Raw genomic sequence first — 144179 nt, 5'->3', positions numbered from 1 at the left:
GTGGAAGAATGCAGGGTTCAGGCAGCATGAGATCCTTATTTTACACATGAATTGTCGTCATTAAAGCTAAATGTGGTCCAGACTAATATTAGAGTGTGTATCTTTTTTAGCCAGGCAGTGTTTGTACATATACAGTATATGAAACTGTTCCAATTTCGAATATGCTTTTTTTTTTATATATATGTTTTTACTTTATGTTGCCAAATATTTCAAGAATGTCAGTTTCATATATGCACATATATTACATTTTTGTAAGGGAGAGGTGGGGCGGTGTTCCGTTCACCACTTGAGTCACTGCAAATAAAGTGTTCTGGTCTGCCACCTCTGCTTTTAACACCATAAATCAGAGCATTTCTGTGAGCTATTCCCTGAAGATCAACCGAACACTTCTCACCCTTTTCGTCCTCACCATCTGGCTGCTGCTGTTTCCTCTCCCTAAACTGTAATAAAGGACCAGGACTCTCTCATTAAAAACAAAATGATAAAAAATGTGAACAAAAATAGACATTGACTTAACAAAATAATGAATAAAGCCGTTTGGAACAATTGCACAATATTGACTCATCACACTGTAAAATACTGTAAATATTCACAATAATGTCCTTAACTTTCAGAAATTACTGTATTTTACTGTATTTTGCAGTTTCACAGCATTTTGTAATCATTTGTCCTGTAAAATGAGAAACCTCACTCATAAGTAATGTAAATGCTTGTTTTTTTTGTATAACATTGATCTTCTCACTATATTTACTTTCTTGCTCCAGCGCCAGAGAGCTCTGACCAATCAAAGGAGACAATGCGCTTGCATGTTTTTTTTTGGTGCGCATTTTGGTGCGTTTAGGTTTATATCTGTGTGAAATCAAACCAAACAGAGGCAGAAAATCCTCCAAACAAACATAAATTCATCAACTGATCCGGACCATAGAAATGAACTACAGGTGTGAAAACACTTTTTACTCAGAAATTACTTTTTAATTCAGAAACCCTTACAACCAAGCTGAGATGTTTACAATAATGTAAGAAAAAGTTTCCTCTATCCAATTTATCATCCTTTATTCCAGCTCCACATGTAGGTTTTATCTCCCATCAAACATACAAGTATATACTGGTATTTTAATTTACACCACTAATATAATTTTAATTGCATTTTACATTTCTTCCATTCATTCTTTTATTTACATTTAAATATCAACTATAAAAAAAACAATAGTGATTATTCACACTTAATCACATAATATTGTTGTGATTAATTTGATTATTTGTTTGTAAAAACAGATGTAAAACGTAGTCGGTACAGAAAAATAGGTAATCACCAATAACAGGAGCAACGTAGACAAAACCATACCATAAACGAGAAACAGTCCAGAGTTCATACACGAGATATCCAGTATCAGAGTTAATCCAAGAGGCAGTAGTGAAAACACAGTCCAGGTAATACACAGGCAATCCAATATCAGAGGCAAAGGCAATAATCGGCGTCGAGAAAAACAAAGGCAAGGTCATACACGAGATACACTGAGACAAGAGATAAAGTAAGGCTTTGTAATGAGGAGAACCTACAATACGCGGCGTGGGTGTTTGTGTGGAGTGCTCTTTTATAGTGCCAGTAATCAGTATTTGGGACTTCCTGGAGGAAGCAGGTGAGGTGTCACGTGATCAGGTGTGTGCGTGATGTCAGCGGGTGGTGCATTCTGGGTAGTGTAGTTGTTGACCTGAGAACCTCCGTTAGAGCTGGGTGTGGAAGGGACAGAGGAGCTAACAGCACCAGACGTGACAGTTTTAATCCATTGACACCACTATTTAATTTACAATACTTCTATAGAAACTAAAATAATTTACTTTGCAGTATTTTTTGCAGTGCACAATTTATAGAGATATGGAAAATACATCAAAACACATTTATAGGACTCTAGATATGATACATTTAAAATTACTGCTCATCACATTCCTCACTTTTTAGCGCTGCAGAGGAAACAGTGGTATAGTTTATGATATTGAGAATATTGGAGTTCATACAGGTTTGACTTATTAAGATTCTGGTCGCGACTCTTGGGCTGAGGAATGCATTCTCTCTACATGTGGTTTATTTGCATAAACCCATTGATATTCTGACTGTGCTTAAGGTGATGAGATATTCTCTGCAGGCTCTGAACTCCTGTTTACATTAACCCACCTGACACACATCAGCTCCCACATTATTACAGCCTATTCTTATGATTATTTATTGTTTAGTATTTAGCATTGACAGTTGTTTTGTGATGAATAGACACATTTAAATGCTACTAAAATTAATATAAACTATAAAAAAAATATTTTACACTGCCTGAAGGATGGTTAGTCCAGGCAAACTCACACATTCATTCTTCTGAAATGTGTGAAGTGTGTATGATCCTGTCAGAAAGGATTTCACAGAACCTAAGAAAAGCATTTGAAGCTTATAAGAGTGAAAAGATTGGATATAAACTGTGGAATTATCTCTAGACTTTGACCATATAAGGCCAAAGTCTTTATAGACTGTTTATCAATAGATGAAATTCCCCATTCCAGCCCTTCCTAGTAGCATCTTACAAACATGCTACATCCTTCAAACAGACAAAAAGCACTTAACAGTATACAGTACTGTGCAAAGGTTTTACGCACCAAAGTAAATTACACTAATTCATTTATCTCAGCAGTATGAGTGTTTTACCTGAAAAAGCCCCTTTGGAGGTGGTCTGTGGATTGTCCTTGACTGTTCTCACCATTCTTCTTCTCTGCCTTTCTGATATTTTTCTTGGCCTGCCACTTCTGGACTTAACAAGAACTGTCCCTGTGCTCTTCCACTTCCTTACTATGTTCCTCACAGTGGAAACTAACAGGTTAAATCTCTGAGACAACTTTTTGTATCCTTCCCCTGAACAACTATGTTGAACAATCTTTGTTTTTAGATCATTTGAGAGTTGTTTTGATGAGCCCATGATGCCACTCTTCAGAGGAGATTCAAATAGGAGAACAACTTCCAATTGGCCACCTTAAATACCTTTTCTCATGATTAGATACACCTGGCTATGAAGTTCAAAGCTCAATGAGGTCACCAAAACAATTTTGTGCTTCAGTAAGTCAGTAAAAAATAGTTAGGAGTATTCAAATCAATAAAATGATAAGGGTGCCCATACTTTTGCACCGGTCAAATTTTGGTCAACCTCATTTCAATCCTGAAATATTACTGTGTCCATCAGTTATTAGATATATCAAACTGAAATGGCTGTTGCAAACACCCAAATATTTAGAACTAAAATGATTAAGATTAATAGGGGTGCCCAAACTTTTTCATATGACTGTCCATGGAATTCTTATTTTTTAAAGGTGTAGTTCCAGGTTGCTCCTGGATGCCCTGAGCCAGCATGTGTATATGTTCAGTTCCATCAGCAGCTCACCTGATTTACCACATTTACCAATTTACCAAACTAGAAATAGCTCTATTAAACTCAGATGAGGAGAGATTAGAAGATGTTTTAAGGAAAACAGTGCTAAACAGTGCTCTGCTTTCTGTAAAATTGCTGTTTGTATTTAATATAATGCTTTAGTGTTTTACTGAGCTAATAAACACTTTACTGCACAGATTAGACACTTATTCTTTACTGAAATTCCCACAGGTGCCTTAAACACTTGCACAATACTGTATATCTGTAGACATGACATTAAACATAATGCCTGTCTTACAGTATAATTAGCATCAACTAAAATGAGATTAAATATAGGCCTCTCACATCCTGCTACTTTAAGTCAACGTTGTCACAACATTTCTTTAAGACCACCACCATCATCATTCCAGCGCTGAAGCGGCCCCCAATGACTGCTGTCCTGTTGAATTTACACCCATATAAAACCTCCTCACTAGACCCACTGGACTTTTTATACCATCCATATTATTCAGTCTAAACAGTAAAGTCTCTTATGTTCGAATGCTGTTCAGTGACTTTAGTTCAACATTCAACACCATCAACCCTCACACTGTAAACTGATGCCTCACAATGTGCTTCCTCTCTCTCTCTCTGTGGACTTTCATTTACAGTTCACATTTGTTTTTTGGAATTGTAAGACTTTAGATCAAACAGAGAGCTCAGAAAACTTCACTGGGGTCTATCTCCCCCCCATCATGAACATCTCCACTGCTTTATTGACCAACAGACTTCTCAACGAACAGAGTACTGCAAATAAAACTCTGTATTTATCCTATTTCATGGTACACACACACTCATAACAAATGACCTTTAGACTCCATATTACACAGAAGCTCACTCACAAGCATTTCTCAATTTGATGCACCAACCCTGTACCTTTTTGCGATTATGAATAATTGCTTCTAAATACTGTATTAACAGAAAGACTGTTTCCTTCTACCTCAGTAACTGCTGTGTATATGTTATAAGCTGATTGCATAACACCTCATAACCTTATGTCACATTATGTCACCTACAGTTGCAAGAAAAAGTATGTGAACCCTTTGGGATTACCTGGATTTCTGCATAAATTGGTCATTAAATGTGTTCTGATACCACACAAAACAATATGGTTTTATTGAACACAACATGTTAACATTCACAATGCAGGGTGGAAAAAGTATGTGAACCCCTAGACTAATGACTTTTTTTAAGAGCTAATTGGAGCCAGAATTCAGTCAACCTGGAGTCCAATTAATGTGATGAGATTGGATGTGTTGGTTAAAGCTGCCCTGCCCCTATAAAAAAACACACACCAGTTTTGAATTTGCTGTTCTTAAGAAGCATTGCTTGATGTGAATCATGCCTCGCACAAAAGAGCTCTCAGAAGACCTACGTTCAAGAATTGTTGACTTGCATGAAGCTGGAAAGGGTTACAAAAGTATCTCTAAAAGTCTTGATGTTCATGTGTCCACGGTAAGACAGACAGACGGTCTACTCTTCCTAGGCGTGATCGTCCTGTAAAGATGACTGCAAGAGCACAGCAAAGAACGATCAATGAGGTGAGTTAGAATACTAGAGTGTCAGCTGAAGATGTACAGGAAACTCTGGCACATGCTAACATTTTTGTTGACAAATTTACAATAAGAAAAACATTAAACAAGAATAGAGTTAATGAGATGACGCCACAGAGGAAGCCACTGCTGTCAAAAAAAAAATACATTGCTGCACGTTTAAAGTTTGAAAAAAAAGGGCACCTGGATGTTCCACAGCAGTACTGGCTAAATATACTGTGGACAGATGAAACCAAAATTGAGTTGTTTGGAAGAAACACACAACGTCATGTGTAGAGAAAAAAGGCAAAAGCAATTTATGCAGAAATCCAAGTAATCACATAATTTTTTTGCAACTGTATCTCTGCACACATTTTTGTAATGAGTTCTGTGTCAGTGCTGCACTGTTCTTTCTGTTTTAATGTATGATATTGATATTTTTATTTATTGTATTGTACTGGTTCTAATTTTTTTTTTAAACATTAAACATTTAGAAGTCTTGTGTCGCTCCATATTACTGCATCGTTCTGGAGGAACACAATAATGCCCCACTGTGTATTTGTACACAGTTGAAACGGCTGCAAATACTTCTGTTTATAATCTGTTTATAAGTAGATGAAATTCACCATTCCATCCATCCCTAGTACATTATAACATTATATATCTGTAGACACGATTTACTTTAATATCTTTCTTTATTGTAAATTAAACATGACGCCTTTCTTACAGTGTAATTAGTTTAAACTAAAATGTGATCAAAATTAGGCTAATTACACACACACACACACACACACACACACAACAAGACTTTAAGTTAAACATAGAGCACAGCAACTTTCAGAAGAACTGTCCACAATAGAATTTTCAACAACACCCCCCCCCCTCCCCCCAAATACTTTACTACATAGGGTTGGTTTGAATAGATATTTTTCCTGCAAATACTTTTTCACAGCTAGTAAAGTCAAGAACACTTCTGAGGAGGCAGCGCATCACTCTGAATATCTACACCAGAACCAACCAGTTCTGAGACAGCTTCTTCCCCCAGGCGACCAGGCTGTGGAACAGCCAGTAGAATAGTGTTCTGCCCAACCCACCACACTGACTGACACCCATACAAACTCTGCACCCTGCACTTTACTTTACACTGCATCCATCAGCCTTTCCCTTATTATCCTACATACAGCATTCTGCACCCTGCACTTCCCACTAAACACTTACTCATAGTTATTCTGCCTACTACTGGACTATTTCCTCACTTCCACACAAACACTCTAGATATCTGCATATCTACATAGCATCATATATTACTTATTCAGTCTTACTTAACATTTTTCCGTGCAATATTTGTCTATAGTGTAAGTTATTACATATATTGTTCTTGAGTATACTGTGTATATTGTTTATACTGTATATATCTGTATGTCTTATTTTATATTATATTTTATTTTATTATTATTCTTGTAAATATTACTCTTTGCACATTGGTGGGAATCTGCACCCAAGTCTTTCACTCACATGTACACCTACACCTTTTTATTGATGTGACAATAAAAATCTCAGGAGGGACCTTCATGCAGGTAAATACATCACCACAAATGCTTTTCACAGAATCTTTCTGCTAATGCCGTTTGTTATTGACATAACAGACCATATAAGCTTCTTGATTTGATTTGATTTGACTTCTCTTTATTCACTTAGCAATAATGAATGATTTTTCACCCTGGTACAAAGATACACACAGCTTTGCACTATTTGTAATTGTGCAGGGCATAATTATTCCTACTACAGATCTTGACATCATGCAGAAATGCCCTACATATATTACTGAAGCACCCTGAAACACAATGGTCACACACTGTAGTTTGATTCCAGGCCCACCAAAAAGCAGTATTTTGCTTTCATAAAGATCCTCTGATCTATTTATTGTTCTTATTTAACCCATAAATTCTCAGAGACCCATTTCTGAATATTGATCCCAAGCTCAAAATTGAATCAGATAAATTAATTGAGCAGCTCCTTAATGTTTTTTATTATTTATTATAATATTATTATTGTGGGTATAAGACTATAAATATTTTTAGGTAATATTCTGATGTAACCCAAATAACACAACAACACAATTACGTCTTTTTGTTTTTTTTTCCTCTTCCTTTCTGACTTGTTGCTGCCGTCAACGTTTTCCCACCGTGGGACTAAAAACTAGATTATCTTAAAAAGGGAGTTATGTATCAGTAACATTACATTAACTTTACACAATAATAGTGGTGTGTATGGAGAGGAATTAGTGCCAAATTGAAAAGCAAACACTACCATGGAAAAATAAAAAAATGCATCTGCCATTTTGTACGTAGTTCCTTTATTTTTTACAGGCTCAAAAAGAGTTGTAAAAATAAAAATACTTATCAATAAACACAGAACATGACATGCTAAATTCCCTCCCTTTAGATGCCTTACCAGCTGGTAACATAAGTCATGTGTGTTGGTTGGTTGGAATAAGGTATCAAATTCCCTTTTTTATAAGTGGCTTTTGGGTTGCTGTTGCAGTATTTGGTTTATTGGTTATTATCTGTCCTGTGAAGCACCATCCTATCAGTTGGATGCCTACAGCTTTTGACTAAATATTAACAAAAAGAAAAGCTCTAAACTCATCAGAATTCATCCTGATACTTGTATCAACACTCACAGTATCAACAGTAAACACCAGTGACCCAGTTTCACTTGTAGCAATGCACGCCTGTGTTGATCCAGAACTATGCAGGACTTTAAGCACTTCAGTCTTTCCTGTCTGGGGTTTGTATCTTAAAGTAAACTCACTGTATTTACCTGCATAAAGGTCCCTGTTGAGTGTAGATATTCACAGTGATGCACTGCCTGTTTTAAAAAGTCTACAGTGTTGTGAAAAAGTATTTGCAGTTTTCCCTTATTAAGGAAAAGTATCTATTTAAACCAAAAAGTCTTGGTAACGCTTTCTTTTACAGTACCCTAAGTTCTAGGTATTAACCAGGTAATAGTGAGGTACAAACTCGGAAGTACTAAGTAATTATTTTTGGTAACAAGATGGTAAGTACCAGGAACGTTTTGCCTAATTACACTGAAATGTCTAGGTATTAACCAGGTAATAGTGAGGTACAAACTCGGAAGTACTAAGTAATTATTTTGGGTAACAAGATGGTAAGTACCAGAAAAGTCTTGCCTAATTACACTGAAATGGAACTAGGTAATAAACAGGTACATGGGTGGTACAAAGTCCATAGTACTAGGTAATTATGTTGGTTAACAAGATGGTAAGAACCAGACAGTTCAATTTAATTACACTGAAATGTCTCACAGGTTCTAGCTAATAACCAGGTAAGTGTGAGGTACTAACCCCAGTAACATGATGATAAGTACCAATACAGTCTCCTTACCCTGAAATATCTCGCAGGTTCTAGGTAATAACCAGGTAAGTGTGAGGTACTAACCCCAGTAACATGATGATAAGTACCAATACTGTTCATTTTAATCAGTCTCTATTTATTTGACTGAGAAATCCCTAAAAATGAATTTAAGGTTTATAGAGTGGAATTCTTCACTAGGAAGACAGCACAGGAATGGAATACTTGGCCATATGTTTAAAGACATTAGAGCATGTTACAAGGTTTAAGGGTGAAAAAGTATACCATAAGAATAAAGTGTTGAATATGTGTATTTACCCCCTTTTTAAACATAATTTGTAGAATAAGGTCTTACATGTTAAATATATATATATATATATATATATATATATATATATATATATATATATATATATATATATATATATATTTAACTTATATATATATAAATTAAAACTGCTTAAAAATCAGGGTTATTAAAACTACCAAATATTGATTTCTGAAATCGTAAAACATTATTATAGTTGTTTCTAAATTAATATTAACTGCTTTTGTTTGCATTATTTGAGATCTGAAAGCACTAAAGCATCTTTTTCATTATTTTGACCATTTCTCATTTTCTGCTCTAAATTACAATATTTTTATTGAGTATTTGGGAGAAATGTTGTCAGTAGTTTATAGAATAAAATAACAGTGTTCATTTTACTCAAACATGTACCTATACATAGTAAGATCAGAGAAATAGAAAATTTGAAGTGGCTTGGAAGGGTCAAGGGGGCGAAGGCAAGCTCCTGCCCGCAAGCTGCTTACCCCAATAAAAGCTGTCCTCAGCTTTCATTGTATATATATATAAGTTCAGTAATGCATGCTTGGTTGTGTCAAAAAAGAGATAAATAATAAACAGTAAACAGTTCTGTTTTGTTTTGAAGTTGTATGTTGTTCTTTTTGAAGTGCTTATTTGTTGAACTACATGGTAAGAACTGAGTAAAACCAGAGAAATAAGCTCTGCTCTCTTTTACAGTCCTTTTACTCCTTTATTAAGCAGAAAGTTCTGTTAGTTACACAGTGTTTTATATGGTACTTACAGAAAGTTGTGTCACATTTAAGTAGTTATTATACATATTTTAATATATATATATATATATATATATATATATATATATATATATATATATATATATAATAACTACTTAAATGTGACACAACTTTCTGTAAGTACCATGTAATATATATTCTTTTGGGTTTCTGAATGGGTTTTTGTATGTGAAACGTGAAACATCCAGTCCTGTAGGGGGAGCAGTGCCAGGGGGCGGGCGCTAGGCTGTGGCTTAGGTGAGCAACAGGAGATGGGTCTCAGATTCAGCTGAGAACTCACACTGGGAACACCGTGTCTTCTCTGTATCCAGGTGGGGAAATATGTGGAACTGTGCAAGTATAAATGTTTCCAAAGCACTATAAGAGGGATATTTGAGTGTATATGTTCGTTAAAAGGTTTTGCTGTGTAATATGAGCCGCTATGGCCTTGTGTGTTGGTGGACGCTCAGCATCGGGGAGCATTCACTCCCGCGCGCCTGGCCGGCGCTCTTGCCTCTGCCACTAGCATTAGCCACTGCCCCCGCTAACCGCGCGCCTTACCGGCTCCCCGCTGTTATTCCTCTCGCTCTTTCGGTCGCTAACTTCGCTCTATAACCGTGTTTAAGCCTGTAATTATCTCTCGTGTGTTCGCGCTCTAGTTTTAGCTATTTTTGCTCGGTAATTGTGCCCGTGTGTCGCTGTTTCTCAAAGTAGCTCGGGCTAATTTCGCGCCTTCATTCCTATTGTTTCTCTATACATTTACGCTAGCATTAGCAGTCGCTGTTAGTTAAATACATGTTTATTAAAAGTCAAGTCAATTTTATTCTCTTTTTAAGAGCCAGTTTGGCCTTGTTAAAGTAAATATAGAGCATCTGCCAACCACAATAATGAGTTATTACAGCTAGATAAGCTACAGTTTAAGGTTTCTCTAAGTAATCATGTTTTTATACACTTTGTTCAAGTTTTATACTTTGGTCAATTCTATACACTCTATGCAGATACAAATATTAGAAACTCTGCTTAAAATGAGATTTAAAAGCACTAAGATGTAGTTAGTGTGCTCAGTAAAAGTTAAAGGTGTTTTTGGTAATGTAGTGTGTTAATATGAAAGAAGTTTGAGTATTGGTATATGTATGCATATGTAAATGTATTAATATAGAGTAGTATTTTTATATTCATATATATATATATATATATATATTTTTTTTTTTTTGTGTGTGTGTAGAAACAGTATTAAGAGGGTTTGCTGATTAAAAAGTAAAGGTAATATGTACTGTGATATACAGAGTTTTGTTAACTGAAAAAAAGTAAAAAAAGGATTCTCTGTGAATGTATGTAAAATGCAGATGAGATGCAATGTGTATGTGAAACTGCAAAAGAAAGAAAAAAGAGACCAAAGTAAAAGTGGTTTAGTTTGTGTATGTTGTTAAATAAAGAGATTAAGCTGAGAACTCACTGGAAACACCGTCTCACTGTGTCTTCTCTGTATCCTGTATTCAGCTGATCTAGGCCCTGCTCACCCGGGGTCGCAAACTGTTATAGCCTAACCCACGCCTGGGGAGTGTAACAGTTAGTGTTTTTATATGGTACTTACAGTAGGATGTTCTACAGAGGGTTATTTGTTGAACTACACGGTAAGAACTGAGTAAACCCAGAAAAATAAGCTCTGCTTTCTTTTACAGTCCTTTTACTCCTTTATTAAGCAGAAAGTTCTGTTAGTTACACAGTGTTTTATATGGTACTTACAGTAGGATGTTCTACAGAGGGTTATTTGTTGAACTACATGGTAAGAACTGAGTAAAACCAGAGAAATAAGCTCTGCTTTCTTTTACAGTCCTTTTACTCATTTATTAAGCAGAAAGTTCTGTTAGTTACACAGTGTTTTATATGGTACTTACAGTAGGATGTTCTACAGAGGGTTATTTGTTGAACTACATGGTAAGAACTGAGTAAAACCAGAAAAATAAGCTCTGCTTTCTTTTACAGTCCATTTACTCCTTTATTAAGCAGAAAGTTCTGTTAGTTACACAGTGTTTTATATGGTACTTACAGAAAGATGTTCTACAGAGGGTTATTTGTTGAACTAAATGGTAAGAACTCAGTAAAGAGAAATAAGCTCTGCTTTCTTTTACAGTCCTTTTACTCCTTTATTAAGCAGAAAGTTCTGTTAGTTACACAGTGTTTTATATGGTACTTACAGAAGGATGTTCTACAGAGGGTTATTTGTTGAACTAAATGGTAAGAACTCAGTAAAGAGAAATAAGCTATTTCTTCTCTGTTATCAGGTATTGACCTTTTATTTTTAAATCAAATAAATAGAGACTGATTAAAATGAACAGTATTGGTACTTATCATGTTACTGGGGTTAGTACCTCACACTTACCTGGTTATTACCTAGAACCTGTGAGATATTTCAGTGTAAGGAAACTGTATTGGTACTTATCATCATGTTACTGGGGTTAGTACCTCACACTTACCTGGTTATTACCTAGAACCTGCGAGATATTTCAGTGTAAGGAAACTGTATTGGTACTTATCATCATGTTACTGGGGTTAGTACACACACTTACCTCACACTTACCTGGTTATTACCTAGAACCTGTGAGACATTTCAGTGTAATTAAATTGAACTGTCCTTGTTCTTACCATCTTGTTAACCAACATAATTACCTAGTACTTTAGAGTTTGTACCACCCATGTACCTGTTTATTACCTAGTTCCATTTCAGTGTAATTAGGCAAGACTGTCCTGGTGCTTACCATCTTGTTACCCAAAATAATTACTTAGTACTTCCGAGTTTGTACCTCACTATTACCTGGTTAATACCTAGATATTTCAGTGTAATTAGGCAAGACTTTCCTGGTACTTACCATCTCGTTACCAAAAATAATTACTTAGTACTTCAGAGTTTGTACCTCACTATTACCTGGTTAATACCTAGAACTTAGGGTACTGTAAAAGAAAGCGTTACCAAAGTCTTTGCCTCAAAAACCTAATATCATAATACCTAAACCTACTACCTTGATTGTGTTACTTTTGGCAGCATCAACTGCAAACAAGAATTGGCAATAACTGGCAATGAGTTTTTCATATCTCTGTGGACGAATTTTGTTCCACGCTTCTTTACAGAATTGTTTATTTATATTGTCAGACACGTTGGAGGGCTTTCAAGTATGAACAGCATGTTTAAGATCATCCACAGCATCTCAATCTGACTTTGACTAGGCCACTCCAAAACCTTTATTTAGTTTTTTTTAATGCCATTCAGAGGTGGACTTTTGCTTCAGATCATTGTCCTGCTGCAGAACCCAACTACGTCTGAACTTAAGGTCATGAACTGATGGCAGCAAAGCAGCCCCAGACCATCATGATTTTCAGATTGATGTTCTTTTTCAACTTTTGTCTTGTCATCCCACAGAACATTTTCCCAAAGTCCTGGGGAGCAACACAATGTTTGTTGATGAATGTGAGATGAGCTTTTGTGTTCTTTATTTCAGCAGTTTTTCAGCAATTGTTTTCTTTCTTATTATTAAATCATTAAAACCGACCTTACCTGAGATGAATGAGAGTGCAGTTCTTTAGATATTGTTCTGGGCTCTATTGTAACCTCCTGGATGAGTTATCCATGCACTTTAGGAGTAATTTTGGAGTAATAATTCACTACCGTTCCATGTTATCTCAATTTGTGAATAATAGCTCTCACTGTGGTTCGCTGGAGTCCCAAAGCCTTATAAATGACTTTGTAACCTTTTCCAGACTGATAGACGTCAATGACTTTGTTTTATCATCTATTCTTGAATTTCTTCAGATCAGGACATACTGTATCTTCATGTTTTCAGAAAGGTTCTATTTAAGTGGCTTTTTGATTCTACAGCTCTGGCTGTAATTAGGCCTTGTGAAATGGGGCTAGAAAACTTTAACTCAGCTTAAAAAAAAGGCTGTTAATCAAATTGTTTTGGATAACTTTTTTCCCTTAATAAAATACATCATCATTTAAAAACTATCCTATGTTTACTCAGGTTATCTTTGTCCAATATTACATGTTTGTGATAATCTAATTAATTATGTTTTATATGTGTAATCATACTGTATTTTACTGTCGTCCCTGGTCCCATGTAATCAGCATGAGAGTTAGTTACTTTTTTTCTGTACCCTATTTTTGATTGATTTGTGCTATTTCTTGAACACGTTTCAACAACACCCCCAACAACACGTTTGTGCACCTTTTTGGACACCTTTTCATGAACAGCTACTAAACATAAATATCCAACATGATGACTCAACTTACAATTATTAGTTAATTGTTCAATTACATTTAAGCCTGTAAAAATAGAGATGTTGAAAAATATACAGTCATATGAAAAATTTGGGCACCCCTATTAATCTTAATCATTTTAGTTCTAAATATTTGGGTGTTTGCAACAGCCATTTCAGTTTGATATATCTAATAACTGATGAACACAGTAATATTTCAGGATTGAAATGAGGTTTATTGTACTAACAGAAAATTTGACCGGTGCAAAAGTATGGGCACCCTTATCATTTTATTGATTTGAATACTCCTAACTACTTTTTACTGACTTACTGAAGCACAAAATTGGTTTGGTAACCTCATTGAGCTTTGAACTTCATAGCCAGGTGTATCCAATCATGAGAAAAGGTATTTAAGGTGGCCAATTGCAAGCTGTTCTCCTATTTGAATCTCCTCTGAAGAGTGGCATCATGGGATCATCAAAACAACTCTCAAATGATCTAAAAACAAAGATTGTTCAACATAGTTGTTCAGGGGAAGGATACAAAAAGCTGTCTCAGAGATTTAACCTGTCAGTTTCCACTGAGAGGAACATAGTAAGGAAATGGAAGACCACAGGGACACTTCTTGTTAAGCCCAGTTGTTAAGTGGCAGGCCAAGAAAAATATCAGAGAAAAAAGGCAGAGAAGAAGAATAGTGAGAACAGTCAAGGACAATCCACAGACCACCTCCAAAGAGCTGCAGCATCATCTTGCTGCAGATGGTGTCACTGTGCATCGGTCAACAATACAGCGCACTTTGCACAAGGAGAAGCTGTATGGGAGAGTGATGCGAAAGAAGCCATTTCTGCAAGCACGCCACAAACAGAGTTGTCTGAGGTGTGCTTTTGCATACCTTGCAGAATGCAGAAATGCTTGCAGAAATGGCTTCTTTCGCATCACTCTCCCATTAATAGGGGTGCCCAAACTTATTCATATGACTGTATTTAAATGTTTGTTGTTTGTTAATTCCTAAATCATGAATGCAATGATTTTGTTAAACCTATTGGTTTAATGCTGTACAGAAAACATATACTTGCCAAATATTTCTGGAACTAAATATATTTATATGTGTTCATTTGTATTGTGCTGCTAGGAGTGGATCAGATACAGCAGTGCTGCTGGAGTTTTTAAACAGCTCAGTGTCACTGCTGGACTGAGAATAGTCCACTTACAGCGTACTGTGGGGAGAAGAATTAAAATGAAGTAGGCAGAGAAATAAAAAAAAAAGACTACAGTCTGTAATTATAGAACTACGACATGTTCTTTATTCAGTGGAGCTAAAAAAAATACTTTTGTCTAATTGGATAAATGTTTTGACAGATTGGGTCAACTTCAACACATCCTCTCTCATTTGATAAAGCCATGCTGACACTAAGCTGCGCAGTCCACATCTGTTTTATGGGCACTTAAACATGAGAGGTATGATTAATCCCTCTTCTACAAATTGGCAAGTCAATGTGAATTTATTCTAAATGAATAAAAAAAAATGTTTTTGGTTCGACTTAAACAAAGTTTTCAGGTCTGAGTTTCTTGTTTCTTTAACAATTGACAATTTGAGTATAAAATGTAAGTGGTCTCTGAATATGCACAGTACTATAAATAGTGCCACAAACTTTGATTGCATAGAGAACCCCAAATTACATCATATATGGAAGTAAAATATATGCATGTGTTGCGTGCCAATTGTAGAATGGTGTCTGGGGTATAGAAAGCCCATAGAAAACCTCTGGAATGTAATCAAGAGGAAGATGGATGGTCACAAGCCATCAAACAAAGCTAAAAAGTTTGAATTTTTGCACTAGTAGTGGAATATGGTCACCCAAAAGCAGTGTGAAAGACTGGTGGAGCGCATGTTAAGACGCATAAAAGCTGTGATTACAATCAGGGTTATTCCACTAAATACTGTTTCTAAATGAATATGGACAGTGTCTTTGCATTATTTTCATCTTTGCATCTTTTTTCCAGAACTGTAGTTTCATAACACAACCCACCGCCAGAGCAAATTTAGCAGAGAAGGAAATTTAGACATTTAAACTCACAGTAAATGAGAAATTGATAACGGTAGGGTGATTAATGTGAAGCACTTTCTTCACAAAGCAATATTTTCAGTATACGCTGGAGCTGTGTGTATCTGGGACACTGACGGTAGTGTGACAGATTGAAAATCGCTCTTGCCGGAGTCTCAGCAGTAGAAGAGTTCCCGTTTACAATGACAAACTGCCAGCAGAAGCTGGTGGGAGAATGACGTTAGTGTCAGGCGTGTTGTGAGGGCAGCAGGACAGCCTTTTCTCCTACTGGGGGGGCTTTCTTAACCCATTTTACTCCGAATGCCATTTATTCACTCTCAGCAGTTAGTAGGCAGCCTTTGAAATGGGCTTATCATTAAGAGTTAGCAAACTGAGACACTTATCTTTAATAAGTTTCAATTTTAATACAATTTCTCTGCTCACAGTAGCAGCTCAGGGAGGGTGGCTGTTACATGAAAATACTCTATTCACACGGATATTAAGGAGCCGGATGATTCATTCCTCTCCATAGTCTTAAAAATGCCTTATACAGTTTTGACAGTTCTGTTCCCTGATATGTAACACTGAAAAGGAAGTACCGCATATGCTCTATTTTTTAGAGCTGATATTTAGACAGGGGGAGGGCAGTACCATCTGTAACAGCTAACAGAGAACGCTATAGAAACCTTTAGCAACATTTTGAAAAGGTTCCATTAAGCAGGGGTCTCAAAGTACCGGCCCGCGGGCCACATCCGGCCCGTGACACGGTTTCATACGGCCCCTCACGGGTTAACAAAATAAGCATACATCTGGCCCGCAATTCAATTTAATTATTTATGCTTTATTATGTTCGTTTTCATATTTTATCTTAACTTGTATTTTGGTGTGTGTGTGTGTGTGGTTTTTGTTTTTTTTGCTTACGCTGCGTTGCCTGCGTAAGCTGCGTAAGTTGCACGTCTCTACGCATGTGCTTACCATTCCCGGCAAAAACATTCTGTTTGCAAAAATGTCTCTTTCGAAACTCTCAAAAAATAAAAGAAAAGTTGACTTGGAGCATAGTTTCAAGAGAGGTGGACGATCGATTATTTATTTGTCTGCCACTGATATGCAAGGAGAAAGTTGCCGTGCTGAAGGAGTACAATCTGAGGCGTCACTATAGCACTAAACATGCAGAGCAGTATGCTAGGTATGAGGGAGAGGAGAGGGAGAGACGAGTCGCTCAGCTTCGCAAAGATCTTTTCCTGCAGCAAAACTATTTTCAGCGAGCAAAAAGAGAAAGTGATGCTGCAGTTGAGGCAAGCTATAATGTGAGTGAGCTCATCGTCAAAGCTGGGAAGCCGTTTACAGAGGGACAGTTTCTGAAGGACTGCATGCTTCAGGCTGCTCAGATCCTTTGCCCTGAAAAGGCGAGTTTGTTCAGAAACGTAAGTCTCACTGCGAATACTGTAGCTGAGCGGATCAGTGAGTTGTCGGCTGATATTTATGATCAGCTGTGCACCAAAGTGTGAGGATTCTGTGCATATTCACTAGCGCTTGATGAGAGTACAGACGTGAATGATACTGCTCACCTGGCTATATTTGTCCGAAGAACTGCTATCTTTATGTCCAATGCGCGGGAAGACCACCGCTAATGATATATTCCAGCAGCTGTGTAACGTCATCGATCGCGCTGGATTGCCCTGGGATAAACTGGTAGGAATAACGACGGACGGTGCCCCTTCAATGATAGGGAGAAAAAATGGTCTTGTGTCGCTGATTCAGAGAAAGCTGGAGGAAGAGCACGTAGTAGATCCTGTGATTGCGTTGCATTGTATTATTCATCAGCAGGCACTTTGCAGTAAGTGCTTAAAATTTGACAGTGTTATGTCAGTTGTGGTGAAATGTATTAACTTCATCAGATCGAGAGGATTACAGCACCGTCAGTTTCGTGCTTTTTTGGAGGACACTGACGCAGAATATGGTGATGTCTTGTACTTCACAGAAGTGCGCTGGCTGAGCAGAGGAAGTGTCCTAAAAAGGTTCTTTGAGCTGAGAGAGGAAATCAAGGCGTTTATGAATGAAGGCAGGCTGCATGTTCCTGAGCTTGATGATCCTAAATGGGTGATGGATCTTGCATTTCTTGTTGACATCACCCAGGAACTGAATTCACTCAATCTAAAGCTGCAGGGACCAAACCAGCTTGTTACAGAGGTTTATGACAGTGTGAAAGCTTTCTCCATAAAGCTAAGACTGTGGATTGCACAGGTTACTGAGAAAAACCTCACTCACTTCCCAACATGCAAGTCTGTTATAAAAGAGGGTTCCACATTCAGTACTGATGAATATGTTGCTGCTCTTGAGAACCTACAGCAGGAGTTCAACCAGCGATTTGCTGACTTCAAGACTTACAGTGACATTTTTCAGATATTTGCAGACCCCTTCACCTATAATGTGGACAGTGCCCCAGTAATGCTTCAGATGGAGCTTATAGATCTGCAGTGCAGCACTGATCTCAAAACTAAATTTAGGGAAGCACAAGGAGGCTACCCCCATCCTTCCCAAAGCTGTTGAAGTTGTTCACCCGAGTCTTGTGTCTCTTTGGGAGTACATATGTGTGTGAAAAGCTGTTCTCAACTGTAAAATTGAATAAATCCAAGCACAGATCCAGACTGACCGATGCCCATCTCCAGTCCATCATTAGAGTGTCCACTGCAAACTCACTTAAAGCAAATGTGGCTCATTTGTGTCAGAAGAAGCACTGTCAAGTTTCTGGTAGCAAGCACTGAGCAAGGACAAAGGAAGCACTGAGCAAACACTGAATGTATTTGAATGTACAATGTACAAAATGTATTTGAATTACTATATATGTACATATAAATAGTTGATTTTCCCTTTTCCCACTGCTTTTTGTTGCGATGCTTTAATCTGGCCCCTCATCGAAAACACAGCCTGGTTAGTGGCCCCCAGGTAATTTGAGTTTGAGACCCCTGCATTAAGGTTTGCCTGTAACTTTATGAAAACGACAATATAATAAGGCTGTGCATCACAACATTATTGACCGTTTCTCACATATTGTTCCCAGCTAGATATTTACTAACATTATAAAAACGTTAAAAGTAACATTCACAAAACTAAACATTTAAACACTGACACAAATAATGATACAGTGATGTCACCAGAACCATTAAAAATAGAACATAAAAGTATAAGGCAAAATATTTAGCAGGGCCTGAAAGAGGCCAGAAGGGTGATATTGGGATAGTGGAAAAAAAGAGGAGGGGGAGCCGTGAAATGAGGTTAGAATTAGGGAAGAGAACAGTCTGAATTGCTTTGTGTGAATGTTTGGTAGGCAGCATTCATTTCTAAGAGCACAGCTGCTGGGAGAAATCGTAAGCCTTTTGGAGTATTTCCGAAAATCTTTTCCCTGCGTTTCATATCAATTAAACAGTCCACTATGATTTTATAATAGATTTATATGGCACATGCCAAAATGTTATATCCACATACATATTGTGAAAGATACAGTAGTATGAAATAGTTTGGGCACCCATGATAAGTTTCATTAATTGATAAACCATTGGTTGTTTAGATCAGCACTCACTCACTTATCATCAACAGCTTTATCCGTTAAGGGTGCCAATCCATCGCAGGACAGACAGACAGAAACATTTACTCACACACTCACACCTAGGGGGCAATTTTATCAGACATCCAGGTAGCTGTGGGAGGAAACCGGAGCACCCGGAGGAAACCCACGCAGACATGGGGAGAACGTACAAACTCCACACGGAAAACCCGGGGCGCCCCAGCCGGGAATCGAACCCAGCTACCCACTGCACCACCGTGTCACCCCCTTTTTAAATCAGATATTTCAGTTAAATACATCATATAGCAGATCAACACAGTGGTATGTGAGAAGTGAAATGAAGTTCATAGGATTTACAGAAAGTGTGCAATAATTCTTGTGCAGTAAATCAGCCAGATTTATACATTTTGGCACCTTAACAGAAAAAGTACCTCAGTATTTAGTAAATCCTCCTTTTGCAGAAAAAACAGCCTCTAAACTCTTCCTGTAGCTTCCAATGAGAGTCTGACTTCAGGTTGAAGGTATTTTGGATCATTCTTCTTTTCAAAAACATCCAGTTAAGTCAGGTTTGATGGTTTCTGATCAAATCTGCTATAAATCACACCACAGATTTTCAATAATATTCAGGTCTGGGGACTGAGATGATCATTCCAGAACATTGTACTTGTTCCTCTGCATGAATGATTTAGTAGATTTTGAGTGTTTAGTGTTTAGGGTCGTTGTGTTGTTGAAGTATCTAGCACTGATTCTTGAACATCGTTCTTAAGAATTTGCTGATATTGACTGGAATCCATGCAATCCTTAACTTTAACAAGTTTCCTAGTACCTGCACTGATCACACAGCCCCACAGCATGATGGAATCGCCACCAGATTTTACTGAAGGCAGCAAGTGTTTGTCTTGGAATGCTGTGTTCTTTTTAACTCAATAGCTAAATTTTAGTTTCATCGACTGTTCTCACCATCCTTCTCCTCTGATTATCTGAGATTTTTCTTGGTCTGTCACTTCACGCCTTAACTAGAACTGTGCCTGTGATCTTTTATTTTCTCATTATGTTCCTCACAGTGGAAACTGACAGCTGAAATCTCTGAGATAGCTTTTTGTATCCTTCCCCTAAACCATGATGTTGAACAATCTTTGATTTCAGGTCATTTGAGAGTTGTATTTTGAGGCTTCCATGTTGCCGCTCTTCAGAGAAAATGGGAAAAAGAGTAGAAAAACGTACAATTGGCGCCTTACCCCTTTCTCATGATTTGATTCATCTGTGAATGTAATTTAAGGGTCAATTTTAATAAATAGAATTTGTGTTCCTATAATTAGTGCTAAATTTATTCAAATCAATAAAACGACAACGGTGCCCAAATTTATGCACCTGCCTAATTCTGTTTAAAGAATTATTGCACACTTTCTGTAAATCCTATAAACTTCATTTCACTTCTCAAATATTTCTGTATTCATCTGCTATATTATATATTTAACTGAAATTGTTGATCTGAACAACCAATGATTTATAAAGAAAAATCATAAAAATTATTAGGGGTGCCCAAACTGTTTCATACCACTGTATAGTGGTTACTTATAAGCTTGCTATTTTCTAAAAGCACTTTTATAGTTTAATCTTTTAAATGAGTTCATTTGCCCGTATTCTGTATGTAGTTATGATTGTAAGCCTCTCAAAACTCTTAAACCTGTCTTTTAAAGTCGCCACCTACTGAACATCGTGCTCTAGAGTGCTGATGGTGGAGAGCTGGAGTATTGACTGAAATTTAAACCACGTTTAACAGGTTTTTTTTTTGCTTTTGTATAACTTACCAGAAATCAGATAAAACATTTACATTCATAGTAACAAAACCCATTTTGTATTTAAAACACAAAAGAATTTGAGAAAATTAAATATTAAATTATTAAATTTAAACTGTCACAGTATAAAGTTTATTCACAGCTAATTACTGTATTTTAATAAGCTGCAGTGTCATACATTGTGATTATATAGAAGCAAGAACTATAGTGCCTGGCCAAAAAAAAATAGCCACCAAAAAAAAGATTGATAGACCGCCTTTAGTTTTAGTCCAGGTTTTTTTTTTTTTTTTTTTTCAAAAAGTGAGGAAATGTCCTGGTTTTTAAATTACCTTTATTGGACCATTAAATTTTCAGGCACTAGGGCACTGCGCATGGCGCTGCGTGTGACATAATCCCTGATCCGCCTCAGTGAGAGCAGTAGACAGCGTCACAGTCTCACAGTCAGAGCACCTAGACCTGACCAACTGCAGCAACAATAGATCATTTACTTACTTAAATCCAGGCAGTGAATGTTTTTGGTATTTTGTGTAAAAGCTTAAAAGTTTGTTCCTTGAACCCAGTTCCTAGTTCCTAGAAAGTCCTAGAATGAATCTTTAAGAACAGATATTCCACATTAACAATTAAAACGTCACTGTAATTCTATTGATTCCACTACAGTGCAGAGACTTGCGTATAAACACGGAGCTAGATCACCTGTGGTGAACACTGCGGAGACGTTCTTCTCACCAGGAATCATTAGCTGGCGGAGGAGCAGAGAGGTTTTGGTGAGAGGACAAATAAATAATAAAAAAGCAACCAATAAATAAATTAATATTTTCTGTGAAAACACTCCATATCCACATTACAGCCCTTCTAATCCCGAACCCAGAATGATGAACTTCTTGTCAGGAGTTTCCCCCACTGACAGACAGCGCTGCTGAAGATGAGCTGAAGGAGCAGCACTGAATCGTATTGATTTTTTTTTTTATCCAGACCTTTTCCAAACAAGTCTGCCTTTAGCTGAGACTTATGAACCAAACAAACCTCACAGATCTGACTCACACAACCTCTTTACATGTGTGCACATGCTGCTAGCCCTTTTCATATGGATCAATTACAATATATGAGGTAGTGGTTTAGAGTGCCTCGGTAAGGAAATGCCACGTTCTCCACACTGCAGTGCTGGAAAGGTCACTGGTAGAAAAGCTATCTCACTCCTCTCAGGTCTAAACGCATAAACTGACACGCAGGGCAAAGGCATCAGAGTTTATCCTGCCGAGACAGGATGTATGATAAATAATAATACAATGCAAAATGCCTCCCGTGATTCACCGCAGAGTGTGTCATAATCCCGCAATAAATAGCCGACACGGTTTTATTACCCCAGCTCATAAACAGCCGTTACACCGGAGACCAGTTCAAACATATCAGTTTATACCACGCCGTGAGATTGTGCTTTCACTGTCAGATTTTACGATCCGTGCCCGTCCCTCTCGCACAAATGAAATTGTCAGCATTACTGTCCGTCCAGTCTATTAATGTTGGTACCTGAGGGATATCTCGCTGTGGGCTGAGCCCGGTTAGCTGCAGCTCTTTCTTTTCCTCAGAAAACAAATGGCCGCTGCTCTGCCGCCTTCAGCAGATGCTTCCCGAGAGGCCGTCCTTACTGAGCCGTTAGTTTAGATCGCAGGGAATTGTGGGGAAGTGGGCCTGTCACTGTAATAGCGGAGGGAAGCTTGTTTATGTCCTGCTTTACTGAGGTGTTTTAGCCCAGAAGTGCCCTGGGTTTGGTAAAAGCACTGGAATATATTTTACATAGAGCCATCCATTAAAGGCACACTACACAACCCTTGGTTGGTTCTTCTTTTTTTATGAGGCTCCCCCTACAGGCCGTGCTGCTATTCCTCTACTGCGGTTCCTCCTCGAGCCATGCTTGATTGTTTAGAGCACAACAGACCAGAGAACATAACAGAAAAGGGTTTGTGCATTGCATAAAATGTAAATTCAATCGGAAAAAAAAAAATCATACGATAGTCTAGACAGTGACACTGCTGTCGTGAGATTTATGGAAACCTGACTAGATTTTTTACTGGTTTCTGATTCATGCAGCTCATTGTTATACACACTTTTAATCAAAGCTGTGCCCAATAAAGGACTATTTAGTAAAGTATAGACATGTACCTGAACTAAACGTCATTAATGAAGCAAGTTTGCCAAATAAAAAGTGATGAAAATTCAGTTATCTAGGTTAGCTGTTACCCAAACAACAATGTTTAGCCAGTGAGCTAGCTAACGATCTATACAAACATAGCCACTAGCCACTTAGCTATCCAGCATCAGAACACATCCATAAAAACAGTTGAACTAATGCCTTTAAAAAGAAAGACTACCATAGTGATCATATTTTACCTAGAGCCATTCGTTAAAGGCACACTATGCAACATTTGGTTGGTTTTCTCACGCGGTTCCCCCTACAGGCCACACTAATGTTCCTACGGTTCCTCTCTCGAGCCATGCGTAATTGTTTTGAGCAGCAGACCAGCAAATGTAATGGAAAAAGGTTTGCATATTTGAAATTAAAATGTAATAAAAAAAAATCAGTAGATGCTAGTCTAGACAGACATATTAATTTAGTGAGTTTTATGGCTAGCAAACACGACTAGATCCTGTACGAGTTTCTGATTTATGCTGCTCATGTTAAAACACATTTCAAACCAAATTTGAGTCAAATAAAAGGCTATTTAGTAAAGTAAATACACACATCTGCATTGAACTTCCCTTATGGAGCCACTAATAGAAAGGTAGTTAGCTAGCTATTACCCAAACAACAAGGTTTAGCCAGCTAATCCTAAATCTCTGTCAAGAACTCATTCTTACTGCGATGTCATGATAAACCTACATATCTATCGCTATTGGAATCATGATTTTAGAGCTGCTAGCAGCTAGCCTGCCTCTTGCTCTCTGCTGGGGGCATGTCCCTAGTGTTAACCGTAAAGTGAAAATGAATTCAACATGTTTATTCTCCCTGTAAACACTCATTTAATCACCTCAAACAATAAGAAGCACAATGATTAATCGAAAAATGTTGCATAGTGTGCTTTTTAAACATAGCTCAGTGTGAATTGGCTTCTGCTGTGTGTGTGTTCGACTAGTTTAAACCAGTTTAAGCTGCTTTATTGAGTAGAAATTGAGATAGAGTACCTGTTTTTCAGCCGCTCAGCTTTTGGTTTTAACAACCTGCTCATACAATGCCTGGCTAATGAGCTGCCCTGACCCCGGACTGCACTGCGGCTCACTTTTAAAGTTGCTGAAATGAAGCATGATTAATAAATCAGTCACATAATGTTGTTTGGAAATTGTGCACTTGTTCAGTGTTGGTTTTTCTAATATATAAAGTTGTGATTCTCATAATCTGTGTGGCTTGCAAGAGCCACACATTTTGTTACCTTACAACCACAAACTTAAATGTATTTTATTGAGATTTTAAGTGATAGACCAACACAAAGTAAAGTTGTGAAGTTGTGAAGTGGACAAAAATGTTTTTAATAAAAATAAAAATATAAAAGTTATGAAATTGCAAAAGTATTAAGCCCCCCTAATATCAATACTTAATAGTGCCACCTTTGGCTGCAAATACAGCTGCAAGTATTTTGTGGTATATCTCTACCAGTTTTTTGCATCTAGAGACTGAGATTTTGCCCATTCTTCTTTATAAAACAGCTCATAAGCTCAGCCAGGTTGAATGGAGAGACTCTGTGAACAGGAGTTTTCATGTCTTGTCACAGAAGCTCAGTGGTATTTAGGTCAGAACTTTGACTAAGACATTCTAACACATGAATATTCTTTTACTTAAACCATTCCACTGTAGCTCTGACTGTATGTTTAGAGTCATTGTCTTTTGCTAGAAGATCAATCTCCTTCCCAGTCTTAAGTCTTTTGCAACGGTTCTTCCTTCAACAGTTTTCCTTCCAGAATGGCGCTGTATTTGGCTCCATCCATCTACCCATCAACTCTGACTAGCTTCCTTGTCCTTGCTGAAGAAAAGCACCCCCAAAGCATGATGCCACCAAAGCATGATGCCACCACCACCATGTTTCACAGTGGAGATGCTGTGGTCAGAGTGATGAGCAGTGTTACTTTTTTGTGACACATAGTTCTTTACATTTAGGCCAAAAATGTGAAATTTGTTCTCATCTGACCACAGCACCTTCTCCCACGCTTGCTACGTTCCCTATGTATGTCTGTCCTTCAACAATGTATTTCTTCTTGACACTCTTCTATAAAGGCTACATTTGTGGAGTGCACAACTTATTGTTGTCCTGTAGACAGATTCTCCCACCTGTATTGTGGATTTCTGCAGCTCCTCCTGAGTGATCATGTGCCTCTTGGCTGCTTCTCTGACCAGTGCTCTTCTTTGCTCGATCTGCCAGTTTGGGTGGACGGCCATGTCTTGGTGGATTTGCAGTTGTAGAATATTTTTTTAATTTTTGATGATAGAATGAACAGCGCTCCTTGGGATGCATAATGCTGTTCGTTTACTAGTCTTTTCTAACAAACCACTGAGGCCTTCACAGAACAGGGGTATTTATACTGAGACTAAAGTACGCACAGTTGGACTAATTAACTGACTTCTGATGGCAATCGATTGCACTGGATTTTATTTAGGGGTATCAGAGTAAAGGGAGTAAATACTTTTGCACATCACACTTTTTTAGATTTTTATTTTATCAAAATTTAGAAAACCATGTATAATTTTCATTCCAATGTACAATAATGTGCTACTTTATGTATGTGGTGGTCTGGAAGTGAGGTGTGTTCAGGTAAATTTCTGGCGGTGGTAAATATTGGCGGTGGTAGACACAGTTGCACCACTGACTGATAAAACCGTGACAACAGTCAATAGTCAACCCAATTATATCTTAGCTATGTGACATAGAACTGACAAAAAAAGTTTAATCTGCTGAGTCTGTTGCTGATGGATTTCACGTGAAGCCAACACTAGCTTTATTCTTGCAGAAATATAAAATGGTTCATACTTCTCATGTAGAATGTTAACCAAGTTCTGAACCTATGACCTCTAAACCATCATATTATGCACTAATCAAACATCTGTCCTTTAGACCAACAGTTTACTGCATTATTTATTATTATTTGGAAAAGTTATAGTATGGTGAATTTATTAGTGACATGTGAGGAGGTTTCTTACTGATGACTCAAGGAAATGTAGATCAAAGTCTTCTATCAGTAACTTAACTTAACAAATAATAAATATAAAAAAGAGCTACTGAGTCAACATGGCTTACATCATATGACTGGAATCAGAAGGTTCTGTAAGTGTGAAAGTTTAACAATGTTTTTCTTTATATTGTTTTCTCCAGATCAGGCTGTCTCAGACTCGCGGCTGTGGATTGGCTGGTTTGGTTGGTGGGTAAAGAGAAGAGGTGACGCAAGAGGCACCTTTGAACGAGGTGTGAATGAATCACACGCAGGTCGGCACACGTTCCATTTAATTATCAGCAGCAAGACGGCTAATCCCAGCTTCCTCAGGGGCAGTGCAGCCGGGCTGACCCTGTGCCCGGTCCTCTCTCTCTGTCTCCCAGCATTAGAGATAAGGATGTGATCAGAAGAAGCTATTTCTGACTGTTAAAATGATAATTACCACAGCATTTAACCCCATTTAATGGGCATGATCTGCTGAGGTAAAGGTTTCGGAGAGAATTCAGAGAACAGGAGAACATTTCCAAACTTTTCAAATGTCTTGCTATGTTCTCTTTTTATTGCAAACAATATTTATATTTACTTAATATAACACTTATTACATGTTATACAAAGGAAATATATGTTTAATATATATTTTTATATAATATATAAAGTTCTTATACTGAAAAATCCTAAGCAACAGCCTTATATATGCAATACATGTTCATCAGTTCAGTTCAAGGATATATTTTTGAACAACACACCTGAGTTGTAGAGTATTGCAACATCTGGCAACCCTAATAGACTGTAAGAGTTTTTTTATTTAGGAGAGGGGAAGTGTTCAATGTGCTTACTTTGATAAAACCTCAGAAACATAATGTAAAATACAAAAGACTACAAATTAACATACGTTTGCTGGAAAATTAACTACATTTTAACGAAGATACAAGAAATGTATCTGAACAAAAGAACAATAAAATCTTTTTTCTATTACGTTCTGGCTTCCTTCTTATCCATGGAAACAAAACACAGCTTTAAAATATCCTTCAATATCCTTTAATCTTATCACAACTGGCATTGCCAGTGACTTTCAGGAAAGGCTGGATGACAACCACGAATAGTGTGGTGACAACTGGAGAGACAGTGGACAGCTCGGAAAGACGGCAACCAGGGCAGTGAGGGTCGGCAACCCCAGCTGCAGCTCCCGTGAGGGGGCACCTATACAAAACTACTGAAAGTCTCAAAGAAAGATACCCCCAGGGGTGCCCGAGAGGGGGGGAGGATGAGCATCCCACACGGACGTATTTTAGGACACAAGACATGAGCAACGGATTATCAACAATGAGAGTGACCTGTCCTTGTGGCAAGATCTGTAAGAACCTGAGAGGTCTGAGGATCCACCAGACCAGGATGGGCTGCACAAAGAGGAAGCAGCGTGAGCAACGCACAGAGCCAATGCCCAGCATTGAACCTGGTGAGACGGAGGAGGAGCAGGACCCGGAGCAACCCTACAGTGTCCAGAACCTCCATGCTTCACAGGCTGTACCTAGCAGGCCATCAGAACATCGCCAGGTCTTATGGCCTGCAGCAAACAAGGAGACTGAATGGCGGCAGTTGGATGAAGATGTCGATGCCACCCTAGAAGCAGTTTCCAAGGGGGGAGTCAGCCAGCGACTCCAGCTGATGTCTTCTCTGATCATCAGCATTGGCACTGAGAGATTTGGCATCAAACAACCAAAGACCAAGAACCCTTCTAAGCCAAACCGACGCGAAGCTAGGATTAGCCAGCTCAGGAAAGAACTGAAGGCCCTTAAACATCAGTACAGGAAATCAGGAAATCAGGAGGAGGAAAGGCCAGCCCTGGTAGAGCTTCGCAGCATCTTAAGGCAGAAGCTCATTTCTCTCCGACGTGCTGAGTGCCACAGGAAAAAGGGAAGGGAGAGGGCCCGCAAGCGCACTGCCTTTGTAGCAAACCCGTTTGGATTCACTAAACGGCTGCTAGGGCAGAAGCAGAACGGGACCTTGGTCTGCCCAAAAGAGGAGATGGATCAACACCTTTGTGACACATACAGTGACCGTAGGAGAGAGGAAGAGCTTCCCCCCTGCAGAGAACTTATTATACCACCAGACCCCTCCGTCCAATTCAACATCAAAGAGCCCACCCTGGCAGAAGTCAGGGACGCAGTGAGAGCTGCTCGGACCAGTGCAGCCCCAGGGCCGAGTGGAGTGCCATACAAAGTCTATAAACACTGCCCGAGACTCCTTGAGAGGCTATGGAGACTCATCAAGGTGGTATGGCGAAGGGGGAAAATAGTGGATCAGTGGCGATATGCTGATGGTGTCTGGATACCGAAGGAGGAGAACGCAGGCAACATCTCACAGTTCCCTACCATCTCTCTGCTGAGCGTGGAAGGCAAAATCTTTTTCAAGATTCTTGCTAACCGGCTAACTGAGTACCTCCTGAGGAATGCCTACATTGATACATCAGTGCAAAAGGGAGGAGTCCCGGGCATGCCAGGCTGTTTGGAGCACACAGGTGTTGTCACCCAGCTGATACGGGAGGCAAGGGAGAACCGAGGGGACACAGCAGTCATATGGCTTGACCTTGCCAATGCCTATGGATCCATTCCACACAAGCTTGTGTCAACAGCTTTGACGACATACCATGTGCCAGAGAAGATCAATGAACTCATTTGGGACTATTACAGCAATTTTAGTCTGAGATTCACCTCTGGGTCGGTAACATCAGCATGGCATCGATTGGAAAAAGGCATCATCACTGGTTGTACTACACTGCTCAAAAAAATAAAGGGAACACTCAAATAACACAATATAACTCCAAGTAAATCAAACTTCTGTGAAATTAAACTGTCCACTTAGGAAGCAACACTGATTGACAATCAATTTCACCTGCTGTTGTGCAAATGGAATAGACAACAGGTGGAAATTATTGGCAATTAGCAAGACACACTCAATAAAGGAGTGGTTCTGCAGGTGGGGACCACAGACCACTTCTCAGAACCTATGCTGTCTGGCTGATGTTTTGGTCAGTTTTGAATGTTGGTGGTGCTTTCACACTCGTGGTAGCATGAGACGGACTCTACAACCCACACAAGTGGCTCAGGTAGTGCAGCTCATCCAGGATGGCACATCAATGCGAGCTGTGGCAAGAAGGTTTGCTGTGTCTGTCAGCGTAGTGTCCAGAGGCTGGAGGCGCTACCAGGGGACAGGCCAGTACACCAGGAGACGTGGAGGAGGCCGTAGGAGGGCAACAACCCAGCAGCAGGACCGCTACCTCCGCCTTTGTGCAAGAAGGAACAGGAGGAGCACTGCCAGAGCCCTGCAAAATGACCTCCAGCAGGCCACAAATGTGCATGTGTCTGCACAAACGGTTAGAAACCGACTCCATGAGGATGGTATGAGGGCCCGACGTCCACAGATGGGGGTTGTGCTCACAGCCCAACACCGTGCAGGACGCTTGGCATTTGCCAGAGAACACCAGGATTGGCAAATTCGCCACTGGCGCCTTGTGCTCTTCACAGATGAAAGCAGGTTCACACTGAGCACATGACAGACGTGACAGAGTCTGGAGACGCCGTGGAGAGCGGTCTGCTGCCTGCAACATCCTTCAGCATGACCGGTTTGGCAGTGGGTCAGTAATGGTGTGGGGTGGCATTTCTTTGGAGGGCTGCACGGGCTGCATGTGCTCACCAGAGGTAGCCTGACTGCCATTAGGTACCGAGATGAGATCCTCAGACCCCTTGTGAGACCATATGCTGGTGCGGTTGGCCCTGGGTTCCTCCTAATGCAGGACAATGCTAGACCTCATGTGGCTGGAGTGTGTCAGCAGTTCCTGCAAGATGAAGGCATTGAAGCTATGGACTGGCCCGCCCGTTCCCCAGACCTGAATCCGATTGAGCACATCTGGGACATCATGTCTCGCTCCATCCACCAACGTCACATTGCACCACAGACTGTCCAGAAGTTGGCGGATGCTTTAGTCCAGGTCTGGGAGGAGATCCCTCAGGAGACCATCCGCCACCTCATCAGGAGCATGCCCAGGCGTTGTAGGGAGGTCATACAGGCACGTGGAGGCCACACACAATACTGAGCCTCATTTTGACTTGTTTTAAGGACATTACATTAAAGTTGGATCAGCCTGTAGTGTGTTTTTTCACTTTAATTTTGTGTGTGGCTCCAAATCCAGGCCTCCATTGGTTAATAAATTTGATTTCCATTGATGATTTTTGTGTGATTTTGTTGTCAGCACATTCAACTTTGTACAGAACAAAGTATTCAATGAGAATATTTCATTCATTCAGATCTAGGATGTGTTATTTGAGTGTTCCCTTTATTTTTTTGAGCAGTGTATTTCAGTGGTGCTGTTTGCCCTAGCGATGAACATGATGGTCAAAGCAGCAGAAGTGGAATGTAGGGGACCATTGTCCAGATCGGGCATTCGCCAACCTCCGATTCGAGCCTTCATGGATGATCTGACAGTCACAGCAACAACAGTGACAGGATGCCGTTGGCTTCTGAGAGGGTTAGAGAGGATCATCACTTTGGCGAGAATGATGTTCAAGCCTGGGAAATCTAGGTCGCTGGTCCTGAGGAAAGGTAGAGTGGTGGAGAAGTACCGCTTCAACTTGGATGGTGTCCTCATTCCATCAGTTTCAGAGAAGCCTGTGAAGAGCCTGGGGAAGATATTTGACAGCACCCTGAAAGACAAGGCAGCAGTCCAGTCTACACAGGCAGAGCTCAAGAGCTGGCTCTCAGCAGTGGAGAAGTCAGGACTTCCAGGAAAGTTCAAGGCCTGGATATATCAACATGGTATTCTGCCAAGAATCCTGTGGCCACTGCTGATATATGAAGTCCCAATAACCATCGTGGAGGGCTGGGAGCGTAACATCAGTCAGTACCTGCGAAGGTGGCTGGGCTTGCCAAAGAGCCTAAGCAGCATTGCCCTTTATGGGCATACCAACAAGTTGCAGCTTCCTTTCACTGGTCTGACAGAGGAGTTCAGAGTCACCAGAGCCAGGGAGGTGCTGCTTTACAGAGACTCAGCGGACAACAGAGTCTCCTCTGCAGGCATCACTGTCAGAACTGGAAGGAAGTGGAAAGCACAGGAGGCAGTTGAACAGGCTGAAGCGAGGCTGAGGCATGGTATCTTGATTGGCTCAGTGGCGGTCGGACGGACTGGGCTTGGTAGCTATGCAAGACCACGCTACGATAAAGCCCAGGGAAAAGAAAGACGTCAGATGGTCCAGGCAGAGATCCGTGCAGGGGTGGAGGAGGAACGCCGAAGCAGGGCTGTGACCATGCGCCAACAGGGAGCCTGGACTAACTGGGACAATGCATCGGCAAGGAAGATCACTTGGGCAGAACTTTGGAAGTCAGAGCCAGCAAGACTTAAGTTTCTGATCCAGTCGGTGTATGATGTCCTCCCGAGCCCATCCAACCTGTATTGCTGGGGGCTAGCAGAAACACCAGCATGCCCGCTGTGCCTGGGTCGAGGTTCCCTAGAACATATTTTAAGCTGCTGCCCTAAAGCCCTGGGAGAGGGGAGATACACTTGGCGCCACGACCAGGTGCTGAAAGCAATAGCAGATGCCGTCTGCTCCGGAATTAAGGAGAGTAAGCATCAACTCCCACAAAAGCGCAGCATCACCTTCATCAGGGCAGGGGAGAAACCTCACGTGGTTCACAAGGTCTCTTCTGGGCTACTGACAACAGCTTATGACTGGCAGTTGAAAGCAGACCTTGGGAGACAGCTGAAGTTCCCAGAGCACATTGCAAGAACATCACTCAGGCCTGACCTGGTCTTAACATCTGAGTCTACCAAGCAAGTAGTGCTGCTGGAGCTCACAGTTCCCTGGGAAGATCGGCTGGAGGAGGCCCACGAACGGAAGAAGGCCAAGTATCTGGAGCTGGTAGAGACCTGCAGAGACAATGGCTGGAGGACCCGCTGTGAGCCAATTGAGGTGGGCTGTAGGGGATTCCTAGGACAGTCTGTGCACCGTGCATTCAAGCTCCTTGGTATCAGAGGGTTGCTAGAGAAAAGAGCCACCAGAAACATCAGTGAAGTGGCTGAAAAAGCCTCAAGGTGGCTGTGGATCAAGAGGGGAGATGGATGGAGTAGCGCGCTGCTTGAACACAAACCGGGGATTGATCACCCTCGGTTGGGTCGCCCAGGTGATGGTGTCTGATGATTAAAGACCCGAAACACCCTATGACCCAGGTTCATCACTGACGATGTGTCCAAGCTGCACCGGAAAGGTGTATTAATGAACAATAAAAAATACTAAATAAATGAATAAATTAATGTATATTAATGGTATCCTTTGACAGGCTTTAAAGCTGTGTATGAGCATGAGTGAGTTCTCTGCAGCCTAATCCTGTAACTTATTTGTCAAATAAATCACACTCTTCCACAGATGTGCCATGAGCCCCAAATAGTTTTATAGTAAATTGCAACCAATCTAACACATATACAAAAATATTATAGAGAAAAACCAAACCCAATATTTACACATTACACATCCTGAGCCAAAAAAAGAAAACTTGTGTCCTGAAAGGATCCAGGGTAAGATCAAACTTAGCAGCATAAACAAAAAATATTCTAGTAAAATCTTACTTAAAAAAAGCTATTTTATTCCCATGTGTGGAAGGGTCTTGGTTAACTCCAAAAATTCATTATATCCAAAAGACTGCTTTAGTTCGATTCTAGATAAAAAAAACTCAGACAAATACTCACCATCGAAGTTAAAGCACTATTCCCTAAAGCTTTTTCAGATATATTTAAATATATTTGTATATTTATTATAATTTATTAATAATGTTTTTCAGGGAATAAAAAAATAAACATTTAGACATGTAATTACTTTTCATATTGGTATAAAAACACCGTATTTAGCACAGAAATGTAGCACAGTTGCAAGAAAAAGTATGTGAACCTTTTGGATTACTTGGATTTCTGCCAAACGTTTCCTGTAGTTGCAGATCAGACCTGCACAGCAGTCAGGAGGAATTTTGGATCATTCCTCTTCACAAAACTGTTTCAGTTCAGCTATAATATTCTTTGGGATATCTGGTGTGAATCTCTCTCTTGAGGTCATGATGTCTCAGTGTTGGCAGACAGATGGTCTTAAGTTTTCCTGCAAAATGTCTTGATAAACTTGGAAATTGATTTTTCTGTTAATGACTGCAATCCGTCCAGACCCTGATGCAACAAAGCAGCCCCAAAACATGATGCTGAAATTAAACACTGTTCATTTTAAGTCACAGTTGACCATCATATACTGAGAACAAACATAAAAGTTCGAGTTTAAGCTTACACACAGAAAAATCAAGAGATCAAGATCTCTGAATAAGACTATAAATTCATATGCAACTTTCATTTGTTTTTATCTTTAATATTATTTTTTCACAGTGCCATACTGCCAAAACAGCATGAATACTCCAGTACGTCTGAAGTGTTTAGGTGACTTTCACCTGTCAGAAAGTGTTGAAGCAGTTGTCGATGCTGTTGAAGAGGAGCACTACCACAGCCGGGAGAAGGTACTTGTCTAAGGCATCTGTTGAGGCTTTTGATGTTCACCACCCACAGTTCATGATGCAGTTCTCCACACTGCTGATGGCATAATGAGAATCTTGATCTTGAAAAGGCTTTATTTTGAGTTCATAAAGAACTTAAATTCCCTGATGAATAAAAAGTAACAAAACAGTAAAATTAAAGCATCTGAAGCAAATTCCTTGTTCAAGGGCAGTGCAGCTTATGCAGTGAGTCAAATCACAGCCCAGCATGTAGTGCTGTATGTTTATTTATTAGGATTACAGCTTTTATTGTTGATGAAACAAGATGAAAAAAAGCTTTATTTAACATTGTCTAAAGAAATAATAATAATAACACAAAGCGTTAATTAAAGATTTTGAATAAATGGTTGGAGCTCATGGTCTCAATGATTTTTGAGAAAGGTGCTCCTAATTGTTATTAGAATTATTAAAATGGCTCTGGGCGGCACAGTGGTGCAGATGAGATGGGGTGGAGTAATGGGGTAATGAGGTGGGGGTGGAGTAATGGGGTGATGAGATGGGGTGGAGTAATGGGGTGATGAGGTGGGGGTGGAGTAATGGGGTGATGAGATAGGGGTGGAGTAATGGGGTGATGAGATGGGGGTGGAGTAATGGGGTGATGAGGTGGGGGTGGAGTAATGGGGTGATGAGGTGGGGGTGGAGTAATGGGGTGATGAGATAGGGGTGGAGTAATGGGGTGATGAGATAGGGATGGAGTAATGGGGTGATGAGGTGGGGGTGGAGTAATGGGGTGATGAGACGGGGTGGAGTAATGGGGTGATGAGATAGGGGTGGAGTAATGGGGTGATGAGGAGTGGTTAAGGCTGGAGGATATTTTAGAAGCAGATAGTTTCAGGGCTCATAATAAGTTTTTGCTAATGCAAAATCCAACATAATGCTGTTTTATTATGTTTATATTATTCACAGTTTATTTTAATGAGCATTAATGGAGAAATCATCTAATGCACCCTGTGTTTTTACACTGTTCATAATAAAATATCCTCATACATTTTCATTTTCACTCCTGCAGTCTGCAGTCACAGTTAATGTGTACTGATTCTCAATAAAGCCATTCAGGCAAAAGTCAACAGGGGGATTTTACTACAAATTCAAGACTTAATGGTTTAATGGTGATGTCCATGCTGGGCGTAATTACACAGGGGCAAGTAAAAGTCACACACATTAGCATACCAATGTGAATAGTCCTTCATTTATGTAACGCTGCTCCTGCTTCTTCCAGATCTGTGACTTAATGCTTTCTGGTAATCGGTCCGCTACGTTCCGCGTCTGAGAAAGTGTTTTTGTAGGTGGGAGTTTAATGGTGCAATAGTTCAATGGTTCAGCCTCAATTGATTGTTTGATTACATTCCAGAGGTTTTCACACCCACACACACACACACACACACACACACACACATTTTGATGTTGTTGTTGATGGTCTTGGTGATGGTGGTTTTGATTGTGTTGATGTTGTTAATAGTGATGTCATGATGTTGTTGATATTGATGTTGGTGATGTTGATGGTGTTGTAGGTGGTGATGATTGAGATTATGTTAATATTATTGATGTTGCTAATAGTGGTGTTGATGGTCTTGTTGATTGTTTTGGTGTTATTAATAGTGATGTTGATCTTGATGGTGGTGATTATGGTGTTGTAGATGGTTATGCTGAGGTTGAGTTTGATGTTGATGTTCATATTGATGTTGTAGATTGTGATGGTGTTGGTAATGCTAATTGTGATGGTTTTGTTGATGGTGATGATGGTGATATTGATTGTGTTGTAGATGCTGATTATGATTATGTTAATAATAATGATGTTGCTTATGGTGTTGTAGATGGTGGCAGTTATGCTGATGTTGATTGTGATGTTGATGGTGATGTTCATATTGATGATGTTTTAGACGGTGATGGTGTTTGTGGTGTTGACGGTGTTGTAGATGGTGATGTGGATGTTGATGGTGATGTTAATGGTGTTGTAGATGGTGATGGCGTTGATGGTGATGTTAGTGGTTTATATTGGATATAAACCATATATATGGATTATATTAATATTAATGATGTTGCGTATGGTGCTATAGATGGTGGCAGTGCTGTTAATGGTGTTGTTGATATTGATATTGATGTTGCTGGTGTTGTAGATGGTGATGGTGCCGTAGATGGTGGAAGTGCTGTTAATGGTGTTGTAGATGGTGATGGTGTTGTAGATGGTGATGCTGTCGTAGATGGTTATGCTGATGCTGATTGTAATGTTGATGTTCATATTGATGATGTAGATGGTGTTTGTGGTGATTATGGTGTTGTAGATGGTTATTTTGATGTTGATTGTGATGTTTATATTGATGATGTTGTAGATGGTGATGTTGATGTTGAAGGTGATGTTAATTGTGTTGTAGATGGTGATGTAGATGTGGATGTTAATATTGATGATTTTGTTCATGGTGTTGTAGATGGTAATAGTGTTTGTGGTGTTGATGGTGTTGTAGATGGTAATAGTGTTTGTGGTATTGATGGTGATGTTAATGGTGTTGTAGATGATGATGTAGATGTTGATGTTATATTAATGATTTTGTTCATGGTGTTGTAGATGGTGATAGTGTTTGTGCGGTTAATGGTGTTGTAGATGGTGATGGTAATGTGGATGTTGATGTTAATGGTGTTGTAGATGGTGATAGTGCTTGTGGTGTTGATGGTGTTGTAGATGGTGTTGTAGATGGTGATGATTGTGGTTATATTAATATTAACGATGTTGCTCATGGTGCTGTAGATGGTGGCAGTGCTGTTAATGGTATTGATATTGATATTAATTGTTGCTGGTGTTGTAGAGGGTTATGCTGATGTTGATTGTGCTGTTGATGGTGTTGTAGATGATGATGGTGATGTTTATGATGATGTTGATCTTGCTATTGATGATGTTATTGATGGTGTTACTGATTTTGCTGACAATTTCTGATGCTTCACATACTAAAGATACTAGGGATAGTTTCAGAAACCTGGTCTTAGCTAACTCAAAAAAAAAACTGTGAAAGTGCACTGAGTGTCTCTTTACAGCTGCTTAACTTTAGACTTTTCCAACCGAAGCCAATTAAAAAAGGTTTAATCCAGACAGTGTCAAAACAACATTCATTACTATTTTTTTTATTATTAGTAAGATATTTCACATTATACAGTGGTATGAGAAAGTTTGGGCACCCCTGATTATTTTTCTTTTTCTTTATAAATCATTGGTTCACATAGCAGATGAACACAGTGATATCTGAGAAGGGAAATGAAGTTTATAGGATTTACAGAAAGTGTGCAATAATTATTTAAACTAAATTAGGAAGGTGCATAAATTTGGGCACCTCAACAAAAAATTACATAAATATTAAGTAGATCCTCCTTTTGCAGAAATGACAGCATCTAACCACTTCCTATAGCTTCCAATGAGAGTCTGACTTCTGGTTGAAGGTATTTTGGATCAAGTCAAGTCAAGTCAAGAGGCTTTTATTGTCATTACATCTGAGTACAGGTACACAGTGTGATGAAATTACGTTCCTCCGGAACCATGGTGCAACATAGAACCACAAGCAATAGACAACATAAAGTGCAGGAGTGACGACAGTGCAACATAAAATTATAACACTAAATAACAATAAATACAATAAATACAAAGGACGAGACAATTTAAAGACAGGACAGTGCAGTACCGATACGGTATAATAAGTGTATAGTGGGGATAAGGTGCAGAGATGTGTGACATACTGTAACATATAGAACATATATAATCACAGCAGTTACTGAGGTAGAGTTTATAGTTTTTAAGAGTGCAGCAAATAAAGTCATGTCAGCCTCTGTGTGCTGACTGGGTGTGTGTGTGGGTGAAGTTCAGTTCTTGTGAGTGTAAAGGGGGGGGGGGGTGTACAGTTTAGTTTTGTGTGAGTGTGTTGGGTGAGTGGTGGGTGGGGTGGGGGTTCAGTTCTGTCTCTGTGCGTTGAGAAGTCTGACTGCCTGGTGGATGAAGCTGTTGCAGAGTGTAGTAGTGGAGGCTCGGATGCTCCTGTATCTTCTGCCGGACGGCATCAGACCGAAGAGTCCGTGTGAGGGATGGGTGGGGTCGTCCACAATGCTGGTGGCTTTGCGGATGCAGCGTGTGGTGTAGATCTCGGCGATGGAGGGAAGAGAGACTCCAATGATTTTCTCAGCTGTCCGCACTATCCGCTGTAGGGTCTTGCGGTCTGAGGAGCTGGTGTTGAGGGACCAGGTGAGGTTCTCTGCAATATGAACACCGAGGAACTTGGTGTTATCCACAATTTCCACAATTTCCCGTTGATGTTCAGCAGGTGGTGGACACCTGGAGCTCTCCTGAAGTCAACAACCATCTCCTTGGTTTTATCCACGTTAAGAGATAGGTTGTTGGTTCTGCACCAGTCCGCAAACTGCAGAGGGTCCAGTGAGGACGGGAGCTGGTTTTTGATGTGCCTCATGACCAGCTTCTCAAAGCACTTCATGATGATGGGAGTAAGTGCAATGGGACGGTAGTCATTAAGGCAGGACACTTGAGACTTCTTCGGCACAGGGACGATGGTGGTCGTCTTGAAGCACGTCGACACGATTGCAGTACTCAGAGAGATGTTGAAAATGTCCGTGAGAACATCCGTGAGTTGTTCTGCACATCCTCTGAGCACTCTGCCAGGTATGCTGTCTGGTCCTGGGGCTTTCCGTGGGTTGACTCTGAGTAGAGTTTTCCGCACATCAGCTGAGGACAGGCACAGTACCTGATCGTTTGGAGGAGGTGTAGTCTTCCATGCTGTTGCGTAGTTCTGTGCTTCGAACCTTCCGTAGAAGGAGTTCAGTGCATCTGGAAGGGAGGCATCACTGTTACAAGCAGGGGGGGTGACTTGTAGTTGGTGATGGTCTGGATGCCCTGCCACATGCGCCGAGTGTCAGTAGTGTCCTGGAAGTGGGCGTGGATTTTCTTTGCGTAGGTGCGCTTTGCCTCTCTGATCCCCCGGGAGAGCTTGGCTCTAGCTGTTCGGAGGCCAGCCCTGTCCCCTGACTTAAAGGCCTTGTCTCGGGATCTCAGCAGCACACACACCTCTGCAGTCATCCACGACTTCTGGTTCACACCACAGAATTATTATAAAATTCAGGTCTGAGGACTGAGATGATCATTCCAGAATGTTGTACTTGTTCCTCTGTATGAAAGATTTAGTAGATTTTGAGCAGTGTTTCGTGTTTAGGGTCATTTTCTTGTTGAAGTATCCAGCATCCATGTTTTTGCTCATTTTCATGCGATTTGCACTACTATGCTATCACACTGGATATCTTAAGTTTTACATATAGCACAATGACCAGTCAGGGCTTAAACTGAAGTAGACACTTGGGACAAAACAGTAATTCACTTTCAAGAGGTAATTTTCATTATTTAGGATCTATTTGAGAACATTAAATGCAGAGGAAAATGTAAAAAAAACAAAAAGCGCCTATTATATTTTGAGTTTATAGTGTGTGTATGGATGTTGGTGATGATTAGCTAATCATTCTCTACATTTCCTGGTTTATTAGGGTCTTGTCAAACAAAGTACAAAATTTGAAAACATTATTTTAACAGCATGGGATTTTATACTGCATTATATATAAGGTGTCCACCAGGCGTCACCAAAGGCTTAAAAACCTCTCCAGAGCGCCCCAGTCTAATACAGAGATTAATCTGTCTCTATAAAACAACATTTTAATATTTTTTTGTTTCTTTGTGATAAAATAAATTAATGTGAGTCCATCTCAGGGTAATATTAATATTTTTTTGATGAAATGACACATAAAATCACATGTTTGCGCGCTGTGTGCGCTGTGTGTTTTAGCGTTTGGAGAGGGGTGTTTTTTTTGTGACTTGGTGACGGTTTGGCATGCCCCTCCCCCAGCCATTCGGAGACCAATCAGGGCAAATTACGTATCAGTGTTTTCGTCTAAGGGTGGACTATTGGTTGAAATAGGTGTCAATCACTTTTGTGACGCTGGAAAAAGCCTATGATCTGATTTGATTGGACAGCCCTGAACACCAGCGCGATCCAGCGCTCACGCCATTGGTTCAAAAGACGATCACTCAAGAAAAGTAGTGGATTGTAGACCAATAAAAACCACTGAATCTAGAAGAGGACACCCTTAGCTTTGTATTCACGTACAACTTTACGGAAAATATTCCATTGTGTAGTCGCTGGGAGCTTGAGAATACGACGTTACGGCTGCGCTGAAACTAAACGCATGTTTTTGAGGAGCCGTGAGCAGGCAAATAAAGGACTTTATGGATATTTTACCTGCGGTTCAGTGCTGTATTGTGGATGCTGTGATAGTAAGTGAATTTTCAATAATATAATATGATGTTATTTTATACACTAATATTATTTTATAAGGCTATTTTGTTGGGGAGGCGTGTTTCTCGTGTAAACAATGTGAAAAAACAGGCTGTTTTCAGTTGGCGATTTCTGGCGACTGGTTTCATGTAGATGGCTGTAAATTTGCATGCAGGTAGTTAAAATAGTACTAAAGAATATGAGTCGGTTATTTGGTCGGTATGTTTAGAATATTTGACGCTTTTAAGCGTTCTAATTTACATAGTCAGAACGGGCCCGCCGGCGGGCCCGCTAGAGGGCGCTTCTGCAGTAAGAGGTTAACTTTAACTTTCTCACTGATTCTTAAACATTGTTTTCAAGAATCTGCTGATATTGACTGGAATCCATGTGACCCTCAACTTTAACAAGATTCCCAGTGCACTGATCACACAGCCCCACAGCATGATGGAACTGCGTCATTCCAAAATGAAGCTGGATTGTCCAAATGTGCTTTAGCTTTAGCATACCTCAAGCGACTCTGTTTGTGGCGTGTGCGCAGAAAAGGCTTCTTTTCTGTGATCTTTCATTTACTCACTATGTAATTAAAAGAGGAGAAAAACTTGCTATTGGCTTCTTAACCCTTTCTCATAATTGTATTAAACTGTGTATAGGTCAATGGTCAATGAGCTTACCAAACAAATTTTGTGTTCCAATAAGTAGTGCTAAAGGTATTCAAATCAATAAAATAAAAAGAGAGCACAATTTATGTAGCTGCTTAATTTTGTTTAAAGAATTATTGCACACTTTCTGTAAATCCTATAAACTTAATTTCACTTCTCAAATATCACTGTGTTCTTCTGCTATATGAGATATTTAACTGAAATTGCTGATCTGAACAACCAATGATCCAATGAGGAAAATCTTAAAAATGATCACAGTTGCCAAATTTTTTTCAGCTGTGTGTAATTTAGTCTCAGTATAAATACACGTTCTGTGTGGTTTTATATATATATATATATATACTGTATATATATACACAGTATACAGTATAAATATATCTTGATATATTTAAAGAGATTTCGGGTTATCCCTTTTTAAATATTACCATCATGCAGAGAGGAGAATGTTTGAAAGAGCATGTTAGCCCTGTAGGTGGGTGACAGTACCTCTAAATGGAGAATATGTAAACAATAATTGCATTTATTCATGTGTGGAATCTGAAATCTAAAGCTATCTGCATGTATGATGTTAGCTTTATGCTTTATGCAGTTCACTAACTAGAAAGTCAGAAGGTAAGGTTGTGTCGTCAGTGTTTTTATAAAGCTCGGTTTTTCTACGTCCACTCAACAGCACCCTATAGAGCATTTTCAGAAAACCTATTGCAAATGGAAGATGGAAAATCTATTTAAAGGTATATATTTATTTGTGTTTTGCATTCAATATTTCTGCAGATGCTTGTTTGCCTTTAAAAGCCACCTTAAAGCCAAAGCCAGCTGTCGTCAGTCTCGTTCCCTCAAACTCCTGCATGTATTATTACTGTACCTCCCTGTGAACGTCTCCTCTGAAGGTAGGACTGAGCTGCCAGGCAGATTTCAGCCCTGTCGTCTGCAGCGAGGCTCAGAGGGATAGCCTGACTTCTCTCCAATCGCCGACACTCCACACAAGCAGTGCCTGACCTAACACTGTCATGTTCAGAGCTTTCACCCTTAATGATTAGCAGCCCAGCGGGAGGAAAACAGAGGAATAAAGCACTAACCTCAGACACCTCTTACACTGAACTAACACAGTAAAGGCCTTTTCTGAATAGCCATGTCTCGCCATTTAGCTTCACTAAGCAGCAAAACAGAGGAGCCGAATAAGCAAAGAGCATTCCCAAGGATCTGTGTGTTAACGTTATGTGTTACTGTTAAATAGAAGTGGCCAGACTAACCTTGGAAACATTTTAGTGCTCTTTGCTTTGAACGTACTGAATGGGTAACATTAAAGAAAAGCAGTGACTCATCTTTCTGTACCTTGAGAATTAACAATGGAGAGAAATGTCTGAGTATTACTTTCCATTAAACATTGATTAAAATGTGTTGCTTTTATGTAGTCTATTGTGCACAGAATAAAATCCTACTCTGAAAAATATACGTTTTTTGAAAAAGAAAATGGATTTAGATCTCTTTAAAATGGTTCAGATCTCCTTTAATGTAGAAGCATATGCCACTAAGCAACCTATAGGCGAGATGTTATTTGTGCACAGTGCAGCTAGGAAAATATGCCTTGCACAGTTTGAAAGGCATGGACTAATTCTCTTAATTAATCATAGGTATCACCACTAAACCCTAAACTATATTTTTCATTAATAGCTCTCCCAGTGCCCTGGCCATACTGCCCCTCCCAATTTTTTTCAAATATGAGCTGAGGGTAAAGTCAGCAAAAATCAGGGGGGTTTAGTGACCCTTTAATGATCATTTAAGCCATAGACAGTGTATAGCTGGACAGAGCATGGTCTCTCAAAATTGAAGCCACCACAAGTCGGGCGCCCCCTGCTGTTCGGTTTCAGAAAGCTGTGTAACCCCACCCATCCCCATAGGTTTCAAAACAGGCAAAACAGTATTACAGTTTTTCTTGATTGTTTACACACAAATCCTGGTACTTGAAAAAAAAACTTTCACCACAACATGTAACTAAAGCACCAACCCCCTGAACTACAAGCCCAATGGAAAACTGCAATACTGCATATCAATACAGTATCACTGAGTACAGTAGTACAGTATTACCTTTGGGCTGTTCTGTAGGACTGTAAAAATAAAATGTGCTTCAATTACAGTTTTTTCCACATTTTTTACACACAAAATATGGAACTATGCACACAAATCCAAAAACATGAAGCTCATGTTTCAACATTGTGACTCCAAACTGCTAAACTCTGAGCACAATTCCACATGTTCTCACTCAAATATCATTCTAAATCACAGCTTTGCAAATCGCTAAACACAAATTGCACCATCTAGCACACCTTGGACACTTAAGAATCACTGACCTTCAAATACAAAAATAATAAATACATTTTTGTTACCTCTTTGTATGTGAACTGATTTTTCTGGTCATGTTTCTCATTGTACTTACATAAGTGAAAATTACAGTTTTGCAACAAACTACATACAGTAAAAACAGCTTACATTTGTGTCGCATATACATGTAGTACTGTAATGTACAGGGGGCAGGGGGGCAGGGGTCCTACACCACACCAAATAAATATAAAGAACAAAAAGTTTCTAGAAATCCATTTAAACATTTGGGAAAAACTGTATTTGGGAAATGTATTCATTCTTTATTTCTATACTGTACAGTATTTTACTGTTTGTACAGGTCATTCTTTTCGTGGCTGGATTGATCATGCTAGGGGATACTTCCCTGTTGCTTGGCCAGGAAAAACAGTGATGAGGTTCTGTTTTAAATCAATCTCATCAGAGTTTAACTGGTTCTTTTCAATGTCTGTCACCTGAACACAAAATACGATTTTGAGAAGCGATAACATTGCTTTGAATGTAAAGTTTCATTTTGCAGGAGAACTGAAGGGTTTGAGTGTGTGTTTTTTAATTTTTTTGTGTAGAGTTCTAAGAATATGAAACATGCTTTCAGAAAATGTAAAACAGACATGTTAATCAGTTCTACTTTATTCATTTTACCGTTTTCAGCAGTCAGTTCTGATTCAGTCTCAGTGCTCAGTCTGCTGCGTGGTCACATGCGTATATGGGAGATGATCTCTGAGGAATAAATGACCTTGTCAGGAGCGACAGCTGGCACTTGTTTTTCATCCAGACAGTCCATCCAGAGCATGCAGAGTCATATAGTGAACGTGACCTTTGTCATTTTTGAGCTGATCCAGATCCTGAAATGCCAAATCTCTCTAACTCAGTAAAACAGTGAGGAAAATCCTCAGTTGACATTTTCTAAAGTATTTTTGTATTTTATCCCCTGTTGCCAGTCTCTGTAATGCTGCCCTGTATCAAGCTGGAAAGAAACCACTGAACTTTTGATTCCCCATGTGAGCAGATGGATGAGAATTAGTATGTCTACCCCTGCCTACATATACTACAACCACTGGAACAGCATGGACAAAAATGCAGTGCTTATTTTTACACAGCAAAACTCCCTAAATTGTTAAACAAACACTTAAAAGAGCTATAAAAGAATAGTAGCCAACAGGAAAATTACATTTTGTGTTTGGTATTTAGAAATGTTAGGTAGACTAGTGTGTTCAATTTAGGTAATATTTACTAAACATATGGGGTGAACTCTTGTTTATTGTATATTGTTGTTTAAATGTACTGAGCAGATTCTATAGTTTTTTTCTTGTCTATAATTAGGTAACACTATGGTGATAATGTTGTCTAGTTGTGTCTGACGAAAGATTAAGTGGGCAGAGTTTTTTAAATATCTGTGGATATTTAATCTTGAAATAATTAACTCTGTCAAATAACTCCAAAACTGAACACCATTTAAGTCCCAATGAGTTTAAATGAAACTTTAAGACTAAAAATCAACTATTCAGATTTTGTGTATATTTGCTTGACAATTATTTAATTGCAGGCAGCATGAAGATATCAGAAACTAAATACAGTAGGTCCACCATGATATTTGACATCTGATTGTAATCAAGATTTGGAATAGAAGCAGTACTCTAGAAGGGAGTGTTTGAGCAGCAAAGATGGCAAGAGGATCTCCAGTTTGTAACAAATTATTTAAATTATTTTTTTCATATTTCTCCATCTACAGCAGGTGTGGGTGGAGTAGCCAAAACAGAATGCAAGTAAAATGACCGTTACTACAAAATAAAACTCAACCAAGTGGAAGTAAAGTGGCCATTTAAAGTATTACTTTTTTAAAAGTAATAAAGTATTCAGTAAAAACACGACTCAAGTAGTGAGTAACTTCCCCAGTCTCTGCCCAGTAATCTGCTGTTAATGACTTGGTGCCAGATGTTAACAGTATATACTGTAGCTGCATTTGATCATCTTATAATTTGAGCTGCATGTGTCAAACAAAGTTGTGCAAGATGCTTTTAAGTGGGGCCGACAAGGATACAAAAGTGTGCTGGAATTCAACATTGTTAATTGTTGCTGTCTTATTCGCAATCATTAAAAACAACTTGGAAACCAGAGGGAACGACAACTCTTAAAAAAAAAAAAAACGAAAAAAAAAAAAACATTATTATTAAAAAGTGGAAGGACAGAACATCTTCCAGGAAAGAATGTTGTCATGATCAGGCAGTACTCAGACATAAGCTGAAATCTTAAATGATATTTTATTAGGATTTTAATTGATAGAGCAACACAAAGTAGCTCTCACGGATGAGAAGGATGGACGTAAGTGCAGAAATATATATATAATTATATTTATTAAATAAACAAACTAATAAACCAAACAAACAAACAAACAAGATAAACCAAAATTACCCTGAATACAAAACTACAGAAAACTTAAACTAGAAAACAGAAATCTAACAAACAGCATGAGACATGAAACAAACCTGACCACGTACAGCAAACAAACCAACAAAAGACTAGACAAGGAAGACAAGGAAGACGCGGGCACAGGGTCAGGGATGGCCGGAGCCGCGGGCACAGGGTCAGGGATAGTGGGTACCACATGGGCGGCAGGCACTGCAGTTACAGGGGCAGAAGTGGCGGGCACCGCTGGTACTGGAGCTGGAGCAGTGGGTACCACGTGGGTGGCAGGCACTGTAGACACAGAAGCAGGAGCGGCGGGCATCGCTGGCACTGGAGCTGAAGCAGTGGGTACCACATGAGCAGCAAGCACTGCAGACACAGGAGCAGGAGTGCTGGGTGCAGCTTGAGCAGGCGCGGCGGGTGCAGCTTGAGCAGAGGCTGGGGCGTTGGGCATTGCTGGAACTGGGGAGGATGGACCACGTACAAGGGGTGTACGGTGCAGGTACTCTTCAAGTACTCTGAGTGTCACAAACGTCCAGCAATCTTCTCCCAATTCCTCCCTACCTCTGCGTAAACACAAGACAGACATGGGCTAAGCTGTGACAGTAGCACATAATTGGGAAGTGAAACGAAAATGATACATAGATTTCCAAATTTTACCAACTAATCAACTATAACCCTGCACTCACACTGGAAAGCGACAACGCAACAGATGACATTAGAGGCGACAAGTGACAAAGCTTGTTGTTTTAACTTTTTTGCATTAATATATATGCAAATAAATTATGAAGTGGTGAAGCGACATCCAAATCTTGTCTGTAGTTTCTAGAATAAATCAACAATGTTTCTTTTTACTCAAACATATACCTATAAATAGTAAAATCATAGAAACTGATCATTTTGCAAATGGCTTTTACTTTTTTTTTTCCAGAGCTGTATATTATGCTGTGTTCACACAGAAATATTAAATAATACAATTATTTACCAAATATACAAATAATACAATTTGTATATTTGGTATTTTTATAGAGGAGGAGTGCAGAAAAAAATGGAAGAATCTCAGGGACCAGTACAGGCGAGAGAGGAACAGGGAGAGAGAGGAGCAAGTGTGGTTCTGGGGGTGCCATCCAAAAGCCATGGCGAATCTCCCAGATTATGTCCTTTTTAAATCCATTTTTGAAAAACAGACATCTGGCAACTTGTCTTCACCCTTATCATGCCGGTCTTCCGAGCATCAGATGAGCCAGGTGATTGACTGTGAGCTACATTTTGAGGTGGAGGAAGAAAGGGAGATTGTGGTAAGAGCCAGAGCCAGGTACAGTGCAGCCAGGTACAGTGCAGCCAGGTACAGTGCAGCCAGGTACAGTGCAGCCGGGTACAGTGCAGTCGGGTACAGTGCAGCCAGGTACAGTGCAGTCAGGTATAGTGCAGCCAGGTACAGTGCAGCCAGGTACTTATATTCTTATATAAGTCTTTTACAGACTCTGAAACGGCTCCCTTTAGCAAAAAGGGCTGAAGCCAAGCTCAGGATCCACCAGATAATTTTTAAGATTGTGAGTGGTGTTACTAAGCTCTTTTCCCTTGCAGTCTTGTCAGCTGCACCTTAAAGATAGGTAGATATAAATATGCATATGTTTCAAAATGGTTCTAAGAAGTGAATATGTGAATACCCAATTAAGGGAAGTCATAGAGTATAAATAATTAAGAACTAAGTGGTTGAATAATAATGTCCCTATGGTGTGGCTGGGTTAAACTGGGTTAAATAATGAGCCCAACACATTTTGTTAAGGTGGGCATACCAAGGTGTCATATAGTTATTTAGTCTGTTTATATTTGTATAGTTCTGTTAAGTTTTTTGTCAATATAAGGGTATTGGAAGTTTATTTAAATCTGTTTTCCCCTTTATATATTTTGTATGTTAGGTGAATAAAATTTCAGAATTCAATATAGTGTATTTTGTCATTTTTTTTTAATACAATCAGATTGTATTGTATTTTTTAGATTATTAAGATTCTTTAATCACATTGGGAAACATGTTAACTGTTGTGGTTAGGCAGTTGTGTAAGGTGGTATGATGGATAATAAGATGTTATACAATTTTAAGTATGTAAATTACTGAAATATTTGAACAGGGAAGTAGTGGTCTGGTGCTTGTGCATTAAAAGATGGAATTTTGATCTTTTGTAAAAATAATTGTTTGGCTCTTAGAAGAGCCGTTGTGTTGTTGATGGCTTTTATAAAAGCCTTTGATTTTTCTTCTCCCTCAGGCCATCTGGTCACTCAGGCCAGGTAACAGCACCTTCAGCAGAAATATAGTTGGCAAAATTCTCCCTCACTCGAATTGCCTCCCTAACAGCATGGGGCAGATGCTGCCTCTCCCTCAGACACTGTGACAGTAGATGGATACTACCCATTTAGTTCTTTGCTTGAAATTGTGTAAAATACATGTGGTTTTCCCACACACTACAGTATTGTCAGGGTTAGTACCAATGACCTGTCTGTACATACGCCACTGTGCTGCCAGAATACCAAGAGTATTCTCTACTACCATGCATGCCAGTGAAAGCCGGTAGTTGTAGATCTTGTTTCTGTGGGAAATCCTGGATCCAGGGAAAAGTTGCAGAAAATTTCGTCATCTGCCACAAACACATGAGGTTGGGGTCCCAAATGCTCTGCTCCTGGAAGTACTAAATCTTCTGGAAGAACAAGTGACCCATTTCTAAACGTCTGGCCAAAGATGGAGTTAGCTAATGTTCCATCATCATGTGTTTTTCCATATGCACCTACATCCACAACCCAGAAACAGTAGGAAGCATCCACAACTGCCAGGAGAACTACAGAAATGGTTCCCTTGTAGTTGTAGTACATAAATCCAGAGTTGTTTGAGTCTGAATGACTACATGCTTCTATGGATCTTCTATGTAATGCTTATAAATGTTTTAAAAATAAAGGAATTGATAAATTAGTCATGAAAATTAGTATTAGTAATGTCTAGTGTCAAATAATAATTAGTTGTGACATTTTGTTGTAAGTACTGTTAATTATTCTGTTAATTGTTAACTGTTAATTGTTATTGTTTTGTCAATTTATTTTTTTTAATTTTTGCTCTGTTTGCACATTTGCAGTGTTATTATTATTCCACCCTAACATTAAAGAATTTATACATCCAACCTCAACTATTTTTGCATCCTGGTGGGCAAAACTACAGGCTGATGGTGAGTAAGGAGTAGGGGGCACACCCATAATGCAAATGAACGATGTCATATAGGAAAGATGCACTTTTTTATGTACTAAGAAACGTTAAATTGTGTTTAGTCTCATGACACAACAGTAATTTCTTGGAAAACCTTAATCTAATCATCAATTTAAAAACTTGAATCTTTAATTTAATGAATGCTATGGTTAAATATACAGGTGGCAATTGTTTTCATTCTAGTTTTGCAATGAAACATCATTAAACACCATTAAACACAATCATTTACTGTTTGAAAAATGGAAAGGAAAAATGACTAAAGCAATTGGTTACAATGGATGTGGTTGAAACTACAATAAATACATAAGCTTTAAATTAATAATCTACTTTTTAGAATGTAACATCATCAGGGTTTACCCTCAGACCATATACCTATGTAACTTCATTAAAACAGCATCTTTCAAACGTATATACAGTGCATTCAGAAAATATTCACAGCGCTTCACTTTTTCCACATTTTGTTATGTTACAGCCTTATTCCAAGTTGTATTAAATTAATCTCTTTCCTCAACATTCTACACAAAATACCCCATTATCACCATGTGAAAAATGTTTTCTTGAGAGTTCTGAAAATTTATTAAAAATAAAAAACAAACATAATATTTACATAAGTATTCACAACCTTTGCTTAATACTTGGTAGAACCACCCTTGGCAGCAACTACAGCCTCAAGTCTTTTGAATATTATGCCACAAGCTTGGCACACCTCTCTTTAGGCAGTTTTGCCCATTCTTCTTTGCAGTACCTCTGAAGCTCCATCAGGTTGGATGGGAGACGTCTGTGCACAGCCATTTTCAGATCTCTTCAGAGATGTTCAATCAGATTCAAGTCTAGGCTCTGGCTGGACATTCACAGAGTGGTCCTGAAGCCACTCCTTTGAGATCTTGGCTGTGTGCTTCGGATCGTTGTCCTGCTGAAAAATGAACCGTCGCCCCAGTCTGAGGTCAAGAGCGCTCTGGTGCAGGTTTTCATCCAGGATGTCTCTGTGCATTGCTGCATTCATCTTTCCCTCTATCCTGACTAGTCTGCCAGTTCCTGCTGCTGAAAAACATTCCCATAGCATGATGCTGCCACCACCATTCTTGACTGTAGGGATGGTATTGGCCTCGTGATAAGCAGTGCCTGGTTTTCTCCAAACATGACGCCTGGCATTCACACCAAAGAGTTCAATCTTTGTCTCGTCAGACCAGAGAATTGTTTTTCATGATCTGAGAGTCCTTCAGGTGCCTTTTGGCAAATTCCAGACGGGCTGCCTTGTGCCTTTTACTAAGGAGTGGCTTTCACCTGGCCACTCTGCCATACAGGCCTGATTGGTGGATTGCTGCAGAGATGGTTGTCCTTCTGCAAGGTTCTCCTCTCTTCACGGAGGAACGCTGGAGCTCTGACAGAGTGACCATCGGGCTCTTGATCACCTCCCTGACCAAGGCCCTTCTCCCCCGATCGCTCAATTTAGACCTGGTGGTTCCAAACTTCTTCCATTTACGAATGATGGAGGACACTGTGCTGATTGGGACCTTCAAAGCAGCAGAAATGTTTCTGTATCCTTCCCCAGATTTGTGCCTCAAGACAATTTTGTCTTGGAGGTCTACAGACAATTCCTTTGACTTCATGCTTGGTGTTTGCGCTCTGACATGCAGTCAACTGTGGGATCTCATACAGACAGGTGTGTGCCTTTCCAAATCATGTCCAATCAACTGGATTTACCACAGGTGGACTCCATTTAAGCTGTAGAAACATCTCAAGGATGATCAGTGGAAACAGGATGCACCTGAGCTCAATTTTGAGCTTCATGGCGAAGGCTGTGAATACTTCCGTAAATGTGGTTTCTTAGATTTTTATTTTTAATAAATTTTTAGAACTCTCAAGAAAACTTTTTTCACATGGTCATAATGGGGTATTTTGTGTAGATTTTGGAGGAAAGAGATTAATTTAATACATATATATTTGGAATAAGGCTGTATAGTAACAAAATGCGGAGAAAAGTGAAGCGCTGTGAATACTTTCCGGATGCACTGTAGATTTTCCTTTTGCTATCTTAATTCAAAACTGAGGTCAACTGAGTCTGTACTCTGCATTTTTAGACTGAATGGGAAATCATAATTGCAACCATTATGATTTAGCACATTTGCAACTTCATGGGTACCTCTACAAAGGAAGCCTCACACTGTTTTAACTTTGATGTTTAAAGACTTTTTTGCCCACAAAACCACCTCAGGGACAGCCCACAACAACTCAACTAATCCAAAACATGTTGGAAAATCTTCTTTGAGCTCCTTAGATGAGGATTTATTTAAGCTTTTTAATAAAAAGTCTGTATGACCAAAAAAAAAACTATTATTTTTGTCCCAATATTAAAAGCAAAAAAATAAATCTAATATTGATTATTGTACTATATACTCTTCAGTTCTGCTGGTGTGTCTGACAGGTTAACTGTGTGATTTGAAACTCCTTCAAATTACTAATTTGTGTTTTTATATTAGTGTTAAGGCATTTTTTAGGCTGTAATGGCCATCTCTTTCTTTTTTTTTCTTTGGGTAGCAGATTTAGAAATCCCAGCCAACAGCCAGATTATTAAAAAATGATTCAAGTTCGAATTCACAAATTCTACTTTTATACTATCATGTTCTTTTATGAAAGTATGAACCACACAGTTTACAGGTTAAACATTACAAATGCTTAGCAGCAAATGGAATCAGCTCAGAGTTCATTCAGTTATATACAATAGAGCTCTCAGGATTTGACACATTTTATTATTATTGCTTAAAGAAATGTTTTTTATTTATTCATTTTAAGTAAGATATAGGTCTACTATAATTAGTTTTGATATGGATTTATTTTTTATTATTATTCATGTCTGCACAAAAATTTCAAAGATTGTACGATCATGAAAATTTGCTGCGATGGCTTGAAAAAGTCATGGAAATGTATTAGTTAAAAAGTGTATGAACCCTGTAATTTTTAATCAGTTATGCGTTACTATTTTTTACGCAAGTTCCTTAAGGCACCAAGTTTGACTCTTACTTCCGCCGTAATCTGCCCCGCCCAACACTGATCTGTTGTCTGGCTAAACGATTGAACCGCGCGCTCTGAACTTCCAGCTCAGACTCAGTCAGCTTTGACCCAGAGAGCTTTGTTTCTCTCTATCTTTGTCCCTCTCTCTCACACACACACACTTTTTTATTCCCATCAAATTAAGTTCGAATTCAGAAATTTATCATGCTTTTTTATTCCATTGCTTTATCTCCACTCAAACATACAAGTATATACTAATACTCTAATTAACACCACTCATATTCATATAATTGCATTTTACATTTCTTACATTCATTCTTTTATTTACATTTAAATATCCACTATAATATTTTTTAATTAATTGACACCACTAAAAAATACATATACCATATATAGTCGTTTAGAAAGATCATTTAGAAAGATCACACAAATTCAGAAAAAGAAAGTAAAATAATACCTTCTGGAACTGGGTAACTTTCTCTTTTAGCCTGTGGAACACATCCCATCCTGGCCCTGGTCTTCCAGTAGATGAGGTAAAGCTCGGAATCTGGGATCTAATGCAGTGCATTTCAGCAGGAATTTATATTCCGTATTGTATCTGCCTGCAAGATTGTTGAGTACAGCGCTCTTCATGTTGCTCATGGTGAGAGAGTCGTCTTCTTTGGGTAACCTGCTTTGCTCAACCATATGCTTTAATGGCACCAGCGCCCTCTGCTGTTTACAAAGAATATCGATTCATTTTACATCTCAATCGATTTCAGTCATGGCATATTTGCGTAGATTATTAACTGTATTGCGATGCATCGTTACATCCCTAATTGTAAGGAATTTCTCAGCAATATATATCTCTTAGCAATATATAACCTTTTTTATTGTAAACTCCAGGGGCCTCATGTACTAAAGGTGAGTACGCACAAAAACATTGCGTATGCCATATTTCACGCTCAAGGTCAGATGTACTAAATTTGACTTGAATGTGAGAAAGTGCGTTCCCCCACGGAATGTTAGTTTCGGGCGTACGCATGTTTTTTTGTACGTATATATTGTGTTTTTGTCATTTGGCGACACTTAGAGGCGATGCATTGAAATTACAACTATTAAGATATTCTTTATGCACACATTGTAGTAAGCCATTATTGGGTAAAATAAAGTAAATTAATCAGACAATTTCATTGGCTTACAGAAATAATCGTTCAACGTGTTTCCACTTAGCCTACATCATATAAACATGCATAAAAGTTTGCGCTGGAGTTGTTGGAGATGGCAGCGTTGGCATTAGCCAGGTTGGAGACATAAGCATCATTAAGATGGAGCAGTTTTCTACATGATCCCAGACTTAAATATTGTAAAGGTGAGTATGAATTAGTGCTGGGCGATTTTCACAATTAATTCGAATTATAGTTTTAATGCAATTTTCAAAATTATTGCATGCAGACATTTTATCTTTTTAATGTAAAATATATGAAAATGCTACTCATTTCTTAAGTTGATTACCGGCGCATTCCACAGACCAACGTGTGCATACTTTCTAAACAAAGCAACAAAAGTCAAAATGGCTGCAGCTGACACGCCTCCGAGGATTGAACTTACACAAAAAAACGTGGAAATGTAACTTCTGCGATATGGAATTGGTTCGGATTTGAGAAGTATGATGTTGAGCAAAAGACTGAAATATGTAGACTGTGACGAAAGTTAGTTTCCACCAGTGTTAATTTCATTAGTTTTGTTGAAGGTAGGGACAAGTTAGGAAGAGATCCAATCACTACTACTTTAGCGAAGGTGGAGAGACAGGACAAGTGGGGAAGTCGACCAATCAGTACCCGTCTCTCAGTACCCGCAGTTAGATACAAAACCCGGGAAGATAGACTTGCCTGTGATCTGTTGTTACTTATGGGGCTCGACTCAGAGTTAACTCGACAGTGTCAGCAGCAGGGAGAAACAGGAGAGATTATATATTTCTCCTTTGACGCGAAAAACAAGATAACGTGTAAACCGTGTGGATCGACTCCATCTCAATCTTTCAGCTTCTGCAGTCCAGAGTCACACAGATCTCCATGCAGAGATCAGTGTTTTAATGCTGATGTTATTTCATGAGCTGATGATATGTTTAACTTGACTGTCTACTAAAACACACCACTGCTGTTCTGTAAAGTTAATGTTACTGATACTGAACTCACTCATTAAGATCAGATCATCTGTTTAGTCCCACAGTGGGAAACAGAGCTAGTGTTGACAGCAGGAACAGGTCAGAAAGGAACTTAATAGAAAAATATATAACAATGAAATAAGTGAATATATCCCAAAAGTTTCTTACAGCACTTTCTCATAGGTTTCTCACTTTAATTCATGAAGTCTCTCAGTACATCCTGAGAGCATCTCTACAGGACAGTGTGTGTGTGTGTGTGTGTGAGTGTTTTACCTCATTTACAGAATGTAGCCACAGTAGGTGTGCTGGATTAGTGCTGGAGATAAAACTAGCTCCTTTAAAAACTGTATTTTTACGTCTACGTCTATTTTTACAGATGTTTTATGACCTGATTTCTAGAACAAAATTTTAAATGCAAAATATTTATTACCACAAACCTACAACAATAATATACATTAAATCATTTATAAATATAAATATATTTCACATTCAAACTGTAACACCTTAGCCCATGTCTGTCTTGTGTTTCTCCCTTATTTGGTCTCTTGTGCTCCTGCCCCTCTGTTTTCCTGTCAAGTGTTCCCAGCCATGTGCTTTTGTTGTGTTTTTGTACCTGTCTCCACCCTAGCTCCGCCCCAGCCCTGCCCTAGCAATTAGTGTTCTCACCTGTGGCTTGTCTGTAACCCCGCCCCCTCGTCATCCTAGCCCAGGTGTTTCTCACTCTCCTCATGTATTTAAGCCCCTCTGTTTGAATGTGCAGTGTGGAGTCTTTTGTATCTTTGTCTTCTGTGTACTCTAGCTTTGTGTTCTGTGGTCCCTGAATCCAGGTCTGTTTTGTTATCTTAGTTAGTTTACAAAGTTTGTTAGTTATATGTTTCTAGTGTTATTATAGTTATTCTGTGTTTTATTTATGTAGTTACACCTAGTTTTGTTCATAGTTTTCTTAGTTCTGAGTTTTTTGCGTTACCCGTGTGTTGTTTACTGTTTTTCATTTATCTTGTTTATTAATTAAAAAGAGAAATTATATATCTGCACTTACGTCCATCCCTTCCTCATACGTAACACAAACATTAATACTACACAACTAGTTTATTTTTTTTTTTAAATGTATAGTTAGTAATTCAAGGGAACTGATGAAAAAGCATTTACATTTACACCCTTTACATTTTAATCGACTAAATTTACTGTAATTTTAGTTGATTATGACCTTAAGTGAACTCTATCTATCTATCTATCTATCTATCTATCTATCTATCTATCTATCTATCTAAGGAAGACAGAGCGTCCTGAGGCACACACATGTAAACACGGGAAAAGAAAGCAGAGCAGTGCTCCTCCAGTTCTCTGGACCAGCGAAACAGAAAAATAATCTAATAATCATCTAATAAGCTACTTTATCCATGTCCTTACCCAGGCGTTGAAACAAAGTTTTGATGATTGGGAGAGGGATGAGCGGCGCGGGAGGCGGTTTGTATGGGCTGGTCAGCTGGCATGTCGCGCATCTCCTGCAGTGGTTCTTTACCTCAGCACGGATCGATGGCCAGTAGAATCGCTGCTGTATTCGGACCAGAGTGTTCTTGGCAGTCAGGTGTTCTCTCAGCGGGTGTTGGTGAGCCAAGTGCATTACCGCGTCGATCCGGGTGCGGAGCAGGAGGAGCTGTTCAACCCTTTCGCCGTTCACCTAGAAAACGCGATACAGGAGGCGATTCTTCTGCATGAAGAACGGCGAGGTGGGCGGGGTCGCTCCTCGGGGTTCTCCATCTACCTCCTGTATGGCCGATGGTGAGCTGCCACATCTTGTGGCGGGTTCCCACCCGGACGTGCGCCGTTGGAACGTGGCGCACATCTCCGTGGACACACGACACCTCCACGGTCTCGTTACGGGGCTGGATCCAGGGGATGATGGATGGTCTGGCCAGGGATGGTGCTCCCTGAGTTGAGCACGTGATATCATGGCCGTCGGGCCGGAGGCGTCGTGAGTGGGCGGGACCTTGACGCTTCTCATGTCCACATCCCGTGAGCCATGCTTTTGTGGTGGGGGGCTCGCGGGGGTTTAGTTCTGGTTCTGTCGGCATGGGTTCTTCTCGAGGCGGACTCCAGGGGTCGGTTCTCACGTGAACGATATTTTCTCTACACAGTCCGTGAGCGTAGAAACAGTTCACATGAGCTCGCCCGTCCGCTCGCTGCGACCCAGGCTAAGAACGCTTTCCGCTGCCTCTGTTGCGTCGATCATCTCTTTGATTGACGTGGGGCTGGTTAATCCTACGGATTTTCTAAGCACTCCTGGGAGTGCGCACAGGAAGTGGTCCATGGTCACCTGCTCAGTTACCGCCTCTGGACCCAGCTGGTCCGGTTGTAGCCACCTCTTCGAGACGCGAAGCAGTTGGGTCATCAGGGGGCGTGGTGGTTGGAGAGGCCGAAACACCCAGCGGTGAAACTCCGCCGGAGATTCTTCTGAGAACTGTCTTATGATTTGAGCAAGTGGGAATCTTGGTTTTCTAACCAGGAGTCTAAATATCTGAAATTTTGCACATCGTGTGCTAAATGGACTAGGGCATGGATATTATAGACTAAAAACTCCTTCCCATAAAGCTCCCCAAAATGCTTCACAAATGTTTCAAGAAGTGACTGTGCGTAATCACAGTGGGTGGTGGAAAACTGAGGACTAACCAAGATAGCAACTGCACTGAAAAGCAGCATTAAGTTCCCATACACTGCAGTGTCTAAAACTCCTGCCAGTACCACAGGGCCAGTGTACAAAAGAAACTGGCGAAATTCAGTTGCCTTCCATCTGGCAACTTCACTAAGTGGTCTAGTTTTTCGTGCAAATTCTTCAGGGATGTAAAGGTAAAGGTTTTCAGAAATTCTCTTGACCGTATTTGATGGCAACCGAGTGTTTAGTGGACCTTTGAGAAGGCATGTAACTAACACAGACTCTATTATATGACAAACTAACCCACATGATACATAAGGCATTTAACTAACACATAGGATCTATTGTATGGCGTACTAACCACGTGTTACTGACATATTAGCATATAATATATGAACTCTATTGTGTGACTTGTTTAGCTCACGCTTAAGGCATTTTGGTCACTGCATGATCATAACTAACGGCCATCAATCATCGACTGGTACACTCTGTACGAACTAAATTGATACAAAGGAGACTTCGGGATGAACAGGGCGGCCTTTCTCTCTGTGCGTGTAAAGTCCTTCACCTATCAAAGCGGGAGGAGGACACGCGCACATGGGGAGGGCGGCACTGTCCAATTCCTGAAACAATGCCACACTGTCTGGCTGGACACAGTCAAGGCCAAACACTAGTGGTCCGGCCAGACATGTGGAACTTGAGTACTAACACGTGAAATTATGCATATTAACATGAGCTAATCATTAGCAACGCCTCATCAGCAGGTTTCACGTCATTTGGGGTATAAACATGGAGTCAGATCAGAGGGGGGTCAGAACTTTTACTGAGATGGCTGTTAACTGTCTTGTATGTATTGGTTCTCCTGAATTCAGTATTTTGTAAAAAATACTTGATTTGCTTTCAACTTCACTCCACCTGTCTGCGACTCTCTCCATCAAAACGAACACGTAGGGGAGTTGTACCCCGGATGAGGGGTGGGGGGAAACCCATCTTTCATTTTCTTTGTACAACAGTACTCAATACTAATGCAGCTTGTACATCATTAATACAGCAATTAAGATAATATCATGGAGGATATGCTACCTCTTTTATTTGGGGATCGAATAGATGGTTGATTTTGTTTTTGCGCCAGATTGTGGGTTACATATTTGCTCCTACTATAACATCAGACCAGGTGGCATATCCAAACATTCTTGCTGATGTGTATATTGACTTAAGAGCTCACACCTCTTCTGAGCATCCTCTCAGGCATCACTATCAGTGTCATGATCCTGCTCTCATTGTTAAGTTTTGACCTCATATAGATTTGTGAACATTAATATTCGAGAGCAAACATAATTACTTTAAAGCAGGGGTCAGCAATTAGGTTTGGTCCCAGTTTCCAAGTCATTACATGGCGGGCAACAAAATAAAAAAATCTGTTTTGGAAAATGAAATGTAACGGGATGGAGTGCTACAGACTAGTAGCTCTCCAGCCCAGAGGGTTGTTGAACCCAATTGCAGAACAATTCAATTCAAAGCAGGTAAACCCAAGAAGTAAGGAAAAAAATAAAAAATAAACACACCACTCCTCACGCGATATCAAACCCATGTCATCAGGGTCAAGGTCCAATAAAAATGCTGCTGCCCTGGCTTGTGAATTAGGGTACAGCCGGGAAAAAAGGCCTTATAAGGAGATAGGGAGCCCAAGATCGGGCGGAAACTAACGTCACGCCGAACACGACAGAGAGACATGGGAGGAATGTAAACAAAAGCTCGGCAGATAAGTATTTTATTATTATTTTTTTGTTCATTATAGTTTATACGACCATCTGGCCCATGATGCCTATTGCTGACCCCTGTTATAAACAGTGTCATGGAAATTGCACAATGTAGATACAGTTTTGACCAAGGTGCTGAATTTTATTCTTGTGACTACAATGACAAAACCCAAAAGGCAGTTTCCACATGTGATTTAGACATTAGCAATACAGTTGCAGTAACTGACATATTGTAACTGTGAAAAGTACTAAGTACAAAAAGGGGTATGTTTTAATTACTAGAAGGAATGAGGAGGAGTAATCCAGTTGAACTTGATATGTGACTCTTAACTGTATTTTGTTGTAGAAAGGTCAAAGTAAACCTCTGATTTAGTGTGCCTAATGCAAAAATATATTAATTATTACCCTTTCCCAAAATACAAGGAATTGATTTATCATTAACCATTTCCATCACTCATTCTATTCTATGTAGAATCAAGGTTTTGCTTACAAATAAGGTGAGGTCAGCAATCTTAGCTGTACTACCAAGCAAACCCTGTCATCTACAGAATTATCTCAGACCCTTTCAGTAGTGCAAACTGCTACAAGCTTGGAGCACCAAAGATAATGTATCACATTGTTTAAATGTTTACAGTTCTTGTCAGAAAAAGTGAATTGAGAGTGAAATGCAATAGAAGTGTAGACTTTCAGATTTATTTCAAGAGTTTGAACAAAAATATCCCAAGGCCCTTACTGGACAGGATTAATTTCTCAGGGGAGCGTCTGTAAAAAATATCTCACACTTCTACTCAGTGAGAAAACTCTTGCATCCGGACTGCAATTAAAAAAACAGGAGGATCAGTGAGTTTTTAGGCTTTCTTGGTCACGTGACATTGCGTTTAGTAAGCCCCTCCCCAGAGTCCACCCTCTGTAGTGTTTATATGGATCTCCACAGAAATGTGCACCCAAAGTGTAATTATGGTTTGTGGCAGTGGACACAGCAATTTTATTAAACATGAGGTGATGAAACTCAGACAGAGTTCAGTGAAACACAGTAGGTAATTCAGTCTGTATTTTTCTCAGAGGACACACACGTACTCTGTCATTTCGGGTGGGAATAAAATCACAGAGGACCCCTCATAAAAGAGAAAATTACCCCAGGACCCCCTGAGAAACTAATCCCGTCCAGATAGGACTTATGAAGCATTTAACAACTGCAATCATTTTATGCAAAGCCTTTTCATTTCAGGGGCTCAAAAGTAATGGGACAAATGAATAAATGTTACGACCCAATCTAGGTAAGGCCGTCACAGTGTGGTTAAATATAACAGAGAAATAAAAAAAGACTACGGGGCAGGGGTAAAGTTCACAACTGCATTATATATATATATATATTTACAACAAAAATCTTCAGGAGTGACCAAAAATAATAAACAACACCCACACTGCTACAAAAGGAGCTACTTAACCTATGAAACATACAAAAACAAAGACACAGTGCTTACCTAACTCCCTTTCTAATATAAACACACACATAAAACCAAATTCCCTCAAAAAATTGGCGGCCATTTTCATCACAAGTGAACAAGCTTACAAGCTCCTCCAGTGAACGTCGCCTCGCTTTGCCAAACATTCAGAATTCAGCAATCCAGACTGTTCTCATACAGAGTTTCCCCAATGGTAGAAGAAACTTCCTTCCACTACCAGATCAGGAGAATCTCTCGCTATCTTTAATAAACTCCTGAAGACAGAGCTCTTCAAAGAGCACTTACTCTCCTAACACACTAACTACTTCTAACCTCATTTCCATCTTTCCCTCCTTCACTCCTCTATCCCATTATTTCCCTTTGACCTCCTTTATGCCCTATCTAAAGATGTTTTTTTTTTTACCTTTAACTTCTATTACTCTTTGTACATCATTATTGTAAGTCGCTTTGGACAAAAGCGTCTGCCAAATGTAATGTAATGTAATGTAATGTACAACTGGTACACACACAGGCTATGTACAGATTTTTTCAAATATTTCACAGTTATCTGATTAAGGCGCAGGCTTTAATCAAAGTCAAAATTCAGGTCAAAACAAGTAATCAATCTACAATACACTGAACAAATAGCAAAACAACAAGGAACAGCCTCTTCCAGTGAAGCGTTTGGCGACCCTATTATGTGGAATAGAAGGTGGAGCTAAACCATGGTCTGGACTGCAGCGATCATGTGAACTGGATTGGATGATGTGGAACGGACTGGAACAGACAAAAAAAAAAACACATACACACACATACAGTTGTGGTCAAAAGTTTACATACACTTGTAAAAAAACATAATGTTATGGCTGTCTTGAGTTTTCAATAAGTTCTACAACTCTTATTTTTCTGTGATAGAGTGATCGGAACACATACATGTTTGTCACAAAAAACAGTCATAAAATTTGGTTCTTTCATAAATTTATTATGGGTCTGCTGAAAATGTCACCAAATCTGCTGGGTCAAAAATATACATACAGCAACAAAATTTGTCAATTTTGGTGATGTAGCGAGTTGTGTCAATCAAATTAGCTTCATGTCATGGCCTCTTCACTTCTTGTAAGTGATTCTGATTGACTACAGCTGTTGACTTCTCATGAGCCCATTTAAATAGGGCTCATTTGACCCAGTGATTAGACTCAGCTACAAAAGCTACAATGGGAAAGTCAAAGGAACTCAGTGTGGATCTGAAAAAGCGAATTATTGACTTGAACAAGTCAGGGACGTCACTTGGAGCCATTTCAAAGCAGCTACAGGTCCCAAGAGCAACTGTGCAGACAATTATACGCAAGTATAAAGTGCATGGAACAGTTGTGTCACTGCCACGATCAGGAAGAAAACGCAAGCTATCACATGCTGCCGAGAGGAGATTGGTCAGGATGGTCAAGAGTCAACCAAGAATCACCAAGAAGCAGGTCTGCAAGGATTTGGAAGCTGATGGAACACAGGTGTCAGTCTCCACAGTCAAGCGTGTTTTACATCGCCATGGACTGAGAGGCTGCCGTGCAAGAAAGAAGCCCTTGCTCCAGAAAAGGCACCTTAAGACTCGGCTGAAGTTTGCTGCTGATCACATGGACAAAGATAAAACCTTCTGGAGGAAAGTTCTCTGGTCAGACGAAACAAAAATTGAGCTGTTTGGCCACAACACCCAGCAATATGTTTGGAGGAGAAAAGGTGAGGCCTTTAATCCCAGGAACACCATGCCTACTGTCAAGCATGGTGGTGGTAGTATTATGCTCTGGGGATGTTTTGCTGCCAGTGGAACTGGTTCTTTGCAGAAAGTAAATGGGATAATGAAGAAGGAGGATTACCTCCAAATTCTGCAGGAAAACTTAAAACCATCAGCCCGAAGGTTGGGTCTTGGGCACAGTTGGGTGTTCCAACAAGACAATGACCCAAAACACACATCAAAAGTGGTAAAGGAATGGCTAAACCAGGCTAGAATTAAGGTTTTAGAATGGCCTTCCCAAAGTCCTGACTTAAACCCCATTGAGAACATGTGGACAGTGCTAAAGAAACGGGTTCATGCAAGAAAACCATCACATTTAGCTGAACTGCACCAATTCTGTCAAGAAGAGTGGTCAAACATTCGACCTGAAGCTTGCCAGGAGCTTGTGGATGGCTACCAAAAGCGCCTAGTTGCCGTGAAAATGGCCAAGGGACATGTAACCAAATACTAATGTTGCTGTATGTATATTTTTGACCCAGCAGATTTGGTGACATTTTCAGCAGACCCATAATAAATTTATGAAAGAACCAAATTTTATGACTGTTTTTTGTGACAAACATGTATGTGTTCCGATCACTCTATCACAGAAAAATAAGAGTTGTAGAACTTATTGAAAACTCAAGACAGCCATAACATTATGTTTTTTTACAAGTGTATGTAAACTTTTGACCACAACTGTACCTTCTCCCACAAATGTGAACCAATTACCAAAGAATCACATAATCAATAATTTTAAACACAGGGATAAAGCATCTGTAATTACATTTTCGGACCCGTTCTTGTGCACACTGTTGATGTTAAAACCCTGAACGACTACCAACATATATTTTAAAGTGTTGCAATGCGAGAAGAAGAGCAAGTGCTTCCTTCTCAATAGTGTTATATTTCGCTCCGAAATATAGATAAAGACTACCAAATGTCTTTTAAACTAGCCCAACCGGGCAGCACTTTATTAGCTCACGCACACTTGCCTCTACAGTGGTTACACAACACACGCGCTCTCCTCACCACTTCAGGTGTCACAATTAATAATGTCCCTGTGACAACAATACATATTGTAACAAATAGTGCTGTAGACTAGCTGGTGTTTAATACATTTGTAAGAAAAATATCAAATGGGGTGATCAGCACTACTGCTGTCCTCTTGTAAGCGAACTGAACCGGCACCGGTGCCATTGGCATCTACCTCTAATTTAAACGGCTTATCGAAATCAGGTATGGCTAACACACGGGAACTACTCAGCAAGACTTTCACAGAGTCAAAGGCAGACTGGCAAGCAGGAGACCAAACAAATGGAACTTTGTAGGAAATTGGTAAGGGGCAAGACCACATCCGTAAAAAACAGCCTTGCCCAAAAAACCTTAAAATCACGTTTTGTTTTAGGAACAAAAAAAGCACTAATGGTCTGAACTTTAGCATTTAGAGGACAAACTGTACCGATTCCTACCATTTTGCCAAGGTATCACACTTTTTCCAAATTCACATTTTTCTAGATTTTGCATGAGAGGCATTTTGCAACCTAGAAAAATTTCAGCAGCTGCATATGGTGTTCCCAGGTACTTGAATAAAAGACGATATCATTAAGATAGGCGTTGCAATTTGGCACATCACCCAAAACTGCATTTAAAAGATGTTGAAACATAGCTAGCACATTTCGTAATCCAAATGCTATAACTGTGTACTGTAGAGATTTGTCAGGAGTCGCAAAAGCAGAAATATCAGATGCACGAGGGGTAAAGGGAACTTGCCAATATCCTTTCAGAAGATCAAGTTTGCTTACAAACTTTGCAGACCCAATGCGGTCAACACAGTCTTCGAATCTGTGATCGTGACGCAGTTTACCATTCTGTAATCTGTGCAAAATCAATATGTGTTGTCAGGTTTAGGGACTAGCAGGCAAGTGGAACACCATGGGCTGTTACTGGGAACTGAGTCCATTTGTCAGTAAGTAATCTGTCTCTTCATTTAGAAAAGAGTGTTTATGAGGGTTATCACAGTAAGGGTGCTGTCTAATGGGTTGCGTGTCTGCCAACATCGATATCATGCTGTATTACAGAGGTTCAAGATGGGGTGTCAGAGAATAATGAAGGAAACCTATCAAGTAAAGCCTTGAGATCAGATTGAGCAGCTAATGGTAAGTACTTCAGCTGTTCTGAGATACGCTGTAATGCTTCAGAATTTGGAAGACGAGCACCAGGGATACAATTTTTACCCAGGTAAAGCTCATCACTCTCAGAACTGTATTCACGAGAAAACACTGTTGCTATGGGAATGGGCTCAGGGCGAGAAGGAAGCAGAGCATCAGGAGAAAGTGTTTTTCTCAGCAATACGATCAATGTAGGGTTTGCAACAGGGGTTGCAAGCAAATAGTTGGTGGGTGACAGCTTATCTTTTATTTCATATGGGCCAGAAAAATGAATGTGCAAGGTTGATCCAGCTATAGGTAAAAGGGCTGGAAGCGATCGCCAATATTAAAATAATGGTTTACTGCTTTACAGTCAAAGTGAGCTTTCATCGCATTCTGAGAGAAGCACAGATTCTGTTGGGCCAATTACCATTTTTTTGGGTTCAATTGCCCTCCACCACACCCAAAACACTTCAAATAAACATAACACCAGCCCAGTGTGGCTTAACTTTTAGTCTTTTGAAGTTCCTGGGTCCGTTCTGAGCCTTCTTCTCACAGTCAGTGTCTCTTAAATAAAGGCTGGTCCCCGCTGGCTGCTCAATCAGTCCGAATGCAGACCAGCTGGGACAGGCCAGGGCTGTGCGTCATCGCGCGAGGCAGACCCACAGCTCCCCCGTCTCTGCACGTCACTATATTTTTAACATATATTTGAGCAAAGAAGATTTACTTCTTTGAATTGTTTATTGAATTGTTTAACTGGCACTTTTTTAAGAGAGGAGTGTGGATGTAGAAAGTGGCCATGAAGCTCACAACTGCCAACCTGGCCCCAGAGGCATCTTCAGTGCCAAGTGTTTCTGGTGCCCCACATGTCTCGTTTAGCGGTGGTTGTTTTCTCACTGAAGCTGGGCTGCAAACACAAATCAGCACAATTGCAGCTATTGAAAGGCTAACAACTGAGATAAGAGAAATAAAGGGAGAAGTATCTGCTGTTAAGCTCATTAAAAGAAGAACTTGTTAAAAAATAGCTTTGGGTTGATCTTTAGTTCTTTACAATTGAGGCATCACGTCTCCACACAGTGTAGCTGCTTGAGGATTAAGAGATTTTGTTGTGTAAGGATGTGGATCTGGTTCAGGGTCATCAGGTTGGTTGTCAGTTAATAGGGGGAGACCATTCTTCTGTGCTATATAGTGTAGCACAGCATATGCTCTCACAATCTGGTAGAATTTTTGTGGGCGGTAAAGCAATCTCCCAAATGATGCATCTAAACAACATCATCGACCTTTTAGTAGGGTGACGATGCGATTCCACAGCAGAGTGTGACGCACGACATTGTAGCGCCTCTCTTCTCTGCTCTATGGGTTGGGGAAATGGAGTAAGAAGCCAGTGTTTGAGGGTATAGCCACTGCCGACTATAAAAAGGGTGCAGAAATAAGGCTACTAATAGGTTATTGCATATGAAACTGCTTAAAGCCATGAAATATAACCATGTTAATATTTTTACTTACCAAGTAGCCAACCATCCCCTCACGTCAAGTCGTTGAGCTAGATCTATAAGGTCAACAAGGGAGACAGGAGCATCACAGTATGCAAGCTTATCCTTTATCTCCTCGCCAGTCCATTGTGAAATGCTGAGACAAGGGCACTAGCATTCCATCAAATTTCTGCCAAAATCATGCAAAACTCAATGGCGTAATCAGACACTGATCTTTTTCCCAAACGCAAGTGAAGAAGGCGGGACCCTACCTCTTCCCTGCAAACCAGAAGGTCAAAGGTCTATTACAAAAAAAGCTATAAACGGGGCTAAAGAAACACATTCATCAGGTTGCTGCTCCCACACTGGGTGGCCCAGGATAGTGCCCTATCAGCGAGGAGGGAGATGATAGATCTAATGACTGTAAAGGAGTTATTGGTTTATCAGGCTGGTGGAGGATCTGTAGCGTTAATAAAAAGAGGCTGAAGTAAGGTTTAACTGATATCAGTTTACGTGAACGTAGGTGGAGTACAGGTAGAACCAGGTAATACAGCACAATATAACATTTCTCTGTTATAATAGGATCTTCCAGGTTGGATTTAATACATTGATGTGTGGTCTATAAGAAAAAGGAAGTGTACCACTAAGGTGTACAGGCTTATAACATCTGTTATAACCCCTTTAGTATGTCTAGGGATAAGAGGTGTATGTAACATTGCGGATGAGTTAAATGAGTGTATGGGTGTGTGAAACTGTGAGGGAGAAAACCACAGACCAGAGAAATTGCCATTTAAACCATTTACAGTGACCAAAAATCCAATATTTACAAATATACCAAGAAGTTCTCAAAAAGAAACTCAACTGAAAACAAAAGAAGGGCTGAACTCAGGAAGACACCAACGGAAAGAACTTAACAAAACAAACCAAATCCCTAAGCGAACTTAACAAAAAGAACAACAACTTATCTAATGAAACAATAAAAAAAACTAACGCAATAAATAAAACATACAGAGAGTGGTGCCCGCCCCTTACCTAGGGTGTTTAACAAAAGAAGGCCTGTGTGATGGAAAATGTATGAGCACGCTCCTTCTTACCTGTCCAGCACCTAAAAAGAAACAAAAGGAAAATACAAAAACACTACTGGCTATTAACCATTTTAGAACTGATTCTTAGAAAATCATGATTGCATGTTGTAGCATTGCAGTATGTTTGGGCCACATGGTTTCTCCCCCATCAAACAGCATGGCCACTGCTCTCCCTCTGTGGTGTCTGCCTGTCTGTCCCATCTATCCTCCATTTCCCTCTGGTGGCAGACCTTAAATAAAAGGAGCTCCACCCACTGTGGAACCTTAGCACCTGGACCACACCCCAGGCTGTACCTGCAAACAGACATACACACACAAACATGCACCACATGCATTTGCATGTAACACATCAATAATAAATAATAACATCAGTAAAAAGAATATATTTCACGTGACTGTTTACAAACAATTTAAAAAAGAACACATTTTGCCGTTAATATGCCTTTATAGTTCTTACTTTAATATGTACAGTATTTTAAACACAGGTAGCACTTTAAAGTCATTCTATTTAAAGTTATTTTATTTTGCACTACTTTGTCTTATTGTGCAGTGTTATTTTTAATACAAGCAAGTTCATTAAATACACATTTGGCAAGAATGATGTTCTTTATTGCATTAATTCAATTTAAAGTTCAAATGTACAGCAGTAAATCTGTAATATATTCCATTAAAAAATATCAAGAACTGACAGTGTGGCAGAAAAATAAACTGTTGATGGGGACAAAAGTTATAAATACTCTGATAAATCAAAGTATTTATATACACATTATTTGTAAGTTAATATGTAATATATATTGTATGTAAATCCACCAGAAGCATGATGGGAAATAATCTCAGAAAGAATCTTGTTGCAGTCTTGCAGTTAGTGATCCCCAGTCTTTGTAAAATCTTTGACGAGTCTTTAAATGTGAGTGAGGGTGTCAGACTTCAGTCTGTTAAAAGTCTTTTTAGAGTCTTTTTAAAGTCCTGTAGTGTATGGACAGCATAGAGCTTACTCTGTGAATCCAAACACATTATCTGATTAATTAACAGAGTGTTTTTTTTTTCTTAAGTTTTCTTTATTTTTAAACCTATTATAGACAAATTGTTCAATGGTTCAATAGATATTTAGCTTTTTATAAAGAGGCAGACACTGTGGAGGAGGTGAGTGACAGGCTATGTGGTGAATGAGGTGAGTGAATGACTGAGACTGTGTGAGTTAAATTCAGTGATTTCTTTTCATGTCACAATGAAGACAGTTATTTTTATATCCTGCTTTGTAAATATGGGGCGGGGTCAGTCAGCGGTGGCAGTGGGCACGCGCGGTTTATTTACAGTGTGTTCGTGGAGCGGTGAAGGTCTGTTCTGACGGTGAGAGACTGCACTGTGAGTGATGGGGGGCGGGGCTCACAGCAGCCCCCGCTGCGAACAGTGACTAAAGAGCGTGTATGTTCATCTCAGAGTCGACAAAAGTCTCCAATAACACAACAAAAACTCGCTAGATTTGTCGCTAGTTGCTTTTTTACAAAAAAAAAATTCGCTAGAGGGCAACAGTCGCTAAGTTGGCAACACTGTGCCAGTGTTACTCAAGGCCTCCTTCTGGTGGCTGGAGGGGGCCTTGGTCAGCTGTCAACCGTTACAGCCAAGATGTACAAAGCTGTCATCTAAGCAAGAGGTGCCTACTTGAAGAATCTAAAATATAAAACATATTCTGGTTTGTTTAACACTTACAAAATAATTGTATATGTGTTTCATGTGTGCTAAAGTGGTGACTTTTTGTTATAGTCTAGATTTTGTAGTATGTGCAAGTATGAATTTATTTTTTACATTTTATTTTATTTGATACTAAAATGCAGACTATGTTCCTGTGATAGTGTGAGGATGAGAGGTCAGGATTACCAGATTACCAGGTTACCAGAGGGTTAGGTCAGCGAGACGCCAAAATGCTCAGGAGACAGGTAAGAATCCCTTTTAATGTGTTTATTGTGCCAAACATCCAAAAACAGAAACCAAAAAAAAAAAGAAATCCCAAAGAAATTAAATGTACACACTATTTATTTACACTGGTAGAGAAGTTTCCCACAGACTAAACCAACAGGTAAATTAAATTACAAGCAGGTGGACTAGCAGACAAACACACAAAATTTACATGAAAAACAAATGTAATTGGTAAAATATCAATATATCTGTTGACACCATTATCATACAGATCCTGTTGAAATTTGCATTAAACTGTGGCAGATTTTATTTTTATATTAAAGGCTTAACTGAACCGAATGCGGTCTTATGTTCTTGTCATTTTTATAGTAATATTTTACTAATACTTTTTCAGTACTTTATTGGCAACTTGAGTTGCCAGGTAAAGAAGGCAAAAAAAAAATGTAGTTACTTATTGTAAAGAATGATTATAGTATTATAATGTATTTATGCATGCCAATACTTACTGTAAAAAGCTTAAAAGCTCTGCTATTAGTTTATAGTAAATCACTGTTTTAATTAAACCGTACCGTGTTAAAATTCCACAGTAAATTGCTGTAATTTTAACATACTTTATTGGCAACTTTTTTTGCAGTTAACTTTTAGTAAGATGTACAGAAAACCTTTTTAAGTATACTATAATGTCTGTAAACTTATTATTTTATTGGTGTTTTATTTTGAAAATTTTCTTAATTTTGTTCTTTGAGTGGCATTACAAATGTCTTTAAAAGTCTTACAATTATTTCCCCCCATACCTGCCAACAAAAAACACAAAAAACAGTCTAAAGTAAAAATATGTAACAGCAAATCTGAACAACAGCTCAACTCTATGTAAGAGTTTTAACAAGAGTTTTAACTAAATTGTTACATTTCGTGCTTTTGCACTTGCTCATTTGTCAAGAAAACTAATGAAATAGACCGCGCCACATTGTTTTTTAATTGAGATCACTGCTGACTGGGTCAAGCGATCATTGCTCATACTCGAGCGAAGGTATGTTTTGATAAGTTTCAGCTTGCTAAAGGATCTCTTGGCAGATGCAACGGTCAGAGGCATCATGAAATCGGCAAACTCCAAAACATTTTAAATATAGCTGTTATTAGAAGTGTGTCACTAAAATTATTTCTAGATGCAGAATATCAGTTATGAATACAGCATTTGTTCATGTAGATAAAGCTAACCTAAATGCTTACAAGCCTCAGGAAAAAAAAATGCCTGGGCGCGTTCCCTATGGGGCCCTTTTTTAAGCACCAGTGTTTGGGAGGAAGTGACAGGAGGGTAGATGGGAAGGAGTGGATGGGTGCCTGATTAGTGCTGTGCTTCTGTTTTTTTTAATGTGTATTATCATACATGGACAAACAGCTCTTACAGAAAATGACAGAGAATGACAGAAAAATTCCGCATTCCCTGTCACCCACTCTAGTGCAGCGCCCCTATACGCTGCATACGCTGCATTCCCCCTTTTTGCGCCACTGCCTGCAAATACCCTGATATTCATATATGACCACTAATGCACCTTATTTACTCTGAGCCCATGTTGAAACGAAAGTAAGGCTGAGGGTATCCTACACTAGAAATTCCAAGGCAGTAAAGGAGCCGGCAGAATATCCACCACTTTAAATGACAGCGTCTGTGTGGACGGCTAACCTCGAACACCTCCCTACATTAACAATGAAAGCAGTTGAAAAACGGGCAGAAAATAAGTGCAACAGTCTAAAAGCCTCCAGTAACTGGATTGAGGGTTATGTGCAGGACGTGGAAGGTAGCTAGGTAATCGCCTTTGTTTTCTGTATTGAAAACTAGCACGTTAGCTAGCTTGCTAGCTAGTTAATTACTAACTAAGTCACTGTAGAAAAATACCTTTTGTAGTTTATCTACTGTCCTCTTTACAGGCTTCACTGAGTTATCTGTCCAGGCAAACAATGTGTGTACAGCATCCTTCTTCAACTTTCACATTTTGTAAATTGTAAAGTGTTCATAACTTACTTTTGTGTCCACATTAATCTGTAATATCAAGTCAGACATAAAATTAATATTAACACGACCATGAAATGCCAAATACAGTCCAGCTAAGCATGTAAGTGTACACTCTTCTAAGACCAGGCTACCCATTGTAGGATATTAACTAGCTAGATAGCTAAGCAGGCTAATCTTAAGAGCTACGGCTTGAATAACGTTACTCCTCACTTGTTTTGTTGTTAAACTGGGAAAATAACCAGGGGTGCGTTTCCCGTACAACGACGGAGCCGCACATTGAATTAACATGGTACGATACATCGTTAAACTAACTAACATCTGAAGTACGATCGTTTCCCGAAACCATCGTACTTTGTTGAAACCGCAGAAGTGTGAACTATGTTGGTTTGAACCACCGTGGTCTTAACTAAGGTGTTTCCAGATGTGTTCGACCAGACTTTCCCAGCAGGAAACGTGCAAAACTCACAATCTTTAAAATATTATGCACAAAAACATTTTATGTATTATTTAGGCTATTTATACTGTAATCATCACCACAACAGGAACCGACAACAATTAATTATTAATTAAGAATTAATTATTACTTGTAACAGACAGTGTTACCTTTGAAAACCACACACATTTGCTATTAAAATACTTTTTAAAATAAAAAAAATATATATACATCACTATTCTGAATGAGATTAATTTGAGACCTGGGAAAAGTGTGTTACTCAGTGGTTCAGCAGAGTAAGCACCTACGATGGTGCAACAGCCAAATGGAAGCCTAGTTCGAATACCAGTCGTGGTCAGTAAGGAAAGTAGCTATTGGCTGTCCTAAAAGTCGCTAAAAGACGTCATCGCCTAATTTGCATAATACATGTTTTTGAAGCTGTAAAGGATTAGGGTTGTGGGAGAGAAAAAAGTGAGTAAAAAACATCCAAAATATGTTAGTAATGTTACAAATGAACAACTTCTGTTGCTTTTTAAGTAGGACGTCACTTTTTTTTTGCAATAATTTGATTTTTACGTGAATTATATAAATTCATTTTTTGCCATGTTCTTAAATGTTATTATAAGAGCAGCAGTTAGCCGGAACTGTTATTCTACATTTTTTTTTTTTTTTTTTACGTTTTCTTAAGTTTTCTTTATTTTTAAACCTATCATAGACACATTGTTCAATGGTTCAATAGATATTAAGCTTTTTATAAAGAGGCAGACACTGTGGAGGAGGTGAGTGACAGGCTATGTGGTGAATGAGGTGAGTGAATGATTGAGACTGTGTGAGTTAAATTAAGGGATTTCTGTTCGTGTCACACTGAAGACACATTAATATTTATACTTCTGCTCTGTAAATACAGAGCGGGGTCAGTCAGCGGCGGCACGCGCAATTCATTTACAATGTGTTGGTGGAGCGGTGTGTGTGTGCTCTGAGTGTGAGAGGGGTCTGCACTGTGAGTGGTGTGGGCGGGGCTCATGGCAGCGCCCGCTGCAGCACGGAGGACAGTAACTGAAGAGCGCGTGTTCATCTCAGAGTCGCCAAAAGTCTCCAATAACACCACAAAAACTCGCTAGATTTGTGGCTAGTCGCTTTTTAACAAAAAAAGTCGTTAGAGGGTCTAAAAAGTCGCTAAGTTGGCAACACTGGTCGTGGTTTAATTCTCTTTGTTTTTTCATGATGGCAATTAATGTTCTCATTTCAAAAATATCTATTTAGGTAGCCTACATATTTCTACTTATTTCCTGTGATATATATTATTTACAAAGACTAACTGATAACATTTGTTTAGGCCTAAAAACAGACAATTTGTAGCGGGTAAATGATACATTCTCTTTATCCACAGTTGGTCTGGCCCTGTTACCTGCAGGGGAATAATTAGGTAATTTGAAAACATCTGCTTCTTGTTAATACACTATAGTATATAAGCTCTAGTGCTAGTGGCTAGTTGTTCTATAGGTCTAAGCAACATTGGCAAGAAAGCCACAATTTTCAGCCAGAGAACTTAGTGTGCTGATAGATGAGGTCTACCTACACCGACACACTTTTTTTGTTTTCTAGAAGCTCAAACGTACTGTGACAAATGCTGAAGAAAAAAAATGGCAAGATATATCAGAAAAAGTGAATGCAGTGCATGGAGACGCACTGCAGATGATGTGAGGGGCAAATGGAGGGTGTCACATCCTGGTCTCGTCTCGTGTCTGTGTGTCTTCCCCACGTGACCTGTGCTCCTCTGTGTCTCCCGTCTCAGTACTTTTCCACCTGTTTCTCATTTGTTGCTCCGCCCCTTCCCCAGGTGTTTCTAATTATAGTATTTCCTGTTTCTTTAAATAGCCCTCCACTGCCACTTTGTCTCCGTCGGTCTTTGCACCTTCCCCTGTTGTTTTGTCTCTCTGTTGTTTCACCGCGTTTCATAGCCCAAGTCCTTGCTCTGTGTTTACCTCTGTTTATCTCGTGTATATTTCTGGTTTCCTGTTTATTTCCATTGTTTTCTCCTTTGCCCTGCTTAGTTTAGTTCTCCTTGTCTAGTTTAGTTTCTTGTTTAGCTCTATGTTCTCTGTATATAACCTTAGTCATTTGTTTCTCGTTTATTTCTTGTTTTCACGTTTATAGTTTATTTCCTTATTTATTTTCTAGTTTATTTCCCTTATATATATATATATATATATATATATATATATATATATATATATATATATATATATATATATTCCCTGTTTGTTTATTATTATCATCGCTCGTTTGTTATTGGTTATTTGTGTTTCTTTGTTTCATGTTTACTTGTTCCTCGTTTCCTTGTTTCTTTGTTATTTTTTTAATAAATTATTTATTTATTTCGCCCTTACCTGCACTTGTGTCCGCTTTCCTCGTCACCCTGCCTGGGTCACCCCCATTTCCGTGACAGAGGGACTACTCCAGTGTTACAAAGAGGAAGGCTGCAGCTCTATGGAGAGAACAAAAACAGACTGGTTGTGGGAGCAGCAGTCTGCCCCCTCTTACCCACTGAGGAGGAGAGATTTGTGGGCATCCTAGGCCCAGAAGTGCTGCAGGGAGTCCCAGGGGGCATAGATGTGTTTGGTTTGCACGCCTCCCAGACTTCAGCCCCGACCCCAGCCACCCCCCAACCCAGTCCAGGGCCCCTTAACATCAGCCATCCCAGCCCAGAATCCCTCAACATATGGCACACCCCGCTATGGCCGTCAGTCCTAGAGGTCCGCTCTGTCCCCTGAACCCTCAAAATCTCCTCAGTCTGGGAGCTCTTGCACCCGTTCTGCTGCCTCACCACTGCGCCCCTCACGCACCCAGACTCGCCGGCACAGAACCATCCGGTGCCAGTGCAGTGAAGAGCTTCTCAGGTCTGAAGGGAAAAAAAATATCAGTTCTGAGGGGCATCAGGCCCTGAGGGAAAAAATGAGGAAACAGCATGAGGAGATAATGGCCTACCGGAGGGAAAAATGGCCTTACTGGTTCAACAGGCCAGCAGGCCCAGTGTCACAATGTATATCCCCACCTCTGAGAGTAAGTTAATATTGCAGTGTCTTTGCATTATAAAATGTGCTGGTTGCATAAAGATGAATTCCTTACTTTTTTTTTTTTTTTTTTTTTTACAGATCCTGAGTGACCCTTCTTAAAGTTTTTGGTCACACTTACTACGCTTCGAGTCCAACTGTGCAGATGTTAGCCACACTGCTACTTTTTATGCCTCAGGTTGTTTTTATGAGGTATTGGGAGATGGTCTGGGTCTCAGTAAAGCATCTGTGAGCATATCTGTAACAGCTGTAACTCGGGCACTGTTACAACTTAATGAGAGAAAGACCTTTCCAAGTTCTGCAGAAGACATTACCAGAGTCAACCAAGGCCTTCATGCCATTGCCAACCTCCCACGAGTCATTGGTGTGATCGATGGCACCCTGATTCAAACTGCCAGGCCATCTCTCAATGAACCAGCTTTCTTCTCCTGGAAAGGATACCCTGCTCTGAATGTCCAAGTGGTGTGTGACTTCCAGGATGTATTCACAGACATCGTAGCCAAGTGGCCAGGAAGTACCCCTGACTGTGCTCTCTGTTAGGTGGTAGAAGGTGGTGGTTTCAATGGCAGGTTTTAAGGGCTCCTAGGAGACAGTGGCTACCCTTTGTTTGCCCCTACCGACTCACACCCATCCAGCAGGCCAACACTGAGGCAGAAGAGAGGTACAACGGTGCTCAGACCCAAACTCGTGCTGTGGTGGACAGGGCCATAGGTCTGTGGAAGCAGCGTTTCTGGCTCTGCTGGTGGCCTACAACTGCATCCCACAAAATTCTGTGCTGTGGCGGTAGTGGTGACAGCAAATGAAAAGCAAAAGCAAATGTGCAGTTGCCAGAAGATGAAGACATGCTTGTACAGGATGCTGAAGATGCTGAGTTCAATCTTCATCTACAACCAGGGAATCCTGCAGGCCAAGAAATAAGACAGCAGATAGTTGCCAATATGTTTGGACTGTAACATTTTTTATGTTTTCCTTTCTTTTCTTAATTTTTAATCTCTATAATTTTCACTTAAAAAAAACACTTTTGCTTAATTTCTCTTGTTATGAATATATTATTAAAAGACACATTCTTTCCTACTGTATGGATACATTTGTTTCGCTTGGTACAAACAATGTAAATAGATCCTCAAAGGTCCTTAAGGTACAGGTGTTTGTTAAAGCCATTTTAGAGAACCACCCCAGTGACAGTTTGGCACCCTTAATCAGAGAGTGCATATAGCACAGTGGGTTTAAAACAATACACGTATTCGTAAATGTTCACAGCACAAGTTACATCTACTCAAGAGATGCTTGCTTGAATTATTGACATACATCTTTTCAAGACTGTAAAATACATCTTAGCTAAAAAGTGCACTATTCACTATACTGAATTCAAGTTTGCCAAATAAAGCTAAATGTTAAAGACATACATTGATTTGAGTACTGTATTAGATTAATTCCCCTTTGCACACATGGGTAAAAGTGAAGTGACTCAATAAATGTAATAAGCACAAACATTTAAAAAAGCCTGAAGTCCATGGGGGAGTGGTAAATTAGCAACATTTAAGGTGAAATGGTAAATTCAAACACTCTAAAATCATGTGAATTATTTACTAAAGGCAATAAAATGTGTTTAAAAAAACTTGATAGTAGCTACTTACACATAGCGTTGTGGCTTATGCAGGTGCTACCGTGACAAAGACCCAGTGCAGGACTTTTCTCTCTCTGGTTTTGTATTTGGTGTTTAGGTTACTGGCAATGGACAGAGTATGGGGGGCTGTAGGAAGAGAAACGGGCTGTGTTAGTAAAGGTATGCCTCTTGAAACAGTTCTTAGGTTTAAAAAGTTACTAGGTTTAGGCGGCAAATACATTTCACATAGGGTCAGGTTGGTTTAAATTGATTTTTTCCCTTAATACACGAAATTATCAATAAAAATTAACTCAGATTATATTTGTCTGATATGAAAATGTGTTGTATTCTGAAAATAAAAAAGCAAGACAAAGAACTCTGTAGGGGCACATCCTTTTTCACAGCACTGTAAATGTGGCAAATCTGAATCCAATATTAAGATTCCATTTTTAGTCTAAAGTGTTTATATAAAAAAATACCATATGCTCTGTAAATATTACTATATGCTATATACTTGGCTCTGTACTTGTACACTGCACAATGACAAAGTTGAATCTAATCTAATCGAAAGCCTAACTTCTAGAGCTATAAGAGACTAGCTAAACGGTGCTGCTGTCAGAAACTGGAAGCTAATCAGCACTCTTAGCCCCATGCAGCCAAATACAGAAATCCAACAGCAAAATAAGCTCATTTTACATTCTTCATCTCCAGAGAGAGAAATAGATTTGACAAATAAGCAGAAATAATTTAAATGAGATGTAGGAAGGCGTGGTGACCTGGTGCCTTTTGTGTCAAAGCCTGGTAAAACAGTGGTCTGCTATGAGTGTGTGATTTCACCCAAATCCAATTTAAAATTTCACACAAAAGCAGTGGAACCTCAGAAAAAAAAACTGAATAGAGATGGTTATATATTGGATGCAAGAAAAGTAAATTGCAGACAGGCATTTTAAGATAAACATGTAATTTTCACAGCCGAGCTGCCATATTCTTTTTTGCACCTGTCTCTACTGAGCAAACTCATCTCTGATCCAAATGAAGATGAAGATATGTAGACTTTTTTCAGCAAAACTTAATCTTGAGGAGAATTGAAGTTACTCTTTAGAAAATTAGACATAAAAGTGAGTTACATTATTAGGTTAACATAGAGTCAGCAGTTTCCGATTGGCTTATAATCAAAAGCTTTTTTGTCTTCATTTCATACTGTGTTTTTTCATAATACACTTAATTTCTTGGTCCAGTAAAAAGTTCTGGATGTCCTCTCGTGGCGTCTTCTACAACTTCCAATCTGAAAACACTTAATTCATCCTCTGTTTTCACCTTCTGTTACCTACATTACCTGACATTCTCTAAACCTTAACCTGGTGTCTGTACTAAACTGCAGGTTCCCACTGCCAGATCCTTCTGGGTTCAGGTCCAGCTTAAGAAGCACAAAGTCTTGTGAATGTTATCATTTCTGTCATAAGTTCATCACAACTCCAACCTTTCCGTGGGAAGTAGCTTTCTGCTCCTTATATTTAAAAAAGTGCTAAAAGCAACAACCCGTCACATTTTTCTGTGTTAATGAGGGTCAGGACATTTATTTCAATTCAACTTGGACTAAAAATGTGATGAATTTAACTGATCTGCACCCATTGAATGTGGAAATACATACAAAAGAAAAAGACTCAAAGGAAAATCTCAAATTATCTTCTAAAACTCTATTTTACTTGAAATTAGTTTAGTTTGAAAATTCTCTCTGTTCATTAGGATCCAGATTACAACACCATGACTTTTAAACAAGTTCAGTTACGCCAGCACCCATATACCAGTAGGGTTGGAGCCCTCTGGCCAAAGCCACAAAACCCAACCACCATGACAGTGCCTGAATTCAGAAGCTGTACAAACATTAAAAATAAAGCAAAATCCCTCAATATCCACCCCCCAAAAGAAAAATTGTGTGCCCAAACACAGAAATCCCACTAATCCTACCAAAAGAGAACTGCAACACAATCCCACCCCACCCTGCAGAGCTGTACTCACCAAAAAAAGCCCAAACAAAGTCTGAAGGATTCAGCATGCCATGCAGAGGAACAGAACAGGCATATTAAGAAACCTACATCAAATCAAACCTAAACAAACAAAATCATTTATAACTAAAACAAAACATTGCATGTCCCCATTATATAAAAAAAAACTAAAAAAAAAAGGCAGAATGAGCCCCCACATTAGTCACAGCTGGCTCAACACTGTGACAAACACATGGAGGACTGTGGTAAATAGCAAAAAATAGATAAAAAAAATGAAAAAAGTACATGTCCAAACATCATAGAATCAGTTTGTTCCAAAGGAAATCTAAAGATGAACAAAACCACTCAAAGCATAATGCCAAACAAATAAACCAAGCAGGCCAAAAGACTGAGCTGCTTGCAGCAAACAAAAGAACAAAAGTAAAGCCCCGCTGCAGGCACACCCACACAGGTGTAAGTGGTTTCCTGATGAGGTCTGTAACCCCACCCACTAACACTCAACCAGGGGAAACGGCACCGACCTGTCCCACTGTCTACTACAGTCTACTCATGCTGTGTATACACTACACAACTACAAGACTCTGAAAAGGCTTTTAACAGACTGATGCCCTCTCACATCTAAAGACAAGACACAGACTTTTTACTCACAGACTAAAGCTGTTCATACACTACACGACTTAAAAAAGACTCTGAAAGACTTTTAACAGACTGAAGTCTGACACCCTTACACATCTAAAGACTTGTCCCAGACATTTACTCACACACTCTAAAAAACAGAGGTACGATATGAGTACTTTTTTGTACTCAGAGGTACACTCTTCACAATTGTACCCTCAAAGGTACAATATTGGTCTTCACAGGGTCAAGTCAAAGTCAAAGTCAAGTCAAAGTGGTTTTTATTGTCATTTCAGCTATATACAGAGTACACAGTGAAACGAAACAACGTTCCTCCAGGGACCATGGTGCACATAAACACAGTGTAGACAGAACAATAGTGCAACAGTACAAAAGTGCAGACAGACAATACAACACAATACAGACAAAGAATAATAAATAACAAGACAGTGTGCAAATTATGCAGTGTGCAAAAAGTGTGCAAAAAAGACCAGTGAGGTAGTAATTACCTCTATTACACAGTGTGCAAAAGAGTCCAGTGAGGTAGTAGGGTTTTAGTGCTTTCCATTTTCTGGGGTAAGTGGGGTAAGAGTGTGTGTACAGAAAAACCATCAGTTCAGTCTCTGCAGTTGAGGAGTCTGATGGCTTGGGGGTAGAAGCTGTTGCAGAATCTGGTCGTGCTGGACCGGATGCTGCGGTACCTTCTTCCCGAAGGCAGGAGGGAGAATAGTTCGTGTGAGGGAGGAGTGGGGTCATTCACAATGCTGGTTGCTTTGCGGATGCTGCGGGTGGTGTAAATGTCCGTGATGGAGGGGAGAGAGACGCCGATGATCCTCTCAGCTGTCCTCACAATATGCTGGAGGGTCTTGCGGTCAGAGACGGTGCAGGTCCCAAACCAGGCAGTGATGCAGCTGCTCAGGATGCTCTCAATGGTCCCTCTATAGAAGAGTGTGAGGATGGGTGGAGGGAGATGGGCCTTTCTCAGCTTCCGGAGGAAGTAGAGACGCTGCTGGGCTTTCTTGGCTGTAGAGCTGGTGTTCAGGGTCCAGGTGAGGTTATCTGCTAAGTGGACACCATGGAACTTGGTGCTCTTAACAATCTCCACAGAGGACCCGTCGATGTTGAGTGGGTGTGTTGTGCTCTCCTGAAGTCAACAACCATTTCCTTTGTCTTGTCCACATTCAGGTGAAGGTTGTTGACTGTACACCAGTCTGTCAGCCGCTGCACCTCCTCTTTGTATGCTGACTCGTCGCCTTTTGTGATGAAACCCAGCACGGTTGTATCATAAAGCTGTTAGAACTGTGTTTTGCAGCACATTCATGAGTCAGCAGGGTGAACAGCAGAGGACTCAGGACACTGCCCTGGGGGGCCCCAGTGTTCAGTGTGATGGTGCTGGAGGTGCTGCCCCCGAACCGGTCAGATTTGTTCCCTCTGAAGTACAAAGTCATTTCTAACAGCAATAGGTACAAATTTGTACCATTTAACCAGCCAAAAGGTACATTCAGTTTTCTGTACACACTAAGAAAAGTAAGTACAGATTTGTACTTAAAAGAGTACAAAGCTTGTCGCTGGGGCTGTACCTTATATTGAGGTACAAAAAAAGTACCTTTCAGTGAAAGTCCGTTTTTGTACCCATGGTTTTTGTGCCAGGAAAGATTATAAACATTATAAACTTCATCATCAACTGAATATGGCTCAAAAACATGATGATCCAATATTGTCTGGCTTTAAAATAAAAAATGTGCAATTAAAATATATATTGTATATAATCAAATGTTCTCACATCAGTTTTAAATGTGGATTTTAATACAGTTCTGTTTCTAACCTGTTTCTAATGTCACTGATACGCTGCAGATACTCGTTCGCACCAGCAGAACCTCTCGTAACAGGAAGCTGGAGGAGACACCGGAGGATAAAGCTCCAGTGATGAAAACACTCGAATCCAGCTGGAGAGAGGTGCGTTATGGGGTAGAATTCAGGAATATGGTTTCCATGTTTGGTTAAGCTACTGTTTCTTTAAGACTAACATCATTATCAAATACCACCTAGCAACAACATAGCAACCGCTTAGCTAATTCTGCGTAGACAGACTACACTAGTGATGTTACTGGTGGTGATGAAGCATGAATTGTTGTATTGCAGTACTTCTTTAACTGTTTAATTATACTATACTTAAGTATATATTTATATGCCGTGATTGTAAGAAAATGATTTAGTATTCTTTTTATTGTTTTCTTTGCACAGCTCCTCCCACAGCATGGATTATAGGGGACAGCTATATTCGCCGTGGGGAGGAGATAGCGAAGAGCTCACTGGGAGGTGACCTGGGCGTGCAGGCTGAGATCAGCTGGTTCGGCTGGGGATGACTAAGGTGGCAAGGACTTGTTCCGTTTTTTAACCAGTCTCTACGAGGAAGAACGGCTCCGGACGTGCTCATCATCCACTGTGCAATGACCTTGGAGGGATGAGCGCCGTCCATCTCAGTGCAGAGATGAAGTTGGATCTGCTTGATCTCCACCGTCGTTTCCCACACATAAAGATCATGCTGTCAGATATCACCCCAAGACGCCAGTGGAGGTCCACCATGCACCCCAAGCGGATTGGTGCGGCCCGGAAATGGGTAAACCGCGAGATGGCCGATTTCATCTTGGGAGTGGAGGGGGGTGTTATTCATCACCCGGATATCCTGTTCCACAACCCTCGACTCTTTCTCAGGGACCAGGTTCACCTGTCTTCTTCAGGCAATGAAGCTGTTTTTGAATGACATTGCAGAATCCCTGAAAACCTTCATCTAATAAAGGTGATTCTGCTGAAATCATCTGGATTTATTCTACACTGAAAAAAACACCAGGAGACAACTCAGTATAAGATGCTATTAAATGTTAAAGTTTTATTTTCTATAACATTCCAAATCTGTAAACTTAAAAATTGTTTATATTTTGTGCATAAATGAATTAATGTAACAACATAAATACAATAAATACCAAATTCTAAAGATTGGGTAGATAACAAAGTTCACAGTAGACTTCATCAGCCTAAACATTTCAAATAATTCATGTTAAACCATTCTCAATTACTTAATTAAACTCATATGTAAGCTATAAAAAAAATCAATATTTGCAATATTCATCACAGGTTTACCCAACTCGTTTCAGCGCCACCATGAAGAGTAAAGATTCAGTAGGTTCAGGGAGTTTAGAGCGTCTACGTTTCAATAAATATAACTAAAGCCCTTCCCGGATGGGAATAGTATTTTAGGGGTTCTGTGGTAATTTTCTCTTTTACGGGGGGTCCTCTGTGATTTTATTCCTGTCCAGAACAACTGTGTATGTGTTTTTCTCAGATGTCTTCTGAGAAAATTACAGGCTGAATTACCTACCACCTTACCTGCTATTTGTCCACTGCTGCGCACTGTAATTACATTTTGGGTGCACGTTTACACAGAAATCTATGTAAACACAAAACACAAACACAGAAATGGAGGAGCTACTGAACGCGATGTCATGTGACAGAGAAAGCCAAAAAACTCACTGGTCCTCCAGTTTTTTCAGTTGCAGTCCAGATGCAAGAGTTTTATCACTGATTAAAAGTGGGAAATATTTGTCAAAGACCTTCTTCTGAGAAACTAATCCCGTCCCGATAAGGCCAAAGTTATTTCCAGATACGATATTCTGTGATAAAATATGTTGCCATATCGATGTATAAATCTAACTCTCCAAATCATTTTCCGTCTCTGCTCTTATATAAGTGCACCAACTAAATGGGCCCCAACATAACAAGTGCTTAACCCCTCCAGACCCAGCGTCCACTGCAATGGACATGCCATAGTTCTGTCTCTAAACCAATAAATGCCCTGCAGATGAATTATGTTAATATTAGTGGTGTCAATCTATTAAAAAATTTGATCTGATTAATGACAGAAGAATTCTGTGATTAACTGCAATTAATGGCATTTGTTTTTCTTCAAATTTTAATAGTGGATGTTTAAATGTAAATAGAAGAATGAATGTAAGAAATGTAAAATGCAATTATATGTATATTAGTGGTGTCAATTAAAATTATAATATATACTTGTATGTTTGAGGGGAGATAAAATTAGGGTGCTGGAATAAAGAATAGATGATAAATTGGATTGTGTACGCATGTAGCGTGTGTGTGTGCGTGCGCGTGCATGCATGCGAGCGTGTGTTTGTGTAAGAGAGAGAGGAGCTGAAAGTTCAGAGCGTTAACGATTTATCGTTGACAGCCCTAGTTAATATGGCTGATTACTGAGAGAATCCTGATTATCCAAACACAACCATGTCATGACTTTGAGCATGCTCTGAGAGAGTGACAAACATCTGACAAGACAAGCATGGCAGAGCTAATGCTCCTGTGACTTTTTACTCACAAACTTTTTACATCTAAAGACAAGTCAGACTTTTTACTCACAAACTTTTTACATCTAAAGACAAGTCAGACTTTTTACTCACAAACTTTTTACATCTAAAGACAAGTCAGACTTTTTACTCACACTCACTAACTGCAAGACTGCAACTAGATTTTTTTCTAAGATAATTTTCCATCGTGCTTCCGGTGAAGTTTGCATACATTACATATAACTTTTGTCCCCATCAACGGTTTGGAGATGATTGTGAACTTCAGAAGGGGCCAGTATGCCCACCTCCTCCTGCACATTGGAGGATCTGCGGTGGAAGTGGTGGACAGCTACAGGTACTTGGGTGTGCACCTGAGCAGCAACCTCACCTGGAGCAACAACACTTCCACTCTGGTCAGGAAGACACATCAGCGGCTCTACTTCCTCAGGAGGCTGAGACGAGCTGGACTCGGGAGCGCAGTCCTCACCTCCTTCTACAGATGTGTGGTGGAGAGCGTCGTGTGCTCCAGCATCAATGTGTGGCATGGAAGCTGCTCTGCTGCAGACAGGAAAGCTCTGCAGAGGGTGGTGAAGGCTGCACAGAGGATTGTTGGAGTCAGCTTCCCCAGCACCACACACATCTACACCTCCAGAAAAGGGGCAGGAAAAGGGCCACCTGCATCAGGAAGGATCCCACCCACCCAGCACACGCACTTTTTGTCCCGCTCCCCTCAGGCCAGAGGCTGCAGAGCATCAAGTGCAAAACAACCAGACTGAGAAACAGCTTCATTCCTGTAGCTGTAAGACTCTTAAACTCCACCTAATAACACACTGCACTGTCACTTTAAAAAGACATCCAAGCATAATCATTCATGCTGCTATATTAATTCGCACCTTAGACTTCATGTTGCTGCTACTTCCCTACTACTTTATATTTTGTGTATTTATCTTATCTATTTTATTAGTGTGGTTTTTTTTTTCATTTTATTTTGTCTTTATATTTATCTATAAAATAAATTGGACTGTGAGAATACAATTTTATGATATTAAATAAAAATAAAATCTCCTTGAATCCTTGAGTTTATTTTTCTGCCACACTGTTAGTTCTTGATACTTATTATCTTTGTGTTTAACTCTGCCTATGAGCTCCCCCCCCCCCTTTTTTTGCTTCAATGTTGTAGAGTAAACAATCACAGTTTCACTGCTTTATATTTGCCTTTGTTTTAGACTAAATTAATGCAATAAAGAACATCATTCTTGTAAAATGTAGATCTGTTAAATAAAGGTTATTCAGGCTACAGTATTCACAATCAGCAGCAGGTCACTATTAGATGACCATCAATCATCTTCTCATTCTCTGATTTCCTCTAATGCAATAGCACAATATTTGACACATACTGCCCCCTTGTGTTCGAAAAAGAGCACAAGCTGTTCAGAGGACATCTACTGCATTGTTTCTCAAACTTTTTAGACCACACATCACCAATGACAAAACAAAAACGTTAAAGTACTAGCTGCAAGTCATTTCACAGGAACACGTACCACACACTTGCTACATAAACAGTTCAGTTAGATGTGTAATCCATATACACGTCATGTCTTTCGCCAATTGTTCTTCACCTGTTGTGAGGAGCTTGTTTTTTCAGTCTGTAAGTTAACAGTTTTAACAGTATGTTAGGATGTTTAATTATTGTTTCTGGTTAATACAGTATCCCTACTGAAATGATCTTATCTCTTATCTTGTGGCGTTCCACAGGGTTCTACTCTAGGGCCAATAAAACTGATGTTAATAATTAAAGAATTAGAATAACTGTAGTTTTGAGAGTGAAGGACTTAAGTATAGCGCACATACAGGTTCTAAGGGGTAAAGCCCAATATTTACTGGTGGAAACTTTACTGATTTCAGTCCTTAATATTTTAATGCAAGCAGATTTTTCTGAGGTTTATAGTGTACCACCTTAGGATGCTTCAAGTACCACCAGTGGTACCTGTACTTACAGTTTGAGAACCACTGCTCTAATGATATTAAACACACAGTGGCATTTATAAATAGGGCTTTAACTAGGGAAGAGTGCAGGGGTAAATAAAAGACTTTTTAAAAATATTAAAGGTCTGTGGATTAATGGCTTGTGGTACAAACACTACATTAGTACTCATGTACAGCAAGATATAATTCACTCTGATTCCTGTGTGTTATTTAAGGCTGGGGGAGTGGTGGGTAGGGAGGGAACAGAAGTGACTAAGAGCGTTTACACTAAGACTGACCTCACGCTGAGCAGGGTTAATCAGAGTCATGAGGTAATTTGGGCGTAGTGAAAAGGCTTTTCTGGTATTAGTCCGCCATCACCTCAACCAGGAGCTTCATGTTCCTCACAAGAAAAACGAGTGCAAATAAAAACCCAACCCAACACGAGAAGAGTTCATGAGGGTCATGTGATCTCTCCTCTCATTTTCTCTCCTAGCTCTGAAAAGCAGAAGGAAGCTAGAAAGTTCATGTTACTTCCAGGAAGCTGGACGTATTATTACAGGCAGTGGAAACTGTCTTCAGAATAAAAAGGAGAACTGTGAACAAAATGGCTACACCCATGATGAGTTTCTAAAAGTTATATGATTAATAGATGTGATGAATATTGCTGATCTTTTTCCATTGATGGAGGGATGAATTACTGAAGAGAGAAAAACTCCCCATTTTCCACCCAAATTGGAGGACTGGTTACCCAATCCCAATTCACATGAACTTCCCTGTCACTAGTAAAGTCACCACCAGTCACAGGGTGAAGAGTAGCACACACCTACTCCAATGTATATGAAGTCAATAACGCCTTTTTTCCAGCTTGGCTAACCAGCTCCAATATAGTAGCTAACAAATGCCTGTGTCAGCCTGCCTTACACTACAGCTGCGTTCACACAATTTTAGGCTGTAACCAACCTGGTTACTAGTAATGTGTTATGCCTCCTCCTATCCTTTAGGGGAGCTGTTGATTGTGGTTCCTCCTTTGAGTATAAAAGGGAAAGCCAGGTAGGGGGTAGCAGAGAGTTGTCCTACAGGCACATGTACGCAGCCTTTTTGGGAAACTTTGTTTAATGCTCATTGTGAGTATTATGGGTCACTATGCTTATGCTATATGATACATGACATTAGTGATGGCAAAAGTGGGGCTTTTGGGAGATCGAATCAAATGAACCAATTGATTCGGAAAATGATTCGATCTTGTGAAACGTTCGAATCATCACACGCCACAGTGACATCTAGTGGGCAACCAGGGCCTAAATCCACAACCTTTTCTTAACAGAAACAGAAGTGATGTGTTTTTTTATGAAAAATTAAAGAAATATCCCCCCATAGCATGTTGTATCCCTAAATAAATTTGAGTCATGAAAACATATCATTTTGCAGAGAACAGGGTTGTTTTAATAATGTCATTAAGATGTATTTTTCATTATGATACACAGTCAGTGGATTTATATAGCTGACATTATTCATTTTACATTGCAAGATAGGAAAATGCTTGTGTAATACTTTATTTATTAAACATTACAAGTAATCAGTTGTTTTTTATTAATAAACAGGATCTGTTCCACAGTGCTTGGACTGCTGGGTTGCTGGAATTGAGAGATATTTTTTTGTTAATTGAAACAAATGAGGAAAGACGGCAGAGTGTCTGAGCCAGTAATCCATAGGGTCTTTTCCTCTGGGCAGATATGAGACCAAGCATTCTGATCTCAGACCAGCTGCTTGAACTTAAGCGCGGACTAAAACGCGCGAAAAGATTCGAAACGTTTCTAAACTGCGTGACGTAACGAAACCCGTTTTAGGAACAGTCACGTGGCTTTCCCCTTTTGATCCGGACTTCGAAACAGTGTTTCGAAACACCGTGATTCAAATGAATCGATTCAGTTCGATTCCGCGTTTCGAGTTTGACATCACTATATGATATGATATGATATGATATGCTAATGCTATACCAGAGACTGTAAAAAAAGATGGACGCTGTGTCGCAGTTCCCATTCATTCAATTAAAATGATGCCAAAATCTTCCGCCATGTTTGCGATCCTGAAACCCGAGTCTGCGCTGTAGAGACCTGGGGCCTCATTTATAAAACTCTGCGTAGGTTCTGGAGTGAGAGTGTGCGTACACACAAAAAACAGGAAATGGCGTACGTCCAAAAAAAATCAGATTTAAAAAAAGTGTGCGTACGCACACCTGAACGCAGTTTCCTCTTTATAAATCACAATCTGCTTATAAATGTGCGCAGCTGACCAAGCCTCGCGCTCCGCCTCCGTACCGCCCACATTTACCCATAAAAGGTCCATGCAAATCACCCAGTGAATCCCCATTCATTCTGATCGGGATGATGGAGGAACGCAAAGCAAAGAAGTGAAATTTTGGAGATTGTGAAGAGGAAGTCCTTGTTTCAGAGGTTGAGGCAAGGAAGGATGTGTTGTTTGGTGGCCTTAGTAGTGGCATTACAAACAAACGCAAGTTTGTTGAGTGGCAGCATGTGGCTGCAGCAGTAAACAATGTGAGCTCCACAAGCCGAACTATTGCAGAGGTAAAGAAAAAGTGGTCAGATTTAAAAGTCGACGCAAAGAAACAAATTGCTTTGCAAAGAAAAAAATTAACTGCAACTGGAGGAGGAAAGGCTACACCTGCACTGTCTCTTTTTCACGAGAGGGTGGCTTCAATAATTGGGGAAACCCTGTTAAGCGGAGTGGTGAGTGAGAAGGAGGGTGACACGGACTTAGCTGATGAACCCTGCACAGAAGAACCAGGTAACTTTTTTAAACATATATATTTTATATATTTGATTAAAGACGCGAAAACTAGGATTGCTACTTAGAATTGTTTATTGAACATTTTTTAAAGATGGGACTGTGGATGTTGAGAGTGACCATGAAGCGGAGGACTGCCAACCCAGCCCCAGCGGCATCTCCAGTGCTGCTCATGCCTCCAGTAGTGTCTCCAGTGCCGCTCATGCCTCCAGTGGTGTCTCCGGTGCCCCACGTGTCTCCTTCCATGGTCGTGTTCTTACTGAAGCTGTGCTGCAAACACAAGTCAGCACAATTGCAGCAATTGAAAGGCTAACAACTGAGATGAGAGAAATAAAGGGGGTACTATCAGAAATGTCAAGCACATTAAAAGAACTTGTTAAAAAATACCTTTGCATTGATCTTCAGTTATTCACAATCGAAGCATCACGTCCTCGCGCAGTCTAACTGCTTGGAGAGGGTCTGGTGGGTAAGGGTGTGGATCTGGTTCAGGGTCCTCAAGTTGGTTGGCAGTTAACAGGGAGAGACCATTTTTCTGTGTTATATTGTGTAGCACAGCACATGCTCTCACAATCTGGCAAACCTTTTCTGGACAGTAAAGCAATCTCCCACCTGATGCATCTAAACAACGCCATCGGCCTTTTAGCAGCCCGATGGTGCGTTCCACAGCAGAGCGCGACAAAGCGTGTGCATCATTGTAGCGTCTCTCTTGTCTGCTGTGTGGGTTGGGGAATGGCGTAAGAAGCCAGCGCTGGAGGGGATAGCCACTGTCGCCTATAAAAATGGTGCAGAAATAAGGCTGCTAATAGATTATTGTATAAAACTGCTTAAAGTCTTGAATAACCCCTTTAAAGTTTTTACTTACCAAGAAGCCAACCATCCGGCACAGCTCTGTTTTCAAGCCGGTTTCCTACACTACTATTCCTCAGAATAAAGGAATCATGTGTTGAACCAGGCCATCGAACAACCACATTGGTTAAAATCATGGCCGCATCACAAATAACCTGTACGTTTATAGAATGAAATTGCTTTCGGTTGATGAAAGCAGCTTCATTCCGGCTCGGCGCTCTTATAGCAACATGAGTGCAGTCAATTGCTCCGATTACATTTGGGAAACCGGCCACTGCTGCAAATTGCGCTTTGATTTGAGCCTGTTCATTTGCAGTGTAAGGAAATCTGATGTACCGACTTATCAATCTGATTATGCCAGCTAATACGGCTGGCATTATGGAGCTTAAAGATGGTTGAGATATTCCTGACCTGTCTGCTGTCCGCCAGGAATCCAAGAGTTGTTAGCACCTGTAAGTGGACATGTATTGACCGACTCTGCAACATTGGTCTCTGTAAATCTGTCCCCAACTCGGCACACAGTTCCATGAGAATGGCTCTTGGAAACCTAAATCGGCTTATTAACCAGTCATCATCATTCGCAAAAAAATCTTCATGATCTCTGAAAACACGTTGTCGCCGTATTTGTCGGTTAGCTACGTCCTCAAGTAATGCCAAAAATGCCATTATAACAGACAGTGCCTCACTATTTTCTGCCTATTTATAGAGCTGTTATTTTATGCAATTAGGTACAGCTGTTTATGATCGTAATTATCTGCAACTATTACCAGCCCTTAACACTTTTCACACACACACACACACACACACAATATATATATATATATATATATATATATATATATATATATATATATGTATATATATATATATATAGCACCTTTAGATTTTACAACTGTGAGATAAAACATAATACAAATAAAACTGAAATAAACTACAAAGTGAAATATACAAGTTAGTGGAAAATTAACACTACATATACATATAATACAGAATAAGATACAGAAATAATTTTAACTATACATGCAGAAAAAAAATATTGAAACAAGTAATGTGTCAGGCTAGCCATGCAGATCAGAGACAAACGCAGACGTGGAACTGTACAAGTTTTATTTACAACAATATATCTATATACAACTATATACAATGAGCTAAACCAAACAGTATAACAACAAGCTAAGCATAAACCAAACAGTCCAGGGTCGGATCCAGGCAACGACAGTATCAGAGGTGAGACAAAAGAGAAGTATAAAGTCCAGGGCAGAGTTCAGAAACCAGTAACTGCAATTTCATAGGAAAATCCAAAAAGGGGTAGTCAAAAAACGAGAGCAAGGTCAAAAAACACAGGAGATCAGGAATAAACACAGAGTATAACGCTTTGTACGCACGAAAAGGCAATACGCGGAAGAGAACAAAGGGCAGCGGCGTCTATAAATACACCCGAGACGAATTACACTTCCGGGGGAACGTCACGGCGTCGCGGCATGTGTGCCGTGACGTCATCGCGTTTGTAGTCCATAAGGTTCTGGGGATTGTAGTCTTTTAGCGCCGGAGCGCTCCCAGGCTCCGTGGGGGAGGCAGAGGATATAAACAGAGACCTGGCAGACGTGACAGAATGCTTAATCTTCCTTTGTTAATTTTGTTTTATGTGGTAACTAATATGCGGAAGGAAGAAAAGCTTGTGCATTTACTTACAATTCCCTACTTTACCACATGATGCCACTAATTCCCTCTCTCTCCGCACACTTTTGAAGGCATACGCATGCCTCAAACCTTGCTTAAATATACGCTCGTTTTCACGCCAAGTGTTTCTTTATAAATCACAATTCTTGCGTGAGATGTTGCTTACACACATTTCTGCCCTCTTTTTATGCGTACCCACTCCTTTATAAATGAGGCCCCAGAGGAGGGAGAAAGACTGTGGAGAGACAGCCTACTCATTTAAATAACCCCGCCCCTGAGGGCTGCCTCCACAGAGCTCACACAGTCTATAGTCCCACCCATACAGTCATTGGTCCCACCCCGGCTAGGTGTAGCCCAGCCCTTTTACAATAATCACACCTTTTTAAATAGAGCTGAATAACGTTGTAAAAAACGAATTCTGTGGGGATATAAAAATTAAACAATATAAGCAGAGGTTACACTAGCTGATGCATTTAAATAATGGCGGTAGAATTACAGTATATTGGAACAAAATGTGATTGAAAGTTGTCTGTTTTGCCGTTTAAACCTATGGGGATGGGTGGGGTTACACAGCTTTCTGAAACCGAACAGCAGGGGGCGCTCGACCTGTGGTGGCTTCACTTTTGAGAGATGATGCTCTGTCCAGCTATATACAGTCCAGAGCCATAGAGAGAGAGAGTTGCGACAACTCCGTTCACTCCAATGGATCAGTTTTTTACAGCAATGGCGGATCGTGGAGCCTGTCAATAGTTCCCGGAAGTTAGCAGCAAATACGAGCAGCGCAGTGAAGCTGGAGCAGGACAGACCATGTGTGATCCACTTTTGCAGGTTAGTACGCTTAAAAAACTTGATTGTGTATTATCAGGACCTCAGAATCAAATTACCACGTGCATTAAAGCATTTTAGTGAATGATCCCCCTCTTTATAAGCAGCTTTAGGGAACAGAATCTATGCTAAGACAACGCGAATAGAGTTATTGGCATTTAACATTAACGACTGAGAGCCTTTTAATTTTAAATTCCTAATTATCTTAATATCTTATATATCCAGATAGACCATGCTACCCTAACTAGCTAAGTAAATAAAGGTAATCTTTATTAATTTCAGGAAGAACTTTAAACACTAACGTTAGATAAATCCTTAATAAATACAGGGCAACGGTGGAAACTAATTACTACTGCAGAACTTAGCTAAATTATAGCTATCTCAGGTAACGTTAGCTAACGCTAACTAGTTATCTTGTTAGTTGGTTGTGGGAGTCATGTACTGAATATAGACATTAGAGTTAATACATAGTTATTTGTTTGTTTAGTAAGCTGTTAAATACTCACACTTTTCTGATTAAAGCTTTCAAGTATTTTCCTTAGTATGCTAGCCACTGTCCAAATAAATGAATTTAGATATATTACAGTAACTATATGCCTCTCAGGATGGTAAGTAGCTCTAAATGCCTACCAAACAGATAAGTAGTTAATGATCTCATTAAATAAAGTATTACAGTTGCTGTTTGTCTAATCAACTACTAATTTAACAGAGAGTGAATTTAAGGTGATATGACCAGTATGTATTTTATTATATAAGTTTATTATATTTGTTAACAGTCCATTTCAGGCTTTGTTTAAGGAAATCTTGCATATTGTCCACAGTGAAAAAAACACTTTCCCAATGCATTTGATTTAGTATAAAGCATAATTAATCCTGTTTACTGCATCTCAAAAGACTAGAAATTCAAATTATGTTTAAAGTGACAAATTATGTTTAAAGTGACAAATTTAACACTTTATATTTTAAGTTTTTAATTAAATACTTTAGTGAACTGGGTTTAGGTTAGGATTTGGTATTTCTGCGCTTTTTTGGATTAAGATATAACATCAGAAATTCTCAAGATATATACACTAGTAACTGTTTTTTATTCCAAAATAAATCCAATAAAATTAAAAATATTAATTATTTGTTTTATATAAATATAAAATAAGTAAATAATGAATACAAAATACAATAACTTTAATACATTTGTCTTTCTTGTCTTCATTTTCTTAAACAGGATATTTTCTCCAAGAAAAATAAAGGATAAAAAAGGTAGGTCATGTTCCCAAAATGTTTAATTGTATTTACGTATTAAATGCAAATATTTCTCAGTTTTCTTATTCTCTTTGTTTTTTTATTTTTTTTTTTTATTCTTATAAATTGCACAAGCACAATTAAAGTAAACTCCATTTCATGAAATCTGTGCTGTTTCTTTAGTTTATTTGTGCTCTGTACTTTGTTTATCTGTACGTAGCCTCTCTATATTCTGACATCAGTCTTTAAAGTCAAACACTACCCCATCTCACATACTGATTTCGGCGGAGCCTCATTATGGTGATACAGTGTATATTTAAGATTTCTAAATAGTACACAACAGTGTAATTTATAGATTAAGTGTTTTTAGGTTTTGTTATTCTGTTGACTTATCTGTATTATGCTCAGCAGTTTTTGGATGTATGGCAAAGGGAGAGGGATGGTGGTCAAGAGAGCTCGAAAACATTAGGTAAGTTAAAACTAGGCTGGCAGTTTTGATAAATTAATCATTTTAGATTAAAGAAGAATACAACACACTAAAAACATTATAGTACAGTATGATATATGTAATCATTTGTAACCATTCTAAACTTGCATTCTGTTATTGTATTATTTATGTTGTATTTAATTTATCTTGTTAGTGCATATTAGTTACCTGCTATGGGATGACTGGGTGATGACCATGATGAGATTGAAAACACAACAAGGTATGTTTCAAATACCAATAATCAATGTTTGTTATACTTTCATATGTTAGCTGGGTGCTGGTAGGTGAATGAAAGTGAAAGTGATGTTGGCTGGGTGATGGTAGGTGTAGGAGTAGTAATGCTAGCTGGGTGATGGTAGGTGTAGGAGTAGTAATGCTAGCTGGGTGATAGTAGGTGTAAGAGTAGTGATGTTGTCTGGGTGTTGGTATGTAAAAGAACAGTGATGTTGGCTGGGTGCTGGGAGGTGGAGGAAAGTGATGTTGGCTAGGTGCTGGACTGGTAGGTGGAGGAAAGTGATGTTGGCTGGGTGCTGGACTGGTAGGTGGAGAGAAGTGATGTTGGCTAGGAGCTGGTTGTTGGAAGAGCAGTTAAGTTGGCTGGGTGCTGGTAGGCATAGGAGCAATGATGTTGGCTGGGTGCTGGTAGGTGGAAGAGCAGTGGTGTTGACTGGGTGCTGGTAGGTGGAGCAGGAATGTTGGCTTGGGGCTTGAGCACTTGTAGGAGCAATGGTTAGTCTAAATACTTCTGTTGCCGTGACTAATGGGCTTGATAGCACATTTGGAGCTGTTTGGGGGTTGCTGGATTTTGAAGCTTGGCTACTGATGTTCTTTTTCACCATTCTGGATTGACTCTTGCTTCCAAGATGACCATCTTTTAACTGTTTCTTCTTTCGGTCATTTCGTATTGTTGCTGCCTCAATTCTCAACCTTAGCCGTATGAATCTTTTAGTGATTTTGTCTTGTACTCCACAGCAAGCTGGAAGCTTACTGGAGAGTGTCTGAGCTTCTTTCTCCAAAACACTCACTGCATTGGGGAGCTCCATGAGGGAGGAACCAGTCTTGGTCCTAAAGAGTTCCTCAATTTGGTGAATGAACTCATATGCATCTTGGGAAGGACGACAAAGAGCACCTGCCTTGAACTCTTTTAAGTTCAATAAGATGCTGTTTTCTCCAACAGGACTGTTGTCACTGTGCTGTGTTGCAATTTTGCATCTTTCACAGATGTTGGCAAACCTGATGACCTTGTGGACGATGTAGCCAGCAAGATGGAAGAGAACACATTTTTCGGTCTTTGTGAGGTGAGGTGCATCTCTGTTGACCGCCATTAGCTGTTCCACTCTGACTGATGGTGTGACATTTTGCTCCACTGTGTCCAAGAAGTCTGCCAAAAAGCTACTGTCGTCTTCCAGGTAGCTCCCAGATCTGATGGCTGTGAGGAACTGTCCCACAGATATGATCCTCAATGCATGATGGAATTCCACTGGAGTTGGGACAGGATTTTTAGACCTCACACAGCTGAAGGTATTTTCAATGCAGTCTTGTGTGAATCTTGATGTTAAGACAAACTTGTGTCCTCTTGTCAGCATCTCCTTTTGAATGGCTAAAATTGATGTTGCTGCCATTATCACCCCTGTCTGAACAGGCTTCCAGTCTCCCTTCTGTCCAATTTTCATCCCACGAAACAGATGGACAATGTCCTAGAGGAAGGTGATGGCCTTTTGGTACTCCTCCATCTTCAGCCTGCTTAGGGCTGTAATTGGATGACGAGATGACATCAAATCAAACCAATGATCAACTTGCTCCAGGAGCCATGCTGTAGTTTTGTAGGACAGAGGGCGGTTTTCTTGCTGCACCATGTATTTTAGCCCAGCACTTGTTGCCTTACTGATTACATTTAGAGCAGGACCAACTTTCATCTTGTCAAAGTGACCTGGCTCGATGGCTGTAGCTGACAGATGGGGAGCTATTTTTAACGACATTCCTTCCTGAAAGGCCACTAGGTCTTTAATAGGGACCACTGAAACCTCATTAGAGGGGAGGTTCTCTTTGTTTACAACATCCTCAGGAATTTTGAACACCTGTCCACGGACAAGGGCACTTTTTAGGCTCTTTACCAGATGTGGTACATCAGGCATGAAATAAAGCTGTCTGTCTGGTGTTGCTGGATGTGGCACAGATGTTTAATTGTGGTTGACCCCAAAGGATTTCCACATGGCCTGGTTAGGGCTACCCATGTCAGTGGTGACATTAAGCACATGTAGCCCTATCGATGCTGCCCTTTGTATTAGTTCAGTAATTATTGGCCTGTACTGTGCTCCGTTGGTAGAGTTGCCAGTGAAATGATATGCCACTACTTGCTTCCACCTTGTTGTGCTTCCAGCCAGCATAAAGACACAAGCATGTGTTGTTACTCCTGTGTGACCTGGCAAAGTCACATCGCCAAATAGTTTGCCGGTAAGCATATGCAACTCCACACTTGGTGTGATTGCCATTTCATCCAAGGTCAACACACATTCCCTTTCAATATCTGTCAACCCATCTACCTTCAGTTTAAGAAAATCAAACACCTCTGTCAGCACACCAGGCTCAAATCTAACACACTGCATCCTTCTCTGTAGGGTTCTTATTCCTGGCAGGGGAATTTGCAGTTCCTGCAGGGTCTTGTAACCTGTCCCACCAGCAGCAAAGCGAATTTTCAACGCCTTCTTAATTGTGTCATTGCTCCATTTCATCCCTTTTGTGGTTAGTCTGCCTAATGCTTTAATCTGATCTTTTGAAAACGTTTTCTTAAATTTTGTGTCCCTAACTTTCAGTGTCTTCTTGAGAGTGGCATTTTCTTTCCTTATTGTTAGTAGGGCTGCCTTTGTTTTCCTGATGATTCTTTCTTGTCTCTTTAATTTTTTCAATAGATCTGATTGGCTGGCTTCTGATTGGCTGGCTGCTGGCTGACTGGCATGCTGACTGGCTGCTGGCTCACTGGGTTGTATTAGCTCTCCCTGTCTCTCCTCACTAGCCATGTCCTCTCTATGTTCACTCTCACTTTCCCTTCTCTCTGTATCCTCATCCCTTATTTCCTCAGTTTTTGAAACTGGTGTATATAAAAGACATAGTGTAATTAAGTTTTAATTATTCTAAATAGTATATCACTTAAAAAAATAATATAATTAGTAAGAGTTCATAATCATTATACCTGTGTCACCTCTAACACTATAGCTGTGATCAGCAGCTATGGGCCCTGTCTTTACAGGTCCAGTCGTGCACCGCAGGGCAGGGGGCTTCCTCTTTTTGAGTGCGGGGCGATGCACAAATATTGTAGGAACAGCATCTGCTCTCAGCCTAGTCTTGCCCTTTTTGGATCTGATGAACTGGTCTGCCTCGAAATGTGCCTGCAGAGTGATGTGAGTTTACTTCCCACACATAACAACTCAGCTTTGTCTACCCACATACACTAGTAATGAGTGTATACATATTCAGTATTAGAGAACACTTACTGAATATGTATACACTCATTACTAGGCCTGTCACGATAAGATTTGTTTGTGGACAATATATTGTCCCAGAAATGATTGCTATACACAATATTTTTGTAATTTTAAGACTATTAAATGCTGACATAATGGTAACAGAATAGCATAAAAAAACAATTATATACTTTTAAAGACCACAATTTGAATTAATAAATTATTATAATTAGTTTGGGAATTATATACTTATTTCTTCACCTACTTTTGTCCACACTGTGTGTATGGAGTCACAGTTATTGAAGCATTACTAGAGTATTGAGGCATTCCTAGAGTTTTTACTGAACTGGGAAATCTATTTTTAGCTACAGTGCACCAGTGAGCTGGAATTCACTACAGGAAACACTAAAACTCAGCTGGCTGGTGTCACTCATTCATTTTAAACTTTTAATATCTAACCACCCTCAGACAGTCTGTAACTGTTTTAGTTGAGTTTTTCTTTTACCTTGTTATTTATTTTAATTTATTTATTTTTTATTTTTCTAATTTTATGTTTAACCATTTAGCCCTTTTATTTTATTCATTTCATTCTTTTATTTGTTTTGTTACATCCTTTACTTTAGGCCTTTTACATTTTTATTTCATTTATTTTCTTCCTTTTATTTTTATATATTTTATATATTTTTTACTTTTATACTTATTATTATTATTTATTTTAGTTCCATCATTTACATTTTTATAATTGTGGTTATTTTAGTCATTTATTATTATTTTTTAAACTGTGTATATTTTATTATTCTATGTATTTATCTCTTTGTTTTATTGCTCTACATTTTAGCCTGTTTACATATTCTTTTATTTTGAATTATTACATTTTTTCTTAATTAAATCTTACATGTTTGCTTGTTTTTATAATTTAAACTTAAGTCTCAATCCCTTTAACTCTATGTAAGCTCGGCTACATTGAAAATGAGGGTTACCCTCAATGTTTTTACCGAGTAAAAATAAAGGTTGATTGATTGATTGATTGATTACTGGCTAAAATAATGTTCATTATTATATATGTGAACAAACATACAAATAAACACAGTAGATGATATCACAATTTTTAAAAATTATTGAGGTCATGTTCATTTATTGTACGATAAATCTATATTTCACTTATTATGACAGGCCTACTTATTACAAGGATGTGCAACAAATTCATATCACATCAGTTACTGATGGCACTTCTCATCTTTTACAACTGATAACCTAATTTGGGGAACAAAGATGACACTTTATTTCTCAGTGTAATTTCCTGTGCAATACTACAGGGGTTGGACAAAGAAACTGAAACTCCTGGTTTTAGACCACAATAATTTGTTGTCCTGACGGACAGTTCTGGTGGAAACAGGAGAGTTAAGGTGCACATTGAATTCTGCCGTGATTTGGGCAGCCGTGGTTTTATGTTTTTTGGATACAATCCGTGTTAGCACCCGAACATCCCTTTCAGACAGCTTCCTCTTGTATCCACAATTAATTAATGCAGACATTACCCTGGATACCGTGGCTCTTGATACAAAGTCTTCACAAAGACTTGCTGTCTTGGTCACAGATGCGCCAGCAAGACGTGCACCAACAATTTGTCCTCTTTTGAACTCTGGTATGTCACCCATAATGTTGTCTGCATTGCAGTATTTAGAGCAGAACTGTGCTCTTTCCCTGCTAATTGGACCTTCACACTCTGCTCTTACTGGTGCAATGTGCAATTAATGAAGATTGGCCACCAGGCTGCTCCAATTTAGCAATAAAACTTCCCACACTAAAATGACAGGTGTTTCAGTTTCATTGCCCAACCCCTGTACATACCCTTTATATGTAAACCAATACTATACAGTAATTTCCTCATCTCTCTCTCTTTTAGCCAAAGAACCATAGGGGATTCAGTGGAGCCTGAAACAATACAGTACCCTCACCCTGCACTCTGAGTCTGCACTCAGATTTGTTTTGTTCGCAATTCTGTATTTTAATAAATCAGGCATTTAACTTTCCATTGGTGTGTTTATTGTGAAAAGTGCAAATGCAGTGTTTGGTGATTACCTCACATATTTTTTTGCTGTTGTAATCTTTAGTGAGGATAAGATTGCTCCTGCTGAGTTGAGACAACCATTTTTTTCTCCTCTCAGTACCAGTAGGGAAACCGTACATTTTTGCTCCTTTCTCCGATCGATTGGAGCATCCCCATGCAGCACAGCAAACCATGGTGGACACTACACAAACAACATGGAAAAACTCCTTGACACGCTATTCCTGTTTGAGATTTTTAGATCTTTATTTAATTAATTAATAGTGATAGTGTGTATTAAAAAGACAAGATAAATACAATTTTGTATTCAAATGGCATGCCAAGAGTTTCCTGGAACTATCTGAAGGCTCCGTGAACCACGTGACCATCAAGCATTTTGAACTTACGTTGTCGCAACTCTCTCTCTCTATGGCTCTGATACAGTCTATGTGCTACACTAATAAGCTAATGTTGTTGCTAGAGTGCTTATGAGCTTTATGTTGATTTTAGTATACTACTTCTAACATGCTAATGCTATGCTTAATGTTATGCTAATGCTATGCTAATGTCAATACTAGAATGCTTATGTGCTTTATGTTGGTTTCATTATGCATTATGTAACATGCTTATGCTAAAATGCTAGTATGCTAATGCTAGCAGCATGGTGGTTGGGGACTCGTTTTTACCTTCTTGTACAGAAGAAGGTTCTTAATGTGGCTTGGACTGGACTGTTTGAAGGCTTAGCTGTGCTGTTCTCCAGGTGCACCTCTCCCACGGGCTCATCTTCCATCTGGTCTGCTTCATAATTCCAGACAAACCAAGTCTCCCTGAAGAATTTCAGTAGTGGCTCCCTGATGCCCGCGAGTCACATATAATCTCCCGGAATTCAGAACCAGTGCCCCAAACGCGCACACAGGCCACAGACTTTTTTTCTCTAATCGCGTGTGGGAAGGAGAGAGAGAAAACAGAGACAGTTCTGATTGGCCTGTTCTCTGTTTTTAGTGTGGGCGGGCAGTGTTTTTCCCCCCTCCCGGACGGGATTTGTTCAGTGAGTGAGAGAAAGCAGATCATGGCGGAGGCAATATTAATAATTATTGTAATATGATATGAAATGTTTTTGATGTTGTGCAATTTTTGTCAAATAAAGGCTTTTTTTCCAGAAAAAAAAAAAGGAAAGCAGAGGCAGGGTCTTTCAAAAAGAAAAAAGATAAAACTCATTTCACCTCTGAATACTCTAAATGTAATTAAAAAAAAGTAAAATTAATTAATATAAAAGTAAAGTTTTGTTAACCTGTGTGTGTGCAAGTTTTTTTTGTTTGTTTGTTTTTTGTTTTTTTGGCGGTGGGGGGGGGGGACTTCCTGAAATCAACTTTTGCAACTTGGGATGTCTGTAACTGGTGGGGGCTTCTAAGTACTTCTATTTAAAGGATTTCCCCAAACCAAAGGCCATGCTCTTATAGACTTTGCACACCGATTTATAGAATGGGACAAAAAGGACATTGGGCTCTGGTGTTTGTTTTTTTGGGGCTATACATTCTCCTTTTATTTGGTGTGTTATTATTAATATTATTGGTCATTATACCTCACTAAAGATAAAAAAGGTTTATTGTATATATTCAAGTCTGTAGTGTGGATCTGTTGGACACTTCTCAGCTACATCTTTCTTTCTACTAACACAGTAGCATTTGAGCAGTCCAGTATGGTATCCCCCCTCAATATTTTTGTAGCATTAATCTTATTAAGTTCTTTAGGATTACAAGTTACAAGGCTGTTTAAATAATCCTTTTAATGTGACCTGTATCAGACAATTTCTTAAAAGGTGTACGCTGTAACTAACACACATGTGCAAAACAGCAGCGCTTCAGGCGAAGTTTCAGTTTAATCCAGTAAGAATCTCAGGAGTTCAGGCTGCAGCTAAGCTTATCACAGAGATTCCTCTTCAGCTCACTAATAAAACGTTATTCATATTATTCAGTCACTGGCAGAATACAATGATTTGCAAATCTTTTTCAAGCCATATTCAATGAAATATACTACAAAGACAAGATATTTAATGTTCAAACAGATAAACGTTATTGTTTTTTTTGTAAATATTCACTAATTTCTAATTTAAAGTCTGCAACATATTTCAAAGAAGTTGGAACAGGGACAACAAAAGACTGGAAAAGTTCAATAATTCAGAAACGCTCAAGAAAATCCTGATTGGAACATTCCACAGGTGAGCAGGTTAACTGGAAACAGGTGAGTGTCATGGATGGGTGTAAAGCGAGCATCTCTGAAAGGCTCAGTTCAATTTCACCACCAGTTTTTCCAACAGTTTAACAGCAACGTTTCTCAATGTGCAACTGCAAGGCATTTAAGAATCTCATCACTTACCATCCAAAATATCATCAAAGGGTTCAGGGAATCTGAAAAATCTCTGCACTAAATGCCAGTGACCTTTAATCCCTCAGGCAGCACTGCATTAAAAACCCATATCGTTCTGTAACGGACAGTCGCTCCATCTAAAAGTGCAAAGTAAAACCCTGTCATGCAAAGAGAAAGCCATATACAGTTATTAACAACACCCTAAAACGCTGCCGGCTTCTCTGAGCCCAAACTCATCTGAGATGGGCTGACGCAGTTTCAAGCTGGTTTTGGAAAACATGGACGTTGTGTCCTCCAGCCCAAAGAGGAAAAGGACTGTACGGATGGTGTTCAGCGCAAAGTTCAAAAGCAGCATCTCTGATGGTATGGGGGGTGTGTTATTCAAAAGATGCCTGAAACCAAAAAAATCCCAACAAACAGTGTAAATATTTCATTACTAACTACATTACTAATTATTCTATTATTCTATTATTTATTGCAATGGTGTTCCTTACCACTAACAGGTAATGGTTTAATTGGGATAATTCCCTCTTTTTTTATAAAAAAAATACGTTTTCACTACTTTATTACTTTTGAAGGACCAACATATTAAACAAAACAGTTTTACATAAGACTAACACAACATTGCAATTTTGGTTTAGTTTTAGTTTGTGTGGGGTGGTTGCAGATCTGTAAAAGAGTGCAGGTACTGGACTGGCCTGCTCATTAAAAATTGAAAATGAAAATGTGTGATGCATTGTGAAGCACAAAATATGACAACGAAGCCCCGGAACTGTTAAGCAACTGAAGTTGTGCATCAAGCATAATGGAAAAGAATTCCACCTACAAAGCTTTAATATTTAGTGTCCTCAGGTCCCGAACTCTTATTGAGTATCTTTAAAAGTAAAGGTAACACAGTGGTAAACATGACCCTGTCCCAACTTATTTGAAATGTGTTGCAGGCATCTATTTCAAAATAAGTGAATATTTGCACAATAAAATTATTCACTTGTATGTAATTAAGCAATAATACATGAGAAGGAGTGTAAAACATGTAAATTTGGCGCTGCTGTACTGCACTGCAGATCAGCCCAGCAGTGCCAATATTACACACTGTAGCACAAACCTTGTGTGTATTATTAAAATTATACTACAGTTTCATTATTACTGTTTATTAAAAGATTTTGAATTAAAGAGGAGAAAAAAAATACAATCCATTTGGTTATAAACACTCAGCGAGTTAAAATAGTTCCATTGCTGCTCTGTTTGTTGCTGCGCTGTTTGTTGCTGTGCTGTTTGGCTTGTAAGTGCTGCATGCTTGCTAGTTTACCTGTATTTGGCAGAATAATACATGGAGAGCTTCGTTTACAGTGCATTAACAGCTGATAACGGCACACATAAAACGCCTCTCAGCCAATCACTAACTATTATATCAACTAACTGTGATATAATATTTAATTTACTATAGGTTAAAAAGGATTAGCAAATCATTGTATTCTGTTTTTATGCATGTTTCACACAATGTCCCAACTTAATTGGCTTGTACAATACAAAGTTACATTCATTAATACCTCTACAGTCTTATGTTCAGCATGTCCAGAAGCACCATCCTCTTCTCTACTGGGATGGTATGGCGTTGTGTCAGTGCTCTTGGCCTAGGTAATTTACTCTTCTGTGATGCAACAATAGCATATTGACATCTTTGAGCATAATATGTTGCCTGAAATACAGCATTTTTTATCAAGACAGTGCTAAACCACATGGTGCACACATTATACACACATGTCTGTGAAAGAAGAGGGTACGGTACTGCATTTCTGAACTGTCCCCAGTAGAAACTCTGTGTAGAATTTACAGATGTAAAATGTTATAACGACCCTGTATTGTTACACACCTTAAGACATGTAAAAAAATTGGGACAAAATAACAGAAGCACTTGGTATTATAAGTGTGTTTAAATGTGTTCTTATGATGGAGTCATGATCACTGACTGGTTTACCACTGTTCCTTGTTTTTGCCATTTGTGAATAACGACTCTTACTGTGGTTCGCTGGATTCCCAAAACTTTAGAAATGGCTTTATAAACCTTTCCAGACAGACAGATCTCAATTACTTTCTTTCTCATTTGTTCCTGAATTTCTTTGGATACTGGCATGGCGTTTAGCTTTTGAGTATCTGTTGGTCTGCTTCACTTTGTCAGGCAGGTTTTATTTTAGTGATTTCTTGATTGAGAACAGAAGGTTTGATATTAATCAGGTGTGATAAACTACAGTTTAGTCATGTTTTAACTGGGGGGTGGACACTTCTTCACAAAGAGTCACGTAGGCTTGTATTTTTTTCTCCCTTAATAAGAAAACGTGGTACGACTTTAAAATAAGACTACCCTTATAAAGGGTTCATAAATTGTTTATAAATGAGGTTAATAATTATTATTGATTAGGTTGTGAAGGCTTTAAAAACCATTGAATAACAGTTACAACACATTAATTGAAAAGGCAACAGTGATCCGTTGTTTGCTTAGTCATTTAATTTATAGTAAATAGTTAAATATACTTACAAATATATTAATATGAAGGGTTTATGGAAAACACAAATAAAGATCAGTATTCAGGCAGATCTGAGGTTCGACAGTATAAATGAGTGTGGAATCAAAGTTGCAAATGTTTAACTTACTGTTGACATTTCTATCTGTTGTTATATATTTATTGCTTATTAACTTAACTGCTTATTAATGTTTTTTTACGTATTTACAAATCAATTAATAGCCATTAATAAACTCATTAATAAATCATTCATAAACCCTATATAAAGGTAGTCTTATTTTGATGTGGTACCTGCATTTCATGTTTACTTGTGTTTTCTTTGACTAATATTTAAATTAGATTGATAATGCAAAAAAAGGGGCACACACTTTTTTACACCACTGTATAGCGTGTTAGCTTGCTAGCTTTGTTATATTGTATCTAACTCAAATAAACCTTTGAAGTAAAGTAGTGGATAATGTCTTTCTTTTATCTTTTCCTTATTTCCCCAGTTGACTGGAACTGGAAGTACACTTTTGAAAAACAAAAAAAGAAAATTTGGTTGATTTTCAGTTGTTCATGAATAAACTGCTTCTAAACTGAAGTGACAGACATTCATCCCAGATATGATCAGTGTATCATATCAATCACCACAACATGCTGTATTTAAAATGCAGTATTTAATATAATGTTCATGTCCCTGTGCAGAGGACAAGTGAGCAGTGTAATTTGGACAGTGAATGACATAAAATGAAAAACTCTGCTGTTCCATAAACAAAACTAGTGTGTGTGAGGCTCGATAAGCAAAGACAGAAAGCGCTAATCATGTGTAATCTTTAGACGCTGCTGAACGTCAGCAGCTGGTGTGTGAGGCTAACCACAGCGTGGCAGAAAGATTCACAGACAGGAAATGATGTTTGTTCAAATAGAAACAGGAAGTTACTGGACTCAGACGATTTGTTAAGCAGTTTCCACACTTATCTTTTTTCTGGCACAGTATCATATAAATAGCACTGTGCACAAATAAACTACACTGTCCTCCAGGCAGAGGTTTTACAGGATAACTACACGCTGATCCGAGACAATCTCTCACAAAGTTATTCATAGAATCTAATAAAGGCAATATACGATCAGCAGACAGTCTGCTTCAGTCAATACATGTCAACTTTATTTTATACACTGGTTTGTCAAGACAGTTCTGGGCGATGACCGGAATCCTCACAGTTATTTTCCAGACTTTGCCACCACCTGAATGGCTTTGATCCAGTCGTTGCGCTCCTCAGCTGTCGCCGCCTGCACGTAGTAGTGTATCTCATCTGAAGTGATGATTTCGAACAGATTCCCCTCAACCTCATGCCTTTTAGCTGCAGCATTGCAACAAACAAAAGAAAGCTTTTAAATCTCTTATACAACACTTCAGAGAATTAATTAGATGTCTGCAGCCATAATGTGATGCCAGGTCTGCAATTTACGTTTCATTATCATAGTCAGGAAATTTTAAAGAACAGAAAGAAACATGTGGAAGTTCTTGTTGAATAGCTTTGATTATAAATATGTGTTTGAGTTAAGAGGTGGCTGTGGATGGTAATGAGCTGTGTGCTACAAATGCAGAAATGTGATTACATCATATCATTTATGCTTATTGTAGTGATGAATAGCCGCTGATTAACGACTACAATCAATAATCTCTTACCGTCAGGCACATAATCCACTGCAGTTACGACGGATCCACGCAAATGAATGGAGCCAAGAGGATCGTCCTCACCCTAACGAGAGAAACAAATATATATTGTGGGGTTGACAGATTTTCTAATCAAATGATAGACAATTTATTTGGATGAGATAATGTAAGCACTTAATGTTGCATATATTAAAAAGGTCACCGTGAACTTGATGCGCATTAAGGATCATTTAGTGTTTCTCATCTTTACAGTCATATGAAAAAGTTTGGACACTCCTATTAATCTTAATCATTTTTAGTTCTAAATATATTTCAGTTTGATATATCTAATAACTGATGGACACAGTAATATTTCAGGATTGAAATGAGGTTTATTGTACTAACAGAAAATGTGCAATATGCATTAAACCAAAATTTGACCGGTGCAAAAGTATGGGCACCCTTATAATTTTACTGATTTGAATACTCCTAACTACTTTTTACTGACTTACTGAAGCACAAAATTGGTTTGGTAACCTCATTGAGCTTTGAACTTCATAACCAGGTGTTTCCAATCATGAGAAAAGGTATTTAAGGTGGCCAATTGCAAGTTGTTCTACTATTTGAATCTCCTCTGAAGAGTGGCATCATGGGCTCATCAAAACAACTCTCAAATGATATAAAAACAAAGATTGTTCAACATAGTTGTTCAGGGGAAGGATACAAAAAGTTTTCTCAGAGATTTAACCTGTCAGTTTCCACTGTGAGGAACATAGTAAGGAAATGGAAGAGCACAGGGACAGTTCTTGTTAAGCCCAGAAGTGGCAGGCCAAGAAAAATATCAGAAAGGCAGAGAAGAAGAATGGTGAGAACAGTCAAGGACAATCCACAGACCACCTCCAAAGAGCTGCAGCATCATCTTGCTGCAGATGGAGTCACTGTGCATCGGTCAACAATACAGCGCACTTTGTACAAGGAGAAGCTGTATGGGAGAGTGATGCGAAAGAAGCCATTTCTGCAAGCACGCCACAAACAGAGTCGCCTGAGGTTTTTGTATCCTTCCCCTGAACAACCATGTTGAACAATCTTTGTTTTTAGATCATTTGAGAGTTGTTTTGATGAGCCCATGATGCCACTCTTCAGAGGAGATTCAAATATGAGAACAACTTGCAATTGGCCACTAGGGTTGTGCCGATGGACGTTATCATCATGGATGGTAACCATTGCGATGCCACGGCCACTTTTTTGTTTTTCCAGAAACATGCACATACTTTTGTTACTCGCCCCTTAAAAAATGTACAAAAGAAAATAAATTATGTAATTTCTATTATTATTAGAAAAATAACAAACAGAAATAAACCCAAAATGTTGACAAAAATATAATCTAACGAATTTCAAAACATAGAAACGAAAAACGCTAAAATGGTATTAATATAACATAATATAATATAACAGCTGGATAAAACAGTTTAGCGTCAGTCATAAGAAACGTGTATACGACAATGACTGTATATACATTTTTCTCTTCTTTTTTCCTTTATGTTTGCCCATGACCCTATCCTTCCTCATTTAATTGCTAATAAAAACAAAGTCTTAAAAAGTCCTCCGTAGAGGGGGTGGTGGTGCAATAAATAAATAAATAAATAAATAAATAGGATAATCTGACCAGCCACCTACTTTATACACTCAGCACTGTGCATTTCTATAATTATTTAAGAGCAACATTTTTAGACATTTAATTTAAAGCCCCTCCCCATCAGCTGCAACAGAAGAGTATCACTATGCAAACTACTGCAAACCATCTATATAAATATCTTAGTTGTTCCGACTTTTTTTAAAACTGTCTAACAACTTAAAATAAAAACAGCACAAAATATTTCCCTCTATACAATGCACAATAACAGTCTATAAAGAAACTACACTGATAAAAACATACAACTCTCTTTTTTTATTCATACAGTTTTGGTGTATGGCCTTAAAATGTTACAGTGCTAAAGAGAAAGAAATATTAATAATAAACACCAGCAATAATCTCACCTCATAATCTCAAAATCTCACCTCTTACCTATGCCCCCCTGCAATTACATTGTCTGAATGCCCCATAGTTTAAATACCTCTGGTTTAGGAGGACGAAAGGCCCAGTGCGCCCTCCTAATCCAGTGAGCACTACTGCAGAGGGGCCAGTGAGGCATATTTAGGCACTGCTAACATAAGAAGGACAGATTTCTGAAGAAGTACAGCAGAGTCTTTACCAACATCACCAACATCACCACTTCCGCTTACAGAAAATATGATGAGGCATATATCAGCCTCAGCTTCACTAGAACAACGGTGGGTCACAAGCAGAGACCACAGACTGATTCTGAAAGTTCTACTTTCTGACAGAGTTTTCAAAACTGAACTGAAGGGTCACTTGTTGAAAACATATCTAAAGGGCTTCACTGAAGCTGCAACTTTACTTCAAATGCTCAGTTTGCCTTGTATAAAACTGAAGTAGAGTTTGGAAACTCTGTGTGTGTGTGTGTGTATGTGTGTTGGGATGGGTGCTCAAAACCCAACCTCCTCTATGTAGTTTGTGCTCTAGAAAGATGCCTTATATAGAGGATGAAAAATGACATAAGTGAATAAATAAATGCACATATAAATAATTGTTTAAATAAATGATTATTATTTATTTATTTAAATATGTATTGATTTTTGTATTTCTACATTTTATTATGTATTTAGTTCCACATTTATTTATTTATTTCCACATTTCTTCATTTATTTATTTACTTATTTATTTCTTTCCACGTTTCTTTATTTCTGCATTTCTTCATTTCTTTATTTCTGCATTTGTATGTTAATTATGTAGGCGGTCCTATCCTCTCTCTAGAGCAGGATTGTTCAACTGGTGAATCAGACAGAAGCAACCGTTTTTTCTAACTACTTTAATGTTCGGCGCCATTGGCTACCGTGTGGCTTTATTTCAGTAAATTGATGTGTTGAAATACATAAATAAATAAATATATAACTAAATAAATGCAGAAACAGTAACAAATAAAGGGGGTTGTATGGAAATATGGAAATTGATTCCTGATATAATTTTAAGTGTGTACTTTTTCATAAAAAAAGTATTTGTTAATGTATTTATTTATCTATATTATTTTTATGTGAATTTTTATTTTTATTTATATAATTATTTAATTAATAATTTATATGTGTATTTATTTATTTATACTTTTCATTTTTTTTATCCTCTATAGCATTAAATGGTGTGAATAATGAACACAACATAATCACCTTAGCGGGGTCGTAGTAGTGGATGTACGCAGGATCGTCCCTTAGGATAAACTTCCTCACCTTCCAGTTTTTTCTTCGGTGGCCCTGTAAAAACAGAAAGTTCACTCTTCCTCTTTGAGTGGATGGATATAGATGTAGAAACTGAAGTACAGCTGCCAATAACCACAACTTCTGTTATTTCTTCTGGTTTAGCTTTTGTGTTGAGAGTCGTAGTTGAAAGTTGTAGACCAGGATCCGCAACCTTTCATGCCACGATTTAAATATTGTGTTTTGTCTGGTGTTTGTCTCACAGAGGGACAAATAAAAAACACCTCAAACTCTTCATTTATTATTCCTTCTTCAGTAGAGCTTAGATTCTCTGCCCGAACCCGAGCAGACTCGAGGCCCGACCCGAAAGAAAAAACCTAACTAACTGGAACTGTATTGTGTGTTTAAAACTAACTAAAACAAACTGAAATTACTGATACAATAAGTGTTTAATTTATTTATAAGCACTGTTTTCACTCCTGCAGTTGAACAGCGGTGGGTGTTGTGTTGTGGCAGCACGCGGCACCACTCTGTCCGTGGCATTAGTTCTTGTTCACAGGGCTCACGCTCGCCGCAAATACGACAAAACACTGAGAAACTGCAGAATTATGTATGGGATTAGAATATGAGTGTTATCGAGATAAAAGCATGTGTTCTGTAGAGAAACAGAAGATACAGTGTGTGAGAACCTTTACCTGTGAGTAGCTCATACACCAGAACATGCAAATCTCTCTCTCTCTTTCTCTCTCTCTTTCTCTCTCTCTCTCTTTCTCTCTCTCGTTTGTGTTTCTTAGATTGATCTCTCTGATGAGATGTGTGAAAACTATTAAAAACTAGCAAGCACACTCTAAAAATGAATAAAAACTAACTGAAATGCAGTAGAAAAAAATAAATATTAAATTAAATAAAACTATAATGAAAAATGTTATAATCACGTAGCTCTGGGCGCACGTGAATGCCTCCACGTTTGACTTGCAGCACTCAGGGTAGCTGTTCTTAAAAATCATTTTAATTAAATAATAGTTCTATGCTTCTATGTAACAGTGTTAATTAACATAATTCTGATTATATTTCACTCATTCAAACAGCCTGAAAACAGCCAGTTCATGGTTCGGGTCGGGCTCGGGCACGGGCAGAACGTGCACGGGATCGGGCTGGGTCAGGTCGGATTTTTTGGGCCTGATCTAACATCTATTCTTCAGGAAACTCAGTGACATGTAATGATATCATGAAGAAACATGGAAGCTTCTGAATGGCACAATCCTCTTAGGGTTTAATGAGCTTATGGGTTTACTCCCAGTGATACCTCAGCCAGCCATGTTCAGGAAAAAAAAGTATGACTGGCCTCCTTCTCTCTGAGTTGACAGAATGTGCCCCTTCAACACTTAGCATGAGGCTAGCCAGCATAAGCATCTGTTAGCTAACAGAATTGGCTTGGCTGAATGATCTCTTCCAAGCATGCTGAACTGTTCAATATACTGAACATTACGCTGTCTTCATAGCTGTTTCAAAGGTCTTAAATGAAGCAAGCCATTATTATTATTATCTTTCCAATAAAACAAGAGCCAGTGCATGATTAAAAAAAAACCTTATTAAAAAGTTTTGATTATTTTGTCTTTGTCTGTGTTAACTAGGTGTGTAATGAAGCATCGTAACATGATACATTGCGATGGAAAAATTAAGATGTGCACTGTGGGAACAGATAATTCCCTCTTCTGTTTACCATTCAGTCTCCATCATTTGCATCGCTTGAACACCAGAGATCAGAATCGAATTAAAGTATTAAAGTAAAAGAACTGAAGTAAGAAAATCACCAAAAAATGTAAATATACACAAAAAAACTATTTAAATAAGTAATTAATTATATTTCCACCACTGTCCACCATTGAGATTGTTTACTTTCACTCTTGATTATTAAAAAAAAAAAACATGATTTGTTGAGAAATTATTCACCACAGTAGTTTGTTTAAGCCTAAAACAGCACTAATTAAGTTTATATTGTTTATACTGGAAACATTTATCTAAGGTGCAGTTTAAAATGTTCATACACTTATTAAATAATAATAAAAAAATGTCACTATTTGTTTTAAATATTGTGAGAAAATCAAAACAAAAATCCAGAATCATGATCACGGTTAACTGTTTGCACTAGAAAACTTGCACTAGAAAAGTGTGTATAATATATATATATATATATATATATATATATATATATATATATATATATTAGTATTTATTTATTTTTACTGACTGATTTATTTTAATTATAAGCATATACCAGTTTCTGGCAGGATGTGACAAGCAAAAAATCCCCTCGTCACCCCTTTTAAAATCACACCACACTCCACTACTAATTACAGCACATCAGTTCTCTGGTGTAAAATCTGAGAGATTTCCACTTTAGAAACAAAAAATGCTTCAGTAATCTCTAATGATGCATTCTATACAGAAACAGATTGATGCACAATGATGCATCTTCCTTTGATCTTCATCTCCTCACATTTCAACCCACAGTTTACCACAGATACAGATCATACACTCACCTGTTTCAGCAGACAGCCCTGTTTCACTATGGCCCCTCTGAACTCTTCCTTCACTATCACGTCCTCGTCACTGGAGTATCCTTCACAGAAGAATCCGCTATCAGCCTGCCACACAGCATCAGACTTTATTTCAACTTCAGAAAATTAATATAATTACTTAAAGAGACATCCACTCATATAATATATTTACTGCTGTTAAACTGTGCAGAATAAACAACATCTTTGTCAGCAAAGATATTTAAGATTTATTTGATAAGTTATTGTGATGAATACTATTCATACTAAAATATTACACAGAAATACTCCTTTGCACTGTTAATAAATTTCATTATACCTAAGTGCTCTAACATGCATTAAATTGTGATTTTCAGAATTCAGATGTTACTTAAAATTGGAATATTTTAAAGCTGAAAGAATATTAACTGCTGACTCTACACTGGACTGTGTCACGCTCTTGCTCTGTGTTTCTCCGTTTCCCAGTGTGTTCCTCAGTAATTTTCCGTCACGTTTGTTTAATTTGTAGCTCCACCCCCTCGTTACCTGTTTCCCCAGGTGTGTGTTTCCTGTGTGTATTTATAGTCCCCTTGTGTCTTTGCTCCTTCGTCTGTTGTTTTGTCTAGCCATATTTTGTAGTTCATTGCACTCTCCTATAGTCCTTGTTTATTTATTGTTTGTTTATCCCTGCCCTGTTTAGTTGATTCTGTATTATTTCAGTTCCTCGTTTGTTTCTTTTGTTATTCCTCCCTGTTTGTTTATGTTTGCATTATCTCTCATTTGTTCCTTGTTTGTTTGTTATTTATTAAATAAAATCCGTCTTACCCTCGTTTACGTCCGCCGTTACTCTTAATAAACACTGTGTGAGTTATTAATGTAAAAAAATCAAAATTTCTGTTTGTTATAACACATCACTATGTACATATTCTGCCTGTATTTTTTTATTTGCATTTTTCTGATTTAGTTGTAGGTTGTAGTCTGGGCTGAGGTTCTCTCCTTTACTGCTGTTATGTATCCAGCCTGTGTTTAGTCAGTGAACTTTAAACTTTATCAGTATAGATACATTTACATGGGGGTTGTTTTTGGAGAGGAATGAGGGGCCTTTGCAAATGTGTGGGCTTTGTAAGTGTGAAAATGACGAGTGTGGCGCTTGATCTTGAGATTAGAACTACTGTGTGAGTCTAACAGTTAAATGCGCAGATTGTTAGCAACATTGCTACATCTTCACATGAAGCATATGACACCTTCTGTTACTCACATACTATGATCAAAAAGTTGTTGCCTGTCTTTATCACCTTTTTACACATTAACAGTACCGGCTAATATAGCTACAAATAGACATACACAGCTCTTCAGATCAGCCAAATCTGATGACAAATGTTAATGACAACTTTCTCCTATTATATAGTAATAAAACAGAAGTTGATAGAAATAAATGATCAGACTTAATGCGAAATCTGGCCGATTACTCACATCTGGTTCAGCAGCTAAAAATCTTACATATCACAGCAATGTCATAGATTCAGATCTAGCATTTGATACATACATATGTAATGTTATTAGAAAATCTCTTCTACACCTCTGTAACATTGCCAATCTAAGAAAAGCCTTATTGTAATGCACTACTGTCAGGAAGTTTCTGCAGCCACTTATATACTTAAGCTAATTCAAAATTGATTTTTAGTAGTTCCCAGAATTCAGAGGAGCTCTGCAGGAGGAAGAGCAGCACCACAGCTAGCCTCTCTCACGTCTGTTTAAACAATGGACAGCATTAACTTACTACATAAAAAAATGTCACACATTAGCAGCATGACGAAGGCTGTTTGATTGTGCACGTGACCACTGTATAAAGAAAACAGCTGATAGACTTTGTGTGACGAGGAGGGGGGGCAGCTCTATTTTCATTCTTATATTCTGTTTAATTCTATGCTTTTGAACTTTTTTATCTTATAAGAGAGAGACAACAAAACACAACTTAATGCTTTCACTTTTAAAGGTGTTGGAACTGATTGTAGAGGTGTTTGAGACCCCTAAAAAAGGCCATTTGATGCTCCTAGGCTCTACCTTTACAAACACACACCAGATAAACTATTCAAATATGACAATGCTTGTCCACACACTGCTGCAATCTCAAGAGCTGTATGGCTGTATGGATTATCACAGAACACAATTAGGAACATCCTTAATCCCAGGGTTTGTGGCATGCTGTGTTACACATACGTCTCACACTACTTCTGCATGTGTATCTGAAATAACATGACCAAGTAGAACCCAAACTCTCCAAATGTTCTATCATTTATTGCTCCTTGGATCCTCTATCTTCCTTACCACTATCATTTCAAACCCACACTTCCTTCTGGGTGCAGCTATTTCTGCTGAGTGTATGCTGTGGTTGTGGTGTAAGCTGACACAAAGTGCTCTAATACTCACAAAGTAGTAAAGTGCATCAGGCTGGTCCAGCGCCACCGACTCGGCTCCACTTTCAGCGGCTTCTTTGGAGACGTCTCCAGCAGGCTGCAGGAAGCCCTCGTTCAGCAGCCCTGTGGCCAGCATCAGCCCCTCTGCCCGGTTCCTGACCTTCCCCTGAGAGACCAGCCAGTCCACCACAGTGCTGCCTGTCAGGAGAACAGCACATTTACCAGAACTGCAGAGCAGCACAACACAGACTGCAATGACATTATGAGATACATTGAAGGCGATGAATTGTCCTGCATATGGTTCTATATATAGACCAGTCCTAGAATAAAACCCCATTGCTTAATATTCAGTTTTTACCAACTAGTTTTTATATGTAAGTTCCATAATTATTTGGAATATTATATATAAGTTCCATAATTATTAGCATGGGAATATGTTTTCCAAAACAAAACAAAACAAAAAAAACAAAAATTGCACACAACTTTACTTTTATATTAATTAATTTTTTTTTATTAAATTTAGAGTATTCAGAGGTGAAATGAGTTTTATCTTTTTTCTTTTTGGAAGGCCCTGCTTTCTTTTTTTTTTTTTTGGAAAAAAAGCCCAAAAATTGACAGTTACAACATCACAAAAAATTGCACATAAAAAAAAATTCATATCATATTACAATAATTATTAATATTGCCTCTGCCATGATCTGCTTTCTCTCACTCACTGAACAAATCCCGTCCGGGAGGGGGGAAAAACACTGCCCACCCACACTAAAAACTGATTGGCTGTCTCACAAACTCTTTGCAGAGAACAGGCCTATCAGAACCCTCTCTGTTTTCTCTCTCTCCTTCCCACACGCGATTAGAGAAAAAAAGTCTGTGGCCTGTGTGCGCGTTTGGGGCACTCGTTCTGAATTACAGCAGATTATATGTGACTCGCGGGAGTCAGGGAGCCACTACCGAAATGCGGTAGACTCCCACAGCTTCAGGGAGACTGTGATGGTTTATCCGTACACACACCCAAACCCTAATCAGGTGTATAGATTCATTACTGATTAAACTGACTGATCATTCAGTCTGATATATCTTACCAGTGAAGCAGTGATTGAAGAGTTTCTTATCTTTTTCCAGCTTCATCTCTTTAACTCCTGAGTCTTGGTCTTTCATCAACGTATACAGCTCGCTTAAAAGAGAACATACAGCAGCCACACTGTTAAAAATCCAATTTACAAACTTTTAATGACTATTTTGATTAAGAAGTAGATTGAGCTAAAAGCCTTAGAAAAAATATGAACCACAAAAAGCTTTAATTTAAGTCAGCAAGAAAACTTGTGAAATGAGGTACCAAGTTCAGGTGGTATATAACTAAAGTCTCCTATTCCAGTAAAGAGACGTAACTCATGGTAATTATTTGCGTTTTTTCTCTAGTACTAAACTACAGCGGCAGAACAGAAACATTGTTTTATCCACAGTAATATCAGGATCACAAAATTAAATCTTTCTATATATTAAATGAAAAATGCAATAGCATATTTCATTGTACTCAATAACTGTCCTCAATAATAAGTAAATAAGTAAATTAAACAAGTAAATAAGTAAATTATTTGTCTCATAAAATCTCGGGATTGTACCTCAGATTAACTGTTTCAGGTAATCGTATGGACTTCCGGGTGGACTTCCTGGCGAACCTCTTGCCCCCCTGTAAACAGGTGATGGCTCTTTTGATGTCTTTGACCCACAGCTCTCTTTCCTCCAGGTGAGTAGCTTGGAAGAAATGGTCCTGCTTCTTCGTCATGCTCAGCTTAAACACAAACTGCCAGAGAACAATACAAACTGTTACCAAAATCTAAACATATACCTGCACTTTAACTTCTGTCTGTTAATACAGGTTTCTGCTGTCATCAAATCATGAGTCACATACATCATTATACATGCTACAGCTAGCAGTGAGAAGAGAATTGAATCCAAATTGTTACATTTACTTTGCCTTTGTTTGATTGCAGACAGTATAAATTCAAGATACTTAATGTTTTGTCTTGTCAAGTTCCTTTCTGCTCTTCATGATTGAAACACACTCCAAACAAAGTTGAGATTTAAAGGATTACTAACATTGCAAAGTTGTGTTATTTTTAGAATGCACTGCAGGCCTATGAAATTTAACTAAATGTAATAAGGCCTGTGTTGTTTTGTTATATTAGTAATACAGAGCGAATGGCTGAAGAAAAACAAAATAAAGACTTTGGAGTGGCCTAGTCAATGTCCTGACCTGAATTTGATTGAGATGATGTGGCATGATCTTAAAAAGCCCATTCATGCCTGAAAACCCTCCAATGTGGCTGAATTACAACAATTTTGTAAAGATGAGTGGAGCCAAAATTCCTCCACAGCGCTGTAAAAGACATTGCAAGTTATCGCAAATGCTTGGTTGCAGTTGTTGCTGCTAAGGGTGGCCCGACCAGCTATTAGATTTAGGGGTAATCACTTTTTCACACAGGGCTATGTAGGTTTGGATTTTTTTTCTCAAAAAGTTTAGAATACTCCTCATATTTTTGTAAATATTATTCTATATTTTCATTGGACAACACTGATGACACTTTGATACAATGCAGTCAGTGTACAGCTGATATAATAAGAGTACATTTTCTGTGACCTCAAATAACTGTCTGAATTTCTAAACCCCTGACAACAAAAGTGAGTGAATTTCTCTCATATGTGAGAAACTGCTGTGAGAATTGTGGCCTAGGCTATAAGAAGATTGATAACATCCTAAATCTAATATACAGGGCAATGGCCAAGCTCTTAGCAGTTATCCAGGAGGGCTCAGAACAGATCTCCCCAAGGTCAACCAAAGACACTGAATCCATGTGTTCAGCGTATTATTCAGAGGTTGGATTTAAAAACAGATGTGTGTACTGCCAGCATTGCTGCAGAGGTTGAAGAAGAGGCAGGTCATGTGTGAGGAGTGAGGAGGAGTACCAAGAAAACTATCCCTTGTCTACAGTCAAGCATGGTGCTGGTAGCATCATGATCTGGGGCTGTATAAGTGATACCAGCACTGGGTATTTTACATTGTATCTTTACAAGTTTCATGTGTTTGGTATTATACCATGAGAAGTTAAAATATTTACAAAAATGTAAGGGGTTTGAGAAACAGTGAGAGAAACTGTGTTTATGGACAGCTCTGCACAAAAGTATGAAATGTTGCTTTCATATCAAAACTGTGCTTTTGTATTTATTTTGATTTTCTAATTATTATTTAACACTACAGCTGCGCAAAATTTTTAGTGGTTTTGTTCTTATGTTTGCAGGCTGTATTACCATTCTCTTGTTGAAGTCCTGACACGGGCTGGTCAGTGTGGCTCCTTTTAATGGAATCATGCCTTTGGGACTGCTGTCCGTCTTCTTTTTATAAAACTCTATTCCATCATCTGCTAAGACCACCCACACTGCTTTCCATGAATTCAGCACAGTACCCTGGAATAAAACATATAAAAAATAAATTAATTAATATATGCTGACTTCATAGTTTTAGATTCCTAACAGTAGCTTTATTTTTATCTTTCCCAAAACGCTGGGTTTTCTTGGTAACATTACAAAATATCAGTTCCTTTAAATAAAAACTTAATGACTATTTCATAGCTTTATGTTATGTTAATGTCATTGTTCCATACACATTAATAAGTAATACCATTTCAATTATTATTTACAGTGGGGGAAAAAAGTATTTAGTTAGTCACCAATTGTGCAAGTTCTTCCACTTTAAAAGATGAGAGAGGCCTGTAATCATATGAGAGATCAAGCAATTTCTGGCTGCCCCAGATCTGTAACTTCTTCTTTAAGAGACTCTGTGGGCAGATCTGCCCACAACCTCAAACAGTCACACTTCAAACTCCACTATAGTGAAGACCAAAGAGCTGTTGAAGAACAACAGAAACAAAACTGTAGACCTGCACCAGGCTGGGAAAACTGAATCTGCAATATACACGCAGCTCAGAGTGAAGAAATGAGAAAATGAACCTGAAATGGACCTAAAAGATAACTGCTAATCTCCCTCGATCAGGGGCTCCATGCAAGATCTCAACCCGTGGGGTAAAAACGATCACAGGAACGGTGAGCAAAAATCCCACAACCACACGGGGGGACTGAGTGAATAACCTGCAGTAAGCTGTGAAGCATGGGGTGGCAACATCAGGCTGTTTCTCTTCAAATGGTCCAGGACGACTGGTCCGTGTACACGAAGGAATTAATGGGTCCGTGTATTGTGAGATTCTGAGTGCAAACCTTCTTCCATCAGCAAGGGCATTGAAGATGAAACGTGGCTGGGCCTTTCAGCATGACAATGATCCCAATCACACTGCCAGGACAGCAACAAAGGAGTGGCTTTGTAAGAAGCATTTTAAAGAGGACATGAAACATTTCAGTTTGTACAAGTTTTCTAAGGGATTAAATATAATGGAATTTATTTGGGGGGATTTTTTTATATAAAATGTTTACACACTAAATTATAATATATTTATGTTTGTTACGTTTGAGCTAGGGCACCGCCATGTTGCCCGTGCAGCACTGGTGACTTCCCGAGGTTGGTTGGTGAAGAGCCAGGTACATAACTAGCATAAAAGAGCTTGTTGTTTGTGGAGATTATGGATGAAGATGAAGCTGAACTTGGCTAACATGGAGCATTTACTCAGAGATCTTTCCTATATAAACCTGAGCAGAACTTTTTAGATGCTTTTCTGAGAGCGAGATGTTTTGTAGGTGTCTATTCTCTCTCTGCGTGGAGCCGTGCAGAAACCCTGCAGCCCGTCAACAGCAGGTACTGCCATCCAGTGAACTAGCTTGTTTATATACATTTAGCTATTTAACATGTAAAGTCCAGAGTTCATTAAGACTGAATGAAACGTACATGATTTTAGTGGATATTGAAACACCAAGGCACTGTTTGGTAGATAAACTGTTCAGTTTGGAAGATAGAATGCTTAATGGGTACTTAGCTTCATCTAGTTAGTGTTAGTTAGTTAGCTAGCGTTGGCTAGCTATGGTAAGATAGCTAGATAAGTAGCTAACACTAGCTATGTTATCTTTTAATTGTCAGCTTATCTAGACTTTCGGTAAGTTACCTCTCGCTGCTCTGCTGGGTGAGCGCGTTGTTTGGCTCGTTTCTTGCGGCTCACAGCTGCTGCTGTTACAGTACCTCCAGTCGGATGGTCTGTACATCCCAGCTGTTCAGAGGAAAAATTAAAACGGAGGAAAAAGCCTCGGACTTCAGCTTATTTGTCCAGCACTAATGCTCCCGACTCAAAACCCTCTCCTCCACATAGTCCTGGTCTAGAAAGTGCTCGCCACTAACCCCTAGCGTTGCAGCTAACCGGAGGATTCTCGCGCTTCAGCCCCGCTAGCCACCAACGAAGAACAGCTGTGAGGTGAGGTATGAAAGTGAAAGTAAACAATTTTCTCATTCTTCACCCTATAAAAGTATACTACTCCCAGTATTACTACACCCAGGGGCAATACAAAAGTGCCCCCGATTTGCATTGATTGTTGGTTTGGATTTTATTATCTATTGAGGAACTAAGTTACTGTAGACTAGGGTTGCAGCGGTAACCGGTTTCACGGTATACCATGGTATTAAAATGCACGGTTATCATACCGTGTGTGTTTGCTTATTACCGGTAAAACGCAAGCCAGCGGAGAAAGTCACCCGCGCATGCGCAACTCTGCTCCGCTTCAGCTGCTCAGCACACAGCGGTGAGAACAGCAGAAAGTGCATCAGAATAAACAAATCTCCGTCCGCCTAAAAAAAGGCTAAACTAAAATCAGCAGTGTGGGACTATTTCAGAGACCCGCCGAACGCACCCGAGGATGGTTATCCGATTTATAATCAATGTGGCCGTAAAGTCACAGCTAAAGGTGGACATACGTCAAACCTGTTCTCCCATCTCCAAGAACACCACCCCGCCGTGCAGAGCAAAGTATGTGTTTAGTTTATAATTTTAATCTGAACATAAATAAAACTTCTTTGTAGTCGTGCACAACCCATGCGGTAAGCGCCCGCAAAAGCGCTGAGTTATCCGAAATTTGGGCACGCAGGTACAGGCGTGAAGTGCGTGCTACGACGGATTCACGTGTCCGTGTAAAGGTGCTCGCCGGACTGGATGTGAAAGACGCCATTCATTTACATGCGTTAATTTTCAAATTCTGACGTGCCTGTTTTTCATGTGTTAAAACCAGACTCATAAATAAGAAATAAATCCCCTCTATCTGGTTATATACCAACTTGGCAGTAAAACGGACGTTTACAACAGTTGTTGATCAGACACTGACCCAGGCTCAGTTTATCAGATATTAAATAATTTAAACTTAAATAATTGTACTGAATATTTTAAACACAGGATCTTTACTTCTTAGAGGACATGTAATGTGTGACACGTGTGTGTGTGTGTGTGTGTGTGTGTATGTAAATATATATATATATATATATATATATATATATATATAATTATATACACCCTTAATGACCTTAAGAGTAGTGGAAAAACCTGGTTTCCTTCACCTAATGGTGTACAGTTTATTTTTTTTAAGGAGACATTATCTATATAGTTGTTCCAGGTTTCTACAATAAATAGTTAATTGAACAAAAAACCTTTGTTGTAATTTCTTTAAGGGTCAGTTTAATAATATATGTAACAAACTGTGATTCCGTGATAACCGTGATACCGTGGTATTTTCTGAGACGGTTATCATACCGTGAAAATCTCATACCGTTGCAACCCTACTGTAGACTAATAGTTTATGTCAGTGAGGCGTTCGGGAACCAACCTCGTGACGTCACTTTCAGCGCTGGGACAAGATGGCGCTGCGCTTACTTAAGAAAATGACATTTAGATTGCTTATTATTTTAATTCAGTTTCACTGACAACTGTTAAACTTATAAGATTTGTAAGAGTGAAAATACATCTTATGAATTATACTAAATACTTGAAGTGTTTCATGTCCCCTTTAAGGTTCTGGAGTGGCCTAGCCAGTCTCCAGATCTCAACCCCACAGAAAACCTTTGGAGGAAGTTGAAAGTCCCTCCAAAAATGAACTTTTGTTATTGATCAAATACTTATTTTCCACCATTTCCACCATTATTTGCAAATAAGTTCTATAAAAATCAGACAGTGTGATTGTATGTGACTTAAGGAGAGGAGGGGGATCTTTGGGTCCGCCCCATGCCAAGATGCGCAGTCCCGGTCATTTCCAGCTGGACCTTATTGAAGAATAGCCACCTAGCCATCTTCAAACCCTGCTTCAACACGGACTCAAACATTAAGAGGCTAAAGCCCCACTGAGCTATGTTTATTTCAGTTGTTTTGTGTGTGGGTAGAGAGCTTTTTCTAAAAACAAGGTAAGTTTTAAACTTATTCACACACCCTGTGACTGTGTCGTTTGTGCTTCCGGACTACCGGATTACAGTGGCTGTGCCTGAGGGGAACCATCACATATAAATATATACAGTACAAATAATTCATTTTAAATGTTTTTTCATAAATGTATTAGCTTCTGTTTGTGCGTAGTAAGTAAGGTGACCACATATGTGTGGGTGGTTATTTCTTTTTCCAGTTGCTAAATCAGGACCAGGACATGACTCATTATGAGACAGTTGCTGTTGGATGTGTCCTGATTTTACAGTTAGCCAATTAGCATTGCATCGTAGTGTTAGCAGCATGCTAACCTAGCTACCACCCTGATCCTTCGCCCCACTTTTGCGCTTAGAACGCCAGCTACCAGCTAGTCAGTCAACACTCAACTATGATCTATAGAGATGCACCTGCTTCTGCTGAGGTTCAACCTGTGACAGAGTAAACTAGTCACAAACAGGTCTGACTTTATGGGGATTAATCACGTTCCTCCTTTAAAAGACAAATGAGCATCATTTTATTATGTGAGTGATGTAGTTTTTGAATCTGGATTGCACATATTGTATCTCCCCAACTGTTAAATAGTGTGCCTTTATTTGTTTGCCCTGATGCCAATCTTCATTCTGCATCTGCTGGACCTACAATACAACACTGTCTGATGAAAACTGAACTAAATGATTAATGTGAATGTTTTATTTCATGATTAATGGGAGGCAATGCTGCGTGACATTACCACAAAAATGATTTTTTATGCAAAGTAACAACAGTAAGTTATCCAGCTGATACATTTAAACTGTGTGATGTGGTGATAGTCTGGTTATAATAGAGATTAAAATCAATGTTAATTTATCTACTAGACAAGACCCCTCGGCAATTATCCTCCCAACATCACAAAGAAATACTTTGGGTGACTGCTTATATATTCTATATAAGGTCAAAACTCATCTATTTACAGTCATATAATGGTATAAAAGAGATTGTTAGAATATATATCTACAGCACTATTTAAAAATTTAACTGATTAGGAAAACTTCACTAATACTAATACTAATACAAATAATATATTTATGTTCTACAGGATGTTTGAAAGATTGCTATGAGGTTCTGGTCCGTGTGTCAGGCAGTACCCAGAGATTATTTAGGAAGGTCCCTGAACTCACTGTGCTGATCTTGAAACTAGTATGAGCAGAGGTTGTGCTATTGTATCTCCCCCCCCCCCCCCCCATCACCACCCCCCGAGGTCATGATGTGTTTTCTGAGATGTGTGTGGCTATCTGACCCAGAGTTCATTCTTAACCGGTCTGGCCTTCCTGTTGAGCCCTCGCTTCAACAAGACGTTTCGCTGTCAGCAGAAATCTGCCCCTTACTGGATGATTTATTCTTCATTACCCAATTCTGAGTAAACTCTGAGATCTCGGCAGACCTGCAGTTCTAGAAATGATAGAGATCACATTGTTCCCTATTTTAACGGGTGATGAGAATTTTACCTGTAACTGCTTCCCCAATACCTGCATTATTTTATGAGCTGTGCTGCTGCCACTGTACTGGCTGATGAAACAGCTGCATTATGTGGAGGTGTTGCTAATAAGGTTCTTTGCGAGTGTATATACTGTATATTAATCATTTATTAATGCCTTTTTTAATGAACATTAAACATGTATGTTAATGTCTATAATAAAGCAAGAAAGATAATACAAAACTACTTCATAAATTAAATAGTATGTAGGCGTGTAACAAATGTATAAATAATGATTATTATTTTCTTTATGCAACAAAGGAAATTATAATCTTTTGTGCTCAAAGAAAAGCGCAGTGACTCGGCTCCAAAAGATCAGAAAACACCTCATGCTGACCTGTGCACAGATCAGCTCATCCACACACCTTAAAGAGTGATGATGGGAAAGAGTGAAATCTACCCAACCCAGAGAGCATTCCGGCAGTATATGGTAAGCTGCATGGCAGGGATCGAACAAGCAATTTCAGGCATTCTGTATTCCTCAATGGCTTCATATCTTAGCGTTTTTTCTCTATGAGGAAAATAAATTGGCTTTTCAAAAACTGGCCTCTGTCACATTCTGTGGTAAATAAATATGTTGTGAACCCTGTACATTTTATTCTGTGTACATTTTACTCTTGAACGACACTGGATCCTCTGAATTATGAGATCGTTTAAGAGTCAAAATCAGAAAAATGCTAACTTTAAGCTAATGCTACAGCGGATTGAACTGAGGTCCCAGCACAACTGCAGAGATCGGCCGGGGACTCTTTTTAGCGCAACACCAGCTAACTCCAGCTGTAAGTTTACAGCATTTTACACACAGCTGATCCAACTAATGAACTAACTGCCCTCTCTGAGGAGAACTGAGAGTGTTAAAGCAGCAATTCAGTAACCCAGCAGCACAGAATTACTCCAGAACCTGCTTTAAACACTGTAACACATTTGAACATTTACCGTATTTACTGTGCAGTAAAATAAATTTTAAAGCTTTAACAAAGGCTACACTGCTCAACACAACCAGGCTGAAAGTGTTTTTACCTCTCTAAATGCTTTAATGATACTCTGCGAAGAAGAAGAAGAATCCAAAACGAGATCTGACTGGAGTTCACTGGTGTTGTGCCATTTAGGAGGTAAATGTACAGAGAATAAAACATACAGGGTTCTAAACATATTTATTTACCACAGAATGTGACAGAGGTCAGTTTTTGAAAAGCCCGTTCAAATCTTAGACACAGAAGCCCAAATATGGGCATAAACATCATGGCGCGAACTACAAAATGAGGACTTCAGTGGTCTATGTCATCTTTTCATATAAATATGCACTTTCCTAGCCTACCAGTGTTCAGTTCATAGCTCAGCTCACTGCTAATCACACTTTCTGACACTACGCTTACTCATGCATATATACAGCACTAAAACCCTTGTCACCACAGAGCTTCAATGATGAGACTAGCACTTGCCTACTGTATATTTCTCTCCACTTCCGATGCATATGTAAAGTTTACAACATAGGCATATGGACAACGGCACATTACATTTTTAGTGGATCAGTGATCCAGCTTGTAGAGCTTGTTGATGATAAAGAACATGGTGAGCATAAAGCTTGTGCTCTGTTCAGTATATTTATAATAATACATGTGTGTAATAAAATCTCTTGTTCATGTGATTCTATCAGCTATTGTTGAATGATTGTTCTTGCTGCAGTGCATCTGATGTATCAGAGAAAACAGTGTTTAGCTTAGGCTTGTGCTCTTATCCTTTACACACTGAAATTTCTCTCTGTTTATCGAATGGTTTAATGATATTATGGGCTGTAGAGGGAGAAATATGCAAATCCCTTCAAATCTTTCTTTGAGGAACATTATTTTTAAACATTTCAATAATTTTCTCTCATCCTTTACTCTTCAGAGGCTTTAGTGGATACTGATTTTAAATCGTGAATATAACCACCTGTTTAAAATCACATCATTGTTTAGGTTTTTTTTGTATATTAACTAATTCAATGAAGCTGACAAAGCAAAAATGTGTGTAATGTAATTTTAACATTTAAAATGTAACATTATAAAGTCTGATCTTTTTTGTATAGACAGGTGTTAATGTTGCTATATGTACATCAAATGCAGTAAACGTAACATAAAAACCTTTAGTAATGTAGATGCTCACTGTGGGCAAAGGATGCAGTGTTTACAAGTATTTACAAATGGTTTTACAGTTTCTTTCATTTCCATTTCTTTATCCAAAGTTCTGCTTTTTCTGTGAGAAAATCCTCATTTTCTCTTTCTAATGTTGAGGAAAAAGGAAAGACAATTAGTTGAAATTGTTTTTCTTTTTTTCTGTATGATCCAAGTACAGAATACAGCTTTAGTTTTATTTATAATTTAAAATTTTCAAATGCAGTTTTTTTTATATTAATTTATGTATGTAATGTAAAAAAGTTCTGTCTCACACCTAAATATGTGAAGCTCTACACAGGCTGACCGATAGCTGAGTATTTTTAGTGCTGGGTTTTAGGGGAAGTTGTGTTCATTACTTCAAATAACAGCAAAAAGGGGAAAAACACTCGAGTCAGTTTAACATAGACAGTGCAGTTTAACTGTTTCTCTTTCATAAGAAAAGTCAGAAGCTGAAATATATTTTTTATTTTTACCGAACCCTGCCTATAAAACCACAGCAAGCTCCTTACATTAAATTAAGTTTGTCCAAACAATCATTTACAAATTAAAAGCTTTGATTTGTGAAAATTTTTCACAAATTAAAAGCTGTTAAATTACCTCACAGTCAAAAATATTCATACAAACATATCTAATAAGAAAGATGTGTTTTACACACAGTCAGCCCCAGAAAAAAACTTTTCAAATAAATAGTTAAAACACCAATACTTCTGGGAGTCTGTGAGAAATGTACTTCTGACCACAACTGTGTATAAATGTGTATAAATCTATATGTAAAAAATATTGTATGTCTAGATTCCAAGGGATCTTTAGGATCTACTGTAAACTAAGCCTTCAGTTGAAATGGTCTTGATGATGATAAACTGCAGGTTTGTACCTTTTTCACCAGGTATCCCTCCCGGATGGTGCTGGGCTCCATGTCTGCAGGCTGTGTTCAGCTGTGTGTTCAGCGCTAGGTGTGGTGAGTGTGAAGACTGAGGCACTAAACTGTGGCTTTTATATCTGCTTGCATAATAAGTGTATTGACAAAAAGGAAGTGGTTGTGTGAACATGAGTCACACGTTTTCATGGTCAGCTTTAAGCGCTGTATATTTTCAGCCTACACATACCACACATAGCTTCACATAGTTTCAGGTCTTCATGTGTGTCATTGATAATAATTATTATTTAAATACTTAAGCACAGATAAATTATGAAGAAAATGCCTCACATCTAATTATACTGCATATAATTAAATTAGATAAATGGTGAAACAGAGTAAGTGTGTTTGAGACTGATACACACTTTTTCTGCCATGCAACAGTGTTAGATTTGTGGTGCCCTCTTATGGTCATTGTGATTTATTACATCTCATTTTACTGGTAAATAAAGGTTATTAAATCATTATCATTGTTTAATTATAGTTTAATTATATTCAGGGATTCAGCTCTGTGCCCACTTGAAACCTGAAAACACATGATGTGCTTCACATTTCTCAGTTCCAGATCAGTGCAGTTTCTGTTTTACTTGCTTTCATTTCAGTTTCTGAACTCGGTAGAGCTTAGATTGGGCCCAAAATATTCAGCCCGGCATGGACCGAGTCCATCCATGTTGTGCCCGAGCCCGAACTGTCCTATACACTGTTCTTTTGATCCAGAGTCTGATTTAAACGCAATTGTGTTTTTAAAGTAGAGCCGTAAAAGTGAGCTTTTAAAAAACATTTTCAGGCTGTTTGAATGAGCGAAATCTGTTCAAAATAATGTTAACACTGCAACACTGAAGAAGTCCTATTATTTAAGAAAAAATATTATTAAGAACATATCTCCAAAAGATTAAAACACAAACAATAATCCACAGGCCTAAACATCTGTAAGGTTTGCTACAAGAATGTCTGAATGACTTTCCTCCAATCTACTATAATTTAACATGGTTTAGGAATAGAAAATAATTTCTAAACAAACATTTTTTTATATTGAGCTTAATGTCTAAGTGCAAAAACAGAAAAAAAAACAGTAATAAGGCTATGCACTGCACTGTACAGCGCTGCATGTCAAGTACATAACATGGACAAGTGTAGTGTTGCAAAATGGCACTTAAACCAGGCCCAGCCAGAGCTTTTCTTAAAAGTAAGCATTTAGGTGATTTACCCTATTTAATATATAACACTGTATGTAGTGACATTGAGTTTATTTTGGAAGTTTCATTAAGTACTTTAGAAATTGACCCCAACTAATACTGTGGAAATTTGCCTTCTTTTCTTGCAGATAGTCTTTAAAATATGTGGCAATTTCTACAGATATCAGGAGTGGAATGAAGGAGTTACACAATTTTAATGACCACTTGTTATTAACATTACATCTGTGACTCTTTTTGAGAAACTCTGTCCAGGTAATCTTTACTAATGTTTATTTAATGAGCAATACTATATATATATATATATATATATATATATATATATATATATATATATATATATATATTTTTTTTTTTTTTTTTTTTTTTTTTTTTTTTTTTTTTTAAATATGACTCCAAACCTTGGATTATTTCAAGCTTGACAATTATAAAACCACTAATCAGTGTTCTTTGAACCAGATCAGAACTAACTTCATTCAGAATTACATCTTTTACAAGTGAATTTAATTTAATGCACATAATATAATATATGCACATTAATTGTAACTTGTAGTTATCTGTGTCTTTATTAAATTTGTCGTAGAATCACACAGCAGTTGGAAGAGCCTTGGAGCAAACAAACCAGAAGAAGTATAAGTCATGTCTCACTTCTTCATGGTGAAGAGTAACTGTTTATTTTACCTTGAGTGTATTGACAAATATCTTTCAATTATGATTACTTATCTTAGTATCTATAATTACATAATCATTGTGTGAAACCTTGTATTCTATGTGCATAACCAATACTCACATTGTATTTAATCATTTTTATTACTCACAGTGTATTTTACACGCATTTATATAGAAGATTAACCAATAATCACAGTATATTCTTTACATATATAGTAAAACATTGTTTGATCAGGCATGTGACTAACACAGACTCTATTGTGACAAATTAACCCACACGATACTTAAGGCGTTTACTAACACATAGGGTCTATTGTATGGCGGTCTAACCACGCGCCACTAACACATTAACATATAACATATGAGATTTATTGTGAGACTTGTGTAGCTCATGCTTGAAGCATTTCGTTTACTGCATGTCTCTGACTAACGGCCATCAATCATCAGCTAGTGCACTCTGTACGAACTAAATTGATACAAAGGAGGCTTCGGGACGAACAGTGCGGCCTTTCGCTCTGTGCGTGCAAAGTCCTTCACCTACCAAAGCGGGAGGACGCGCGCACATAGGGAGGGCGGCACTGTCTAATTACTGGAACAATATCACACTGTCTGACTGGACCCAGTCAATTCTTAAAACAATACCACACTGTCCGGCTGGACACAATCAAGGCCAAACATTAGTGGTCCGGTCAGACCTGTGAAACTTGAGCACTAACACGTGAGAATATGTCTTCGAACATGAGATGATTTTAGCAACGCCTCATCAGTAGGTTTCACGTCATTTGGGGTATAAACATGGAGTCAGATCAGAGGGGGGTCAGAACTTCTACTGGGACGGCTGTTAACGGTCTTGTATGTATTGGTTCTCCTGAATTCAGTAATAAATACTTTTGCTTTCAACTTCACTCCACCTGTCTACGACTCTCTATCAAACGAACACGTAGGGGAGTTGTACCCCGGACGAGAGGTGGGGGTGGCCCACCTTGCATTTTCTTTTCTACAACAATGGTTATCTTCATTTTGAGGCACCGACAGCACATGATTACAATTTGTAATGTGTAATGTGTAAACTGTGGAGACCATCCACCTGTTGTTACTCTTGACCTTCACAAGAAGGGTGTTTTATAATGCCAGGTGAGCAGGAATTCCCTTTCATGTGTAAGCCTGCGCTCACTGTGGGTTTTGTATTATGTCCAGTGTTTTGCCTGATTCTTTGTCCTGTAATGCTGCGTTGTGACATCAGCACTGTGCAAATAAATTTAATTTGATTTGATTATTTGATCTGATGTTGTCTTTCAGTAAATGATGTCAAGGATCACCTGAGTTTGATGGACATGTTAATATCGAGGCGTTCTGGCAGTCTGCTGCTCAAGAAATTGTCTGTAGAGGCTTTGTGAAAAGTAAGTTAACATTTTGAGCCAGCATTCTAAGCCAGCATTTTTTTTATTATTGTATCAATTCCTGGTTTGGTAAACACCAAAATAGGTTGTATGTTCAAACTGTTACTATTGTTGTGTAGCGTTATTGTTTTTCTTTTTCTATTTAAAATACCAGGTAACAAAGAGAATCCATTTGCCATTGTACCTGCCTAGAACAAATAGGCACCATGGAATTGGTCCTCGAACCAGAACCAGCAACACTGTACTTAACACAGAATACGCTAAAGTGAGTGCAAAGAAATCCATTGTGGAACATGCAGAGGTTGGAATAACTGAAGAACGACTCCCGAGTGAATTGATGAACCTCAAGGTAAGTTGTATTTTGTATAAAAATGTATTAAAAGGTCTTGCACATGCAACTCGTTTACATTTTATTAGCACAATTGTTTGTATTCAAGCTTCATTGGCTTCATTTTCTCTGTCTCATTCATAATGTTGTAGGATGAGGCCTTGGGAAACCTTGGTCTTGGTCTGTAATCATCTGTCCATGTGGAATTGTCAATGCAGTAAAATTTAACATCAGAGCAGAAAGCCCACAAGATTACGGAGATATGTTGTTATTATACAAACACTTCCCAAATATTATGGTCTATGACTTTGCTCAGGGACTGGTAACACACACCAACATATGAGAGCCAGAGAGAATTACTTTTAGCTTATTTGCAGGATGATGAGCTGAAGCTACCCCAGAGAATATTGCGTCTGCTAAGCAAGGGAACCTGAAAGTGAGTTTGCCATGGCTAAATGTGAAAAAAGACCCACCAGATGACAATGGTCATCCCGCCACAGGAGCTGCTGAACCCTATGCGTTGTATGATACGCTTCATCAGTACAACACAAAAGAAGAAAAGGATGTCCTGAGAAAAATTTGGCATGTTCCTCAACTGTGTCAATGGCTCAACTTCCAGACAGCTGAGCAGTTGTTTTCTGAAATGCGAAAGCATAATTACTTTATGAATTCGCTGACACCCACAAGTCATATCTTTCTTATGCGTTACATTTTGCATCATTATGAAAAAAGAACCTGGAAGCCTTGAAGGAATTAAAGAAAGTGTCTTTTGGAACATCAGCTTTGATTCTTCTGAAAGAGCAATTTTGGGTACTTCATCACCAATAATGAAGCCTATTGAGTTACCAACCCACACAGTGCAGGAGGGTAGAAGTCAAAATACATCCAATGTTAATATAATGTGATAAAAGATTGGCTATTGATTGTTTTACCAGAGTATACTGATTTCATATAACAGGTTTATAAATTTTATATTTTGTTTTGCAGTAAATACAGCTGAGGATTTGAGCTGCCAATGTGGGCAGCAGTGTGCAACTGCAACTGTGATATCATACCACAGACCTTGTAGAAATTCATGGACACTGGGAGGTAGTCATCCCCTCCAGGAGGAGTTGGTACTTGAGTATATTTTTTACTATTCCGAGTAAAATAATTTACTATTCTGTAATGCTTCAAGTTACTGCTTTTATGTTGCAAATCATGTTAATATTTGGATTGCGTAATATGCAGATCTATATTCTGGATGAGCAAAGAGCAATGAATGAGATAACTGTCAAAGATGTGGCAGAGGCTTACAAGAGAGAACTTCCTAACTCTAGGACAGAGACAGGAAATGGATTCAATGTGCAACGCGTGTAACTGGAGGCTTCCACAAGACGGCAGAACATAGAAAGGGCTTGTGGATTTACACAATGTAAACATGGCAAAGGGCTTTCGGATTTGAACGATGCAAACATGGCAACACACGAGGAGTATAGCCTTTGGATAATTTATGGTCACGGCAGAAAAACGACGACAGCGGTCCCTTCGTTGGTACTGCCAATGCAACAAATCGATGCTGAAAAACACTACCAGTTCTTTTAAATGTCCACCAGGACATTTCATGATCTGCTCCATCGGATTGGCCTGACTAATACACACCGGAACACACACGCACACACACAGAACCTGCTGTTACTCTCAGATTTTTAGAAACTGGTACCACCTACCGAGCCTTGTCAGCAAGTACTAGCTTAGATCAGGGACAGTTGGGCGCCTAGTCAAAAAAGTCAGCGACGCTATATGGACCGCCTTAAATAAAGACTATGAGGCATACCCCAATGAAGAACAGTGAAAACAGATTCAGGAAGATTTCTGTCGTTTGTGGAATTTTCCGCCCTGTGTTGTAGGTAAACACATCAGACTCTGTGCCCCAGCCAATAGTGGAAGTTCTTTCTACAACTATAAGGGATATTTCAGTTTTATCCTGATGGTTGTTTGTGATGGCGCATATGGCCGTAACAGTGATGCTGGGGTGTTTTCAAGAAGCTTTCTCTGCCACCTCTATCAGCTCTACCTGGAACTGAAATCCTGAGCCCCCCTGTCTTTGTCGCTGATGAAGCATTTCCACTGAAAATGAACTTAATGTGGCCATATTCCAGATATCCCAAGTTGCAAAAGTTGATTTCAGGGAGTTTTTGAGTTTTAACCTTTTTTCTTTTTGGAAGGCCCTGCCTCTGCTTTCCTTTTTTTTTTTTTTGACAAAAAATGACAGTTACAATATCACAAAAAATTGCACAACATCAAAAACATTTCATATCATATTACAATAATTATTAATATTGCCTCCGCCATGATCTGCTTTCTCTCATTCACTGAAAAAAATCCCGTCCGGGAGGGGGGAACACTGCCCGCCCACACTAAAAACTGATTGGCAGTTTGCAGAGAACAGGCCAATCAGAACCCTCTCTGTTTTCTCTCTCTCCTTCCCACACGCGATTAGAGAAAAAAAAAGTTTGGGGCACTCGTTCTGAATTCCGGGAGATTATATGTGACTCGCGGGCATCAGGGAGACACTACCGAAATGCGGGAGACTCCCGCAGCTTCAGGGAGACTTGGTTTGTCTGATATTCAGTGAGTGATTATTACACATGCCACATTTAATACCTTACAAAGAATATTCATATATCAATGATGTATCCCTTGTAATAGAAATCCTTCATTATTTCCTTTTTGCAGTTTTCTTAAAAAAACAAATGTTCTTTATGTATGTTAGGTTGAGAGCTTAATCAAAAATATATCAGACATAGGAGCTGTAGCAGAACTTGATGTTTACTTTTACTCTGCAGTAACACACTTCTTTATAAATACAGCAAACTGATACTCCTCAACTCAGTATGTGCCATAGTGACACCTAATGGACAGATGTAGGAACTACACCATAAGACTATTATATAGAACACAACAATGTACACATTCTTTTGTTTTATTTTGGCTTTCAAAAGGGAGAGATATGGTTATTCATTAAAAAGTCTCGTTAGGTTTGATATATGAAAATGCAGTCACTCATTGCTGCTCATTATCTTCATAACAGGAGCCAAACTCACTGCTGAAAAGCGGGTCTAACTACCGTCATGCCAGAGCAAAGGAGAGCTGTTGAAAATGCCTTTGGCATTTTGGCTGCAAGGTGGAGAGTCCTCAGGAAGGCCAAGGAGTGTTCTGTGGAGACAGCAGAACTCATAACAAAGGCGTGCGTGGCTCTACACAATTATCTTTGTCATATTGACCAGCTTCAGGTGGAGAGCACAAGACACATTGGCAGCACCTTATAGAATGATGGGGAAGTTTCAGGAGAATGGAGGCAGGTGGTGGATAGAGACACAAATCTCCTTGATCCAGTGCGCCTCACTACTGACAGTGCGACACAAGTTGGCAGCGAAGTGCAAAACAACCTGATGAACTATTTTCAGACAAACAGGAACAGTGACCCTTCAAGATGCTGTCTGACAGCGAGGAACACTACATTATTTTTTTAGCATATGGTAGCTGTATGTAAATTTAGCAAGTGGTATATGTTTTTCTTTTAAAATGTTCATCATTACTTTTTACCCATGATCTTTTCTTCACACTGAAAAAGACAGATTGGTGTTGAACTTAGAATTTTTTATTTGAGTTACTGTAAATAGTACAGTGGGGAAATAAATAAACATTACATATTGTGCACAATGTCACCTGAACAAAGTAGTGTTTTTGGGTTCATATTTACGAGCAAAAAAGATGTATTTGTTCAATAATAAAAAGATAAACAGTAAAAAAAAGTGTGTACCTGAGTGTACCAAAGTGGTATTATGTGAACTAAATATAGCACTGGGCAGGAAAACACTATGTTTAATTTACTTGTCCGACAGTTTATTAATAAAACTAACAGCAGCTTAAAAACAAAATAAATTAACGGCTTAATAACAAAAATGTACAGCTTTATAACAAAATAATTTACAGCTTAATAATAAAATGCAAGAAAAACAGTATTGGGCAGGAAAAACAAACTACCAAGAATAGTGTATTACTGAACTAAATTGCTGTATTTATCTATTCATAAAACTGCATAAGTTGCTTATGTCACGCTGAGAGCAGGAAGAGGACACGGAGGCGGAAACAGATGCGAGAATTTATTACCTGTGTTTTGCTTTGTTCTCATTTTCAGTTTTGTTTCAGTGTTTCTTTGTTTATTTCGTTCTTCGTTTGGGTTTATTGTTAGTTTATTTATTTAATCATATGCATCTTTAGAAGTATTTTATCAATGCCAAAGTACATCCTTTTGTAATTTAAATTTCAGAATATGTATAATGTTATTGATTAAAACACATTTCTACGTTTTTTGGGCATAATAGTGAATAAACACTGCATAATTTGGCAGTGCTAAATCGATGTTTGTGGTTTAATTGAACGCTCTGTTTCGGGGAGGAATCAATAAAGACATTCTTATAACTTGTTCGTTAATTCGGAATTGCGAAGCTCTTTGGGAAACACTCACAGAACTGGCTCATTTTTTACTCACATCATACATTAGTTAAGATTGATCGTTTTCGGGAAATCCACCCCTGATCAGGACTGAACTGATCAAAAGGAAGAAGTATTAATTCAAGAGTTTTAATAGTGTAATCCCCTTAGGTCTAATATTTATTAATATTTATTTAAATTATTTGTTTCAGTCTGTCATAAAAGGTAAAAGAACAATTTAGAAACAAGTAAATTGTTTATTACACATTTTTACATTGCTACATGAAATCCATTGTTGACGTACTGTTTTGCATACTTTATTGAGTAACGGATTTACTGATGGAATATATCTGGTCTTTTAGTAAAAGCTCATGATACTATTTTTAGTTCACCAAAAGTCATTTTGCAGAATTTGTGCACCATAACATATATAACAGGGCATTTCTGCTGAAAAGGTGAAGACTTAATATAAATATCTAGAAAAGTGTTTTCAATTAGGCTGTATTACAAGAATTATATATGTAGGAATGTCAACAAAGGTAGACCTTTGATGGTAGAAAGGTTGATTCTGATTATCTAATTGTAGTTTTTAAGTGGTTCACATGTGGTTATTATAGATTTTAGGAAAGGACATTAAAACATAAATAAATAGAGCTGTTTAAAACAGAAGCTGTTCATTGTACCCCATCAGCCGAGCTAAAGTAGACAGTTAGTGTTAGCTGAGCTATAATAGCCGGTATGCGTTAGCAGAGCTAAAGCAGCTGGTGAGCGTTAGCCAAGGGAAGTAGCTGGTTAGCCTGGTTAGCTAAAATAGCCTGTTGGCATTAGCCAAGCTAAAGTAGTCTGTTAGCATTAGCCGAGCTAAAGTACTCGGTATGCGTTAGCTGAGCTAAAGTACTCGGTATGCGTTAGCTGAGCTAAAGTACTCGGTATGCGTTAGCTGAGCTAAAGTATCCTGTTAGTGTTAGCTGAGCTAAAGTACTTGGTATGCGTTAGCTGAGCTAAAGTACTCGGTATGCGTAAGTTGAGCTAAAGTACTCGGTATGCGTTAGCTGAGCTAAAGTACTCGGTATGCGTTAGCTGAGCTAAAGTACTCGGTATGCGTTAGCTGAGCTAAAGTATCCGGTATGCGTTAGCTGAGCTAAAGTATCCTGTTAGCGTTAGCTGAGCTAAAGTACTTGGTATGCGTTAGCTGAGCTAAAGTATCCTGTTAGTGTTAGCTGAGCTAAAGTATCCTGTTAGCATTAGCTGAGCTAAAGTACTCGGTATGCGTTAGCTGAGCTAAAGTATCCTGTTAGCGTTAGCTGAACTAAAGTACTCGGTATGCGTTACCTGAGCTAAAGTACTCGGTATGCGTTAGCTGAGCTAAAGTATCCGGTTAGCGTTAGCTGAGCTAAAGTACCTGGTATGCGTTAGCTGAACTAAAGTACCTGGTATGCGTTAGCTGAGCTAAAGTACTCGGTATGCATTAGCTGAGCTTAAGTATCCTGTTAGCGTTAGCTGAGCTAAAGTATCCGGTTAGCGTTAGCTGAGCTAAAGTACCTGGTATACGTTAGCTGAGCTAAAGTGTCCGGTTAGCGTTAGCTGAGCTAAAGTATCCTGTTAGCGTTAGCTGAGCTAAAGTGTCCGGTTAGCGTTAGCTGAGCTAAAGTATCCTGTTAGCGTTAGCTGAGCTAAAGTATCCGGTTAGCGTTAGCTGAGCTAAAGTACCTGGTATACGTTAGCTGAGCTAAAATAGCCGATTAGCGTTAAACTTCTTCTTACACAAAAGCTCCACTGCTTACTACTAAAGCCAGTTAGATGGGTTCACTCACCCGTCCAGTCCAGGCTGGAGTAAAGCCGTTCTCTCGTTCTCTCCAGGCAGGGGAGTAAATTTGCTGCAGCTGCGTCTGAAGTTCCGTTAGGTGTGGGGTTGTGTGTTCAGCTCCTCTGCTGTATGTCAGTATGATGGTGAAATGAACACTAGGGGGAGCTCTAACGGCTCCACTGCAGCACAGCTCACAGAAGCTGCTCTCTGCAGCCTGTAGGAAGGCGAGTTGGAAGTCCAACACCGCCCTCTTACGTCTGAAGCCACACCCTTGTTACATCCTTCACAAAGGCCTTCATTTACTCCCAGAAAACGGAAACTGCAGCCGAGGAATCTTTCTAGTTTCGGTCTCCTGTTATGGCAGTAAGTACACAAAGCTATTTTTACATTGTTCTCCTTGTTTTTCTATATTATATTTTAATAAATACGAGGTAAGTCGTAGATACGCACCTAAAGGTTCTTCATCAGCACGTATACCGTGCAGTTTGTTTGCTTTTAGCTAGTCGTACTGGCGTATTTTTAGATGGATTCTAAGGCAGGAATGCATCCAGTCTTTTATAACTTAAATTTTAGTAATCTTACCTTCTGTTTTATGGGCAAAAATGCTACCAGTTAATGTTACCACAGACAAACTCTTGTATCTAACAGTGAGCTTGGCATCAGTTTGGTGTTTTAGACATAGCAAGGGGTTATAGACAGCAAACCTAAAAACCAAGTCTTTAAAAGTAGATGCACATTTATTAGTTTGTATTGTATGTAGTTAGAATTAATGTGCACCCTAATAGTAATTGTAATCTCACATTGTGTTTTGTTGCTTTATGTTTTATAGCATCCAACTTATGTTCAGGCCACTCCTGACCCGTAACAATTTTGCCAGCATGGTGTCTTTAAATGCCCCACTACAGTTTTGACACTGACCAGCAATTTAAATTCAGCCTACATCTACAAAAAAATCAAACACACCAAACAAGCAGTAGAGCATAACGGTATAATTCCATATCATGCTGCTATAGCACACTTGCACTCTGGACTTCATGTTGCTGCTACTTGTCTTGATTTAATTGTATTCTTTTATTTTATCTACATATCTATTTTAACAACAGCTCTTGGGTGTAAACTGGATCGTGAGATCACAATTTCGTTCCACCTCATCTACCACATGTGATGCGAATGACAATAAAATCTCCTTGAATCCTTAAACAGAGAGAGATATAATCATTTTATTGGTTATATCAAATCAACATGTAAATGTAATAACAAATCTTGAATTAACAAACGCACTTACATCTTACTACACAATTGATGGGCAAAATGAGGTGTAGAATATTAATATTGATAGGCTAAATTGCATGTTGTGTACATTTTGGTCCTACAGGTTCCTTCATCTGTAAATGCAGCAATAATTGCAGACTTACAGCACACTTTCCTTGTGTCTATTGAAGCCAGACAATACAGTTTTTTTCAGTCGATTTGGTACATTTCTCACATCAGGATTTACATTGGCATCACAACAAGTGTATTTCTTAAAACAGTTCGTGCGAACAGCAAAACTCGATGTGTCATTGCCTATGAACAAGGCACTCAAAATACTTAGTCATGTTGTGTAAGTGCAACAGTGTATGTATATTCTGATGGAAACAAGCTTTTGACTCTAATAAAATCAATTAAAACTGTATGTGTGTTACACACAAAATATTAATTTACTAATCGATTAAAAAATGTAATCCGATTAATCACATCTGCGATTAATCACGTTTGTTTTTCTTCAGCCATAAATTATTACAGTGGATGTTTAAATGTAAATAAAAGAATGAATGTATGAACTGTAAAATGCAATTATACGTATATTAGTGGTGTCAATTGAATGTTTAAGGAGAGATAAAATCAACATAGGGTGCTGGAATAAAGAATGCACAATAAATTGGACTGTAAAATTGGTTGTGAGGATTTCTGTATTTAAACTTAAATTGAATATTTAAAAAAATATCAGAGATCAGGAGCAGTGCAGGAGTGTTACTGCTGGACACCAGATGAGCACGCCGTTCAGTCGTTCAGCCAGAAAATAGATCAGTGCGTTGGTCGGGGGCGGGGCAGATTACGGTGGAAGTTGGGGTCAAACCTGGTGCCTTAAATAAACTTGCGCTAAAAAAAATAGTAACGCGTTACTGATTACAAATTAACAGCGTGCGTTAACGTTTTAACGTTGACAGCCCTAAAATTTACACAAAACATAGTTAATCATGACTGCATGTGGGAGACTAACAGCAAGAAATTGGACTGTAATCAAAAAAATTGAGTAAAATTCTTTTACTTTATAGTTTGCATTGCAATTTTTTGACAAACAAATTCTGCAGCACTCTATACATACTATATACAAAAACTACACAATTAGAAACTTACTCTGAACATTTAAAACAACCTGAGACAACAACTTAAGAAATTTTAGTGCTTTCTTTTTTATACATTATGACGCTCCTCTCTGTTGGGTCACATGTTTCCATCTACATCACACTGAATGTCTTCCCTTGCAATGCAGCGTGGAAAGAATCTCCTGGCATGTCTAATCCAGCCTCTGCAGGCATCTGCTGTGATATCCTCACAAGCTGCATCCATGGCAGTCAGCAGGTTCATCTGGGTGTGAGGCTGGTGATCATACACCTTCCATCTCCAGGCTGAGAAGAACTCCTCAATTGGGTTCAGGAATGGGGAATAGGGTGGGAGGAATTCCATCAGCATTCTGTAATGAATGGCAAACTACTGCCTGATGGTGTTAGAGTGATGAAAACTCACATTATCCCAAATGACCACATATGTTGGCAAATCCTCTTGCATCATACCTCTCTCATGATCAGGGATGAGATCCCTGTAAAGGGTGTCCAAGAATGTGATGAGATGCTGTGTTATAGGGCCCTGAAATGGGAAGATGTGTAAGCATGCCATTCTCTGACATAGCAGCACACATTGTTATGTTTCCTCCCTGCTGGCCTGGCACATCAATGGTAGCCCTTTGGCCAATGATGTTTCAACCACACTGTCTGCATTTTGCAAGGTTGAAGCCAGCCTCATCCAGGTATATAAAAGGTGTGGGGTGGTTCTCGTGATTCCAGCTCCATGATACGCTACAGCACAAAAGAAGAAATTAAATACATATAATGTTAATTTTGGACAAAAATGGTTACATACATTTCAACCATAGCAAATGTTTCAATATGCATAGGGGGTTTACCTGTACTGGTACCGTAGCTCTTTCACCCTGTCATCATTTCTTTGAAATGGAAATTTGTACAGCTGCTTTATGGTCATCTGGTGTCATTTCAGAACCCGGTCAATGGTGGAGATGCTTACAGATTCAATATTTTGAAATACATTTCTGTCCTGTATAATAGCTTGCTGGATCTCCCTCAACCTTATGGCATCATTTGCTGTGACTATAGCACATATAGCCTCCTCTTGTTGGGTGTAAAAACGGGACCTCTGCCACCCCTATGAGCTAGTCTTGCAGTCCTATGTGGCATAAGAATGCAGAAATTCAAAACATGAGATTAAAAAAACATTTCAGAATGTATGTCAATGTGCAGAGTTACAGTAGAGTGCACATTTCTGAATTACACACCTGTTTTCTCTGAAAAAAAATTTAAACGATCAATTATACTGTGATCCTTCCAATATTTGGCTGCACCCTGCGACCAGCTTCAGCCATTGTAAGACCATGATTTAAAACATGGTCCACAATTGTTGCCCTTTTTTCATCAGGGACAAACCTTCTACCATTTCCTCTGCTTTGTCCTCTTAATCTTCCACCACGCAGTCGTAACCCTCTTCTTGGCTGTTCACGGCCTTGTCTTTTCATTGTGAGATTTTGTGACACTGAAATGTTTTGTGTTTATGTATGTTTGCCTATTACAGTTTCATGAGATGCACCTCTGACCTGTGACTGAGAGCTGTTTGACTAGTGGTTGATCTAAACCTTCCCAAATTTCCCTAATTATTTGAAAACCAAAATTCACCTGAGAACAATTTCATTAATTATTTCATTAATTAGAATAAATTAAAATGTACCAAAAAAGGTTTCATAGAAATGTATAAATTATGGCTGAGATATTATGACAACCTGTTCAGCACTTTTGCATGTAATGACCTAGGCAATGACCTAAAGCCTAAATGTTTTGGAGGGTAAGACAATTCAACAGATAATCAGCACATCATATTTTGATGAGCAAGACATAAGCAATAGTTAATGCAAAAATCAGCTTAAAATTGTACACGACCATTTGCATGAATGACAAACGCATTTGCAAAATGTGAAACACAATGAGAAATGCATTTATGATGTGCAAAAGTGACAAGGAAATGTGGAGATTGATTGAACAGTTTTGAGAATTTAAATTCTGATGTGAGAAATGTACCAAATTGACTGAGAAAAACTGTTATACGCAAAGACCAGTTCAGACATCATGTGTCTCTGTGTGGCAGTGCAACAAAGACAAGCGCTTTTGCTGTTTCTGATGCATGCATGACTACAAAAATGACATTTGCAGTGTCAAAGTCTTACATGGCACCCAGCACACTAATACATGTCATTAAAAGGACATGGGGTCCTGACCAAAAACTTTAATGTGAGCTGGACCTCTGCAGAATTAGTGCAGAGAGATCAAATCTCAGTCCATTTGAGTGGCAGAACATCCAATCCCTCACATACTGTCCACCATCCAAATCAGACACTCTATCGCTCACAGAAGATGTTTTAGATCATTTGGTGCAAAACAAGTGGTTTGGTGGGGATAAAAAACAAAAATGCTTGGCAAGTCAGCAAGAGGCAAAAGATGCAGGAGCCCAGTTATCATGTCTGGTGACTGTGTGTGGACCTCCCTATAAAAAAAAAATGTTTCTGTGTTTGAGGGAAAGAGATCCTATTATGGCAGTCATGGTTACATATGACTCTAAAACATTTCATGGCATTGCCCACTTGCAAGACCATGACAGTCCTGCATACACAAAATAATTGCCAAGTGGCATTTATTTGAAACTGAACCCACACTCTTCCGAAGAACTAGAAGTATGTAAGAGAACGTAAGGCAACATTTTTGCCTTCACTGAAGTCGAAAGGTATCGATCTAGCCGAAGAAAGCCAATATCCACCATATTTCAAGAATGTTTATATGGTATGTTGTGTGTTTCACACTTCCAATTTTTATAACTCACTCCTATACTGTAGGGATTGCTGCAGTCTTAAAGGTACATTCTGTAGTAATTGAGATCGAGTGTGTGAAATAGCTAAAGCAGTCCAATTTCAAAACATCACAGAGAGCATTCTGCCACGCCCACCCCTCCCCAGACATGACACCAACTCGGGTTGCCAACTTGGGCCAGGCTAAATCTATACAATCCAGTGAAAGACACGTTCAGTAACTTCTACCATGGCAAGAAACGACAAGTCATAAACCGACATATGTGAACTTTTCATAACTATTCATAATTAGCTAAACAAGCTTCCTGCACCACTAGCTGTTTAGCCTAAGCCAAGCCTGTTATACCTGAAGAATCCCACTGCTCCAAACATACACACCCCAGAGCTGGAGTTACTACTTAGTTTTATCTTGTTTATATCCTCACTGCTGTCAAGCAAAGCCAGTTTAGACTGATAGGAACAGAGGAGAGTGGATAAGAGAGAAAGAGGAGGAGGAGGAGAAGTTTTAAACTCTTCTGAACACTGTATCTAGCATTATATTGACTGTATGTTACACAACAGACAGATAAATAAAAAGCTAAATAGCAAAATAGTTGCTAGGGATGGCCATAAATAACGTTTACCATTAATGGTTTTGGATTGTGCTGGACGATATGGCCAAAATTTATATCACGATATATTCCTTAATTTCGGTCGATACGATATAATTTCGATATTGATATACAGACTTAGAAGGCCTCAGAAAACTGCTAAGAATCCCTGCAATGGAAATCTGTACACTAGTGTCTGAAATCTGTCCTTCTTTCACAAAAACTTTATAATACTTAAGAAATAAAAAATAGTCAAGATAAATCAATGCTCAATTTTATTTGCATATAGCAAAATAAAAACATGACATCCCTGTCAAACATAAGCCTATATATCTATTACTAATAAAAATAACTTAATTATGACAGAGGCAGAGCTTCTTAATCTTTTGTAAACAAATTTAACAGATCAAAACTAAAGTGTTTCAACCAGGATAAAGAATACAAGAAGCCTTTATATGGGTTGGGTCGGGTTGGGTAGTCGAGTTTAACGCCACATCAGCTCGTCGGCTATTTCGCGGCAGGAAAGGTACTGTCTAATCACAAGGTTCTACGATCTAAGCCATCGCAAGGCAGACAGACACACAGACACATTCACTCACACACTCACACCTAAGGGGCAATTTCAATCAAGTCCCAATTAGCCTGAACGTGCCGTCTTTGGACTGTGGGAGTAAACCGAGAACCCGGAGGAAACCCACGCAGACACGGGGAGAACGTGCAAACTCCACACAGAAAGACCCGGGTCGCCCCAGCCGGGAATCGAACCCAGGCCGTCTTGCTGTGAGGCGGAAGTGCTACCCACCGCGCCACCGTGCCGCCCCGAAGCCTCTATATACATAAAAGCAACAATGTTTCCCCGTCAAATAAACAAACCTATAGGCTTTATCAACTATAAATAACTTAGTTACAATATAAGCTACAAAATAAGCTGCAAAAATACAAGTCTTTATTTACATAAAAGGAATATGATATCCACATCAAATAAACAAACCTAAAGGATTCATAAACTTTAAATAACTTAGTTACAACATAACCTATAGAAGTGCTTCAGCCAGAATAAGGAAAATATTGTATGTAGTGGAGTTGCTTGAGGTGGTGGAACAGATTAGATGTATTAACGTTACCGCTGCTAACCGACACTCTCCGGTACAATTTACATCAAACTGAAGTTTATCAGACCTTCGAGAGTCGAACCAAATCAACTGGGACCCGCGACTGACCGCTGACCGAGCGGACCCGCAGCTGACCACTGACCGAGCGGACCAGAGGTTGACCGAGCGGTCCCGCGGCTGACCGCTGACCCGTGGGCGTACCGAGCGGACCCGAGGCTGACCGAGCGGACCCGTGGGCGGACCGAGCGGACCCGTGGGCGGACCGAGCGGACCCGAGGCTGGCCGAGCGGACCCGTGGGCGGACCGAGCGGACCCGAGGCTGACCGAGCGGACCCGCAGCTGACCGCTGACCAAGCGGACCCGCAGCTGACCGCTGACCAAGCAGACCCGCAGCTGACCGAGCGGACCGACGCTGACCGAGTGGACCCGTAGACGGACCCGTGGGCGGACCCAGCGGACCCGAGGCTGGCCGAGCGGACCCGTAGGCGGACCGAGCGGACCCGTGGGCGGACCAAGCGGACCCGAAGCTGACCGAGCGGACCCGGGGTTCCATTCCGTTCCGTTCCAGCACGGAACATTTCAGATGCAAACCGAGCCTACCTTAGCCTTGGATCCGCTCGCCCCGGCTCAGGTTGGCTGCAGCGTGAGACATTTTAGCTGCGTAGCGGACCCAAGCCTAGCTTAGCCTAGCCAAATATAGCCTAGCCTATCTGGCTACGTGCCTGTGTGATTACGTCATCACGCACAGACATAGCCCAGCTACGGAGGCTGATTGTGTTCAAATGCATGTCCGTGACAGATTCTGTAAATAATACATATCGATATACCACAAAAACGATATCACTGTTATTGAACATGTCTTATCACGATAAATACCGATATCGAATTATTGTCCAGGCCTAGTTTTGGATGGACAAATCACTCAATATATAATCACATTCAGAGCTAAACTGAGTCAGTATAGAGACTAACTACCGATTTCTGGAGTATATTTTGGAATACTGTCACTGCCGAGGTATTAATCAGATGTGACACGGCTGCTCCTTCGTTGTCATTGAGTTTAGATCACCTTAGAATGTGTAGCATGACTGCGTTATCCAGCACATTCAGACCACTGTAGCTAACCTTGCTATGCTATCAATCTATCTCAGATATGCTCTGCTTTGTTATTGCAGATGCACTCAGACCACTGATATGAATGTGAACACTCATTTTTTTAATTAATTTAAACACCAGTCCTGAGTAAGCTAACCTGGTGGAGGTAATAAATTACCTGACTGAGTTAGCTAGCCAGTAAGCTTAATTACCTGTTCAGGAGAAAAGTAGCAGCTCTGGGTTGGTCTTGTCATCTTTTTGAGCTGTAAGTCTCCAACTTTCAAACTCAAAGACAATATTTACTCTTGTTTTACTCCTTCTTTGGTAACTGAGCTTTTTTGAGACATGCTGAGGCTTTTTGGCTTTGTAGCAGCTAAAGTTTAACTGAACCAGCTCTGCTAGCTAGCTTCCAGGCTGGCCACCTCCGGCGTGGAGTTAGTGTTGGGGAACGAGCAGCAGGTGGAGTCAGATGACAAAACTAACACAGATACCCGGGACGGATCGCACACTCCGAATATGTAGTACTGACTGAAGCCCTGCACTGCAAAAAACTAAATCTTAGCAAGTGAAATTTTCTCATTTTAAGGCAACAAATCTTATTTTCTCCTCTGATAAGACGTTTTGTCTTACTAAGCATTTTAAGTGTTAGATTATTTTGCTTATTTTAGGGATAATTATCTTAATCATTTTTACTTAGAATTTGTACCTTATTTTAATTAATTTGAACTCATAATAAGCACAATCAAACATCAATCAAGTTATTCTGATTCTTGTGTCCAAAAGCAGTGACTTTTTTGCTTGATTTAGGTGTTACTTTACTCATTTTGAGACTTTGCCATTGCTTTTTTAAGAAATCTTACTAAGACAATTTTGCTTACCCCATTGGCAGATTTTTTGCTTAATATACATATATTTGTCCTAATTTGCATATATTTTATCTAATTTTTGCCAATGGATTTTTTGCAGTGTGCTGACAAGAGCTGTCAGTGCTTTCACTCAACATGTTTCCTTAATATCTGATGATACAGCCTCATCAATTTATCATTTACTACTGAAAATTAGTTACATATTGGTCCTTTAATTTCCATTTGTTACATTTCTTGTCTTATTAAGGAGGCAAAATGCACTGATTTTAGTGTTGTACAATGTACAGAGACATGTCATGCTTTAGCAGTGATTAATAAATTTAACCTTTACAGTCACTTGATTTCGTTAGGAATTTCTATGTACAGCAAATTGTGCTACAGGTGTGGCATGGTATATCGATAATTTGATGACCACATACTTCTGTCCATGTACATGTGCCATTTTTATACGACAGTTCTCAGGTTTGAAATGTGCAATATATAAATGGTTATTTAAAATAATGCCTGTGGTAAAACCTGTCCTTTCAAGCAAAGAACCCTGCATGCTTACTTGAGCTCTGAAGTACTCTCAGACCTCACTTACACATAATCATGGGTATCGTGAGGTTATCATTCAGCAACTGTTGTGATGGACCTTCATAAGAAGGGTGTTTTTAGCATGCCTGGTAAGTCATATATTAAGTTTTCTTGTAAACAGTATAAGGCACCCTTGTTTTACCATATTTATTAGATAAAACTTCTTGACACATTGCTATTTGTCTGTTTTCTTTACTTAGCAGCATTAAGGAACCGCCACAGAACTTTGATGACTAGGTGAATTCAGTCAGGGGTTAGTTCAAAGTAAGTACAAAACACAATAAAATTGCCCTTAAAATTATTTAAACTCTGTTGCAAAGTAGATTCATTAGCAAAATATGCAAAGTCACAGCTGAATAGCATTAACTATAGAAGAAATAGGCTACAGTCCATAACAGTAAAAGG

General features: G+C 39.0%; 3 protein-coding genes across 3 annotated transcripts; 2 read left to right on the top strand and 1 right to left on the bottom strand.

The window, feature by feature from the left end:
* Window positions 1-27605: 27605 nt before the first annotated feature.
* On the top strand, window positions 27606-32470 carry LOC125802987 (uncharacterized). Its single transcript, XM_049481590.1, has 2 exons — window positions 27606-29053; window positions 30634-32470. The coding sequence occupies exons 1-2, from the start codon at window positions 27606-27608 to the stop codon at window positions 32468-32470; spliced, it is 3285 nt and encodes a 1094-aa protein (XP_049337547.1).
* Window positions 32471-86701: 54231 nt separating this feature from the next.
* LOC125803029 (myb-related transcription factor, partner of profilin-like) lies at window positions 86702-87642 on the top strand. Its single transcript, XM_049481799.1, is given in 2 exon segments — window positions 86702-87119; window positions 87214-87642. Coding segments are annotated over 2 exon segments (768 nt in total). The 3' UTR covers window positions 87564-87642.
* Window positions 87643-103715: 16073 nt separating this feature from the next.
* Window positions 103716-124537, bottom strand: plek (pleckstrin). The gene is made up of 9 exons (XM_022662949.2): window positions 124430-124537; window positions 115802-115957; window positions 114115-114296; window positions 113575-113666; window positions 112506-112690; window positions 110082-110186; window positions 107512-107595; window positions 104263-104335; window positions 103716-103933 (listed from the first exon to the last, which is right to left on the bottom strand). Exons 1-9 carry the CDS (start codon window positions 124469-124471, stop codon window positions 103794-103796), a joined length of 1059 nt encoding a protein of 352 aa, XP_022518670.1. The 5' UTR covers window positions 124472-124537; the 3' UTR covers window positions 103716-103793.
* Window positions 124538-144179: the final 19642 nt, after the last annotated feature.

This window comes from Astyanax mexicanus, chromosome 7 (genome assembly GCF_023375975.1).
Source record: "Astyanax mexicanus isolate ESR-SI-001 chromosome 7, AstMex3_surface, whole genome shotgun sequence".
In the NCBI taxonomy this organism is placed as follows: Eukaryota; Metazoa; Chordata; class Actinopteri; order Characiformes; family Acestrorhamphidae; genus Astyanax; species Astyanax mexicanus.
Note: the sequence above shows the minus strand (reverse complement) of the source record. Positions and strands in the feature narration are given on the sequence as shown.

Bases quoted from the DNA above. Each gene is read 5' to 3' on its own strand.
- LOC125802987 (XM_049481590.1), top strand. From the start codon at position 27,606: ATGAGAGTGACCTGTCCTTGTGGCAAGATCTGTAAGAACCTGAGAGGT. The intron at 29,054-30,633 runs TACACTGCTCAA...TTTTGAGCAGTG, and splicing joins GGCATCATCACTGGTTGTAC to TATTTCAGTGGTGCTGTTTG.
- plek (XM_022662949.2), bottom strand. From the start codon at position 124,471: ATGGAGCCCAGCACCATCCGGGAGGGATACCTGGTGAAAAAG. The intron at 112,691-113,574 runs GTAAGATATATC...TTCTCCTGACAG, and splicing joins CTTCAATCACTGCTTCACTG to GCAGCACTGTGGTGGACTGG. The intron at 107,596-110,081 runs GTGAGTGTATGA...CTGTTTTTACAG, and splicing joins AGGGCTGTCTGCTGAAACAG to GGCCACCGAAGAAAAAACTG.